Genomic DNA, 125014 nt, shown 5'->3' with positions numbered 1-125014 from the left:
TTCGGGACTGGAACGAGGTGCTCCAAACAGTGTGGCTGCCAACGTGCGGAGCGCCGCAGTCCCGGCTAATGATGTGTGAGAGGAGAGGGGAGCAGATAAGGACAGCTATTCCTCAGCACGCAGACGCGAGCTGACGTTTGACGCACGCGTGCACACACGCGCGCGCAGACACACCGAGACTGACGGGTCCAGGTTTATCTCCAGGCAAACGGTCAGACTGCCAGTTAATGTTTATCCAGCGGCAGAGACACCCATCATCCGCTGCCACGTACGATTGCCATCCACGGATGTTCACTGCTGAGTTAAAAGGCAGCCCGGCTTGAAGACTCGGGGAAGACTCCAGTGGCTTCTGCGTGTCGTTAACCTCAGAGTTAACAACCTAAACAGCTGCTCGTGCTTTTGTGGTCCTGTGTTTTAACTCAGCATGCAGCCCTCAGCGGCCCTCTGTGAAACACATCTAGATCAAATATTTTTGTTTCGGATCAGCGCGCATCCATTCACCTACACCAGCCAAGGGAGTCATTACCAAATTACCACAAACCATATCTCATCTTTATTCATTCTCGTGACCACTTAACATTATTCTGATTTTGGGGGAGAAAAAAAAAAACTAAAAAAGAGAGAGTTAAATGTAAATATATGGATAGAGCCCAATTTAAAATGTAATTTCACCTGAACACTGCTCATAAGAAAAATTTAAGATTAGATTTTTGTAATGGAGGATGTTTGTAAATAGCTGTCTTTTTAAAGTGTGTTTTGTATGAATCCTTGCATTTTTGTCTCTGTTTGCAATATGTTTTTATTTTATTTTCTTTTAGAGTTCAACTGAATATTGCAACGGACACATGAGCTGTCTTTTTTTTTCTTCTTTTTTTTTGCAGCGTCCAGTATTGTCAAAAAAGTCTTTGTTACCACACGTGTTAAGAGAAAAAAAAAATGGGGTTCAGAGTTTTTACATCGCCGTTCAACAGGATTCTAGTTGCTCAGAAACTGTTCAGGACTGAAGCTTTGTCACCGAGTGGCTTTGAAATGGATAGGTCATTGAAACTATGAATGATAAGGCCCCCCCCTTCCCTGTTGGAGACAGCACTTAACTCTGCATATGAAGACTGTGTTATTCCACTGCCTTTGAGTCACCTACACCTTCCACTCCATTGTAAGATGTAACAAAAACATTTTGGTCCAGGAAGATTAATCTTTTCTCGGTTTTAATAAGTCTATCGGGCCAGACAGAGAGAGAGACGTAGAGAGAAGGGGGGGAGAAAAGAGGCTATGTGTGAGAGTGCGATCGTACCGCGCTCGCCAATAAATCATCCGGTTTACACCACTCATTATCTCCCAGGCGGTCCTTTGTTTTAAAGTTGCTCTCTCCCTCCTTTCCTAATTTAGCACAAGGATGTTGGTCGCTCGTGGTATGAGCCTCACTGTAGGTTGATTTCTGCTATTGTTCAAAGCCACAGTATTATTTTTCAATGTGCATGTGTAAGCAAAACCTGTTGAATTTGTTTCCCTTTGTTTGAATCATAACTGTCAAGTTTTGTTATTTTATTTCTTTTTTTTTTTTTTGCCATTCACTTCTTCGCCGCTTCTCAGCGTAACCTATTGGCACCAGCTACAATGGAAATAACGTTCCACCAGTTTGGAAACTATCGCATATTGATAAATAAAATTTTTCCCATGGAACTTGTTCTGGAGAGATGTTCCTTCTTTCGTCTGTCTTGGCTTCTTCTTTCCAGCATTACGAACGTGGGTAAAAGATTTCATTTCCCGTCTCACTGGCCACCTTGGTTCGTGGTGGGAGCATAAACCAGCCGCCCACGCTCGCAGCACTTCCCTCTCAGACTCCCCCCGCCCCAAACCCCTCACCTCAGGGGTCAGTGCTGCACAGATGGGTTTGTTCTGATACATTAGTCAGATTGAAATCACAAGCAGGCCTCATAAATTCATATTCGGGGATTGTGGACACGCCTTTTTGCATAGTAACTAATACCCGTATCAACCCGCTCTGCCCTGGTGTCCTCCAAAATTACATTTCTTCATACATGATTAAATCTGATTGGCCGCACTCTGCATTTCCATTGCGTTTGTCTGAAATTACAGTCTGTGTTTAGCCGACTGAGGAACAAACTCCAAGTCCTCAGTGAAAGCAGAGATGGCATGAAATGTTATTAAAGTGATTGGGCATTTTCTCTGACAAACACATCAGTGTTTGTGGGCATGGCTTTCGTGTGGCTGATGATGTGAGCAGAGACGGAGTGGGCGAGTGAAGAGACTGATGGCAGGGGAGAGAAAAAGTGAGGGCAATGAGAGACATAATGTGCCTGTGGCTTCACTGCCCCCCCTCCCCGACACCCCTCTCTCCCACCCCCACCCTCGCTGTTTCTCTCTGCGCCTCAGGGCAGGTACGTTCATCTGGTTTCCTGGCTCGGTCCCGAGACGCCCCCATAGATCCACGTTACTGTGGGTTTATTAAAACCTTCCCCCCACTGAGCTACTGTGTGTGACTGCATCTTTTTTCTGTGCATGTGCATGAGTGTGTGTGTGTGTGTGTGTGTGTGTGTGCGTATTTGCCACAGGGTTCTTCTGTTGTTCTACAACAGAGTCAACATTACAAAAATAAGGAAATAATACTGTTGCAGCATGCACTGCAGCATTTTCACTCTTCATTTCCAGATCCTTATTAAATCAAATATTAGCTTCATATTGAATTGTCCAGTGGATTCAGCTGTTGAATTTTTAATACCAAACTTGTTTTATATATCTATATCTATATCTATCTATCTATCTATATATATATATATATAGATAGATAGATATAGATATATACACACACACATATGTATATATATATACATATTGCTGCATCAATAGAAGGCTTCATAAATTTCCGCCCATGTACATGTCAGTATTTTAGCACATGCACTCCACTTCATTTGCATATTTAAACAACAGTCCATTTTAAAACTGCAGCTGAAAAACCCTCGTGAGTTTTCACTTGATGTGTGTAATTCCCTACATTGTTTATTTTATTTATTTTATTTATTGTGTAACATGGTGGCTCACACGTCTTTATAAATGAAACAAGTCACCTGGGAGAGCAGCAGCTGCCAGCAGTTTGAGGTGGCCCGGGAACAGTTGAACTTCCACTCGTTTTCCTCCACGGCCGTGAATACTAATCGTGAAAAGGATTTGATTTCCAGGGAATCTTTTTTTGAACAGTTTGCAATGTGGAAAAAAAAGGAAATGATAGTTGCAGAGGTGTGTGTGAGGTCGAGATCTACAAGCCGACTGCTTGCATTTTTATTTGTTGAACCCTCTTCACAAGCTGACAAAAAATGGCACAATATAAATTCATAGCGTGTGGTCACCAGAGTAATTACTTTCAGGCTGATGTAAACTAAATGAGCACAGTGTCTTTTAAGCGTAGATTAATGCTTTTTTTTTTTTTTTGCTGAGTAATTCATTTTACATTGCGGTGGTGGTTGTTCAGATGATCACCAACCTGTTTTGCATTAGCATAGTTTACTTATCATTTTGCTGCTACATCACTTCCTGCAATGCTGGTCGTTTTCAGGGGCCAGTCCGGCTTGTAAAGGAGCCATGGATGGAAAATAAAGTTGTCAGTGGGAGATGTAAAGTGATAGCTAACCAGATGAGGGAAAGAATTCAATGACACTGGTGCGATTCCTTTAACAGTGTAAGTTGGCACCACATCCCGGTTTCCCCTCACGTTATTTCACACACTCGGCTCCCACACAAAATCTGCTGCGTGTGCAGACGCTGCCCGCGATCTGTTGAAGCGAGCGAGTTCAAAACTCTGCAACTTCTCAACTGTGACCATGCATCCGCAGGCAGAGCTCGTCAATATAGCTCTTAAGCGATTCGGTGTGCCGTCTCCCAATGTTTTTCTATACGGATCGTGCAGGAGACTCGTAACTCACACCGGAATCAATATGACATGCTATGGGACATGTTCGTTCTCATGTAATGTACATATACATATTTAATGAGTTAATGCATCACTCGCCATTCATAAATAATGCAGGCCCACTAATGCCTTTCATCAAATGCTGCTCATCAAATATCAAGCAGATTTTTGGTCAATCTTCGAGCTACAAGGGGAAACCTGAGACGGCACAAAGAGACGGAAACCGAGAGAAGAAAAACCATGAAAGCAGAGCTCATTAGTCAAACAGTAACATGTGGATCGTTCATGAAAAGGCTAATTAATGTGATTCAAATTCCAATCAATGGAGGGAACTATATCTAAACAACGCTCCTCTTTAATCCCACAGTGGGGCAGGAAATGGAAATTCCACCGAAGCATCTTCTCTCGGGTAATGGTGCACTTCATTTTTATGTTTCATTACACACATGCACACGCGTGCACGCACACCCGTCAGCCACATATTGATGGCACTGTTATGACCAGAACATGCCTGATCAGGCCTGGGCCATGGCAGGGATCCAGGTCTGACCGAGACTCATCAATCACATGGAGAGTGCAAGAGCCTCCGAGACTTACACACATAAAAAAAAAAAAAGGTGCACACACACACACACTCATAGGGGAAATAGCTGGAGCGGCTGGCTGCTGGGTCACAGGTGTGGAGACCAAGGAAGAAAGTGGGAATTATTCCCGTTCTTTCTTTTTCTCCTCCCCTTAAAGAGAAACAGCTCGCCGCCCCCCCCTCAGCCTCCCTCCACACGTCTTTGAAAACATCCCATTTCCATCCACATTTCCTTCACCCAATTTAAAACCCACACTTCATTCGCCCCCTCAGCATCGCCACCCCTCTCCTCCTCCATCTCCTACTCTCAATTAGGCCATGCCTCGAATCTCTGGCGTTATCTCTGCTGGCCATTTATATAACATGACTCCAAAACGCATTTGCACAATTTTCCAATTACAGTATTATGCCTTGAAGCTTTGGTTCCTTCTGTCTCTCTCATTTCCCCCCCTTTCACTCAAACTGCTCTTGATGTTTAACACTACAAAAGAGTCACCCCGGCAAATACTGACGCACATTTGTACTTTGGAGTAATGTCCTTTCTCTTCTTTATATATTGTTTGTGTTTATGAAACTTTATTTTCAAGCTGTCTTGAAGCTACATCAAGGATTGGCGACCTGTCCTTCTTGATTGACAGGTTGGGGAAGGACAACAAACTCTGGAGGTTTGTCCGGCAAAGCCCAAGAAGTGAATCAAATCCTACAATTTTTTAAAATACAATTACAGTTTTTGTCGATTGTATACACATAAAAATAAAACTTAGCGCACAATTTTGTTTCTAAATTACATTTTTGCAAAATCTAAGCACAATAGCATCATTTAGCACACTTTGCCCACCTGGAAAACACGGGCCTTCAAAATGTCACACCCTAATTACCGATTGGTCTCACTTACATCTCACCTGTTGAAACTCAATTGGCAAAACACTCCAATTACATGCGAGAGCATTAAAGAGGCCTCAGGTCGCCTCTGCTGTGTGTGTGTGGGGGGGGGGGCATAGAGAACAGAGAGGAAGAGGAAGAGCTCGGTAGGAGAAGCTGTATGAGTTTTGACAAAACGGTGAACTCTTCAGTGTTGTGTTCAGAGTTTTGAGAGATTGAGCTATAGTTTCAGGAGACGTGTTACATGCTGTTCAGGAAATATTAAACGAAACCTTGAGAACAATTACTGAGAACCAGCAGACAAATGAAAACCTGAAACCACTGAAACTTGAGAAAACTGAAAGGCAGCCTGTGGATATTGAACAAATGGCAGAATCAAATTGAGAACCTGTTAATATTGAAAAAAATGAAAAAGTGACAACATTGAATAGCTTAGTGTATTGAACAAAACCCTGAGAATATTGCTGGCGAACAAAATGATGGGGGTAGTGAGTTGAATATTGGACGAGAACTTGAAAATACTGGACAGAATATTGAGCATGAAAAACCTCAGAATATGGGCTGAACTAAGATCTGAGAATATTATGTAAAAATGAACGAGAATTTTCAAGGAAATCTTGGAAATATAAAATGAAAAACTGAGAGCATTGAATCAGAAAATTCGAATACTGACGAAAATATTGAACAAAAAGCTGCATAAAGACTTGAGAATACAGAACAAAAGCTGAATAAAACTTAACAATAATGTTTAATTACCTCAGGATATTAAATAGACTACTGAATGAACTATGCATTATGTTGCTGCCAGCTTTTGTTTCTGTTGTGTAACACAATTTGATCCTTTACTGTGTGTCAGTGAGTGAGCTGACATTCATTAATCCTAAGTATTGATGAAATAACTGATTAGTGGCTTGGTCATACGTTACCCAAAGTGCAGTCATGCTTAAATAAAGTGGTAGTAACATACTGTTAGTAGTACACAGTCATATGATCAGTCTTATCTGTACAAGCATTCTCAGTACAATGGATTTTCACAGGAGTCTAAAGCTTATAGCCTCAGTCATTAGCCGGACCTAATGCTGTTTGGTATCCGTAAGTGAACACTGTCCGTTATGATTACAAAGAGCTGCACTTCCGGCCTCTCCAGGGTGGGCTGAGAGCTGACTGGCCTATTGTATCAGTTCCTGGAAACCCAAGCTAATACGAGCGTTGCTGGCCACCCATCTGCAAACGAACTGACCTAAATACTGGGCAACATCTGTGGGGGCAGAGATGGTGGATGCTGACGGATGGAGTGTGTGTGTGTGTGTGTGTGCGCGCGCATGCCTGCGAGTCTGTATGCGAGTCTGTTTGACAATGACAGTGTCAGAATAATAACATCTCTCATTCAGCACGGCGGCGAAGGATCTCTCAATGTCACTCAAAACAGAGCTCTTATATGGGAGCTTTTCAGCTTATCAGAGAGATTCACAGCAAACACCCAGCTGAGAAATTAAAACTGAGAAGAGCAGTCAGGAAGCATCATGAGCGGGCGCAGACATGCCTTTGTGCTCCCTGCGATGCTGCGGCTGCACAGCGGTTGACAGGATGCATTAGAGAATCCCCCAGTGAAGGGTGACTGACCTAAACATGTGACCTAAGTGCTGCCCTAGTTTTAAGGGTGCCACATGAGATCAAAAAGATTTCACTCCGCTGTATTTTATTTCTGGCTCCGGACCAGCAGGCTTGGTGTTTTGGGGGATGAACGACAGTAAACGTCATTTTTTTTGCAGCAGTAAGACCGGCTTTGGGGGAGCATTGTTACTGGGGCAACTCGTTTTCCCACACGCAAGCTGACATCAGTGAGACATCAGTGGAAACGCAGGGGGTAAGTGAATATTCATGAAGGGCAGGGACCCATTTCAGCCCAATGAACACTCCCTCTCTCCCTCTCTCTCTCTCTCCCACACACACACTCATAGTCCAGTCACAAAATCATACACACACAAGAAGTGCAAGGACTTGTTCCATACCAGCAGGCACATACTCATCTCACGCCTCGCTGCACTCATTCATATCAAAAGCGCATGCTCATTACATACAACAGCATAACACACACACACACACACACACACACACACACACACACACACACACACACACACACACATTAGGTCCCATACCACTCATCTAACTTGATTTCTCTCATAAAGACATAATAAACATTTGAACAATATCTCTTAGCAGCGGCTGCTTATGGACCCATTAGCTCAATAACTGCATTTCTTGTTTCATTAGAAAATAACAGCTTAAAAATGGCTTAAGGCTAAATCTGCCATATGCAAAAAAGCAATGAGAGGAGACAGCTCTGCTTTAAGCAGATGGTTGCTAGCTGCAACGAACAGCTGGATTCATGTTTCCCGTTCACGCAGACATTGTTTGACATCGTGATTATTAAACAGGCCCATTGCTGCGCTGCTCCTCCTGTGCGTTAGTCTGGTATTGGTATGCAGGGGCGGCCGCGAGAGGAGGAGGAGTGGACGGTGCGATGAGAGGATAGTCTTGGATGTGATGAGAGGCTGAGGGCAGTCAGTCAGTCTGGACGTTTGGCACAGAGACAGCAGATTCCATTTCCATGCCAATCTGCCTTGTCTCTTTCTGAATCAGACTTGACCTTCACAGGCTGATGACTCCAGAGGCCTGGGACCGGGAGACGCTTTCTGCCTTAAACCAGATACACACACACACACTCTGAGATATGTAACAGCACGCAGCACGCACAATGGGAAAAACATTCCCCTTGGTACACTCGCAACTATATTTGCACACATGCACATGCAGCCGTAAGTACACACACAGACACACACGCACAAAAGCTTAAACCGTCGGAAAAAAAAAGTCTCTCCCTTGATTTACTGTAAAGGAGTGATACAAAGGATTGAAATGAGACCAGATCGTCTTTAGAGAGCCAACCCTCAGAGCAGATGGCTCTGTTTTTCATCTTCCCTCTCATGAGATCTCATTTTCTGTGCTCTGTTCAGCAATTTCACTGTTTTTCACCATTTGAGTTTGTTTCCATAAAACACCAACAGAATCCAGTTCAACAAAACAAATACCAAACAAAACAAACGACTCTCCAGAGGTTCTTTTGTCTTCCTCTTGCAGGTTTTAAACCTCCCCCTCTCCTGCGTCTACAGCTACAACCACCCGAGGTCCAGGTACCCAGCACCCGTCCTGCCTGCCTGCCCCCCGTGTTTAAAGCCAGACTAAAATAGACCTTTACAAGTCGTCTAATGAAAGTGACTCCGGGCCCTCTGGTTAATTGACCACCTTTAATGAGTGTCAAACTGCGGCGGTCATTAGACTGGGGGTTGCTACGGGTCACCGCTGGGCTGAGACAGAAAGAAAGAAAGAGAGAAAAAGAGGGAAAACAGGCGGGCAGTAAAATAGCACAAATTCTTTTCCTTGTCCTGAGCTCCCTCGTTGCTTTGCTGTGTTTGTGTTTGTGTGCGAACAGTGTGACGAACAGCATGCGTGCATTTGTTAATGTGCACAGCCTAAGGGCAGCACCTGTCCTGCTAACAATCCCTGACAAAACGTGGAAAGCAATGGCCATATGGGTGGAAATTCTTTCATATCTCCCATTCTACGTGCAGACCCGCCATCCCTCATCTCTCCAACAGCCTCATTCAGTTTCTGACTTCGCAGCAGCTGGCCTCTTCTCCACGAATCTAATAAACAGGAGGGAAAATAGAAAAACGTCCCTCGGTTTTTGCATGTGCCTGCTGCGCTGCCTGTCATTTTCTATATCTCTCTGCTGATGTAGGAACGTGGGCCAGTAAATGACCACTATCATCTAGTCTGTCATACGGAGGAGATTTCTGCATTCACATGTTGCAGATGATCATGATATCTCTTTAAAGGCATGCATTTACTGTTGATGACCTCATTTCAAAAGCATATTGCAAACAAACACAATGTCCTTGTCCTTTATTTTGTGTGCTGCGCGAACGCTCCTCAAGGGTACGACCAGACACACTCAGACAAGTGCGCACACACGCGCACCTAAAGCCTCTGTGTTATTGGATTGAAATGGAGCCCACCACACATTTCCTTGGAGTATTGATTTAATCAACTGCGTATCATGTTGAGACCCGTATCATCTGATGCAACACACACCACCAGCGGCGAAAAGAAGCGATCCATCACCATTTAGCCGGACAGGCTCTTGTAGTCTAAACACGGAACCATTACGCATGGTTTAACATGGACACTTTGACCTCTGGGAGGTGACAAGGTCAATGACATCATTAGACAGGAGTCAGTCTGTGTGCCGGAGCGAGACTAATTGCTATCAGACCTCAATCACAACTAATAACTTCTTAGATTTGTTTCGATACTCATATTATCCACTTCTAATATCCTGCAGGTTTGTTGTCGTTTCCACACCAACACGGGGAGAAGCTGGCCTGCGCCTCTTTTCGTTTTGTTGCTACGGTAGCTCAGTAGATCCCTTTATCCTACGGCTCTGTTAGTCTATTCAAAGGTAGCTAAGCTTACAAAATAGCTAGAGGGTGATTTCCCACACACAGATAAAGCCCAGACTTGAAAATCACTTTCAAAGCAGGCTCCCCTCTTAAGATGCTTTGAAGCCCGGGAGAAGAGCTTGAAAAAGCGCCGCATGAGAACCAGAATTCTCCCGAGTCGAACAGAAATATTCAAACTCCGTTATCCCTCTTCTAACCTGTCGTCTGGCCTGACGCTTTGGTTCACCTCTGCGGTCCAGGTCTTGGCGCACCGACCCGGGCTCGCCCCGGAGGCGCCACACGCACCCTCACCCCATCGCGGCTTTGTCAGCGACCTCACTGGACCATGAACGCAGACAGGCCGCTCCGGAATGTCGCCGGGGCCGGCATCGACCTCGATGCTCAAATGGGCAAGAGCGCAGATGAGCGCATGCACACACACACACAAGTAGAAGTAACCTGATCCAATGACACAGGAGCCGCCTCAGTGTGCGGCTAACTGCCTTATCTCCCTCTGGCCGCGCTCCTCTTTCCTCTCAACATTCTTTCAGGTATTTGGCCGAGACCTTTTCTCTTTGTCTGCCCTTTTCAAAGACCTGCTTTATGCTGGGAGCCCTCCAGCCGTCGTGCTGCAATCCTCTCACTGCCTCCCTCTCGCTCTCTCTGTCTTTCTCTCTATCTCTTTCTCTCTGCCCCCACATCTCTCCTGAACTTGCTTCCGCACTTTCCCTTTCTAACCACCCCCCCCATCGGCCTGTCTCTCACATCCCTCTCTCCTCCACTCTGATTTCCACCATCCACCATCCTAGCTCAGAATTGAAGATGCCACGCCACCTGTGCTGCGTCCCAGAGGTGTGTGTGTGTGTGAGAGAGAGAAAGACAGCGAGGGAGGGGGCATGCAGTTCCTGGTCTATGACATTCAGACAGAAGTAGACTAAGGTTAGACTAATGGGACCTGTGATCTGGTCTTTGTAATGGAGCGAGAACGGCCTCCTTTGAAGAGACGAGCGGAGTGTTTCTGGGTACATATGGGGGAGGATGGCAATCAGTGTGCATCTGTGAAGGGCCATCCAGCATCTTCAAAAACCACCAAACTAATCTGTCATGGGATAACAGACTAATGATCACACTTCAGAAAGCAATTGCACCCTGCTACCTACACAGATGCCCTTTACTGAGGTGATCTATGGTATTTTTTTTTCTTTTTTGCACGCACTCCTATATGAATACAATCAACACAATACCTGTGCAGCTTTTGGAGAGCTTTTGGACTAATCAGCTCTGACAAGTGGAACAAAACAATTTAATACAGGGCTGATTTCACATCTGAGCGGCTCGTCATTTACATAAGCTTTTCACAGTCTGCTCACTGAGCTGCGACAGGCATGTGGTGCGCCCAGAGAGACCGGAAGGCTGCTTCAAATATTCTACCCCCCCACTCCCCAACCCCCCCCTCTATCTGACCTCACCAAGGAGAAGGCTACACATGTGCCAGTACATGCAAAGACTCATTAGGATACACATGTGTGCAGATCTTAGCCCACAGTCACCCTGTTTCCATCACACACGCACACACGCACACATGCACACACACACACACACACACACACACACACACTTTTAGTGTCCTGTGGTTAGCAGAGAGAGGAGGCAGTGGCGCGTCTCTGTGCTGACTTAATGTCTTTTAGCAGTTTGGCTCCAGGACCAGGGGTTGGTCAGAGCTGAGCTAAAGCCAAAACTGGGCCTGATCATCTGTGACGGCAAGAAAAACCCGAGGCAAAGTGTGCGTGCGTGATGTGTGTGTCCTCCCCTATCTTTCCCTCCCCTCTCCCCTCATTTTCTCTATTTCAGTCTCTCCGTATCTGCATGTGTGCGCGCGAAGTGTGTGCACATGCGTGCGCGACACTTTGCCGGTGGAAGCTACAGGGGACGGAAACAGCGGCGGACTGAATTACCCTGGACAAAGCCATTGACAGAGGCATTAAAGTGACAATAGAATATTTACAGCACGCAGAGCTGATTCACTCTGCTGCCTAATATGCAGCACATCAATATCCTGGAGTCCGCTCGTAGCACACTGCAGTGCATTGCACTGGAAATTAGCCTGACGTACAGTCTCGCAGACACGCACTGGCGCGCGCACACACAGGAGGTACTACTAACTGGTGCTGACTTGAAGGCAAACCTGGAGGGATTGGGAGCAGAGCAGAGCGGGGAAATAACTGCTGCTCTGCTTGAGTAAGTTCCTCTCAGCATTGAGGAGAATAGATTGCTGTGTCTCCTTGCAGAGTTCTACCTCTCAGGTGGCCTACAGGACACCCAGTCACCTTGTCATTTAATATCAGACACACTGGAACAGCTGTACCTTTCGAGTGTTTATGCTGGTGGGGATTGGTCGCATAATTACATACGGCTCTGTGTGTGTGTGTATGTGTGTGAATGATTCGAAGTTCGCAGCCCGAGGGCCCCGGGTTAGCCCATTCCTTCACAGCGCCTCAGAAAAATCTGCATCAGATCACACAAACATGTCATTCAGTTTGCTAACTTTACTCCCAACCCCTAACCGCCGGTCCGTTCCCCGTATTCACAGCCACTTAGATCATGCTCACATGCACGACAGACCTCGCTCCTCCTGTCTCAGTTTCACAGTCCAGAGTTGCCAAAATAGCCAACATATGTCTGGATAATGAATGTCCTGCATAGAGGTCAAACAGTTACGCAGTGCACAGCTCTGGGCTCATTTTGTTAAGTACGGACCATCACATACTTAGCTTGATTATGAAACTCTCTCCACTGTTGCTCTATGCTGGTTTTTAAATATTTTATACCATTCATAATTCACCAGCTCTGGAAAATTAAGAGCACTTACAATGGTTGTAATCTGAGAGAAGAAAGGAGCTGGTGGAGTGCTGCATGTTGACAATGATGTATTTACGCTGCACTGATTAGAAAAGTACAAATCGTTGTGTTACATGCATTAGAAGAGAAATAGAGACTGATATACTGCACGTTGGCATAGAACACAGAGCACTGAAGTGTTGAAATACATTCAACTGCAATCCAGGAGTGTGGCCTCTATTAAATGAGCCAATTTCTGCAGTGTTGGGCATTAAACACACCGTATAAGAAGATCTAAGCAAAGGATCTGCAGTCTTTATGCACCCGTACATTACTTTTATGTCTGCAACCTTAACTTCCTGTATAAAATCTCCTTCCACAAACAAGCAAAATCTTGCATGAGCCACAAAAAAGCTTGTATAAAACAAAACAATTTGCAAATGGGGCATGCAAAAATGACTTGGTAAGGTCTCTTGAAACTACTTGCAATATTACATGATGAATGTTATGGTGCCACGAGAACCAGAGGCTGTCCAACACCAACACTTTCTCACTTGTTTTTGTCTGGCTTTTATCTTTGGTGGCACTGTTGCATCGGGGCTCACTCTTCAGAGATTTTACATTTCTCGAGCAATAGGTCAGAAAACTATTTTGGTAATTTGTTGCAATACTAAAAAAAAACAGACCTATGTTTATATTTCCTGACAAATGTCCTCTTGCATGTGAATAATGATGTTCTCTCCCAGAAAAAATAGCATGACACGGCAAAATCTGACTTTGCACTCAAGGCCGTTCATTTCCTGCCTCCCACCAGCAGTCACGGTTGGACGTCCGCCATCCCACAAACATAACCAAACAGGTTTTGTGCCTAAACTGAACCAAATCTCAAGTGTACACGTGAAAAATTAGAAAACACTCATGGATCATTTTTATAATGCTCGTTTCCAACAGTTATGAACGGCCCTGACAAACAATGTGGATGGAGGCAGAAGATAGAGACGGAATAAGACCTGTTTGGTTGTTCAGGTTGTTGGACTTATTGAGAAGTCAGTACCAGACAAACATCTGCACGATCCACACCAATGATAAATATAAAGAAAAACAACTCACTTTGTCAAACAAAAACACAATGTGGTAATGGTGTATGATAATGTTTGCTGCTCTATAAAGCAACTTTACCTAGCTTGCATTAAACCTGCTAAGGCATAAAATTATATATCCCAAAATTACTTGCATAATTTCAGTTGTGTGTGTGTATATATATATATATATAGTATATAACACTCATTGGTCTACCAATGCATAATCTATACTTGTATAGATATACTTGTATATACAGTATATATATGTATATACATACATAGATAGATGGAGAGACAGAGAGAGAGACTGATATGCTTCATATTGCCTTTCACATTGTGTTCTGACACTGTATATTCCCACTGTGACCAAACATAAAATTGTTTTTGACAAATTTAATTTATCAAAAAAATGGAACATATTCCTGCATGAGACTGCTTTAAGAGTATAATTTATGTAGGCACATACTGAAGAAAAAACTGAGATTAAATGGACTCAAAGTCGGCAAAGCCATCTAGTCTTCTCTTACGGCAACAGATGTTGGGGATATGAGTGTGACAACCATGCAATAAACTTTCCAGACTTGTCTCCTGTCAGCTCTAGCTGAAAAAAAGATGGAATGTCTTACTAAGACAAATTAAGACCAGTTGTGTTATCTTAATAATTGACTGTAAATGATGCTTGACAAGATTATTCATTTTGGGCGAGGCAGAAAATCAAAGATTTAATCGTCCTGAAGTACCACAACTCTGTTGCAGTGTGAAAGTTGATCCGTTCCTTCATACCATCCCGAGGGAAGTTTGTTGCCGCATGCTAGTGAAGCAAACCGAGGAATAACACCAGGCCCACTGTGAGGTGTTTAACTTTCTCCTCAAAGTCGGAGCAGAAGCAGGACCAGAGCAGCCGTCTGGAGGTGTGGATATTGACCAACAACAGGCGACAGATGAAAGAGTCCAGCCTGTCTGCTGTCCTTCATTAGGACTTGTCCGGGATGCAGCTGGATGTACTTACCTTTAATAGTGCTGATAATTAGCCCTGCCATTCTACATTCTCCCGACGTAAACACACTGCCACTCACACACACACACAAAACCACACACACGCACCGCAGAGTTTATTACTTGGAAGGGAATCATTATCAGGGATAATTTGAAAGCAATTTTGAGGCTCACCTATTACCTCTGTTTTGGTTCCTCCTGGTCATTAGCAGAGCTGTCAGGAAGATTGAATATTACACATTTAGAGGGGGGTCCCTGACTCCAGGTGTCAGGAGAGGTTAGGTAGAGCAAACGCAATGACAGACCATCACATGAAGCCATGGCCTGTCCCCTGAACTGCACCTACATTTGTGTTTCTTGTTGAAAAATGAGTTTGGTTTGTAATTTTGCTAGTTTGTGCATTTATCACATGGGGGTGAGGGTGGGGTGGGGTGGGGCATTATTCCAGCTGAGATAATTCCGGGCTCTGATTGGCTAAGACAGTTGTGCCAGAGGTGCAGGAGGAAGTTAAGCACGTCTCACCGCTTTTTTTTTATTTTTTATTTTTCACTGTGAAAGATTAATCACTGTTTCAGGAGATGCGCCAGAGAAGCTGTGGAATATCAATAAAGGCCCCAATTATGAATCTGAGGTGCGGCCATTGTCTGTGCAAGCCTTCCTCTTCCCCGGATTAATTATGAGGCTGCCTTTTACCTGCTGATTTCATTAAACCTTTTCATGTCTCAACTTCCATCTATTCTTTGGGCATTAATATGCAGATCAAAAAAGAGACAGATTTTCTCTGGCAAACAGCGAGGTCATGCTTCAAATTAGCATATTACTAATCTACATAAAATTGCTCCAAAGACATAGTCTTGTTAGCTCTGGGTGCAGTTACACATCGACTCAACCGTGACAAGGTTGAGTGGGCTTGTTATTCTAAATGTAGCACTATTAACTTTACAGTAGTACATTCCATGGTATGCGCTTGCATATATTTCATGTAAATTGCGCTGCGTTCATGGTCTGTGATTTACGGCTGCAGTCCATTTTAAACTCACTCACTCAACTGTTTCAGCTTAAAGTATTAAAGAGTGAAATTGAAAGACAGAGAGAGGTGTCTTTGCCAATGTCTGAAGGCTTACTGAGAGACAGTAGTGAAACAGGCAAGCCTGGACCAATGCATAATCTGCCTGAGTGTTGTTGATATTTACAAGCTGAATGCAAATGTCATCGTCTCAATAGATCATCTTTTTTCCCTTGTGTCTGGTGCTCGGGTCTGTTTTGTATTCTCTCAGCACTTTAAGGTAAAGCCGGAGAAAATTAAATCATGAAATCATTACTGGGAAAGGTCAGAACATAAATATTTCATAATCTGATATTTTCTATGTAAGAGTGAGTTTGTGCATGGTGAGAGAATACAGTAATGTCAGGCTACTGTGTCTTATTCTTAGCTAAGCAAGTTCACACTGCGATGGCAGGAAACTCACAAATTTTTTGCTGAACGTCCAAACTCAGACCGGAGTTTGGACAATGCCGGATGAAAAATGGAACCACTGCCCTCCTTTGTAGTCTTTGCTCCAGCTGTCTTGCATAAGTTAATCCCTTTTACCACTTCAGGCAGATCAATAAGGTTCTATACCTGCTGGTCCAACTAATAAAACGGTCGGGTAACCCAAGTCTCCGCAGCGTGTCCTGGGGTGCTGAGGCCCACAAGTCTGTGTGCTCTGGCTCCCCACACCCTTCCCTTTCTTAATGATCAGGATTAGAAAGGCTGGGGCCTCTACTGTAGGAGGAAGCAGCTGCTTCCATGCTCATTATAACCTCACAACTCCGTAGAGTGGTAACAGCTGGAACACACGTTTGAGAGGGAGAGAGCTGGGATACTACGGAGATCTCATGTGGCAATAAGCATTCCACGTTGAGCAGTGAGCTGCGGCGCTGCGGCATCGCATGACAAGCAGATGACAGGGAGAACAGAAGTGAGCTGACTGATGCATTAACTGAGCCATTTGTTTAGGTGTTTTGTAATTTGGCGTTATCAAGCAATCGGGAGTTCTGCTCAACTTTTCCATTACTTTCATGTCATCTCATAATCGCCGTGTGTAGATGAAGAGATGGATCTGTGGCGACACAACAACAGTGTGTCACTTAATGGACCACTTTAATCAAGGGCTGTGGTGGAGTTAAATGACAACCGTTATCTCCACCAGACTCTATCTGCCGCTGATGATAATAACAAGATGAGGTGGGCTAATGAAAGGGATGGTGGAGTACACTGATAAGGCTGCCTAGCCACAGTTCAGGCTCAAATACTACTTTAATGACTTGATCATCCTTTGCATTTATAATGGGACTGAGGTTGTCTGCGGCGGGTTGATAAAACAGTTACAGTGTGCTACAGTGACAGGCCTTTTGCTAAACATAAAATCTCCCGGCCGTACCTGCGCCGAAACACAGACATGCTGCAAATACAGCCGCAGCGACAGAGGCGGACATCAGCCTGACACGGAGACACTTAACAAAAACGTTTAAAAACTGAATGGCTGAGGCTGCCTCACTCGACACCTCCTAAATACCTGCAGAAATTGAGTTTGCTCCCGTTTAAGTTCTCTGAGAGGATTCATTTTCTTTCTTCCCGCCAGCGGCATCACAAAAACCCCCCTGCTGCGAGAATGTGAAATATCCCTGCTGGCTGGCAAGGCCAAGGCTGGGGCTGAGACAAGACGCACTCTGTGAATTACCCAACGCCTCGCCTTCTATAATTCTCCACTAATTGTCTGGAAGGCTCCGCATTCAGGTGTGGAATAATACTGACCGTGTGGCGTATTGAAATTCCACTGCTTTGCTCCCTGGGGTCACATTCACAATATCCAGCTCCACAGAAGCTGGGAATCTAGAGTTTAGCCTTCTGCATGAGGTAATGAAGAGCCATACCCGTTCAGAAGAGTTCCTCCTCCACCGTTATGAGGCAGTGGCACCTTTGGGCCTATTATTGCAGCGCTGCCATGACAGGTACAGACGCTTCGCACCCAGACACCCTGAACTTTCATTACAGAGCCCCTCTGAGGAGGTGCCGGAATCATAACAAGGGCTTTTATGTTCCTACATCCATCCCATCTTGCCTGGGATAGAGCTCCAATAATAGGTCGAGACAGGCAGAGAGGACAGGAAGAGAGGAGAGGAGCAAAGAAGGAGTGGTAAAACAAATAAAACTCAAGCACAGTAAGAGATGATAATGGAGAATAAGCAAGAGAATAAGAAAGGTGCAAAAAGAAGAAAGGATTTTGCATGATAAAGTAACGCGTAACAAAAGCTCCACAGCAGGCCTGAAGCAACTCCAGAGCAAGCCTCCTTTCCATTGTCACCCTGGAATTAAATGTATGGGCACCATGTGGGTATGCATACACCCTATAGCACAGACTCCCCCGTGATGACTAATGAAGTTGACACGGGGCTTTCAACTATTCATAACTTGAGGCCTGAATTATTTGTTGGGTAGATGTAAGCAGACAAACTGTATTTCAGCGATCAAGCCCAGAAAGAAGGAAAAAAAAAAAGAAAAAGCCGTCCCCCTCTGTGGGAATCTTCTGACTAGGCGTGCCTTTGATTTCAGAAACACTGTCTCTGTTTCCTACATCAGCCCCTCGCAGTTTACAGCAATTCCTCGGGGTGGACGCTCCATGCAGCTGTGGGCATGTGAGAGAGAGAGATGGAGAGACAGAGGAAAGAGAGGGAAGAGGCTAAGCTAAAGCTCATTATGCTTCTTGCTTACAGGCTTACAGGCATTGTGTGGATATTCTATTAGCCATATCTAAAGTGTAATTGTACCGTTGGGGGGGGGGGCAGTGTTGTCGGGGTGCCAAGCTTTCTCTCAGCGACTAGCGAAGTGTGGTAATCTCACACACCATCTCATTACAGTTTAAACCCCCAGCAGCTGCTCGCATTAGACTTTTATTACACGCTGCCGCTCACAGCTGTGCTGGCATAGCCCCGGACAGGATGGTGAGAGACGGGAACAAAGACAGACAGACACAGGGATTCCAGCACAACATTTGGCTCCCATCAAAAAAGTGGAAATATCGAAGCAGAGGGTTGTAATGACCCTAACAGCCTCTCAGTGTGATAACTCCGCGGCCCCCCTCTACCCCGGACCCTAAACCGAGGCCAAGGACAGTCGCACAGATGGACCAAGTCAAAACCAGTCAGATCGGGATTCAATCAAAACTGCCAGACCAGTGGTCATGCAAAAGCTTCACGCCGGGACAGCTTTCATAAGCATTTGTCTCGTTCTGAAACCAGTATGGGGCGGTGGTACTCTCTCAACAGTCACATCTGTTTTAAGCCACTGTAAGTGTGTGTGTGTGTGTGTGTGTGGTGCATGAGTTTGTCTTTACTCATGTATGCAGATACTAAGCACGACAACTTGAACAACTGCAGAACATACACATCACATCTTATGTCTTGCAAACAGGCCCATAGAGAGGATGTTAGAAACACTGAGGTCAAGAGTCAAAGGACCGCACCTCAGCCCGGAGGATGTTGACACCAATAATAATGTGTGTGTTGAATTATTTTGTTTTATTTTTGTGCTTTGTATTTATTCGAGTTCACTGTTCAATTATGTAATCTGTAAATTTGTTTCCCCGACATGAAGCGTTAGATTTTCAAAGCCTTTGACACACCGCTGCCGGCGCACTGTGGAAATAATGAATACTTAAAAAAAAGAAGACATTAAAGTGTTCAAATTTAAATATACAGAGTCTAAAAATACTGGAGTTAACATAATACAATATCTATCAAGAGTTAGTTTTTGATTCTTAAATTGAAAAAAAGGAAAGAGGAAACTTGCTAAAAAAGAGAAAACAGCAAACTCATCCCCTCAGCATCCCAAATGGAAGCTGCAGCCCTTCTTATAACGATTGCTCGGGAAGGTTTTTATTTAGTTTATTGGATAATACTAAAGAAATTAACGAAAATAACAAAAAAATAAAATAGGCTCCAGCCCCCCCGTGACCCTGCAGAGGATTAAGCGGTGTATAGATAATGGATGGATGGATAAAAAATAAAATGGTCTTAAACAAAACTGATTAGCATATGAGCAAAAAAAAAACAAAAAAACAAAAGAGAAACCAAAGGCAGGCCCAAAAAGGTGATTATGTAATATCTTAATTATACCATATTTCTCAAAAATATATTTAACTTTAAATTTGACTTTTAACTTTTGATATTTATTTCATATATTTGATTAGAGGTGGCAACAGGTTCCAATCTGAAGAAGCTCTGTATTGAATAGGCTCCTCCTGATCATGTATTTGAGGCATGGGGCGAGATAATTGACCCTTCTTGGCATTCTTAGAAAGATGCTGATGTTTCTGGCTCGCGTATAAAGACTGAGCCAAAAACAATCCTGCTTGATGTAAGAAAATCTTCCCCCTTGATAGAAAGCAGGACAACAAGACAACATGCCATGTTGATAATCGGCCAGTGCACCTGTAGCATGGAATGCTAAATATCCTGGAGGGTGTTCGTATTATTTTGCATCCACGCTGTATATACACAGCAGGCAGGAGGAAGAAAATGGCATGAAAACAACACAATATAATTCAACAGCACCGTGATTTAAAGCATCAAAACATATTTTTGAGCAGCTTGACAGTCACAACAAAAGCTGAACATTACAATGCCGATATTTTTCTGCAGGGTGATTAAAGCAAACTGCTGTATTATACAGGTGTTCACATTACTGTATCCGTCGCCTGTATTCATCTTTTCATGCACGTTCTCTCTGTGTGGCTGCACGTCAGGCTCGGTGTGTGTGCACACGCTCGTCTGTGTGTCTCACCTTGACTTCAGTGTGAATGCGACGCGCTTGCAGAGGACACTGGGACACAGAGCCCAGCTGGGGAGGGAGATGAAGCACAGCTGGGGATAATTAAACCCAGCACTGTCTCCATGAAGGGGCCAGGCAGCCAGGCCGGCCCGGTCTCCCCCAGACAGAGCAGCTTGGATTGGGACTCGCTGCGCCGCAGTCTCCCTCCATTGTGTTCCCGGATCAGAGGAAAAGGCACAAATCTGACAGCGACTCAGCTGAGGAAATGTGTCTGGATGAAAACCCAAAGACTCGGCTCCACTTTGTTGTTATTTCCCTAAATGAGCGATACTTTGTGATGCCACTCATCCCTTCTTGTCTGTGCATTGCAGTGATAGACAATACCAGATAATTGGCCAGAGCACTGATAACACGGAGGTTAGCTGTAACAGACCTGGCCGGCTTTATCAGCCCTGAATTTGCCTTGGCTCTGTATGAAGCGTGGAAGCTGGCCATATCACAGCCAGGGCTTGCCCGCGTCAAGCTGGGGCTGGGGTTTGTCTAATTTGAGGAATGCTTTTTCCTGTTCCTCCTCCACAAGCCTGATTAATTTACAATGGCACCACTCTCTGTCTCTGTATCACTGGGAATGAAAAGGTTTACTTTGGATGTTGTATTAGAAAAGTGAAACCCTCTCCAGATCTCCTAAATATCTTTTTAAAAACCTATAAAGCATGCCAACTCAAACAGCTTTCGATTGAATGAGTTGACCTGTCCCACATTTAAAAAGCCCGTACTTGGTGCTATGATAAAACGGCACTTTCCAAGAACCATCAAACTCCTCGCTGTTGCCAAAGCTGCCGAGGTGAATGACCCAGCGCGCAAAAATTGCAGTGTGATTAATCAGGAGAGGCTTGGGAGGGACGCGCTGCCGGCTGTGCCTGCGCTATCACCACTGTTTTCACTTCCCACTGTTTGTTAGAGTAAGTTGGACGGCTGAACGGAACCATTCGATTACAAAGGCACTGAGTTGGCTCATTAATGATGCTGTTAATGGCATCCTCCATCATTATGGAATCACTATGTTGTTGCACAAGCAGTCAATACAGCAGGCGTTTCACGGCCTTTATTAAGTTACACTTTACTGGTCTGTAAAATTTGACTGCAGACATTTTATTTGCCACTTCTTGATGGCTGCGCTTGAAATATGGGCAGCGTGCGGCATGTCGGGGCATCTATCTCGCTCTGCACCGTGAGCTTATCTTACACTCGTTAGGTTGTAAATAACGCTCACCTCGCATCTCTCTTCGCCCACTCCGTTGCAACCTTCACCTGTTTGCAACTTTGTCGCAGTCGCCATAAAAACAGTCGAAGGCGGCCACTGGGAGATCATTAGCTGTGCTGAGGTTAGTTATTTTTCTGATCAGAGGCTCGATGGTTAGTCTGAGAGCGTGAAATATGTCTTCATTACTGGAGCCATTATAATGTATTCCTCAGTAGTGGAGAGCGCGATTGCACAAGTTGTAAGTGAGCAGCTACAGGATTTTTGATTAAATCCCAAGGTGCGGACTTAGATGAAATGAGCTTCATTGGCAGCGGTATTACCATTTATTGCCTGAGCTTTCACACGAAATGGTATTTTAACAAAGCAAAGCTCCTTTTCCCATTGCAGACGATTTCAACGACAAGCACGGACCTCATAGGAGGCTGTCAGCAGCTCTGGGCGCGGACAACTCCAGGCAGACACACAGACGCGTGTACACGCCGCGATCAGTCAGACATGAGTTGCAAAATAGACTCTGGGTGCGTTAGCAAGCGGATTAGGAGCAAAACTCCTAATCAACTCACAAACAAGTCATCTGTTTGTTCGCTCGGCCTTCGTATTTGCTCCGGTCTCTGCAGCCGGCGGAGAACGAGAACGACGCTCGTTTCATATCAGGTGACTATTAGAGATTAGCAAACATGCTCTCCCGCTTCAGTTGCCATTGCAGCACTGATAGCGGCGCTCCCTGCCTTAGTTCTACACAAACAAGGCGCAAACCAAACATTTTAATTTCAGCGCTTCCTCGTGTCTGTGAAAGGATCATTAAACCGGGGCTTAATAAATGCAGCTAACCATGATGGATGGCTGAACGACTTCATAGTCCTCTTCCTGCCTCAATGGAGATAAGTTGTTTCTGCGATGCTTCATGCATTGTGACGTCTCCTCCGGGTTCTTGGAGGGAGGGAACTCTCTCCACCCCTCGAATCCATCAGGCTTTAGAAGGGGGCTCTATACAGCTTGTTAGAGTAACATGTATGACCATGTAGGAGCCCTAATGAGCGGGGAGCTAGCCGGGAGAACCGTGTCTGGACGACAGAGAACATAAATCTCCTGTCCTGCTCTGCGCCCTGGGGACTGCATGAGCACCAAAATTGTGTGCGTCTGCCTGAATCTACACAATATGTGTGTGTGTTCGTGTGTGTGTGTGTGTGCCTGTGTGCGTGCGTGCAGACACACACATATAATGCAGATGACTATAGCAGTATCCTCCTGGGAGTCTCATCTACCATAGTTGAAAGAAGCAGGTTGTTTGAATTATGATCTAACAATAGTGTTCCACTCCCACTCTATAAATGAATCCAATACTGGCATATCTATCATTACCACAGGACTTGCTCTCAGCTTGCTTCTTTTTATTTGGAACGAGTTTTGGAAATCAATCTGGGCATACACTGCTTTGCACAAACCACCCTGCAGGTTATAATAATTTCTCTTGTGTTTTCAGATTGCCTGTACATAAACTGCAGTGCTATGGCATTGATCACATTTAGTGCGTCTCGCTCGCTTCCTTCTTACTTCCTGTGAGAACTCGGCTATGTTTAGCTCCTGTACCTCACTGATATAGAGTAACGTGTACGCCGGCTGGCTTTTTACTGAGACATGCCTTCCTTCACCTTGCAGGGCAACTGGCTGCGGTGTGATGTGTGTGAGGAAGGTATGAAACCCCATTAAGGTATTGATTCGTAGGGTGAAGTTTACCTCTCTTACTGCAGGATACGAGCTCGTGTGCAGCTTTAAATAAAACTGCGTGTTCACGTCTGGGCGTCTGCGTTAGAGAGGCGGATAGATATAGAGGGAGATGGAGACAGAGAAGTATGGACAGTGTCCAAGCATGTGTGCCACAGGAATGTGTACCAGTGTGTGTGCGTGAGAGAGGGAGACAGTATATGTGTGAGTTATATAGCCCCGGGGAGCTGCTATGGTCATATTTTAATAACTCACAGTATGTTGGATTATGTACTGTGGGCTTGTAATATCACACCGTCAGGGCAAAGCCCTAACAGATTCGCTGTTAGCTGGTCCTTAGCAGGAAAAAAAACACATATCAGGGGACTCGCCAAAACATTGTTTTCAGTTCTGCAGCACTTGTGAAAATGTGAGCTCCCACATGATTCCAGTTCAAAGGTATGCCTTCGCCGTTTTGTCTGCCTCAGCACGCAGCGCTCTCTCTCCCGGCTACAATGAACAGAGCTCCAGGTTTAATAGGCCTTAAGTAGCGCACCCCCTTTGCTGCCTTTGAAGAGCAAACACTCTCTCACTCGCACACACACACACATATATATACACACATTGCTGTGTGAGCAATAAAAACTGTGGAACAGTGGCTAGTTCTCTCTCTGACACATCAAAAGGAGAGCTAAGGGGAGTAATGTGTGGAATGATGTGTGTGTAGACCAAGGCCGGGATGCCATTCATGGTTGTAGTGTTGTGGTTTTAACTGCCGGAGGAGGATTTAAGGCTGTGGCTGGCAAGTTCCATACAGTAGTTTTAACACATGGCCTGCTGCAATCTCAAGTGCTGTTTGTGTATTAAAAAAAAATGATTTCCCTCAGTGTCTTTTTTTTTTTTTTAAATCCTGAACAAAGTACAGAAAATACAACTATATGCCAGTCAGGCGCTTGGGAGAACAGCGGCGGTATCACTTCTCCTCGTGAATGTCATGAAGCTCACTCTATAAAGCAATAAAGACCATAAAACGACATTGAGAAACATCCTGTTTTTTGAGAGACAGAAAGTGAAACCGAACTGGGCGCACGCACGGCATGGGTGCATCTGCGTGGGTGTGTGCTTGCATGTAAGCACATATGCATGCTCACGTGTCTGACCGTGAGCTATCATATAACTCAGGCACTGAAGGAGAAGGGGGGAGTTTCAATTAGCCTGCCGCCGAAAGCATAGCCTCATCCTATGAGGCATGTTTACGCTTTAGTCATGCCGTAATTACATATGTCGTCTTTTGTTTTCTATTTCCCATAAAGTCGGGAACATAATGAGGGAAAAAGCAAATTAGAAAAAGAAAAAAAGACACTACATGCTGCTCTCTTTGTCTTCAAGCTCACTTAGGCCTCAGAGAACGTCTATGGGGTTTGAAATGGGAGGCGAGGAGGGGAAGAGAGGACTGTAAACAGGGACTTCGCTTCTCCAGATGGGAAACTTTTGTTAAGCTGTAATGAGAATGCATAATGACGCAAACAAGCTTGATGGAGCTAGACATAGCAGCGCCTTCATTCAGGAATATGAAACCGAAAAAAAAAAAAAAAAAACGATTACACCATATTCTTTCTTTTCTTGTTGTATTCTCTATTATATCCATATCGAGCTATAAGTGGAAGAAAAATGCCTTCATTAAATGTTTAAGGGAACATGTTTCATTTCTTTTTCATTTCTTTTTTTCCCTCAGCCATGTCCAACAGGGAGAGACGCTGAAAAGGCGAGTACAAATGATAGAAAAACAAAGAATAGGAGTGACTGCTCCTAATGGGCCTGTTTTCAGCAGCTGCATTAACAAGCCTGTTTGATTTCCTTCTCCTAAGTGAAGCTGTCAGCCCATGTGTCCAGAGCGCTATGTTTAGGGTGTCTAAAAGAGTTGTGTTTTCTGGCACCGGCTGATAATAAATGCTAAAGGGGTGACCTTACGTCTCTTTCCCCCGTGTTGCTCTACGGTCACTCTCAAAACAGACCGAGAAATCCTCCTGAGCCGAGGTCAAGAATCCATCACCGGGGTTTTTACAACAACACGCATATCCGCGCCGGCTCTGTGAGAAGCAGTCCTGAAGGGAACCGCTGCTGCCTCTGGTCATGGCGAAACGCCTCTTAATACAACCACATTGCTTTCAATTGAATCCCTCGTACGTCAAACAAGGTTAAAATGCTTGCACCTCTCTGGGCGTGCTCCTTTACATACAGTATGCAAATGCGAGAATGCTGAATTGTCTGCTTTCCTTTCCATAATGTGAATCATTATTTCGCCTTAGATTTGCTGGGTTGATTTCCAGCTATGCTCAGAGAGCAAAATCCATATTTGGCACTGTAAAAAGGAACAAAGATTAGAGTACTGTAAGGAACGCCAGATTATGTGCACACACACACACACACTGTGGTGGACACACATATATGCACAAAAACACACACACTTTTCATAGACCAGTGTATTGTGAAAGAGTCCTATGATTGTGAATTACTTTAGCGTGACTGTTTTGATGAAAATGTATTGCCTTGTCCTTGGAAATGTGGAACAGCAGTCGATATGGTTCTACAGACTCGGTAATACTCTCCACTGTGGAGGCAACAGACTAAAGACGCTCTTTGACTGATGAAACAATAGAGGAGAGTTGGGGGGGGGGGGGCATTCTTTTGCAGAGTCGGCATTATTGGATTTGGATTGTAACATGGTGGTATCAAGTTAGGCTGAGAGGGGCCTGTGAATATCATGTTGGAATCACAATAGACAAGGCCCGATTGTTATTGCACCGCACTTCCATTAATAATTCAATCTTTTGACCCGTGACATGATTTCCCGTAAAACAATCTGATCCTCCATGGGCTGATGGAGATATTTGAAATCTATGAGTGTGTGTGGAGTGCGTATGTGCACGTGTCTGTTCTGACCTTCCACGTATGACACAGAGCCGATGCCCGAGGCTACAAGTATAATATTTAGAGGAGGGGAGAGACAAGATATCAGGAAGCGTGTGCGGCGGCCGAAGTGTGCCGCAGCATTTCCCCAACTAAAGACGGCGCTCGCCCCAAGGGTGCTCCAATAAGCACGCCACAGAAATGGAAGGCCTTGCGCAAACTGTGCACTTAAAACCGAGCAGCACTCTGACAGCACAAGCAGAAAATCAGAGCAATGCATGCAGAGTGCATTAAATCTAAAAAACACGGTGTGTGAGAGAGTGGAAACAAAGCTCAGTAACATCATAATACATTGTTTCGGGGATCACTACTGACAGAGGAAGAGTTGCTGTTCCAACTTGGGCCTTAAGACACACACACATGCAGACTGGAGATGGATGCAGGGAGGCGCATGAACACACACACTGACAGCACGCACGCACGCGCAGGGGAAAGCTGAGGTGCCATCTATCAGGCTGCAGACGGGAGCCTTGGAAGGAGGAAATCTGTCCTGTGATGGCTGTAAATGAGGGCTGTGGCGGCGCTGTCACATTGCGTTTGGCTGGGACACGGGAGCTGCGAGGGGCTGCGAGGGGCCGCGAGGGGCGGAGGGCACGGCCACTGTGTACAGATATAATGAACCTGGGAGATAGCTGGAGCATGGGCAGACACTGACACTGATTCTGTCACAGCAAGCGGCGCTCCACTGCTGCTACTCCAAAAAAAGAAAAAAAGGAAGGAGGGAGAGAGGTGGGGAGAGGAGAGGAAGCAAATTGAGTGCAGAGAAGAAAAGAGTGTGGAAGAGGCAAAGGCAGTGATCAAGACAGAAAAACAGAAGGAGAATGAGAGAGAGAGAGGGAGAGGAGGGCTGGGAATGCATAAGCAGCCCCGCAGAAAAACACTGCGCTAATCGCTGCCGGATTGGCGAGGCAATACCAGTGTTATACCAGAAGAATATTTACTCTAATTAGAGGCAGCTAATGTGTCTCCAGGTATAAAGGCTGTCAGCACTTTCCTGAGAATAATTAGGAGCACAGAGCATGCATTGTCCGGGAGAGTGGCGCAGAGCTCCCTTTGTACATCATTAACAGTTCACTGACAACAAAAGCAGAGTTAATAGAATGTAATGTGCTCCTCTCACCCATCCGTTTGTTCGAATGGTCATTAGGGTAATGCAGAATAATTCCTTCCTTCTGCGCCTCAGCCCAAAACTCCAGGACTCCTCCCACCTCCCATGTGCCCCTCTGTGATTTTTTGTTGTTTTTTTTTTTTTTCTAGAGTCCTGCCTCCATTTCCCTCTCTTTCCCCTTGACGGAGAATTTTCTCCACAGCCCCTGTCCTCCGCATCAACACGATAAACATGATTTCACGGCGCGTTACAGTCATCAGTCTTCGTAAAACACACGAAATCCTCTATAAAAGAATTAATTCTGCTTTGGAGAGACAGCCAAATGTATAGATTTACAATTCCACACTCGAGTTCCCCACCATGTTTTAATGCATCATAAACACTTGGTGTTTTTTGGTCTCCATTCCAATAAAAACAGAGAGCGCGGGGGTGTAATATCTGGAGCTGGGGGAAATTAAAGCTGAAGTTCCTCTCCTCCTCAGTGCACTCCCAGCTCTCTCCCTCTCTCTCTCTCTCTCTCTCTCTCTCACACACACACACACACACTAACACACACACGGTTAATCAGCAGCCCAGAGAGAAATCTAAGACCACATCTACACCCAGTGGAAGGAACCTGATACAACCACATCTCCCCCCCAACTCCCCTCCCCACATTCCCCTCTTTCTCTTAATCATCAACACACACATGCTCCTGCTGATAAATTAGAGACAAGGTTCAGTATGATTAACTAAAGTTAATGAAGACTGAAAGTGATCTCAAACAAGGTAACCGTAGACAGGAAGTCTTTGGGAAAACATGAAGAGTGTATTAGAGAACCAGCGGACATTCTTTTTTTCCCATTTCTGCTTCTGCTGCTATTTCCAAAAGTCCTTTCAGTGTGCGGTGACAAACCCTTCTGACTGGTGGAAAAATAAATCATACTTTCAAGTGAAGACAAATGCCTTATCCGCTGGGAGTAGCCTCAGGCTATAGTCATAATGGCCTCCCTCCCTCCATTTCTCTCTGCCTCCCTCTCTCTCTCTCTCGTTCTTTCTGTTTGTCTCAAGGCAGGGAGTTTCCCTGAACTAGTTTTAAATGTCCACCCAAACCAGGCTTACGCAGCACAAAGCTAGCTCAAGGCAGATCAGGAGCAAGGTGGATAGTCCTGTTTTAAGCCTTAGTTTATGACTACCTCCTGGATGGCGAGAAGCGCCGCGAGTCCCGCGGGCAAAACTGCTGCTCGGCTGCAATTCTGAGCCAACGAGAGCAAACTCATCAGTCACATCTTTGACTACCAAAACACAATTACACTCCACGCATGGCACAGGGTCGTTACTCATGTCTGGACTTGGCGGCCCAGCCACGAAACCGTGGATTTCCTAACGCCGCGGTCCCCGTGTGCGTTTGGCCCGGCCCCGGCTTGGCCCGGCGTGGGGCAGGCCAGCTGCAGAAGTCTGTCTCCTCTCCTCTCTCGCCTCCTCTGCTCTCAGTGCTATCGGGTTGCCACTCCTCCTCCTTCAGCCCATTACACAGGCCTCTTTATGCTGCGCTAAAAGCTGCTCATGTTCAAACACTCCTGGGAAAAGCTCCTTAAAACACGTCAGGATGAGAGGCCCTGTCTGGTAAAATATTAATAGGAAGTTAATTGGTTGTTAATGGACTGGTGCTTGGGTAGGAATCGCCCTCCATTAGATAGGCCACCGAAACAACCCATTCATGGGTGTCATCTTACCACCTCCACAATCTAATTGTTTTCCGGTCACCGTAGCTGTGAGTTGTGGTAACCTGGTGTTAAAGACATTATTGCTGAGTTTAATGTAAGGTCCTTCGAGAAGTATTGCACCTCGCCAAACACATTTCCTCGTCAGCTTGGTATTGTGGGTGTTGGGTTACTTTGGAGACAAGTTTTAACTATCTCCTCTTCTCCCTTTAGTGTCGTCTTCGTCGTCCTCTCGCGTTCAAAGCGGATTGTCACGTTGAAAGCCTCTCCGCCCGTTCGTCTTTCCTCCATCTCCACATGAGGAAGCAGTTTGAACTTTTGTTGTTTGTGGCCTGTGTGTTTGTGCTTTCTGTGGTTGTTGTTACCCGACAGGAAAAATCCCTCTTCTGCTAGAGTAGGCATGTAATATTGATGCAGAGCAGACTCGCAGAAACACAGAAATCAAATGGAATCTAAACTAAGTTCAAATGTCGACATCAACACATACATTTTTGATCATTGCGAACCTACAAGACGCCACTCCTTTTAAGGGAAGCCGCAGGGGCATGTGTAGCAGCGGGGAATATATTTAGAAATAAGTGATATTTCAGCATGTCTTTCATTCGTTCAGCTCCAATTCATTTATGAGAGGGCCAAATACTTGTTGAGAGAGGTTGTTCAGTAAATGGGACTTAAAATGGCAGAAGAGGTTATCCAGACAGACTGCTTTTTACAGTTTGGGCTTTTAAATGCAGCATGTAAAAATAAACTAGCCCTCACAGATATGTCATTTTCTCCTCGGCAGTACAGCCACTTGTAAATATTGTAAAAAAAACAAGCTTCCTCATACTTTTCTATGAATAAAATGTTAAAAACACATTGTGACATAGTTTGCGGTGTCATATTCTAATGAGAAAACAAGCTTTTGCTTCCAAATTATCCATAAAGTTTTCACAATTTAATCCTGACTTACACTTCTGATTAAAAACACTCTTCTATTTACTTGTCCCGTTTACTGCGATGGACCCCCCCCCCCTCTCGTGACTCTGGCTATTTAATGGTAACTGTGCTCAAACACTAAGTGAATCCGTGTCCAATTACATTATGAAGCAAATGTCAATGGATCCAACAGATGTTGCCCTGCAACACTACTGCTGAGTTTCAGTTTCCTGGTGTAGATTCAACAGCCGCCACTAGATGGTATTAAAATACAGGCTGCCATGTCTGATGTGGGCTCAGCAGACATGGCCGTTTCATAGAGGAGGCAGAGACGAAACACATCTACCAGGCCTCCTATTTGACTCTGCTATATGTTCTGGTTTCCTACTGTGATCTATTACCTGGCTGGGTGGAGACTGAGATAATTCTGAGGGTGGGTAATGCAGTGGTAGAGAAGGCAGATGCTTTGTAAAACCTGTCTGTCCACTCGGCTGCACTGCAGACACAAGTGAATGTCAGACAGAACAAAAAACCAAAAAAACATAAGATTACTGTATAAACATTAGCATGCAGGCAAAAGAGACCTGAGATCTGTGCTGTAACGCGACAGCGCGCACATCATCCCTCATTGTGAAACAGGTACACACTCATGCTTCAGTTTTATTACAGGTTAACTTGTCAGTGTTGCAACAAATGAGCAGATTCTTGGCTGGACGTGTTTAGCAAAAACGGCAGAAGCTACAATGAACACATGATGAAGCACAACAACCACTTTAGGAAACACTTTAAGAAACAGTAGAAAAGTTACAACTGTATGAAATGTCCGCTGTGGGAAAATCGTACTTGGATAATGTCTGACACTCAAAAACAAGCAAACATTAAAAAAAAAAACAAGCCACCCATAGTGTTACTCGACTAATGAGTCATTCCAGTAGTTTGTGCATTGTGTGCGATTATTTTCTCCTCGTTGCTTCTGGTGTGCCCTTTTGACATCACATTCTTCATAAATATTCATTCTAAATTTGCAAACCCTCGCATTTTAAAATTGTGTTAATTTTCTCGACACCTGAAACTATTAGTCGACCATTATTTCTATGGATGAGAACAGCCAAAAAAAACAGCAAAAGAAATGTTTTTCTATGCCTTCAGGCGAGGCAGCTTTGCTTCTTAGCATGCATGCCATAACCGTTTATTAACTGTCAATCAGCAACTCTGCTCATCTCAGGTGCACACAATAACATTCATTGTGGGAGAAGCTAGTCCAAATGTCACACTGCTACACGCACACAAGCTGTGGTGATGTGAGCTCTGCATGTGTGTTTTTCTCATTACTATCTTACCTCTCGCAATGCTGTCATGTTATCAATGTGAGGAGGTCTAGGTGACAGGTGGTTGGCCATTTGTGAGTTCATGTGGAGGAATACATGCTAAAGGGTGTTTGAATCAGCTCCAGAAACAGCGGATGTGCATGATACAGGTAGTACGGATGTAATTACAAGAATAAACAATGTGCTGTATGCCCTTCTGTTAGTGTCACAGCCTCACAGCGCCCCACTCTCACCCTATAGGTAAAAAGGGAGCTTGTACTCCTTTCACCTCATAAAATCATAAACCAGGTCTAGTCGTTTTAAGCTTCACCAGAACTGGCTGGAAGGACTGAGCTCAACTGACATGTAGGACAATCACAGAATCTCCTCTCTAGGCTGTATTGTGGAAAAGGATGGGCTTGACCATGCCTGAAAGGATCTTAGGCACATGAACGCTCACAATCTCAGAGATCATCTCCGGGAAGTTGACGCGCGTCTGCAGGGACTGAGCTTGGATGAACAGATCGTAGGTGAACTGGTGCAGCTTCCTCACAATCTGAGAAGGAGAGGAAGAGGAGAGAGAGGCAGAGATCACGCACGGGGTTATTCACCGGAGAGATGACACTTTAATGTGAACAGCGCTGCAAAAGAACACTGGCTGCAGATGAAAGAGGAAATAACAAATGGCACCGAAGCCTGTCTTTGTGCTCTAAGAGGTAATTTAAAAAGATGACACTGGTCGTGGCGCTCTAAGCTCCGCAGGCACGGTAAAGCCGAAAGGGGTTTGAACCGCAAAGTCTTGATCAACTCTGGTTTTCTGCCTAAAGGGCCCCACCAGACAATCCCTGGCTGCCCTCTAGCTCACAAGGCATTAGAAGATCTGAGATGCGAGAGGGACAGAGACAAAGCCGAGCCTTTAAGTGTAAATCCACAGTGAGAGACAGGAGGCTGAAACTGCTGCAGCAGGAAAATCATGCCTAGTCACTGAGGTGTACTTTGACATCTATCGCTTCAAACCTATTAGTATTAAAACATCTAGTAGTATTTACAGGTCTATTAGTGTTAGGTAGGAAAGCAGCTCATTTACACCCTCTAGTGGCTGAATCTGCAGTCATCTCTCTATTTGCCCAATTTAAAAAATGATTTCAAAGCCATGTAAGCATTGCTTTTAGGCCACACGATAATAAATACTTGGCTATAACCCTCACCGGTACCAGAATCACTGTACAAAGTCAAATGTGCCAATATAATCAGCTTCTAAAACCTTGATAAATGCCCTTTTATAACCAGGAAGCTCACAACACCGTCAGGCACCACTATATGCTGCAAAAAGAAGGTTTAAATACATGCTTTCTTTCAGGTTTCACTGAACATGATGGTAGAAAACACTCACTGTGGACATTTAATTTGGCAACACTACTCAATAGAATTAGACAGTCACCATAAAGCTTACTGTGAGCTTTCAGCTTTAAAATATATACCTGCTCACATATATGAAAGATGGATAAACTGTACGTACACACCCATGTAGCTCTTTATATAGCTGCTGTTTTCTCTGTGTGAACGCTTTTGTGGTTTTACATTTACCACACCAACACTTATTTGAGTGACACTGTCCTCTGCTGCACTATAAATTATCCAAAGGAAGTAATTGGCTGTGACACAGTAAGAGCCTTTATGACTCAAGCTCACCTTTTAGCTTTTTCAACCGAGTGTGCCCAGAGCTCGCTGGTGTACGAGAATACAGCTACAAACGTGTAAATTATTCACACTGTGGTTCAAAGGTTAAACCTTCATCTGGACGAGTAAATTATCTGGTTAGAAACCATTCCGTGCCTCTGCCAATTAACAAGGAGGACATAGATCAGGTGTTGGCAGCAGCCTGTATACCAGTAAACCAGTTGAGGGTGTGGCACAAGTATAAAAAATGCAGAAACGATTATTTTCCGTGATTGTAGATGCTGCACGTTGACATCTGCAGATCTGAACTGCTGCTGTGGGCGGCAAAGGTAGGACAGGAAGTGCAGTCTGCAGCTTCTGGATGTTCACAGCTGGGACTAGACTGAAGTCCTTTTTATCATGGACAGTGGGTGTGAATTCCTGAGTCATTTTTGATGTAGCCGCTAGCAGAGGGTGGCTCTGTCATTTTCCCTCCTGATATGCAACCGGCATAGAGAAGCTAAAACAGGAGTCATATGACCCTTTGGTATGTGTTCTGTTGATGGACAGGGATTCACGCACAAACCCATGGTGTACGCCAGGTTGTCACTTGAGAGCAAATGGGACAGAATGACTCCCGTCAGGATGATGTTACAGTTAGCAAATGTCTGTCTGTAACTGAACTGAAACAGGCTGTTGCTTACATGTTAAATGTAATAACTGATAGCCTCAATTGAAGTAACCCAGCCATGAAATGATGCACAATCTCTTGATGTGGCCTAGTTAGTTAACACTGTATAGCTGCAAGCCAAATACAGTGTGTGTACCTGGGAGGTGCACTTTGATCTCCTCCTTCATGCTCAGGTAGCTCTGTGACAACAACTAAAATGACACTTACTTACAGTAATACTTCATAGAGTCAAAGCAAGGCATGTTTTCATATGTGAAGTAAAATTGCGCCCATTACCGACTGGAGGTAGTCCAGCAGCTGAGTGAGCTGAAACAGTCTCTGTGTACGGGTGGTCTCCCCGCGGTGGCTGGCCAAGCGGTCCAGCTCCTTGATGTAGGAGGTCCGCAGTTCATCAAAACAACGCTGGCTCTTCAGGCCCTCCACCGGCACTGTGACCACAAAGCCAGAACACAACAATAACTCTCACACACTTTATCCATCCCATCAGTTCTCTGAAGTATGGCTGCGCTCTATTGTAGTCATAATTCACTGGCTGAATTGACAGTGGACTCATTATTTCAGACGTGGTCCCAGCAGACTCACTGATGCTGAAGAGGACCAGGGCCTTCATGCAGAGGAACTCCTCCTGGGTGACCTTCAGCATGCAGAACCTTTGGGAGAGCAGCTTCATCCTCACACAGTGTTCATACATGCTGGACACCTGCATCCGCTCGCTGCGAGGGGGGGAAAAAAAATGACACGAGAGGAGGGAGAAGGATCACGAGGTGTGACAAAAAGAGAGGTGAGAAGCCGTGAGAGGGTCAGGCAGGCGGGAGTACAGAAGGGTGGAAGACAATTAATGGTGGCAGAAGCGAGAGCAAAGTAAAAAGAGGAGAAAGCAGCAGAGGTGAGAAAAAATGAGTGAGATGGATAATGGAAAGAGGGAATGACGGAGAGGCAGAGAAAAATGAGGGTCAGCATCAAGGGCAGGCGTATCCATTACCATGCAGGTCAGAAGCAGCTCAAAAGAGTGACAGAGGTCTGATGCAGGCCGAATGAGTGTTTTGCTAATGTTGCGCAAAACACCAGCCAAGCGAAAGCTGGTCTGAGGGCCTGGGGCCGGCTTCAGCATTCTGAGCAACACCCTCCGTCAACGCCGAAGACAAATTACTGATAAGACGAGGTGGAATTGTTACTTATGTTCAGCATGTACAGTTTCCTGCTTCACAAGCGCAGTGCCACGTTTTTAAAAAGCACAGAGGACAGGCAACAGACAGGCGCTGAAGCGTCAGAGACATTACGATAGAGGCTGGAGGAAGCTGCGGCGTGAATGCAAACTTCCCACTCAAAGCGAGAAAAGAAAGAGCTCAGCGGTGCAGCAGCTCTAACGATGGTTTCGTAAAGATGAAACAGATTAAATGATCTGAGGTGATCCCTCTGCGGCCACGTGTATCAGATGCAAAGAAAACGGTAACAGCAGAACAGGCTTGTTTACTGCCAAAAAAAAAAAGATGCTCATGTGAAGATTTTTAAGTCTTCCTCTGAAGCTCATGTTCCACTGTGGCTTTCTTTCCAGCCAGGATGACAGCGGAAATCTCATGATATACCAGCAGACCCAGTGTCACAATGATTATTACAGCTGCTCAGACCCAGTCACACTCTGTTTGAGTTTATGCACCAGGTTTGACAAACTTCTATGAACTTTGTTTAATTCAGACGCTTCAGTGTGAAAATTCTACATGAGCTCAGTGTGCAAAGCGACTTACTCGTTAAAGACGAGGTCTGGGGCAAAGTAGAGCATGGAGCTGTTGGTAAGTGTGTATGACCTCCAGCCCAGAGCAAACACCATCACCCCCATCCACGACAACTGAATCACTGACATCTGATCATCCACATGCAGGTCGCGGAAACCTGTCGTAAACATGCATTTCATCAGTCATCTGCATGAGGAAAAGTGATGAAGTAACACCTCACAGGTTGATTAAAACACACTTAAAGATGTCAGACTAACAGCAAGTGGGATACCACAGGGCGGGTACACTGCTGGTCACTTTCAGCCTGCAGCTCTTTGCTTAAATGTGAACACACACCCCTCTAGTGGTTAATATTTGAACAGGCCGGTTTGCGTTGCACAAGGTTGGCAGCTCCACCTTGCAAGTTTAATACGCATACTTTCGTCTGGTTGGGGCTTGAGGCACAACAGATATTATATCATTTTCCTGTTTTCATCTTTATAGCTCCGCCAGATTATTGCAAACTTGGAGTTACACAAGTGAGTCTTTTTTATGCCTGATTGGCCTCTCATGTTACAGCGCTGCCCTCTCTACTGCTCAGTTAAAGTCTAGCCTTGCAGTGTTTTGCTTGGCATCAAGTGCAAATAGTTTGTCAAGTATTATACTAAACCTGAAACAACTGTTGAACCAATTTGGTGGACACAGCCGTGCAGAAACGCCTACGTGTAACATAGACTTGTCTGCTGGGTATAACCTTGGCCCAGATTGTTTACCTGGTATTGCCTTGGCCCAGCGTACCACAGTTACCAGCTGTCGTTCCCCTAGCTCATTGAGGCTGGTGAGCAAGGACGCAGGGCTGTCTGGCTGGGCATGGTCATGTCCGGCATTGACCACAGCCGGCTCAATGGTCTGCAAGACACTGAGCAGGGAGAGGCAGGAGCGCAGGGTCGGGGGGATGCCTAGAGCCAGGGCCTGGGACGCTGCTAAAGATACAGTAAGAACGATGCACAGACCAGAAGAATACTGTAAAAAGACAACATCTTTTATGTTCAATACTGATTTAGCATGACGCTTATGTGACAACTATCCTCACAATGAGCCCTGGCAACTGCACTTCCGGGCTCCAACATGACATCTTTCAACCCGGCCCTCTCTCCTCGCACTCTGTGCCCCCAGGAAGCTGGAGGTTGCTCCTCCTCGCCATTCCTCGTCTGTCCGGCCCCCTTCAGCCTGCGACCTAAAATAAACCAGAGAGGAGTGGAACAAAGGGTGAAAAGGAGATAAGAAGCTTCCATTTCAAGTTGTTTTGTCTGATTACTATTAAACAGACAGATGGACACGTGAAGACTTAAACCTGGGATAGAATACTATACATGGAGCTGTTGCTTATTGTAAGTATGTGGGGAAAGGCTCTCAATCACTGGCCACGAGGCAAACAAATCCTCTTGCCGTTTGCTGAAATGCATTTGTTACACTGTATTTAAGCTGCAACGTTTGCTCAGTTCTGGTCCAGTGCATGTAACGTATCCAACCAGCTTGAAGACATTTTCCTAAATACACACGACGCATAGTTTCCCCTCTGCGTCCCTCATTCTGTTCTTATCTTACGTTCCTCACCTTTAAGGCTCATTCCCGACATGAAGCATCTCTTTAAACGACACGAGGCGCAGTTTTTCCGCCTCAGTTTGTCGATGGTGCAGTCGTTCCGGCTGGCACACAGGTGGTTCTGCTTACCTGGTGGCACACAAAAGTCCTGGGGGATGAGGGAGTGAGTTCAACAATGCCTAGGCTTCCTCTCATAGCAACGATATGTGGGTGTTTGCTGATAACAAATAACTCGCCCTCATAATGTCAGGTCACTGTGCCCTGCTCGAACGAGCGAGTGGGTGTAAGAAATTAAATCAGCGGACGAGTAATTGTGTGCGTGCACGTGTGCTCGTGCGCGTGCCAGACCCACCTGCAGCGGCCCTCTTGAAGAACACTTTGCAGCTGCCACAGGTGACTGCTCCATAGTGACAACCTGAGGCATCGTCACCGCACACCTGACACACTCTCCTGTCTGAGAGGTACACACCAGGAAACAGATCCTCATGCCTGTGCACAGACACACACACACACACACAGGCACAAATATACACCAAAGTGCTGCTTTTAAAGGATTACAAAATGGGCACTGGGCACAGATATTCCATTTTTTAATCATTAGACAGCTACAATATACCTACACAAATAAGGGCAGATAGACGTACTAACAACAGATTATGGTCACTATGTCTATTCTCAGGGACTGTTAGGTTGCCTGCTGTGCCATTTGGAGCACTAACTTCTTAAATCTAATCAAATTATAATAGGATATTTCTTTGTGAAGCTTTATTATATGTCAACAAGTGAAGTCAGCTAAAACAGGAGCAGACCTGTGATTAAAGAGCTGTAGAATTAGTCTTTTAAGACTGAGCACAGAGTGGAAACAGAATTTCTCTCAGCCCAGAGTCAGCCTCAGGTGCTGCATCTCCTGCTCACAACAGCACTGATATATTCACTCCTATCTGCGAGTAGTTAGTCCCAGCACAAATAAGGACAGTTCTGGGAAGTTAGGGTGAACATTGATTCAGTCCATAGCTGCAAACACAAATTGGCCAAGGCCGAGAAGAGCGCCTGAGTCCATTACAGCATGAATGATTTAATGCTGATACAATGCGCTGCTCAAATTGGTATGAATATGCAAGCACCAACACAGGGAAACGCAAACCGCAATACAGACTAATCATGTTTTTTGCATCTGATTTATTTGTGCTGCCTTGCAGGGCGGTGATGCTCTGGAGAGATATCAAGCAACAAGGAGAAGATCTAAAGGAACAATGCAGCTTTAAAGCAACGTAATGGAGTTAATAATGCATCAAATTCATGACATTCTTTTATAATAAAAAGGACCAAAGCCAACTCTGCAAGACTCATTAAGGCTCATTGTAAAGCATGGCAGATTAAAGCGCGCTCAGCGGACACGCTGCATGTGTCCTTTTGCTTCTAATTATGATGAATGTGACAGTCTCTTGACCAGATCTGCCTCTTGGCCCGATGCCAACAGCAAAACAGTTCGGAACAAATCACTGCTAAACTCGGTGTTTACCTGAAACTGCGACCCGTGCAATCCGCCCAAACGGAAGCTTCGGTCTTGACAGTGGAGAAAGTGGCATGTCCTTGAGGAACGGCACTTTGGTAACTTTCCACCTGACCGTAACCTTGTGCCATCGCTGCTCGCTTGTCACCTCTCCGACCCTGCTCGCCCTTGCTGTACCAGACACAGCGGCACTGCTGCCTGGATCCGCGAGAGGCTTGATCACAATTACAATATTGACACAACAAAGTGCGTCCGCCTGTCTCTGGCTCGGACTGCCCGCTGTATGCGCGCCACACACCGGGGGCATCTCGGTATGGGTTTGGACTGGCGGAGTGTGTGACATAGATCTCGTCCACTTGAGAGGGCGCGGGCGGCTCTGCCACCGGGTTAATAAACAATGTCTTCATGTCCCTGCCGACATGTCTGGATATCACCGGGCCGCGCGTCACGCTTTGCGCGCTGTCCATTTCGCCCGATCTGAGCAGATCCATGCAGCTCACCTGCTGCATGCCGTGGCACACCTCTCCAAAGTCGTCCTCCCTCAGGCTAGTGTCATTCAGCAGAAGCCCTACGCCTTCTGGGTTCATATTTCGAGCCGCTCCGAACTCCGGCACTCCCCGGGAGCTGTCCTCCACAGCTTGGTCGAAGTCTGCGTGCGCGCCGCCGGAGGAGCACTGGTTCATGCCGCTGAGCGGAGAAGACACCGTATCCAAGCCCAAGGACACGATCACTGCCTTGCTGAGCTCTGCAGTCGTCGAGCACGCACAGGTGTCCGCGGTGTCCAGCCGATCCCGCTCATTCGTCAAAAAAGAGTTTGACGTTTCTTGGAAAACAGAAAAGCTCGAGCGAAAGGCCATCTTCAGCTCGCGCCCCGAGGAGTTTGAAGCGGTGCGCTTGTTGCCCAGAGAACAAATAAAACAACACTTTCCAAGCGAGACAACGCCTACCCACTGAGACTCCGGTCATATGTCTCCGCGGAGGAGAAACTTAGAGCAGTCGTGGACGTCGGCTGGTGTGAGGAAGGGACGTCCAGTCGATCTGCGCCGCGAGTGAACGGCCGGCGAACTTTTTATAAAGTCACAATTTCTCCACTGGAGCGTCAGCCTGTGCTCCTAAAGGCCATCTGCCCTCACTTCAGCTGTTAGAAATAACGCAGAAGCACTTCGCGCTCTGGCATGTTGACCGGTTTATATACTGAACAACCCCAAATGTAAATTATTATCGCAGTTGAAATCCCAGCACGGTGCCTCTCGTTATTGAACTGCAAGAACTACGCAGGTCTCGCGAGAATAGCCATGATCAAAAAGCAAATGCGGTGAATATCGCCACAAGACTGTGCGACAGACAACAAATCAGTGGCAATTTACCTTCTTTTTAATCTTCAGTTTATTTATATTGGATGGACAAGCATCTATTTGAAGGTGTTAATTAGCTTGTATCATCTGTTTTTATACCAAACAACAGTTTGCCTCAGGCACATTGAAGGTGACGCTCACTCGAAGTGATGCACGCACAACACATTGGCGGGGTTTCTGTGCACTTTATTTCTGTGATAAAGAATAGAGGATTTAACATTTAGAAGGAATAATAACAATTGTCTTAAATGTCATCGCATTCATTAAGGAAGATTTTTCATTAGTTGGCATATAGAGATTGCAAATGTGTGGAATAAGTTTGACAGTTTTCATAGATGAGAGCATAGATGATGTACTCTACTGTTCTGCGCAGTTTTCAGTGGGAACAGGTTCCTGTTGCCTGTAACAAGCTGGAATTAATGGGTGCGTTATCCAGGTTTAGCACTGTTGGAATTGGATCATAGCTGAAAGTACAATGAACTGAAAAATCACTTCTTAAACCTATTTAGGTAACCACTGAGTAAACTGCAGAGGGCCCAAAGAGAACGAGGCTCCCAAAATATTTAAAGCCTGACTGGCCTGTTGTGGTACAGTAATGTTCGAGGGACTGGACTGGAGAACAAATTCAAAATCGAAGGGTTTTTGTGGGAAAAAGTAGTTAAAAAAACTATTCTCCCCTGTCATGCAACACTGTGGAGATATCTACTAAATGGAAGTTTGAATGATGTAATTATTCTTCTTTTGGTGCTAAAGCTATTTCAGATGTAAATAATAGCTCTGGTGTCTGAATTCTGCTGTTTTTATCTGTTAAAATGACCACCACTGAAGGGAAGAAGGAAAAGATCGATAGAAGCGGTGAGCCCGAGCTCGTGAACAGCAGCACGTCTCATGTTATCAGCACTGAAGTGGACTGCAAATGTGTTTTTTGGTTTCTATGAAATTAAAAACATTTCTACACTGACTTGTCTCCTGATGAAATGCCATTATAATCATGGACATGAAAGGCATCAAAGCACAGCAACAATATAATTTGTCATCACGTTCGCCGTTATTTCAGGTTCTTTTTCTACATATGCAAAAATCTGCACCTACGCTCCACGATTTTATCATCTATCCTCATCTTCCACCATCATCATCTCCCCATCTCAGGGTGAGGCCTACAGCAGCCTCTCTCACATGGACTCAAATTCATCGATGCGTTGTTTGGTGTTGCCCTGGCGAATCTGACGTAGGGTCTTGTATTTGTCACGGCCCGCCCTCACATTCTCGGCGTGGATCAGGTCATTGGGGGTCTTTTTGCTCTCGTCTACGGCTCCAGCCAGCTCCGTGCTCAGGAACTGAAAGAGAACACAAACACACAGGGAATGAAATCCTCTTCCCTGAGACTCTTTGGGAGACTATTCAGAAGCCTCGCCCCTCTCACCTCACTCCTGCACTGCCCTCAATCCCCATCTGAAGACACTCCATTGTACATAGTTATTAAGTCCATTTCTGTGTTGAGTCCTCTGTGCAACATCATATCTTATTTTGGTTGTGGAGACCATTTCTATTTCAGTTGTAATAGGTCTGGATGGTCTGGATGAGATTTGCGACTTGAATAAAACCAGAATAATAATGTACCTGCAGCACTTTTTAATTTTTAATGTCTAATTAAATAGAGTGCATTTAGTTTACTTGGTAAAACACCATTTGTGGTTGCAATTAAGCTGCCATGTTTACAGCAAAGTCAAAACCTCTATATCACTGTGTTAACAGTCAACACGATGAATCGCACAACAGCAACAAACAAGGTGCCATGCTAAGACACATGTCACTCTTATTGACCCCAATAAAGAGAACAACTCCCGTGATCCCACACTACTTCAAGACACACTGGCCTCTGCATTTGACTGGGGTGTTTCCTAATTTATTATTTATTTATTACTTTACAGTATTTACTGGACCTAGAACCACTGAATTAAAGCATTGAAGGTATTTTCTGATTTCACTTGTGTGCACTCTTAAAAGCTCCAGGACTGCAGAACATGACTATCATATTCACTGAACATTACCTTGAGGTTTTTCTGCAGTCTCTGGTTCTTCTGGGCCTCCGTTACTCTTTCCTCCTCGCTGCGATCTCGGACCATGCCTGGAGAGGTCAGCTCAGCGCTCGCCTCCGCGCTGCTCTCGTCCGTCTCGTCGTGCTCATGCATATGAGGGTGGACCGAATGCTGGATGTGGACACCCATGAGTTTAGTTTTCAGCTCCTCTTTGGTTCGTTCCAAATCAGCTTCTACGACAACGGCCTGTCAAAACACGCAACTTGCAGTGAAGGGTGGATATGAAAATAGCCTCCTAGATTTGTGATATATGTGATATGATCACATTTTAAAACATGGGGCTGTTATTCTAACAGAATGAATCGGAGCCTCATGCCACAACACTAGAATAAATGAAGACTGACAATAAAAGATAGCTGTCTGGTCTTTGGTGACATCTGGCACTTTTAACTCTACTGAAGGGGCATTTGAATTTCCTAAATAAGTTGTCTTCTATGACTAAAATGATTTCTCATTATTGCATGCATTTGTCTGCCACGGTCAAAAAAAAGGGTAACGCAGCTCATTATTACCAAATGATGTGGAGACTACATGCAAGTTTAGACTAACTTATTTGTATGCAACGATTTGCATCCACTTTAGGTAAATCTTTAGGTTTTATTTTGTTTTAAGCCAACTACGGCTTCACACTGCTGAGGTTCGCTGCATGTGACAATGCAGTGAAATCCAAGAAATTCATACAAAAGTCGAGTGATATACTTTAAAGAAGTGTCAGACATTGCTCTTTGCTCATGTTTGAGTCATCCTTTATCTCGCTCGTGCTCTTTCTTTCATTAATTCTCACCCTTTTCTGCCATCTCTTTGCCTCCTCGTCCTTTTTCTTCTTGGCGTCTTCCAGCTGGGATATCTTAGAGGTAAGCTCTGCCAGCTCAGTGGCCTACACACACATGCACACGAATGGGAAGAGAGTTAATGGTGCTCCCGATAGAAGGTCATTGCGCTCTGTCTGTGTGTGTCAGACAGAACGCGTGTGTCTGTGCTGTGATATGTTCACATGCAGCATCGCGGGTCAGATGAATTTATCCTCTATTCAATCATCTAATATGTTAATCATTTAAAAGATCAATCAATTTATGAGTCACTTAATGCCATCAATAAATTACCAGTCTTGTTTCTATCTTAAAGGTACTTCAGTGTACATTCAAAGTAAACTGCTGAATGATGACTTTACACCAACAAGTTTTTCAGTCTTATAATCAAAACTGTTTCATTTATCGACAGTTAATTAAACCCAGCGTGCAGGTGTGTGTGGTTACCAGGCTCTCCTGGTTCTTGAGCTGGGTCTCAGATTGGTGCAGCAGGGCTGCTTTAGCTTCCACTGCAGACCTGCGGTCCTTTTCCAGACGCTCAGCCTCCTCCTGAGCAATTGTCCTCTCCTTCTCTAACTCAAGAGCCCTGCGAGTCTGCTCCTCCAGCTCTGAAACACACACGCACACGTGTGCAAAGCCAGTACATGCTTTGTGCAGTTCTTAAAAGCAGCAATACTTCAATACACTAAGTCACTCTTTTAGTCTTCTTGAACAGAAAAAACAAAACTTTGTTGAGAAACATTTGTATTCAGAAAGTTGTCAGACCGTCTTGGGCTCTCTTTGTCTGCTCTTCAATCTGTCTCAGTCTCTCCATCAGCTCCATGGTCTCACGAGCAATCTTCTCTGTTTCCTTCTCAGCATTTTCACGCTTTTTTTTCTCACTCTCGAGTAGAGCCCTGACAGGAGAATTGTGCATAAATACACATCTGAAAAAAAAAACTAGATCTCCTGACAGTTCTCCCTTAAAGCAGAGAGGACACACTGTAAACTGTGACCAAAAAAAGAAGCCGTCATTATTTCCACCTTCCTTACTTTTCCATCTGCCTCTTGTTCTTCTCCTCCCTGGCCTGGGCCTTCATCTGCTGCACCTCAATGGTGTCAGGTTTACGTCTGCGCATGTACAGGTCATGATTCCCCATACACAAGGCCAGGATACGTTTGTTGATGCGAAGACGGGGTACGTAGAAAACAAAGTCCTTTAACACAAAAAAATCAGCGATTGTCCTCTGGTCGAACACACAGCGCCTCAGATCTGTTTTACAGTTTAGCCTGGGTTTTTTTAAAAAAATGTAAGGGATTTGGGAGATATTCTCTATTTTTTCTAAGCTCTTGGATGCTCTCCTTAAATCTGTGCATGCAGCCAGAAACCAAATTGAAGTATGAGGCTAAATTCATGTTTGTGAATGAGATCAAGAAGCAGCTGCTCTCATTACACTACTTGCTGTAATTTTTGCTTTTGCAAAATTGGTTAATTTATCAGCAACGAGGATGCGGTATTCTCTCACACCTCCTGTTTGTAGCCTCAGTCAATAAATAGGAAAATATCCCATAAAGTATTTGTAGGATCTTTTATATGGTTGTGAAAATGTTTTCATTAAAATTGGTAATGCTGTGATGATGAGTACTAGCCTGTGCATTAAATCCTCAAGTCGAGAGCGAGCAGCTATTTAATCCCATCCACAAACATCCATGGAATGAGTTAAGACCACAGTTCAACATCCATCCAGCTGCACCAAAAGGCAGCCAGTCTGACTTTAAGTATGTAGCAAACAGCAAATTTCCTGTATTCATCATTCCTATATTTCCAAATTAAAATCCCTTTTAATTGGTCAGGCGGCAGTAAAGACATGTAACAATATGCTCCATAGAGATGGTGCACATAAATCACTATAAAGGACCACTAGTAATAATGATTTTGCCTACTGGAGCTTTCTTGTCGATTGGTTTGATGACGAACTTCTTGTCATTGAAGGAAATATTTCTGATCTCACTCCACGGGAAGCCAATCTTTGGGGTCATCCTGAAAAATATGGTTTGCCATTATGGTCAATGGTACAGTTACAGTAACAGAGGTTATTCTTTACACACAGCTAAAAGATAGTTATGACACAAAGAAAAAAAAAGTTTAACAACAGTCTACAACCAAGCTATGACCTGCTACCAAGCTACCAAGAATGTCATTAGTATAGTGTATTTTCTAAAGATAATTAGATGTGCTGAAATTCTAACCTAATGCTAACACTACATAAAAAATTATAGTCACCCTCCACTAAAAACTTGTTTTTCTTATTGTTCCTTGATTTGAATGTTTGACCTTCAAGGTCCACTAGGCTATTTTCACATTCATGTGCTGAAGGGGGAAAGTTTTCTCTATGCTTAACTTTAATCTGACTTGAAACCATGTCTGGAGGGGATCTTTAGGGATCACCACCAAAGTCGTTACAATTCATCCTGAGAGGAACATGATTTCCTGGACCAAAGATCATGATAGCAGTGCATCCAATAGTGGTCAACACAGAAAAAGTCAGACGTTAGGAATCATCATCTGGGAATCGTGTCCACCAAATTTTTAGTAGATGTAGAGATATTTCAGTGGATGAGTAAAAACACTGTCCTGCTAGTGGCATTAAAGAAAGAGTCATTATGATTCATCCCCTGGGGATCAAGAACATTCACCCATGTTGGTTGAGAAATTTCACTAAAAAATGTCAACATCACCGTGATGCTACCGTGATGAAAAGTCAGGTGATCACCACAGTCAGCAGGATTCAACCACTGGAGAACATGGGAATTTTACAACTGTTATATAGGTATTTAAGTCTGGAGTAGTTGACTGATCCAGCCCAACTGAGCGACGCACAGGAGCACACAACGGTAAGTGCACATCGATTCACAACGAGTTTATACATGTATACACATTTTCAGATGGAGACCTACCTGTCCTTTTTGTCATAGATGTTCAGCCCCAGTGCGTCCACTCCCAGCCACAGCTCTGATCCTTTCTTGTTCTTGATGTTAAAGTAGTTGACCCCGTACATCTCAAGGTCCTGGGCTATCTTCAGGTACTCCACCATGGCGTCTTCCCTGTGGCGTCGAGAAATTTTTAATGAGAACACCAGAAACACCTGTTTGCAAAAAAAATGCACAAATGGCTTCATAAGTACCTCAGCATTCCCTTGTGCTCTTGATGCCACACCTGGATTCGTTCCTCCCACTGATTCTTATTCAGCTTGTGCTGCTCCAAAACCCTGGTGTTATCAGTGAAGAGGACGCAGCAGTTAGAATTCAGACGACTGAAACTGGAATTAAGTTGAACTTTAGTTAACACTAATATCCATAGGACTCAGTACCTCTGTGGCAGCAGCTTGTCTCTTGTGAGGTATCCCGGTACGTGATAGTCTTTCCTGTAGTCCCCGTGTTTGACCTGAACTGCATATGATGCCAGGAGCACCGCAGTCTCAGGTGGGCAGTATATGTCATCATTCAGGATGCTCTCCTTTACCTAAAACACAGAAAAAAAAGTCATCAAGATCTGCTTTAACACATGAATCCCCAAGTTTGCATGCATGATAATGATACTGTTAATGAGTCTGTCATAGGGAGAAACGTGTTCTGGTGTGTATTCCCTTATAGAAAACCCATGAGGGCTAACAGGATCCTTGTGAGTCATCATGGAACCCCCACTGGTCGTTAAGACAGGTTCAGCATTTTGTTTTGATGGAGATTCTTTATGTATTGTATTATCTGCAGGGTACTTGCATAAGCGTTGATATCCAGCTAATATGAAAGTCATATATTGTCCTTTTAGCATACATCAGTAGGTAAATTAAGTGATCTAGATCTGTCTCACAACATACAAAGAAAATATCTAATCAGAGAATGAATAAGAGACTGCAAAGAGCAAAATCCAAGTAAGATTAAATACCCTAAATCAAGGCAGTAGGCTTGCTTTCTGTGTGACAAGACATATCTTCTTATCAGGCAGTGTTTCTGGTAGAGCACTTGTTTCAAGCTTTTTGCCCTTAATTATCTTAATAAGATATTATTAAGATATTACTTCAGTCTTAGTACTGGTTCTGTGTATCTTACTGCTTGAACCTGGACTGTCCACAAACAGAAAGCTGTTTGATCAACACTGACAAGTACAAAATTGTTTTGTACTTGTTTTCAGTCTGGCTGTGCTGCTTTCAAGATAACAGAGGGTGCTTTGAGACCAGATATTATACTTGCTTTAAAGGTAATTTCACTGATTTTAAGTAAAAGTTTGCCCATTTTATTGTTTTTTGTCTTGTATTTGGCAGCTGTTTTTTTTTTTTTTTTCCAGTGTAGGCAAGCCCAGCATCATGGTGCGTTTACATGCACACTAGTATTGTGGTTGTGATCAGGTTTTTGGAGCATCCTGGTTATGTTTTGCACATCCACTACTCTGGTTTGAGAGACCTGATGTACTACCTCAAATACTCCAATAGAAAGCATGAAACTGTGGCATGTAAACACCTTATCCAGGTCTATGAACCATGTCGTAGTGGCTGAGATGGTGAGAAATCAATCATGTATACGCGGATATGGATAACCAGGTATTTCATGTTTCATGTAAATACTATATCCCAAACATAATTAAAAGGATAAAGCTTAAAACCAGGATACTAATATGCATGTAAACACACTGCATGATTCCCTTTAAAAACATCAGTTTCCTTGTGTGTGTTCTCATCGCGAACCTGCAAAAAGAAGAGGCGCTGTGTCGCCTCCTGGATCAGTTCATCGGCGACATCCTCGGGATAAAACTTGGCCCTAAACTTAATCAACAAAGGGTTGTCCCTCTTCACATCTTGAGCTGTCACCTGGGATGGAATCCCCACAGCAGAGGCATGCAGGAGTAGGAAGAAATAGGTGATAATTAGTCTCAATGGGGGTAATATGGTGGTATTACTGAAACTATAACCATGATGATATCTATATTCAAATGCAGCTGTCAGAGGAGTCAAGTTATGTCATGGAGGGACATAAAGGTCTGTGTAAACATTGTCCTCACCCTCTTGTTCAGTTTGAGCCAGGTGGAGAAGCCTTTGCTGTCCTGGTACTGGAGGCCAAAGAACCAGGTTTCCCTCAGCCCGATCGTCTTTACTATCTAAACATCGATAAACAACACGATCACACGCTTGTCTGTTCAAGCATCGGTTTGATTGTAACGCACAGCGTACCTGGTCAAAAAGCTGTTTGCCGGTTGTGCTGGGCAGGATGGCAAACTCCAGCTCAGCATCCATGGTTGTAACCCGGACATTTATCTGCCAGAGAAAACACTGACACTGAGACACAGGAGGAAAAGCTCCCTGCTGTTCATTCATCTTTGGCACTGGAGAGGCATCAGGAAACATGCAGAGCAACAACTGGGTGAAAAAGAACTGTAATCACTTTTGTTCGCTCTTTCAAACAATTTGTTGGTTCTTTGACAGCAAAATGACCAAAAAGAGTGTTCCTTACATTCTTCTGTTCAACCAGGAGCATCCAATCACAAGAGGTTGGTGGGGACTACAATCAAAAAATGAAGCCCACAGTGTATTTTAGACTTTACTGAGAACATGGGGTTCATTTCATGATGCATAAGTATTAACGACTGGGTCAAAATAATAACACCCATTTAGCATTAATCTTGCACATTAGTACCAAACTACACACATATATCTGCAGTTGTTGGTATTGACTGACTTGCACAATAGAAAAAAAGCTGAAATAGTTTGCTCCATTCCTCCTGAGATTAATAAATTTAGGCAGGCTTTCATGAATGCCTATAATAATAAAAATAATAATAAAAATAATGTACTGAAGTTTAAGTCTTAGTGAACAGACTGTTTCAGTGAACATTCATGAAAACAAGAAGAGATAGTTTAACTTGCTACTGTTTTATATAGATGATGTGACAACTCACAATATATCCACAGACACACACAACAAATTAGAAACACGGCAAGTGGACAAAATCTGATCATAAAATTCGCTCTAAAGTTCTTAAGTCTACTATGGACTAACGCCATCTTGTAGCCTTTACAGTACAGAGCAGGTTCACAAATTCCAATCAAACAACTACAGTCACAAGTTAAACATTTCAACTAAATATGAACCACAGTGAAAATGAGGACATTAAAAAATGAATGGTGGCTACTTACAGTTGACATTTGTGGTTTTTTAATCTGTGGCCGAAACACTTCTTCGGAGAGGTGCTTGTAGTAGCCTTTTCTCTGCGGAGTCATATGAAACTGCTTGCAATACCTACAAGGATTATACTTAATGAGAATGGCCCATTGTATTGTTCCCAAGTACTTCTCTCTTGGTTAATCCAATGGCAGCCTGGGGCACATGCGTTCTTAGAGAGGCAGCCTTCATCTTCTTTAAAGAGTGTTCCTCTTAAATTAATTAGGTGTTCGACTGTGTATCTCTCATCTAGGACCCAGACAGGATCTTTGTCTCCCAAAACTAATTATAGAGGGGCATAAATCAACAATAAATAAGCAGCATCTGATGTACCAGTGGCAGTGAAAGCACAAGATCATTCTGCTAATCTAATAATCCGTCCAGTTTATTTTTTAAGCATATGTTGTTATGGCATGGGCTGTAGTGATTTGATGACTGACAAATGGTGGTGGTGTGTTTGCTTCGCAGGCCTGCTGGTGACTGCTCATATTGTGTTTGTGGTGGCTGAAAGGGCCACAGCCAGACAAACACTTAAGAGGGAAATCAATGAATTTGTATATTTGTTAATGTATGCACTTCATAACTGTCCAAATTCAACTTACTCAAAAATGAGTAGTTTTAAATTATAAAGTGTCAATCATCTCACCCTAACCCCTTAAAAAGACAGTGGATATGACCTCTGAACTGTGATGGAGGTTTTTTCAATACTTTACTTCACTGCTTAGACTTTACGTGAGTGCTACACTGCATTTCAGATATAAACATTGCACTTCTTACTGCGCTGCATCGCTTTTAAAACAGTAGCTTCATTTTTTGGATATAAACCGTGACATAAACTTATAAAACACAATAACTGTTTTGGAATAAACCACATAATAGCGTGTAAAAAAAAAAAGCTTGAATAAGCTCCACCTTAAGCTTTTTAATTAAATGCTGCTTAATAATACATCAGTAATAATATACCAATGTGATATAAAAGAGTTAAGATTTTTACTTCACTGAAGTAGTCTGATGTGAACCTTTTTTTCTGTATTTCAGGTGTTCTTCACTTGTTTGTTCCTCTATTCAGAGGTCTACAGTGAGTCTGTATTTTATCTAATGTTGTATGTTTATCTAATGTTAATGTTTTGATGTTCTTGTGGAGCCAAGATGTTTCCATCGCGTCGTAAAAGCAGGTTTACGAGGAACTGGATGTTTCCGTTTCATAGCAGGCTGTGTGTGGCGGAGAGCTCGCGGGAGTGCGAGCCAGCCTTCGCACGTAGCCACGGGTTCACTTTGCGGGCGCGTGCTCGCGTGCGCGCTCACACCGGCTATTGTGTTTTTATCAACAAGGAGACCACCGTGGCCCGAAGGGTAACCGAGCTGGCCAGTTTAACGACAAGGGGCTGATAAACCATGGCGGACGAACAAGAAATCATGTGCAAATTAGAAAATATCTTGGAAATACGGTAAGAGCTGGACGTGGAGTAGAGTTGTCGGTTGTGAGATGTTTGACACGTACTGGGAAACGTTACCTTAGCTAACGTTAGCCTACCAGGAATAAGCCCAATTGGCTTCGCTTTTGTTACAGAGCTAGCTGAAGTAGCCGGTCTGCTGCCAACTGTGCCTTTAATAGGTTTTCGCTATTCTAGTTTTAGCTAGGGGTTGGCGAGCAGTCACCACAGTGTAAACAAGAGAGAGATACAAGTAAGATGTGCCTAGGGTGCATGTTGGGGAGTATACATGCCCCAACATTCCAGATGTGTATCAACAAAAAGCCAGATGTGCGTTGCTAATTATATCTGTGGGTAAGCTAGCTGCTTGGCTAGCAAGCTTATCGGTCATTAATTCGTTAAACACCGCCGGCAGAGTGTTGTTTGTTTGCTCTGATGTCTTCTTTGCAGCCACGCTCAGTAACTGTAACGTAACAGTTAGCTCATTCATTTAATTCAGTACATTAATCCACGGCGGTAGTAATGGTCATTCTGCTTAAAATCAGCACGGAGCGTCTATTCAGTAATTGATCATTTTCTACCAATTCAAAGCACTGCTTGGCAGCCTGGAAGAAATATGTAGTGTTTTTGCTGTGAGGGAGATCTCTGTCTCTGCATCTGTGGGGGAAATAACCTGACAGCTGGTGTCTTTTGTCTTTGCCGCTGGCTGCAGGAACAAGACTGTCCAGATGCAGAAGATCAAGTCTCGTCTTAAGATTGAGTTTGAGGCCCTGGAGTCTGAGGAGAAGCATCTGAAAGAGTACAAACAAGAGATGGATCTGCTTCTACAAGAGAAAATGGCACATGTGGAGGAGCTGCGGCTCATCCATGCTGATATCAATGTGGTGAGTGAGTACTGCAAGCTTCCTCCATAGAGGAGGTGTGACTGAAATCAGCTTTCAAATAAGTGCAATTCAGCAACAGCATTTAGAATGGCATCGGTCTAGACAGATAGCTTAAACTGAGCACATTACATATGTATTTTTAAAATATTCAATCCTGTCCCCTCAGATGGAGAGCACTATCAAGCAGTCGGAGAATGACCTGAATAAGCTGCTAGAAACAACTCGCCGCCTGCATGATGAGTACAAACCTCTGAAGGAGCATGTTGATGCACTCAGGATGACTTTAGGTCTGCACAGACTCCCTAACCTGAACGAAGAAGAGGAGAAGCTTTCCCTGGAGTCAGTACACACACATAAACAGACACTTGCACACACACATACAAGTGCATGCAAGGCACACTGAAATTCTTCCGAACTGATGTTCCTTGACAAGGTTTACAGTGTGATAACAACAATGCTTTATGTAATTTTTAGGGGGTTTTTTTACAGCCAATTATTGACACATGCTGTAGTGTCAGAAAACATCAGTAAATATCTCTGACTACATGTGAAATTTTAACTTTATTTCCATTTTATTTTTTTCATATAAATAGTCAAAATCACAAAGTACAGTAAATGTGAAAAACTGTCTTTATGGTAGCAAGGAAAAAATACTGCAGCTAGCAGCCTGTGTAAATATTCACTGGTCGCAATCAAGGTACATTTAAGTAGTGTTTGCAGAAACAGATGACATTTCACTGTACATCAGTATAGTGTTGCAGAGGTAGAGTAGTTTAGTCGATTAGTAAATTTTGTTTATTTATAGGTCGCAAGTACATGCAGCTTAAAAAAAGCAGTGGTCCATTAATGGAGCCTTGTAGTACACCACATGTAATCAATGACTATGGGAAAATAAACCCATCCACAAAAAGTTGAAATTTCCACCAAATCAAAGAGAACCAGTGCAGTCCATTAAAGACTGACTGATTGCTCCATAATTTGGTCTACTCTGTCAACTTCTGAACTATAACTAACAGGCAATAGCAGCATCGGACTGCAACGAGACGAGAGCACCTGTTACAGTCTCACTGTGTCAGAGCGGTTCAGCAACAACATAATCCAAACTGAATATTTGTTATTAATGTGTTCAAGACTTTGTGCACTGGAAGTCAGTAATGAAATGAGCCTGCATGAAGTCATGCAGTTCACCTTTGTTCACCGAAAATGTAAAATGTTCAGCTGTAACCAGAGGGCAGAGATCAATGTGCTTGCTATATAATTTAAAAAGCCTAGGAGGAATTCAGTTGATGTGATGCCCAGAAAACATATTTGAGATAAATCGGTTCACAGAGGGAGGCCAGTCTATTGTAACTCACTGTAATTCAATAAGGACCATTTGTATGGACAGAAGGGCATGAAACCCTAGATCAGATGTCCTTAGTTTAATCTGAGAAGGTTCGAAATGTTTGCCTGTCAATACCTGAGGAGACAAGGAGTCTGGAGGGAGATAGGCTCACTAAGCAGTCTGTATGAAATTAAGATTTTGGATTATGATTATAAGTAGAGGTATGTTCATAAACATTGTTTGCTTTTGCTTGTGAGGAATTTAATAACTTTCAGACAATCGTGTGTTAAGCAATCATTTATTTAGATATAAAATATTTGTATATGTGCATTATTCATAGAAAATGATATATTCATTCTGTGATTTGTTCATTTTTAACAGTGGGGATGTCCCACTGGGAACAAATTGCCTACTGAATATATTGATGAATTCTGACTTGTATTTTCTGGAGCAGCAGTATCTGTGGCAGAGGTTGAAAGTCCGTTGATGGACTTACCCTTTGTTCAAGTCCAAGATGTTATTATGTTAGCCAATAGAGACAAATATTTCTGAAAGATGTCATCGTGAACAGAGCATTTCTATTGTTGTGAATTCTTCAAAAGTAGATGTGCTGAAATAAATTTACAACAAACAAAAAAAAAATGCTATGAACAAAGAGAGAGCTCAGTTTGAACCGAAGAGTAAAATCTCAAATAACTTTTTCAATTCACTAGTGAAAACATTTGACATATTAAAATGACTGTCAATTTTACTTGTACTTGTACAAAATTTGCCCCTTTTCCAGCAGGAGATTTTTCCAGATTCTGTTTCATTTTTTCCCAAATTCCTTGTTTTCCGTGCTCTGACAAGCGCTCTCCTCACTCTCTCTCTCTGAGGACCTCTTCAACATGACTGTGTGTGAGTGTGACACCAAAACATGGCAGCATAGTTTTCTTTCTGTCGTTCAGCTTAAGTGCTGTAAAAAAAACACTTAAAATGTTAGGGAAAAACCCTGATTTGTATAAATTGCATCCACATTTTGACAATTTCTGCAATACTCTGTGTTTTACTTGTGATTCAGTTTTTATCATTGAGTTCTGCGATTTCGTCTGTGTTTTCTTTGTTGCAGAAATCATTGGACCCTGATTTAGTTAAATATCAGAGAGCTCAGCAAATTTCTATCTTTAGGTTAAAGTGCAGTTTGTGCAATATTATATGAGTGACTGCAAACGTGGGTATTAACAGCAACATTAATAGTTTCACTGACAGCTCTGTTGGGTGGTGAAGGATGGTACAGGTCATGGCAGTGAGGTATTTCAATGGCTGTAACTGTTGAAATGACATATGACATGACAGGTGGATGTTGGTCATGAGGACATGGGTCTACCGCCTTGTAGAGAAGTTTTAGATCAGATTTCTCACGTCAAGGGCGAATGGCGGCTCCCTGCCGTTTGTTCACAGTACAGTCATTTGCTTTTATGTTACAATGAGCAGTGCAGGCAACATGGTGGAGCTTTTATATTGAAGACACTGAGGTGGATCAAAGCTGAAGCGTGGCATTTGAATAATTGAAGGCTTAAATAGTAACCGATATGTGTTCTCTTGATAGACAGGTCTGTTATTCAGAAATTCAGGTGCAACTAATTTTCCCCTCTATTGTCCAGATTCTTTGGCTTCAGAAAGTGGCAAAGACATCAGTGAGCAACAAATTCATGTTCACGCTTCAGAATGTCCTTGTTATCCAAAACATTGTAGGCACATGAAGGGGGGGGGGCTTACAGGTACACTCCGATCTGCACAAACTGCTGTCTGACATCCGACAACAGTGGATGACATTAAGATTGGACTGTTTACGAGAGCAAATCTGAGCTGATGGTGCTAGAATATGGTTGTGAGGTTGATCTCAGCGTTGCACCAAGAGACTTTCAGGTCGTGCTTGCTTTTTAATTTCATCAAACACAGACTTTTTGCTGGTTAGGAAACTAGACTTGTGTGCCACTGTCCCATGGCCCTTATGACAGATGTTTATTTACAGTCAGGGGTATTTAATGGGGCCAAAGATCATGTTCATGTTTTCAAGTTGTAGGAAGTGACTTTTTCTCTGCGATGATCCTGTGACATTCAGGCTCACTTTTAGAAAATCTTACTGACTTGAGAGAACAAAGAGAATTTCAAAATAAGTTGTAATACTACTTTGGTTGGTTTGGATATTTTATGCAGTGTAAACTGAAATCGTCTTGATAAATAAAGTTGTGACCAAGTGTGCTGGGCCACTGCTGCGCTGCATGCTGACAGCACTGTGGGCAGGCTGGCTTCTCTGTTCAGCCAGATGGTAGCCGTCTCTCTTTTCCATCTTGGTAGCGTGCTCCTCGAGGTTCGCTGAGTTTATGAGATACTTAGAGAGTTGTGGCTTATCACTTTTCTTCCTCAGTGGGTATTCTTAGAAGACAGAGAGAGAGATCTATATGATTATGTCTGGGGAGATGTTAAAACTTGGACACCTAGCTGCCAGCCAAATAATTCTAGGGTAGATTTACCTAACAGTAATGGTCCCCACTGTTATTGTTTTACAAGGTGTGATGGAGCAGTGTGGTAGAAAATTAAATCACACCTCACAGGCCAGTGGGGTGTTGGGGGAACATTTAAAGATACTCTGTGATATTAATATATCAGCATAAAAATGAGCAAACAGAAAAATAACCGAAATATTAAGTATATGAAAACAAGAATGACATAGAATCTATATCATATAAACTTGTATTAACTGTGAAATATTGAAAAATGTGTGTTTGGGGCTTTGGTGGATCATGGTTACAAGAAAATTTCTTAATACGAAGCTTTGCTCTAAATTTCTTGAAGAAATGCAACCAATTAAATTAGTTCTGCGAATGCTCTATCACAAACCTATTTTGAGAGAAACCAGAGACCGTAAAGAAATGGGATATCACTTTTTTTTTTTACTTTTGAAAATGGGCCAGTCAGGCATAAAGTCCAAGGCCAAATTTCTTTCCCAGTGCTCCCCTGCCCACACACGCAGAGACACTCACATGCAGACAAACACTCTCACAATGACTGTACTTTTGCTCACAGTCGTACATAAAAAGAGGAAGCGTGAGATCGACTATGATGTTGTCCAATTTAGGTCTCCTTTGTGTTTGGTTTTGCCACTCCACATCTCCTGATACACAGCGTGGATGGGATAATCTTAACCATGATAAGATTCATAAGAATCACAGCCAGTCAAGTTTCTGTCTTTCTTTGCTTTGAACAGTTACTTTGAGAAGCAAAAAGCGGAATGGCAGAAGGAGCCACATGAGCCCGCCATCCCAGAATCCCTCGCTGCTGCTGCAGCAGCAGCACAGCAGCTTCAGGTGTCCAGGAAGCAAGATGCACGCCAGACGGCCACCTTCAGACAACAACCCCCACCTATGAAGGTATTGCTCTTACTGACCAGCTATATATATATACAGCAGTTCCTTAATGAAAAGGCACTGTGAACGTCCAGTGTATAATTGGCTCAGATTAGGACCATATATAGAGAAAATTATAAGAAAACAAAGCCAGACACAATCCTAGAGCTGAACAAATTTAAGATGACACTTAGTCAGACAGACCCAGGTACAACCTGACTTAGTTGCTTCCTCATCACTACAGCGCAGCAAGGAGGACATAATACGAAGCTTTTGCTCTAAATTTCTCCCCCCTCTCCAGGCTTGCTTGTCCTGCCACCAGCAGATTCATCGTAATGCCCCCATCTGCCCACTGTGCAAGGCCAAGAGCCGCTCCCGCAACCCAAAGAAGCCCAAGAGGAAGCCAGATGAGTAGATCCTGCTCTACCTTCAGCTTCAGTAAAGGGACCTGGCCCAGTACGTTGATCTAACGTCAGCGACGTACATCCAAATACGAGGCTGAAATAACAGATTTGTGCTTCAGGACAATTTCCACAAACAGTCCTCAATTTAACAAATTGTCTTAGTATCTTTTTCATAAACTGTCAACAATTGATGGAGGATCTGGTGATGTCATTCTGTTGTTTGTTTTTATCAGTGCTTTGGATGTGTTTATATGTAATCGTATGACTTCTATAGAGGCTTAACTAGCTCCTAATCGTGTAACTGCAATAATGCAAACAGGAACTTGTTAAAATGTTCAAATAAGTTTGCCCATGTTGCTATTGTTTATTGCCTTAGATATTGTACTGTACACTTTTTTTTGCAATGCATGCATGCTTCCATGGCTATCTGTTGTGTGTATTTTTGTGCCAATATAAAAAATAGGTTTAATTGCAAAGCTAAATTAAACACAACGTTGTTTTAATGTTTACAGTGTTCAAGTGACCACAAACTGGAGGAAAAAAAAGGCCAGACTCATTCGCTCTGAATAGTGTTGTGTTTAACTTTAATACAGTGATAAGAAAATAAATGGCTGTTTTGTACTAACCTTGTTAGCAAGTCCTTTCTTTTTTTTAACACTCAAAACAAAGGCTAGACGTTTGTCTCTATTATTTCACGGTGTGAACACAAACACAGCTGCAGCTGAGCGGAACCGAAGACACAACCATCAGCGTGTGGACCAGTGTTTATTGGACAAACAGGCGAGTTTTGCCTGCATATCAAAATAAATCGGTAGCAATATGTTTGACTCCACCACAACATTCTCCTTTTCATTGTGTTAATGTGTGTCTGCAGCTATCTGTCTGAAAAAGGACAGCGAGGGCTTGCTAAATGAGTTCCTGTAGCGTTTTTGTCAGGGTAACCCCTCATTTCATCTGTTGCCAGGGCAACTCCACGTTCCTTAGCCGTTGCTAAGGCAACCCCAGGTTGCTGTGACCCGCATATATCCACCAAGTGCTTCCTCCCAAATCCAGCGAGGGGCATCCAAGGGCTTTGGGAGATTTCACACAAACTCACCGACGTGCACACTCCTGTAACAGAAAGAATAGTTTTAATCCTGTGAATAATCAGTCATCAGTCCGACTGACACACACATTAGCCGGCAGTTAGGAGCACTCTGCTCGTACAAGCTCGTCTGTCCTTAAAAGTCACTTACTCCGTAGCTCAGGTGTGTTTAGTCTGCCCTTCAGTGTTTGGAACCGCAGTTGTGTCCTCTTCCTCCTGATAAAGCTCTCCAAGGCCAGAGAGGCCTGCTCCTGCTCACACACGCTGCAGGCGGCGGGGTCGTGGAGCTCCACCTCTGCAGCCTGCGATGAAAATAAAAACACAGACACATAGGATAGGTTTGTTTTCTATCGTACTGACAATCCCGTGGTTTAACCGAGCCACTCAACAGTGTCCCCTGACCCGTCTCATCTCCTCCTTCAGAGTTTTGAGCCTCAGCATTGAAATGAGTTGAGGGGGGACGGGCTGGACTTCGGGGCCTTGGCATGCGAGGCTGGGAGAGGTTTGGTCTCTGTGAGCCTGAAACTCGCCCCCGGCCACAGCTTGTTTCTCACACTCTGTCCTCTGGCTCCCTCTGGCTCCTCTGTGTTTCTGTCTCCTCCTGTCCTCTGCCGAGGACTCCTGGTGCTGCTGTTTGCTCCGGATAAGAGAAATCATTCTCCTGCAGTGGTTTCTGCGGGCTTCCTCCTCCATCCTGTGCAGAACACAGCACCCGGGAACACGTTAGCTGTATCTGATCCGCGTTTAATGCTGAACGGGATCAGGGTGACTGCGCCCCAACACCGACGCTAACCTTTACTTAGTGACTGTGTGTGTAGTTTTTTTCTTGGGGGGCGACATTCAAAAAGAATCATTTGCTGCATTTAGGAGTGAAATATAAAATATTTTTGTTAAAAACAAACAGACATTGTTTGTTGTTTCTCCTATACCAAACAGCGTTCACTAGCCTTCTTCTTTTCCTGTTCCCCACAGCTGCACTTCCTGCCAGCGGCGCGTCACTACCGCCATCTGGTGGTCGACAGGGGCACGGGAGGGGAAGCACGTGGGCATGCGTGTGTGTAGACTGTAGAGTATATACAGCCGTCCTCAAAATTATTCATACCCTTGCTAATTCTTGTGATTTTTTAATTTAGTGATGAAATATTACATTTTTTAAGTTTGTGTATCAGTTATATGTGAACAACAATTGAACGAATGACAACAATATAAAATTTAAGAAAATATTAATTTCAGGGATACTTTATTGATGGATTCCCAAAAAAATGCCATGTTCAAAATTATTCATACCCTCGTCCTTTGTCTTTCTTTAATAGTCAATCGCATAGCCTTTGTTCTTATGACTGCTTCTAGACGATTCTTGTATGCGTCCACAAGCTTCCTGCATGTCTCCTGTGGGTTTTGAATTTTGTATTGTTGTCATTCTTTCAATTGTTGGTCACTTATAACTGGTGACACACAAACTTGAAAAATTGCATTCATTTCATCACTAAATTAAAAAATCACAAGAATTAGCAAGGGTATGAATAATTTTGAGGACGGCTACATATATACAGTATATGCATATGTACATATATATAATATATATGTATACACATATATACATATATTATATATATATATTTATGTATATATATACATATATTATATATATATTTATATTTATTTATATATATATAAAAACTGCAAAATCTAGCAAAAAGAATTTTCACTATTCAGACGACTACGAATGTGCAGTACAGAACATTCTGTAAAATAACTAAAATAAACCAAAAAAAAAGAAAAGGAGAGGGCATAAACAGAAAGTTTAAATAAATTTATGTTAATGGATATGTTTAGCCTTTCAGTGACACATAAACAAAAAGTTCTCATCAATTAGTTTTATCATATTTATCATTCTGTTTCCATTCTTGACATTTAATATACAATAATTGAAATTTAAATGTAAAGGGAGTTTACAATACAACGCATCAGTTGCTCTTCTAGTATTGCAATAATGATTTTATTCTGTCTGTGTTCTTGGTTCAGGATTCAGGAAGTTTGCATCAAAAGCAGGTCTTAGTTACCCACATTTAACAGCTCCATGTCTGTGCGCTCAAATAAATAAATAAAGTTTCCTCGTGCATTTGTACAATGCCAGGAATCTGGACTCTCGTGCCATCTGCTGAAAGAATGTGGCGTGTCACAGCCTCCGCTCTAAACATGGGGCAGCATGAAGACATGGGTGGGATTGGCAGACCAACAGCTGACTGGCTGCTCCTCTGAAGCTTCTGACAGCCAAACAGCTGACACTTACTAAAATGGCGGCTTAGGAGCGAATCAGGGGAACAGGGTGATATCAGGGCGCTAACAGCAAACTAACTGCCTTTATCAGCGATTATTTGGCTTTATCATCACAATGGGAACCCCGGCTACGCACTTGCAGCAGCCCATGCTGTGTCTTTTACTACCTGGTTGACAAGCTGAAATGGAAAGCGGAGAAGTACAAAAAGCTTCACCATGTGACAGGGAGACACAGACGTCTCCACTTCATTTTTTTGTTTTTACTCAGGAAACAGGGAAAGACCGTCACACTCACCAATCACCAGCTGAGTGTCACACTCGTATCACCTTTCTAATTATAAACCTGAGCCTGGACTCTCCAAGAATGGAAGTTTAGCCAGGCCCAACTGTGGCCTAAAATTAGCCCCTACCCCCACGAATGGAGCTCTGACCCCCCCAACACACACACACACACACACAAGCAAACCATACTGCACTTTTCACAACTCGCAGCTCCTGTGGAAGCATCACACACTCCTTGGGGGACCTTTTCTTTCCTTCTTTCTTTCACGCGACTTTTTATTATGGAGTTTCAGTGTTTAACTTCTCTTCTAATGTATTTGGAAATATCCTCAGCGAGCGTCTAGGTGAGGTAAGTGTCTTGTTGCAGTAGGTCCCAGTTTGCCGCTGTCATTCACAGACCATGTAACTTAGTTTCCACCGTGCGGATTCTGTGGACCTTTAGGGGAAAAGAGTTTAATTTTATATGTCTAGAGTAAAAAATGCACTTGTGTGGCTTCGAGGCCACACATATTATATCTGCTCTGTCTGTTTAGGCTGTATTACTGCGATTTATCTTATATGCAGTAATTGTGTCATGTAAACAAACTGCATGGTGTTATGGTAGCTCTGTAGGGTAAGTCTGTGTCTTTTAGTGTCATGTAGACGTTTGTTATGCTGACATAAAAACCATGCCCAACAAAAATAACCCAGTATGACAAGAATATGTCAGCTGTGTGTGTGTGTTTGAGTGTCTTGTCATCGTTCTCCCTCTTTCGTGCCCTTGCAGATGGAAGCGCTTTGACTTGCATCAGCCTGCAGTTGCATTATGGTTCTGGGGCGAGCTGTCGGCATGAGTTTGATGGACATTTCTAAGATCTTCTCCCTGCTGCAGCCCAAGGAGGAGGATGAGGACAACGAGCAGTGTCAGGCCTTGAACAACGCCGTGAGCAGCGACAACGTGACTCTGCTCGCCGAGCTTCTGTCTCAGGAGAGTTACAGGAGGTCTATTAACGCTCGGAGCGGCTGGGGGGTCCCAGTAACCCCCTTGCGCACTGCTGCCGCTCTGGGACACCTGAGGTGCTTGGAGTTGTTGTTGGAGCATGGCGCAGAGGTGAGATAAGGGGAGAGCATTTTGTTGTACAGCAGAAAGATGAGGGTGGCGGGATGGCTCTTTGAGAGTCGTTGTGGAGGGGGCTGGTGGGATGCTGCAAGGAAATCAATGTCCTATTTAATAACCAAAATTAAATTCTGAGCTCAGCCATCACATTTTTCATTTAAAAACAGGTTTGTACATTCTTCCTGCAGATCTTTTTCATGTATTAAAAATGATGGAGTAAGAGATTAGATGTTCACTACTTCACACTTAAGGCATTAATGCTGCACTTGCCAGTATTTCATATGAACAATGGCGTCTTCACAGGTGGCTGTTTTCACTGTACAGTACCTGACCACCACCTTACAATATTACAGACGGACAATATCAGCAACTAGTTGAAAAATTGAAGCATTTAACTCCTAAAAAGCAAAGTATATTTCCCTCAGGAGTTGGAGGAGACCAAAACAGAGTGAAAAGGAGAGTGAATGTTGCACTTAAATTTATTTTTTTTTTGCAAACAGGCTCATTAATCTGACTTGAGAGGAGAAAATATGTCAATGTTGTGTTTACAGCCAGAAAAATCTATTAACGTAACTTTACTAATATGAAGAGAACTCAACTTCTTCAATTTACTATTAGTCAGGAACGTGTTTTCCTTCTGTTACATGTTTGAGTGCAGATTGACAGCCTGGACGTGAAGGCCCAGACGCCTCTGTTCACAGCTGTCAGTGGGAAACATCTGGACTGTGTGGTGGCCCTGCTGAAGGCCGGAGCCGACCCTAACGGCAGCCAGTACAACAACTGCTCCCCGGTGCTGACTGCCGCCCGGGAGGGCGACGTGGACGTGCTCCGGGAGCTGCTGAGATTCGGAGCCGAGGTGGACGTCAGGCCCAAAGTCCCCGAGTGGGCCTCAAATGCCACGGCCTGCAGAGGGCCCCTTTATATCTCAGCTGTTTATGGACACCTGGACTGCTTTAAACTGCTCCTCCTCCATGGGGCCAACCCCAACTACAACTGCACAGATGAGAAGATGCTGGCCAGGATCAAGCAGCCAAAGACAGTCCTGGAGGTGTGTCTCCGCTATGGCTGCGGGGTGGAGTACATCCAGCTTCTCATAGACTTTGGGGCAGACGTGTATCTGCCTACACTGATCATTGACAAGACTACAAAGCAGAATGAAGCTCTGGTTCTGCTGCTCAAAGAGAGAGGTGAGACGTCAGTTATAATTGGCGTAAAGCACCGCAGTGTATGAATGTCTCATAATGCTCATGTTGATGCACATTTTTTTTGTCTGTTTCTGCTCCAGTTTTTCCCAAAACACTGATGTCGCAGACTCGGCTTGCAATTCGAAGATACCTCCCCCTCGCCAATAAGGAGCCGGCCATTGACAGTTTGGACATTCCTCTGATCCTGAGGAACTACCTGCAGCACAGCACCTCTGAACTCATGTGAAGCTCTCGTTTGTGTCCGAACATACAGCCAGTGACATTGTTTTTTGTTTACTTTTATACCTCATTGCTGTACACTCATGACTGGATCGCTGATTTTAACATTTCTCATATTTTCCAACATGTAGGACAGGATAAGAGACGCCCACATGGCAAATCTCAACATGTGACATCTTTCTCTGGTTCCTTCTGAGGAAGGAAGTTTGTGACTGCCTGTAGATTAAGTTTAAAAAGATATTTCAGCTCAAATACAAAGCTCATTGAAGAGCCTTTGTAAGGCACAGTGAGATGGTCGTCCTGATGGGCTCCATGTTGGAAACTCTGTCCCATGCTTGGCAAGTGTAACGCCACAGTTGACCACTAGAGACCACAGTAACACTGTTTATCACTCTTGTCCAAATTTGAGGCCTCTCATCGGCAAACCTGAATGTTAATACCTCTTTCCATCACTTTCAGCTCTGTATTTTTCCGCTGATGGCATCAGACAACCGAATATATAGTCTCACTTCAGTTATTAAGAAATCCAAACACAACTGGAAAAACCAAAAACACAGATAGTGTCTGTATCACACCAGGGTGTCTTAGATCTTGCCTGAAAAACAGCCTCGCATCTTCAAAACATTAGGAAGCGGAGGCTACACTCCAGCACGGCCAACTGGGAGAATATATTTGCATAAGTCTCATTACTTATTGATTGCAGCATAGTTATTTTCAGGCTACAAGTTGTGGCTGGAAGTTTGCTGATATGTTTCTTTTGTGACTTCAGAACACCATCCTGATAATGTTACTATCTCATGTTTGTACGCCCTTAAGTCCTTCTTCTGTAATACATCCAGGAGTTAGTGAGTCAGCAGCTGGGAACGAGACCTACAAACAGGAAATGACGTCACACGACAGGAAACCCCAGCACACAACGCTCTCACTCAGGCACTGATGCCTCGACACGCAGGTTCTGTAGAGGTTTTATTTTCAACAAAAGTACAGTTATATCAGATATGGATTTATTTTTACAGCAAAGTACAACATATTCCCAGTGCTTCTGATTACATCAAAACATATAATGTACATACAGTTGACATCTCCACTCTCCCATTCACAGTTTCTGGATTGAATAGGCATTATTTTTCAGGTTTTCATTTCTACAACAAATAATCAAACTCAAAAGGCCAGCAAGAAAGAAAATGGCAGATGTTTGCATATGGTGACAAAGGATGTGGATAGTGTGAGTAAAGTTTTCTGTGATTTTCTGAAAAATCCAGACCTCAAACTAGATGGTAATATACAATGAATAGATGCCAAAAGTGGGATGTTGGTCTTCTGTTAACCTTGTTGTCACTGTAACCACATTAATATATGGCTCATTGAAGACTCTGTTGTACCCTGACTATTCTGAAACAACACAGAACTGCTTAACCAACTGCAAGGAGTTCCTACTGAAGACATTGCTATGCTAAATGTGAGTGAACCTGGTTAGCGGCTCATGTACACCCTGGACTAAAAGGGATTATGAGCAACCTCTGATGCATCCGATTGACAGTCTGCTAACTTGTCTCAGTTTTGTGACCGGAAAGAGGAAGAGATAAAATTAATTTCAACTGCACAGAAGGCTGTCCTCTGAGCTGTCAGGACAAGGTCAGGATGAGAATTATATCACAAAAAAAGCCCAATATATACATCCTTTTAACAATGTGGCCAAAATGGTACTATTTAATACTGCAATCAATAAATACAAGTGAGGAATTAATTTGTACTGTCAAGTCATTGTACTTGAAAGAATCATTTCTTAAGTAGAAACAAGAGCATGATATGGAGTACTGTGTTTGTGTGTGTTTGTGTGTGTGTGTCTTCAGGATTATGTTTATTTTTAGCCCATCCCGAGAGGTTTCGCATTTATTCAGCTCTTCTGCTTGACTACAAATCTATACACAAACACCCATGATCAGTGCTAACTCCTATTTGGTTCACTGTTGTCATAGAAAAATTATACCCGTTTTGCCTCAGCGGTTAATGGCATTCCAAAAAAAAAAAAAAGAAAAAAAAGAAATTAAATGAAAAAATAAAACAATAATAATCATAATAATAACCAGCAGTTTGGACCATGACAGTGTAGAAAGAAAAGGAAACCAAGTTTTAAAGTAAGGTTACAGTTTATAGAACCCATTATATCTGGGCAAAGAGTTATCAGTGCCTTCCCTTTCACCTGTCAACAGTTCAGTCTTTGATTCAGCATGAGGAAGGATGTTTCCCTCTACTACAATAAATAAAAACAGAAGCTACAACCTGTAATGTATAGTGAGCAGGGGACAGGTGGACAGAGAAAAGAACTCCCTATAGTGAGATGGTATGGGTTCACTAATGAATGGTTCCGCGTCGTGGAAAAAAATCCCATTGGAAGTTAAATGAAACTAAACAATCTGTTAAGAGTTGTCTTAAGTCTCATGCAAAATATTGGATGCCACAAGCATGCATTTACCTGGTACTGAGGTCTACCGCACGCTAGAACTGGAACAACATTCGTCTCCAACGCAAAATACCAATATCCAAATATATGATCTGTTCTTTTTACATTATTTACAGTGTGTAGCTGATAAAGGTAAAATAGATGATTCTTCTTTTGAGTCATAACTGATCGTTAATAATATACTTTGAAATGTGAAACCTATCTTGACTAAATAAAATCTGTTTGCTACTATATATTCAAATCAAACCATCTTTCAGCATGTTAAGTAGATAACAATAAAGGAATTTTATGTCATTTCTAAATGTCTGAAATTAGAATTAATTCTTCTTGTGCAATAAAATTACCGCTATGTAAGTGTGATATAATATAATAAAGTGTTTTAAAGTGTTTCAGACAGACAGCACAGTATCTACTCATATGGAAAAGGCCTGACCTCTACGTTTCTGTCCGAGTGGATCTCATGCACTGGGAATCGAGGAATTCCCAGCGTGTATGAGAGAGAGAGAGAGAGAGAGAGAGAGAGAGATGCAAGTCCCACACTGAAGGGAAAATACATGACTAATTCAAATCTGCCTGTGAAACTGAATAGATAATCACTAGTGGAATGCTGGAAGGCACTGTTAGATAGCATCTCTCTTCTCCGCAGCAGAACGGGCCAGCAAGTGCGCATGGTTATGTGTCTGTGTGTGTGTGTGTGTGCGTGTGTGTGTTCGCCTGCATGCTTGCGTCTATACGTTTGTTCTGATGGTGGCGTGGAGTAGGGGTATGCGGGCGAGGGTGAGCTGGGGTGGGGGCGTAGCACGGGACCTGAGGTTATCATGGCCTGGGAACCATATCTTTTCGCTGTGCCAGACCAGGGAATTATCTTCCACAACAATCTCACTGGGAGCCATCTCTACAGACACCAGCAGCCAACTCACCCGTTTCTCAACTTTCTTTACTGAAACAAAACATAAATTACACAACATACAAAGCAAGTCTAAGGTCTTTTTTCCAATAGGTTATAAGGCCTATAAGAAGGCAAACAAATGACATAGAACGATATATAACTCTTTCATATCACGTTGTAGTGAATAGTGAAGATAGATAATGATATATCACATTGCACAAGTTGTCATACTGTATATGTACTGTCCATCAGGTGATATAATTCAACACAAAATGTATTTCTGTATCTGAGGTCAAAATATGATCACAAACCAAGGACAGATGTGTCACTTACATTCCAGCTGTAGAAAAAAATACACCTTCATGATGTGTGTAACTTAGTCGTTTCTCCTCGGCACATCTTCTCTTTTCTAACACCTCTGCTGAAGGAGCACGGGATCTCGCTCACAGCAGCTTCGGGGACGTCGTTGAAACTAAACAAATCAATCTGATCGGGCCGCAGTCCTCCGTAAATCACTCAACAGCGCCGAGCTAACTGCCAGAACATGGATCAGATCTGGAGAACAACGTGACGGGGAAGGGGTGCCAAGACTCTGAATCTGGAGTCTTTAGAGACGCACGGATCTGTCAGAGGACACCTGCATGCTACAGATTAACTTCACCTTTCTGCCTCCCTATAGTGTTGGCTCACACTTCTGCAGTTTGCAGCGCTGACTCACAACCGGCTGATTTGGTTGTCCTGTTCATTTAGAATTTCTGCCATTTCCTGACCGTTTCCCCTTGTGCTGGCTAGCGTCCTTTCAAATTTTTCACACCCTGGTCTCACGTTTGCGTCGCTCCTACTCGAATGAGAGAAAAAGTACTCCTCACACTGAATATGTGCTGTGCTTTTTACAATGTGAGCAATACAAAATAATTGAGTCAACTGAAGAAGTCTATTTTTTTAAACAGCTGACGTGAAAAATATCATTTTAGACCTTGGCCAATGCGTCGACTTCACTTTTAGCTCTCAGTGGATTTCCGGGAGGTAGGCTGTGCTCTTTCCAAATACCCAGGAAGCTGCCAGCACAGTGCTACAGGGGTGGTCTCTGGGGAGGGTGGGGAGGGGCTCTGACACAAGGCAGGTGGACCGTAGCCTGCCTATCTCCTGCTCCCAGCTGTTTCATCTCAGTGGCAAACCCTCCGTCAAATGCGACCCGCAGCCCCTCGGCGTGATCGGTTATGAATACCCTGTCAAAAGTGGTTGGTGAAAGGATGCAAATATTCTACTGATGTTCTGACTATTGATTTGTTCCCTGACCCATCATATCGCGGCCAATGGCAGGTTTCCAAAAGAATGAAGCTCTTCCTCTGAGAGCCACTGACTCACAGAGGCTGAGCAGGTGGGTAGAGAGATCGAGAGGACGAGGAGAGGGATGCTGAGAGAGTGAGGGAAACACTGTGAACGTCAGACTTGGTGAAGAGAGGGCTACAATATGCGAACAGCTAGAGAGAGTACGGAGCGCTCAGAATGAGGGGGAGGTCCAGACCCGGACGTCAGCGGAGCCGAGATGGTCTGCGATCAGTGGCAGAATGGTTCTAACTCAGAGACGATGCCGACAGTGGAGCTTCGCAGGTCCTCCAGACGACCACAGCCGGTAGCTGAGGCCTGTCCTTATTCAATCTCACATTCAGAAGAATGCAACAAGCAATCTCACATAGCAGCACAGCAAGATCTCAGCTTTTGGACACAATCATACTACGAGGAATGCCCTGGCTTGGCCTTGTGTTTCTTTCCAGGTGATGTATTCAAAATGAAATAATGTAACAATCTCAATAACTCCAGGACATTCAGATGGCGGGAATATGCAGGATCCGAGGGAAAGAGTTCATGACAGTCGACTCGGCTGGAGAAGCATGATAACTAAGAACGTTACTAACATATATGAATTATAAAGTTTTATTTTTTCTCAAGTCTTCAGTCCTCTTGCGGCTTCCAATCACACTCTATATTAACATTGGTCCTTTACTGCGAAGTCTCTTGTGTATGTGTGTTTTTTCATATTTTTCTTCATCATGGGACATGATCATCCAGTGTTTAGTGCTTCTAAGAAAAATAGCTGGTCCTTCAGAAGAGTCTGTGTATCTCTATTTCTTAAATGGAGCTAATCTACTAAAATTCTGCCAGAAAGGAGCCTGGCCTCTTTTGGATTGACTGAATTCAAAAACCTCTCCTTGTGCCATGTCCTCCGTTACCTCATACTGCCCCGCACTGAGGGGGTCCTGGGGGGGCGGGTATGAGGGGGGCGTGCACCTGTTTACACCTAAGAAGGCAGGTGCAAAAAGAGCAGGAAGGGGGTGTAAGAGGGAGGGGGGCAAGGAGGCAGCGCAGGGCACAAAGCGAAAGAGAAAAAGAAGGGAGGTGGATAGCAAACAGGAAACATTGTCAGTAATGTATCTGAAACAGACACAACAACACAACATCAAGTCATGCTTCCAAAGAAAACAGGCACACAGACAGACGAAATGAGCCTGCAGTGCTAACATTCCTGCATATTAAACCTGAGATATGATACAGTATGATCATATGGTGACGGCTGAATTGGAAGACATGTGGAATTCAGCTGTAGCAATGACACAAGGGAGACTGAAGATGCTATTCAATCAAACTCTGCAGCAGGCAAACAAGAGAACCAACAGATCACATCGGATACAATGATGAAACCAGGCATTTGGACGAGGGACATTGTTCTTCCATGTTTGTTGACAGCGCATTTGTTTGAATAGCACCCTTCGACACTTGAGAACAAAAATAGAGCCAACAGAAAGCTGTTAATATGCATTGAACTACAGTCTACAATGTCATTTAGCTACAGTCTACAAGCATCACAACTATGCTAGTGCAATTAAAAATTAGATACAATCAATATTTGGAGATGAAATATTCAAAAGTTGCCATGGCATCTTAGAAAAAAAAATGCAAAGATGAGAAACAGTGTCTTTTGTTCCGGGTATTTTGCCAAACACTGTTTTAGCAGTTAGAAGGGTTTGATCTATTTGTGTTAGTGGAACCTGTTTATCTTGGATAGTCAAGATAATGCTTGTAAACAGATTGGACTGTGACTGCATGCTCCAATGCCAACGTTAATCACAACACCTCCCAATGCTGCTTAGCAGTTGCCATGGCATCTTATTGCGCTAGCTCTAAGGAGAACTCTAATGCATATACCTTTATCATTTTCAAACCATGTCCATACAACATGGCCCTCTTTCTCAAGATGAAATCTATAAATGAATCTGAAATTCAAGAGAGTACTTCACCTTGTGCCAGCCATGTACACATACAGCACTTAGAAACACACAACATTTACTTCTGACAGACATCTACAGGGATCCTAACGTCAGAGAGAACATTCCAGCAGTGGTCATTGGTTAATTCATATCTTAATGGATGATCATGCTTATCGTGATACTGGCAATAGCAAGAACATCAGTAATGATAAATGTACAAACATCTAGCCTCGCACTAAAATGACTAAATCTTAAAGGGTGATGCCAGCAGGTTTGGACATGTGGGTCCTCTGTCTGGTGCTTTGTCAGGAGCTTTATCATTCTTGAATAACGTGTTTGACATGTTCTCCTGTTACTGAGATAGCTGGTAGCCGTTGGTAGTCAACAGAATTTTGAAATAACTGGCTTTAAAACAGAACTTGCTGAATCGCAGAAACAGACTAACATGATTACCCCGATGTTTCTCCTGACTTCAAGGGGTCATGTTGTTCCACTGTGCTAGAGTACACAATAAAAGGCAAAGGCTACTTGCTCTACACTTTAGATGCTGTCACAAAACAAAATAAATGTGACTATAAACTCCACATGTACACATCAGAAGTACCAACCCAGGAGGCTGATTATTGCTCCGGGTATGCTGTGATCATCTGGATGTATATGGAAGTGATAAGCACCAACGACCACCCTAACTCAGTAACAGAAAAAATGCAAACAGCTGTCTGAGGTATTGCATTTTTTCAAGACGAGCGTGACACAGGACCCACATGTCATGAACACTGGTATCGCCCTTTAAACTTAATACTTCATGCAAACAGCCCTCTGTCTTTTCATTGATGCTTAACAGCTGCTTTACAACTCATATCAAGTCGTCCTCGTGTATGGGCTGACAGACATTTAACTCAACGGAAAAATATTGAAAATAATAAAGCGAGAAGACATGAATCCACTTGACATTTCTAGCTTACTTAGTGCACAGATAGTCTAGGTCCATTCATAAACAAAGTAGGCGTGTTTAAAAAAGGTGTAGAAAGTAAAAAAAGAGAGCAGGTTAAGGGAAGAGTAAACAGCGATGAGAAGACAGAGCACAGCAGCGAGGAAAAGAAAAGGGAAATCACCTGATATCTTCTTGTTGCCTCACCTTTCTGTTTGGTCACCTTTCTCACTGTCATGGCTGCCTGTCGCTTCTGGTACTCCGAGATCTCAAAACCTAACCAACAAACAATGTTACATGTTTTCCACATGTTCCACATGACGAACACACTGCCTTTCACTGAAAACAGCTGTGAAGCATTGTTTACGTTCAGCTTTTCACAATATAGTCACAATAGTGCAAAACCTTTAATGTGTGCTAAGATGCACATGTAGTATGGCCCAGCCAATCAGAGCTAAGGCCTGATTGTCACGCTCACTTTACAACTAATGTTACTCACATTACACAGAGGAACTCGTGCTTTGTGCTAAAAAAAGTCACCTTGTAGTGTGCTGCAGCAAATACAACATGTAACTGAGGCTCCATTGCCCACTGTGAATGAAACTAATGCTTTCCAAACAGGGAGGTGCGTGACTAACCGATTTTCTCATCCTCCTGCACCATCTTCCTCTCCTCGTGGAAGGCCCTGAGCCAGCGGATCTTCTCCTCTGGCTTCTTTGCCAGGAAGATGTGGATCTCCTCGCTGTCTTTGTTGCACAACTTGAAGGCGTTCTTCACACTGACGTTGAAGTCGTCATCGCGGCCGTCTATGGCGTCCCGCACCTCGTAGCGATCCATGTCGATGCGGCCCTTATAGTACAGGATGTCTCGGCGTATCAGATCCTGGGGAAGAGGAGGGAAGGATGTCTGTTAATGTGTGTATGTTTGTGTGCTGAACCTTGGAGGTGTCAACAAGCATCTTTCCCTTGGTATACTGAAAGTCTGTCTTATGCAACCCTTTCCATCTGCTGCCCAAACATACACACACCTTCCACATGGATTGCAGGATGCCAAGTTTCTCAGCAAATGTGCCTGACACTTGATATCACAAAATGCAGAGTACTATTTCAACAATGACAAGCACACTTACAAGTTTACACCGGTACAATCTAATGAGCAACCACAAAACTCTTAACAAGTCCTGTCTTTGTAAAGATTAGAATGGTCATTTTTTTGATGACAGTTTGTGTCAGATGGGTGTTTCTACTCCTGTTTGTGAATTATCAATGTAAAAATGTGCAAAATATCCACCAAACCTGAGCCCGCAAATGTTTACATCTGAGAAGCTGAAACAAGGTAATCTTGGTATTTCGTAATTTAAATTGATTAGTGGACCAATCACTGCAGCTCTGAATTGTGGCAGTGCTTCTTATATTCTGTCCACTTCATGCAGTCTAACCAGCAGTGCCCTTGGTGTCTCAGACAGGCAGCGTGTCTAAAATCATTCCCTTGTCCACTCATTCACTACTCCCTACATAATGGACATTCAGTCGTTTACTCAACAGTGAACAGTTCATCATCACTGACAGCTGTAGAGTCACACAACAGTATTTTTTTACATCTATAAAATATGAAGCATTGTATTGTGGGACTGTTAGCAGAAAGTTGTGTGCATGACATAGACAATACTTTTTTGGTTAAACTGTGGAATTTGTGAGGGCACTACAAAGGGGTAAATAGGGAGTGATTTTGGACACAGCTTCAGTTTTATTGATACATCAGAAGCACAAATAAAATCCAGTATATGATGCTAGAATTGTGAGTAAAAATAATGGTTTTCTGATGGTGATTTTTCCCTCCGGCTTCTAGGTTGTGTTGAGTAATGAATGAGAGTGGAGCACCAGGGGAGGATTGGTGAATTGGTCCATGATTTCAGTCATTAATTTTTGCATATTATTTTTAATTATATACTTAGTGGGGCCCAATAAAATATACAAAAAATGATTTTAGGGCAGCAACCAACAATTATGCTCACTGATTGACTCCCAGTTATTTTTTTTATTAATATTTGGTCCATAAAGGTAACAATATATTGAAAAATGCACACCTCAATTTCCTAAAGCCCAAGCTGAAGTTTTCGTCCGACCAGCAGTACAAAATCCAAAGATATTCAGCTTACTATCACATGAGGCACAACATCAAAATAATTGGCAATTAATTTTCTGACAATCGATTAATTGTTTCAGCTCTGCAGCATTTCACAAACCACAAGTAGCCCTAACCTCTTGTATGTAACTTCAATAATTTGTAGGAGAAAGAAGAAAAAAACAATCTTTATTGTGACCACTGCCTTAGGACCAAACATCATCCAGTCACACGATAAGGTCAAGGGAGGTAAAAATGAGAAATAAAGAACAGGCATCTTTTAATAGGCGTGCTGAGACAAATCTGCATCCGTGTGCTGATAAGGAAGAGATGAGAGGAAAAGATGGAGGGCTACATGCAACGTGTTACTAACACACCCTGAGGCCTGCCATTACACATGTTGTACTGAGGATGCTGGAGAAGGATATGAGAACAAAGAACAGAATTTATAATTCATTGTGTCTCGGAGCAGAATTTATTCAGTGGACCAGACCACCTAATCTGCAGAAGTGCTGGAGTTCATTTCTGGTGTCAGAGATGTTCAGCAGTGATAAAGGGGGGGCTGGGAGGAGGTGAGGCCGAGGGAAGGATAGAAAAATAGACAGACAGTATGTCTTTGTCTTTATCTTGTGTTCTTTTCTGTGTGTGTTTGTCTGTGTAATGGTGAAATTACCGTTCTTCTGTGTGTACACGTGTGTGATGACGCAGTTATTCAGCTCCTGTGTGCGTTTGCGTGAGCCTGTCTGCATTTGTGTGTGCGTGTCTCTGTTTGCATGCACTGTGGAGCCTAGCCGAGCGTGAACATCCGTCTGACAGGAGAGCACAGCCTCGGTGCATTACAGCCCAAACTACCACAGCTCCATTTTGTGAAAGGTGCTGAGGATTCGAACGCATCTTCATTGGGGGCTGGTGCGTCTCATACAGCGTTATGTAATCTATTTGCAGCTCTCTCGAGTAAGGTTGAAGAAGAAGTCACATTGTTTTCAAGCATCTCTGCCACCAGCCATGTGATACACAACTTTCAAGAACACAGACTGAGGGTGCGTTTTAGCTTATCGGCTTGTTTTCAGCCGACAAAGTCTTCAAAGAAACAAAAAGGAAGAAAGTGAACAAGTGGAGAGAGAGAGAACCTACCTTCTTACAGAGGACCAGCTGGTGATCAAAGAGGAAGAAGACTCGCTGTTGGCTACGTCCATACGGCTGATAGATCCATGACAACTCCCCAGTGTAGATGAGCTCCGAGCTCCTGTCCAAGATATCATCCCCCTAGACAAACACAAACACAGACACGTAATTTATAAATGAAGAAGATGCTAAAAAGACAGAACCATGTAATTGATGCAACTGCCAAAAGCTAAAAAGCTCAACTCCGCTCATTTTACTCATACTAAAAAGATCAGTCGTGGTTAGTAGTTCTCAGTCTGTGAAAAGAGACTGAAGGACTGCTCGCTGCTCTGAAGGAACTTTGTCGGAGAGTTTGAGAAATGAAACCTGATGTGATGTCATCAGGTGTATCTCTGCTTGATCTTGAAAACGACAATTTTTTTAGCCTGCTTTACAAACTGGGACATGGGATTAATGAGACATGGCTGTTTACCAGACAGGGGTAGTCTGAAAAAAAAATGCAAGTGGCGTTATGGGAAATGTAGGATCCAGATTGACCCATACTAGTGGCTAAAATTCAGGATGCGTCAGCCTCTGCTGAATCAACTGACTGCCATTTTTTTAATGTGTCTCTTAAAAGTGCAATACCAAATTTTTGCACTACTCCTTTAAACAATGAAACTATTAGGCAATCAGTCATCCAAGGCAGGGTATCTAGGTCTGAAAGTCTGAAAGTGAAAGGTAAGAAAATGATTTTGTGGTTTGTTAATAAGACAAACATTTAAGGAATTCAAGGAGTTAAGGAATCTTAAACACATACACAAACACAACACTTAATGTTTCCACTAAGTGAACGAGAGGTGTGTGTAAAAGTGTCGACATTTAGTGACAGATATACAGAGTAAAATGTAAGAGCTTCTGTCCCTGGGGAAATTCTGTGACTCAACAGATGGACTAAATAGACCAGGCCAGATTCTGCCAGTAAAACAACATCAGATGCTTGGTAATTACTCCTCAGTCTAGACGTACACATACCTCCCAGTCCAGAACAGAGGCTTGCCACTGGGCGATCTTGTCGATGTTCTCCAGTCTCCTCTTCCTCTCGTTGATCTGCTGAGTGACGTTCCGCATTACCGCCAGTGCTGCTGCCACGTATCGATAGTCACTACAGACACAGTGTACACATAATTACTCCTGGGGTGTTAAAGGGAAAAGTTATAGCTCTTGGAGATCGGCCACGCTTTAAAAAAGACGTGTAATGTTGCGGTAGTGAATGATGCAGAGTAGCCTATTAAAGAACTGGGGTTATAAACTCAAGGAACAGCACTAAGTCTGCTGGAACACAGTCAAAATAACACAGTGCTACTTAATTCTAACCAGCCACTTTCTCTATCCACAGTTAACTCTGAGTGCGTCTATGCTAACTGAGCTGAATTTATCCCTCTGGCTTAGATGTGCTACGGATCCAATCCTCGCTTTGGAAGATAATGCGTGTGTGTGTGACAGTGCTGTGAGTGTGTGTGACAGAGAGCTGGCCTATATCTGGCAGATTCTCCACAGCTCCTAACAGTCAAACACTGTGATCTGGCAGGCAGAGCTGGCAGAGCTGGCACCTGTCCCTCTCTGGCTGAGAACGCATGGTTTGTGAATGACCTGGAGCTGGCTGAGACACACTGAATCACTTACACCATGTTTCTGTGGGTTTGCACGCATGAGTTTGCACATCTGGATGCTCACTTATGTGCTATGATCTGCAAATGTTTAGATTGTGTACTGTGCTTCTGTGTTGCGCGTGCAGTGTGTGGAGAATGTCGATCCTTGTATACGTGCCAGCAAAAGCCCAAATTCATATTTAATCTTCATATCTATTTATATCCAGAGTTCCATGCAATGATCCTATGGCCTATTTGAATTGAAGTACTGCAGTACTGTAGCTTACAGTTTTAATACAACTGAGATTCCTTGATGAATGTTTTCCTCTAAAACATTCACAGAAAGCTGGTAAAGCTGTGCTAAACAACATTTGTTTCAGTTCATACATGGATAATCACCACTTCAGTAGAACAAACCCAACACCTGCAATGACTGCATTGCAACACAAAGCATCTGGAAAACAACGATGCATCAGTAATGTCTTCTTTTTAGTCACAAATGAGCTACCATCCAAAAGTGGCACAATCAGCAGATTAAATGTGACCTTGGCCAAAGCGTACAGTACCTGTGCTCCTGTGCGGTGTATTTGAGAAGCTCAGCCAGCTGGAGTGGATATTTGCAGATTTTCTGGACAGGGGTGAGCAAGAAGCCGTCTATGGCGATGTCAATCATTTGCTGAAGGAGGCGACAGGCCTCGAAGAAGTGCTGGTACCTGCCATCCCTCATCAGTTTGCTCAGCTCCATACAGGCATCCAAGTGGTTGTTACAGTATTCTGAGTAGATCCAAAAACCATCTTGCTGTAGAATAAGGAAGCAGATAAACACATGGTGAGAGAGGAATATATGCAACGAATCCTCTTTTTAATAAAACATGCTATGGAGAGGAGTGCCAGTATGTATAGACAGGAGGGTTGCACCCAGGGGAATCATGGGTGTTGAGAAGCACACTCTGACAGACGGATTGAGAACAAATCTGTGGTATGAAAATGCTATTTAACTAGTTAGTAATGTAGAATTTTCTTTTTTGTAACTTTGTCTTGTTATGTGATGTGTCAGCTGACATTAGTCATTAAACGTGAAACGAAATACCCTATCCTAGCTGTCGTGCTACCTCAATCATTCCAAATGTGAGCCAGCTGGCCGACAAACTTAATGCAAGCTAATGGTAGCGGACATTATTTAGCTAGAAGACAGAAGTCCACCCACCTTCAAACTGTGGCCTCAATTTTTGTGTCTATCTAATCTTAAAGCAAGGAATGTCAGTCTATGTGTACATGTATGTATGTACTGCATGTATGGTGCAATTTCAACACACGGCACATTCAATTTTAATAAACTTTGAACCAACAAACAAGTGAACAGCCCTTTGTGCAGCGGTGTGGCTGCAGGGCTTTTAAGTTACAGCGAATGCAAACTGAACATTTTCTACTGCTGAAGCTTCAGTCAATTTAATGACATTAAACAAAGAAGCACAAATTACACTGATTCTTATTAATAACTGGAGGTGTGGCTCCAGTTATTAATCCCTGAGCTCCCCTCAATAAACTGTCTAAACTGGGTGCATAACGTCACTGTGTCAAAAAATAACTGGTGCCACATGCGGATGTCTGTCTGTGTTCTCTAACAGATACTAAAAAGTCTTAAGTCACTGCTTGATAGCATGGTGTATTGAATGCTGGTGTATATGGTCAGTATCAGTACCATTTACACGGTGGTGAAGAAAAAATATAAATTCCTGGCATTCATTTAAATTTTTAAAATCACTGCTCCACCCCTGTGCACAGAGGAGTGGCTCCAGTAGCTAAATTTTTATTAGAGCTGTTTTCTCAAGATCATGACTTAATTATCTCATTATCCTGAGATAAACTGTTTGCTGGTGACTTAATTATCTCCGCAACTTAACAGTTATCTCAAGATAACGAGACAATTAAGTTCTGATCTTGAGATAACAGGCCTAAAAAATTATTAGCAATTATGGCTGCTCCCCGCTGGACAGCGAGTTTGCTTTTTTTTCCTTATCAAAATGCGTTAAAACAGGAAAACACTATTTGAACTCACGTGTTCTAAAAAGCATGGTCCGATTTCAGAGAGGTGGGGTTCCTCTGTGTTGTACTGTTTCTCCAGGTCTCTAACAAAGCCCATCTGGAAGCGGTAGATGTCTTCGATGTTCCCAAAGATGACCTTGAGTTGGTCATCATTGAACATGTCCACACGCTTCCTGCACTGGCGCAGGTATCCCTGCAACAATACGGGTTACAACTACTGTGAGGCTTCAAAAGACAGACACAATTTAAGTTCCATGTCCCGAATTGTGACATGGCTACAAGGCTATGAGTCAGACAATGCCACGCTAAAGGCCATCGCTTGTTACATCTCGTCGCTATTTTGCTGATTATTTGTAATAAACACGTGAAGTTATTCTTTAAATATAATTCGTTGGCATCAAAATGAACTCTGACTCCTTAGACGCTTCTGTAGAGTCAGACACAATTTTGTGTAGGTTGAGCTGTGGCCCCAATTTGTCAGTTCAATTCTTGTGGTTAATTAAATGCCCTGAAGCTTTGGCACATTGGGAAAAGATTTGCTGTAAGAGGTAGGTTTTTGCTATTTCACACTCCACTACCCAGAATTCTCTCTGTTGAAATACAAATGATAAGCCCTTCTGTTTTGTTTCAAGTCAGGCTCAATGCAAATAATCAAAATTAAAGCAGTGTTTTACCATGAGGTCTCCTCGATTTGAGAAAAGCCTTCTAAAATAATGCTGGCTCAAGATTAAAACAAATTATTGTGTACATATTTTGTATTTTACATTAAGATAGGATGTTTCTTCAAAAATAGCCTTTTTAAGTGACTAGCACAGCCAGAACAGGCATGAGTTTCCCTGAAGAATAAGGAAAATATCAGCAGCCTAGTAACACATTGATTCCACAGCATTTTTTTCCCTCTAATTAGTCTTCCTAAATCCTTAAACCCTTTACTTTTATCTACGTGTAACACACAGTTTTAAAATGTGATTACAAATCACACCTTTGACTGGCTTGTCCGTATCTGTTTTCAAATGCATCAAAGATGGCTATTAATTATCTTGCCTGTGCACATTTATAGCATGTTGATAAATGCTGGGTTCTCCCATAGGTAGAAAGTATGGAGGTGAAATTTACACTGGATTTCAACTCCTTTTAAACAAGAGGCAAGAATTCTCGCTAGAAAATCCCTCACGGTGCTCATGCATTTTGTTCAGATATGACCGCTGTATAACTAGCACTCATGTATTAGGCCATGCTAGTAATTGCTTCACATGACAAACATAATTATGCAATCTACCTTTAATTAATTTGTGTTTTTGTGAATTAGGGGGGGATTTTGGAATGGACTACTGTATTTAACACTATGTTATGTTTTTACTGCTAGCAGTAGAAACAAGAGGTGGATCAGTGATTGATTACAACTATGGTCTGCTTCTATCATAAAAACACAAATGTGGCTCGTTGGTCATGACTGCAAATCTTAATGCTAAATCCTCAGTTCTCATTAACATAACAATCAATTATCTTCTTTTCCCACTGATAATGTGTTCTTTTATTAGTTCCAATTATCACATGGAACTGCTTCCTCTTGACTTCTTGATTTTAATATCAAGACAGGGACAGAAACACAAAGATAAAACTGTTCAGTGCTAGATAGCTAGATAGATTATATGTCTACAGAAATAATCCAGGATGTGAACATGCATACATGTCTTAGGCCTAACATTACACCATGTAAAACCAGCCTGTATACATGCTGAACTGGAGAACAACCGGGGAAAATTTTACATTTAAAAGAATGAGTTCACATAATTGTTCATATATTCAAAAGGTTTGATTCTAAGTAATAGGTCCAGATTTTAGATTCAGATTTAAATTTGGGGATGTCATTTTTTGAGTCTTCATAAAAGGCTTGCCTTCCTAAAAATGTAACAACTGGCAAGATGCTTGTTTAATTTTATTAGGTGTGAATTTTAGCTTGTCACTTCAGCATGATTCATAATATAATGGCAAATTTAATCTGGACTAGATGATTCCAAGTGTGGCAGCTGCCACTACTGTGTTTCATATCTAACAAAGCGAGAATTATTTTTGGACTGTTTTGAAATAAACAAACAAAAAAAACTGTATGTCTTGAATAAAAGTGTGAATGTGGGAGTGTTAAGAATCGTAGACCCTTGTGTAGCATCAAAACGGCTGTTTCTTCTCTCATACACATTTCTGTTCATTCAGTTCTTTACCATTTACCTTTCCCATTGTCTCTTTGGCATTAAAGCAGTGCAGTGTACGCATGTGTGCACTGGTGGATGTGTGCACGTGCTTAGTACCTCACAGATGTCCTTGAGGTGTTTGATGTAGTGTCTCTCTGTGCTCATGATCTCATTGATGACGTTAGCTCTCATCTGGTCTCGGTTCTGGAGGGGCGAGCCCAGACACAGGCAGTCATTGGTCGGATCCAGGTGCCCGTTCTGCACCTCGCTGGTCCCCTCGGCTGGCTCTGCTCCCCCGTCCTCCTGGTTCACCCACAGCTGAGTGCAAAACACATTCACGCACACAAAGAGCCACACACACATGCATTGAATAAGAAATGTCCTCAGATAAGTGTTAAGTGTTTGAAGCTGATGAAAAAAATATTAGTAAACAGATACATTTAGGTCCTCACATCAAAAAAGTCTTTGGTGCAACTCACTTCTCATGAGTATGAATGCACACGGCACACGCAAACCACATACATAAACACGCACCTCACACACACAGAGCTTCATTTAGAGGGTCTCTGGTAGTTTGGACCGTAAGTAAGACTGTTGGTCCAGCATGTCAGAGAGGTGAGGGACAAACTGCCAAACACTCCAGAGTTCTTAAAAAAAAGCCTCTTTCTGAGACTTGTGCCCAGAGGATATTCAGTGTCCAACTTTGGCCCTGTGTGTGACTCAAGCAAATCTCCCCCTTGCAAATATGCATGCACATACACTCTCACACAACCTCGCATTTTCCTCATACATGCATGGCACTCACCAACACACACACACACACACACACACACACACAGATTCACATACATAGTGTATTCCACTCTCGCTCACAGAAAGGGCCAAGTGAGCGTGGTTTCAGATGTCCAGCAGCCAACACCTGATGACACACAGTTTGCCAGGAGAACATCAAAGAACCGACGGGTAGAATGCCAAACACAAGATGAGAAATGCAGCGCCACAGACAAGCAGAGTGACGGGTGGTAGAGCACTGACTGCAGACGAGAACTACTAGCGCAGCATTAAGACTGAGAAATATTCAGAGTCAATAGTAAATAGAGTACTGAAAAAAATCATCAATATTTAAAATAGACATAACCATGAATGTTAACAGGAATAATGATTCCAAAATCCATTTAATTCTATACAAATCCATATGTAGAATTTGAGTACAGGCCATTAAGAAGCCACGTGATGTAATTTTACTTTTGACTCATCAGTTCTGCCTCTCTATCGACCCCGTTGAGGATGATGTGAGAACGTCATGGGAACGTTAATGTTTGGTAATGTCGAGGGTACGTTGTGTGGACAGACTGGAGCGAGCGGGTGGGCGGGCAGGCTGGATGGGTAGATGAAGCTGGGAAAACGCACCTTTGACGTGGTGTTTTGGAACCGTGGAGTTGCTATGGGGTTGATATAGAAAACCTGTTTTGTTTGGGGCTGAGGAGGGTGGGGTTCCACCTTGGAGAGAGAGAATGACAGAACAGAGAGATACTTTTTGGTTGACAGTCAGTCAGCCTGTCTGCCCTGCCCTCTCAGGAGTGAATATGGAAGGGTGGACAGGTGGGAATGGCCATGAGGAGTGTCTGGGGGTCGGGGGTGCTCTGCTGAGGGTAGCCTCTACCTACAACAAGGACACTAATTCTTCCTTCAGTAATAAAGTAAAAGAATTATGGAATAACGGACAGTAGCTGCATCAAACCTTTGAGTTGGGTTGGTTAAATTCAGATGTGGGTGAGATTGTATAATCATGATGTAAAGTCAGGACGTAAAGTTTAGTGGATTTCAAAGGTAGCAGTTGAAGGTGATGCCAAGCTAAAACAGGGGCTCATCCGAGTCTTTGCTTTGTCGTCCCTGAACACCTGATAAAGGCACTTAGCTGGCTTCTCTCTGCCCTGACTCTTACGTATTATTAAAAAACAGCATCATTCAACTATGTGTATCTGTGTTTGGAGCAAGCAAATTAATGTGTGTGTCGTGTGCATGTGTGTATAAGACAGAATATTTGTGCACTTTCCTCTGGGTATTTATCAGCTTGTGCGCATATGTTCATGTGCCTCCATTTCTGTATGTGTGTGGGTGTGTGTTGTGTCTATGGTCGCTGGCAAGCCATGGCTGCAACTAACTCACCCGTACAAAGCTGGCAGGGAACCATCCTTCCTCCTCATCAATCTGGCCCCACCACCAGTCCTTGTTGGAGGCGTCCAGCACCTTGATGACGTCACCGGCCTTAAACGCCAACTCCCGGTCCGCCATGGTCACATGGTCCCATACCGCCTCAGCGTTGACGATTGAACCTCCACTTATCAACTGGAGAAATCAGAGGGAAAGACATAGGTTATATCTTGTGCTTTACTGTTACATGAAGCCACTGCTGTGAAAACACCACTGAGACAGCATGGACAGCACTGCAGACACTGACCAATAAATGTGGACCCATGTGATCAAAAACAGCACATAAATCAAATTTGAAAGTGATTGTAATTCAGTACTCAGCCTCATTTTGGCCTCGATTTGTGTGAATCCTTGTTGTTAAACCCACTCAGATTACTAATGGATGCAAATACACACCCTCAAAGCCAGGGCCCACTGGCAGCTTAGGGATTGCAAATAGAACAACACAATAGCTGACACAGAGCACAGTACAACACAACAAAATACAACAACACAAAAAAGGCAGAGCCATTAGTGGAGAAACAACACAGCGTTCAGAAGCACAGCACCAGTCTCCACACAGGGACAGTAATTGGCCCATTATGACATTAGAATAATTACATGTGTTAATGTTATATAAATGCTGAGGAGCAAACAAATGTGAAGGGATAATCTCCCTTCCTTCATGCTGTCACCAGGGCTTGTTATTTTATCTGCAGCACAGTCTTTGACAAAACATGGAAGGATGACTCATCAAATCTTTTCTATTGATTTTAGCATCATGAATAAATAATGTAAGACATTATGCGACAATGAAAATAAATGTTTAAATTGTATAACTGTGAGCATGTACATGTGCAGAGCATTATTTCACATGCATGCGCTGGGCATGGCCTGTAAGGGCATGGAAGCGTGTCAGGTGATCAGTATTCTTTAGGGGATGTGGAGAGGCTAAAGGTTGTTCTCGTTAAAGGACAAGAGACAGTGGACAACGTTCCCCAGGAAGACCTGAGTCTGACATCATCCATCTACCAAGCGGCCTCACCATCCATCACACTGAGGACTTAGCTTTGTTGCCTTGAGACATGCACAAACACACATACGTACACTCACACGTGCAGCCACACTGTCAGCTTCATGTACATGAAACCCCTGTATGTATCTGTGGCACAGCTCCAACTGTTTGTTTCAATTGCTCTCTCCAAAGTAGTGTTCATCAGCATTCTCCAGTCCAGAGCTAACCATGCATCCAGTCCCTGGGGCTGTGGGCAGAGCAGCCAGCGCTAACCAAGCCTGACAGGAGCTACTTACGCTCTAGGTAAGGAGTTATCAAAGGCCTGGAGACAAGGATGTCACATGGAGGAGCGCTAAATTGCTTCTTCACTTATATTAAGGCTTTTGCATAATAATATTGAGCTACTGTTATTTTCTAAATTGAGCTAGTTCTATTTTTTCCTTCAGTCCTTTAAGATTACTTTGTCTCTTACAAAACTGAAAACCTAGATGAAAAAACCTTTTAAAATGCACCTCATCAGGCCAGCATGAATATATTATTCCATCTATGTGCTGATGCAGTGTGTTTGTAACAAATGTCCATGAGAAGCTGCAGATCATGTGTCTGTTTGTTTCCATTCAACCGAACCCCCCGTGAGGATCTAAGCTCTCAGACTCAGCAGCTACGTTGCCCCTTCAACCTGTAGACAAGTCTACTTCCCTGATTGTTTACTGAGACAGCTACAGGGGATATAAGCCAATCGGGGCAGAGAACTGAACACAGGGAGGGACGTCCATGCCTGGAAGGGAAAGAACTGCCGTCGTCATGGCGACAGATGAGGATGCTTCACTGGTATTGACAGGATGATGGGATGGGGCAAGGACACTTCAGGATGTACCAGAATATTTTTAAATTTAGGTGTGTGTGTGTGTGTGTGTGTTTATGTGAACAGACACACACAAAGAGTGACCGCTGAATGACTGTCATAGCATTCTGTCATTAAATATTACAATGACAAACCAACAGCATTAGCGAATCCAGTAACATGATCATTTCCAGGTCAACGTAACTGCAAAGGCACACTGCATGCAGGGTTTAGGATCAAAGACACTGTTGAGTGGGTTGATTCAATCAGGTACCACATAGGGCTGGGAGCTGGGGTAACAATAGCTCTAGCCTATATCTCAAAGCTCTCCACTACAGCAAGAGAGGAGGATTACCGCAAAAACATGTGTCACGCTGCCATGGTAACAGGAATGATGAATAGTACTCAAAAAGATTTAAAAATCATTGTTGATTCAGGAAAAGGAATTTGATTTAAATCATTTATTACACAAATGGATAGTTAAAACGCACTCACACACACACAAACAGGAATAGCTAGCGGAAGCCGAATCAGTTCTACTTGACCGTCACCATCTGACATCAGGACCTCTGCCTGAAACAGCACCCACAAAACAGATGAGCCTTGGCACTGAGGTCAGTCTTGCTTCTAGCTCCTTCACTGTAATGTCTGCTTGCCCTATTCCACCCCCCGCCTCCAACCCCACCTCCAGAACCACTCCATTTTAAGCCCCATTCACTCCAAGCACAATCTCTCCAGTCCCCATCAATCTGCTGTAATATAGGCAACAGACAGAAAGAGCAAGGGAGAGAGACAGATAGAGATCCATTCACAGCCAGTGTTCCTCCCTGCTCACTTTTCTCCTTACCTTCATCCCCTCCATCTCTCTAACATTGCATCTTTCTTCCCTCTATGTCTGAATAAATTAAAAGCATTACATAATCAATCTTCCCAATTCCTGCCTTAGCACAACCTCATACCTAGCTTGATCAAATGGCACACATAGACACATAGACACAAAAACATTGAGGAGTCCTGCCACAACACTCATCATTACCTGTGTGTCTACCAGCTGTAATGACCGATGTCATCATTATGTTACACTGCAGTTACAACATCAAAGATCAGAGGGCGAAAACAGCCGACTTTAAGCCGCAGAACCTGTATTTGGGTCAATGCAAATGAATGCAGAGGAAATCTATCCCTACACATGGACATATATGACAATGCTTTCCGTTTCATGCTCAAGCACAGACCACAGACATGAGGACTGACAAGGAAATATGTAAGAATAGAAAGCCAATTCCCTCGCTTATATCATCTTTGCAGCACAACACATCAGCATTCACTGCACTGGCAGCTCCACTGCATTCCAACATCCTCCTCTATCTCTAGCAATAGCACATCTGCACCAAAGCACCTACAGCATCCCTGAACAAACACACACACACACACACACACGCCGCCAGCCTTACCATGTTTGTGGCATGTAACTGTTCAGAGAGTGTATGCATGGAGAAGTCCGGTTCATATAATCATGATAATTAAATCGCTTTTGGAAGCGGTTGAGGTGATGGTCCTCCGCAAGAGCTCAGCCTGTGTTGTCGAGTAACAAGGTGCTGTATTCCAGAAAGAGGCTTCTCTTTCCGACGCACTGAGTGAGTCTCGCGGTCCGTCCTCCCTGTGTCTGCCAACCCTGTTATGTAATACACTTATACCCTGAGTCTGGGAACCAATCAAAGATGCTCTGCCTAAAACTGGTGAGAAATACACACACATCCTCACACACACTGCTGTCTCGCTCGCGCACACCATCCGCACATTGACACTTCTGACTGCACAGCATTTAACAGAACTCTATTAGAAGGCACCTGCCCTGGGGGCATTGCAAATGTGTGAACGCTCAGGATGTGTGCACGACTCAGATCCAAAGAGGAACTACAGATAACACCCACCCAGGCCACCCTCACACACACATGCAACTTCACATGCTCACATGCTTACATGTGAACAGACATGTGTAAGTAGCATTGTGCTATCCAACTGCTAGCCCACTGAGCCATAACCACTGCAGTGCACAATGATGCTATGTTTACAGTCCCGTGAGGGTCCCCACTAGGAAGGATGTTTTTGCACTGTACCACAGTGATAAAAACACTGGCCCACATGCCACAGCATGTGATGGAGGTATCTGTGTTGTTCATAATACATGGCCGCCAAAAATTTCTCTCTACACCTACAGTACAACATTTGCCACTTAACTAGACACACAGAAAACACACAGCACTCAGCCACGAGCGTGAGAGAGCACATACAGTATCTTCAAAAAAAACCTCGCCAGCCTACCATCCCTATTAATAGGACTGTCATGGACGGCTCTGGGATAGGCTTTTAGCATATCTATTTCTGACATTCATTCAACATTCATGACACCTGCGTCCAATCCTTTATTAGATCATGCCACTGCATATAGAAAAAAGGAAATGGGCTTTTTTTAAATCTCCATCTGACATTCTGTTTCACTTGGAGAACATTTCATCTGTAAAAAAAAAAAAAAAAATTGTCACTATATAGTGACCAGGAACAATAATGTGTGGGCTTCAGGATCAGGTGCACACGGAAATATTGCAAACGGGAGAAATGTAAATATTGTTGGTTATGAAATGGGAGCTGAGTTTAGCTGCATCTAAAATGGGGGAAACCTGGAGTGACGAGGCCCTCCTTTATTAGGCCTGGCCCTGCCTGCTATTGGTTACTGTTCGGCTGAGATTACAGTGATCCTGTAGAGGCTACGATCAGCAGCACAAACCTCTCGCTTGCACCGCTATTTGCTACAAATATCACATTTGCTTCAGTGGGGAGATCACTGCTCAGCTATTAGCTGCCATATTGTGGATGTGGCTACAGTGGATCACAATACCAAAACGCGTCCTGACGCAGCAGTAGGCTGCTGTTAAAAAAAGACCATCAGATTCATTTTTTCATCTAAAAATCCAATTAGTATAGACTAAAGTGAATCCATGCGCATAATCCACAATATACAACATGGAGGAGAGAGATCGACGTGGGGAGGGGGGGACATGTTTATATGCGGGGGGATATGAATTTCCAGTCACCACGAAAAGGTAAGAGCATCACAGATCTGTATCCGCACAACTACGACCACCACCAGACAACACTAGCTATCACAAACGGTGAGAGGACACAAGACATAACGAAGGATTGGGGAGGGGGGGTAACAGAAATACATTATGTTGTACCAACGTCATTCATTTCAACGCGTAGCCGTGATGGAGCGCCGGGTGTCCCCGCTCTCGACCAACGCGCACTGCCTTTCTCTCCTCTCCTGTGTGAAAGTGTGGTGCGCTGCGAACCGGGCCCCAAGCGCAGATCCATTAACGAGTACCGAGGATGAACATCAACAGCACGTTCACAAGCACCAGAACCGCGATCACCGAAAACACCGCGCAAGTCTGGACATCCAAGGCCATGGCGCAGCGCTGCGGGCCGATGCTGAGATGCGCTCTCAGTGACGGGCGGTATTCAGCTCTCCCGTCAAGACACGTAGCCTCAAAAGCGACCGAGAAATCCACCATTACAGTTAAGCAAGAAATGGAGGAAAAAAAAGAGATGCCCCTACGCCTCTTCACACTACGCGATGTAATTCATAAAGGCACGGGAAGAGATGCATCATCCTCACCATCATCATCGTCATCAGTCTGCACCGCGATTACTCCCCGCTAGTCAACACCTGCCGGTGTTTCGCCTCTTCCCCTAAACCGACCGACTCTCAGGCCAATAGATTCTCAAAGCAAACAAGAGAGAGGCTGTGCGCAGGCTGTTCGCAGCTGCCGAGCTGCCTTCCGGTGAGTGGGGACCGCAGAGAGATCGGCTGCGAGGCTGAGAGGCGGTCCTGTATTAATACTGATCAGCGCTCCGCTGCTAGACTACCGGCATCAGCCATCACCTACAGTCGGGGGAGGGGCACAGCCAGCCCCTCGCTGACTACATCGACCACAAAGGCCAGAATCATAACCTCATTCATCTCCCACCCCAGCTAAAAATATCACCGTGCCCTGGTGATTTATCATTTATCATTAACAGCCCGTGATGAAGAAGAATAAATGTCAGAATAATGGATGCGCGTTGCTCAAAGTGATCACCATCTTATAATTTTATTGGCATATATGTCAGCCTTTTCTGCCACTTCGGCTGTGGCCATGCATCCGTCAGATACAGTGTGCCCAGATGATCTGATAATCAACCACATTTACACTCTGCATTGCCCCTGGTGCACCACACAAACATCACTGATGAGAGCAGGATATTTTCCACCATCATCTAACTGGTATGACAGACTGGGAGAATGTCATACACTAATATATTCCTGCTTAATGCTCTGGCTTAATTATTATTGTTATCATAACTATTTTCTATAGTATTCCATCATTGTATTTTATTTTGTCTTTTGGAAGACCATTTGTGCTCTATGCTTGCCAAGTCTTATGGAAATAAAATGTCATTATCATCACTATTAATTTATAACCTGAAACCCCTTTTTCTTATGAATTATATTACAGATCCCCTCCAGACAGGTTTTTAAGATGTATATAAGACACTGTACTTTGACTAAGAATCTGTTTTTGATATGGTTATCCACTATTATCTTAGTAAAGTAATATAAATTAAATCTACTTTGTCTATCTCATTAAAAAAATTGATGGACTGATTATGCAATCATTTCAAAAGTTTAACTGCTGCACAGGAGATGTCTCTTACTTCACTGAGAAGTTTGTTCTCAGTTTATGTGCACTGGAGGCTTCACGTTTCCACATCATACTTGTGTAAGTTGAATACTGGACCAGGATTGGCTTCCAAACTGTTTGTGATGTCTCAAATCACGCTTGTAGGCCCGCCTATTTAAAACTGGATTTTTAATGAGCACAGAGAAACTTTCAACAGATGAATGTAAAAACAGCCTTCTAGTGTCCAACTCTGCACATACATCATCCTGCACAGTGAAACACACTCAACTCAACTCAACTGAAGGAACAAGGAGAAAAAACAGATTCTTGAGTGGTGGGGGTCATGAACACCAATAGGATAATGTAACTTGGATTTTTCAGAGTTCAGAGTTTCAGCTCTATACTCTTATAATGCCATCCAACCTGCATATGATGTGACTTGGGGTTTGTGTTCACAGCATTTCCACAACACAGCTGAGAGCAGCCTATTTAAAATGCTTTCATCCATAAACTATTTGAACATTAATATGATCTTGTAGCCTGTCAGATGGCAGTGTTATCCGTGTTGGGGAGCTCTGATAGATATCTTAGTAGTTCATTCTCAGCTAAAGGAAAATAGGAGAATGCTGAAATAATTTTCCAAGGCAACACAACATTTTCCAGGACATCTCACTTTTTCTCTAATTTTCCAGGTGTTTTCAAAGACTGGAAAACTGGTCAACTTTTTTCCAGGTTTTCCAGGACACATGGGTACCCTGAAAATGTCAGGATTAATACCTGTCCCCTGACAGCATGAAGTGGTTTATGCTGATGTAGCTCTAGAAATAAGGACAAGGTGGAAGTGGCATCATTAATCTACATTAACCTGTAATAACCTGTTTGTGCTGTAATAACAGTATTGAGCATAAAACAAAATTTTGCAAATATGCAATCGTTTAATTTAAAGAAGCTTCCAATTTAGCATGACAACTCAATACAGTTGAGGGACATGCACAAAATTGATTTAAAAAAGAATGGCCACAATCAATGCAGTAGAGTTAGACCCTCTGTACTTGTGAATACCCTCACCTTTCACTCCAAACTCTGGCAGGCTTTCTGTTAAAAATGTGTAATACACAGGTAGGAAAATGCACGACAGATTCCACGTTTGTGAGAGTTTCCCAACCTCATTACCACCTTTGAGGTGCCCTTGAACACCCCAATTAATCTCAAACTGCACTAGTGGAGCTGCTCAGTGTCCCATAGATCTGTCTTTTCTAACAGAGGCAACCTCCAGATGTGAATGTGTATAACTGTGTGAATGCGGAAAAGGATGCATTGGGGCTCAGAAAACCTACTCTAAAGAAATAAAGGTACAAAACACATGGCTGTAAGCTGAAACAGCCACAGCTTAAAACTTAGAGCAGAGGGGGTGTGTATCTGCCGTCCTCTAAACTAAACAAACACTACAGTAATTTGTGAACTCAGAAAATATACTTAGAAGCACTGACGTGTGCCCATCAGTTACGGTGAATCTTACTTCCATGCCCCCAGGAAACGTGATGTGCAGTAATCATGTGATGCCCTGAGCCTAGAAAGACATTATGACATAACAGCAGACAACAGAGTAACAATTTACTGAGCATAAACCCCCCTCCCACAATTGTAACAACCAATATAATATTGGCACAATACAATTTTAAAGGTCATGAATGAGCTGTATGAAGATATTATTCCTTTGAATTAATCAGACCAGCCGACATACGGCGAAGTAAACACATTGCAGTTACAGCTAGCTCGGTTAGCTTTTTACACTCAGGGCCAACATAAACGAGGTAGTTGTGGGTTGATATCTTTTGGCAAAAACACGACTGTGGAACACATTGAGCATATGGATGGATACCAGAGAAGTGGGCTTTGCTTTAGGAGGGTTCTGAGAAGTTTCTGTGGATGTTTCAACACATTTTTTTTGCCACAAAAGTGTTGCTGGAATCCACGGAAACCGCTGTGAATTTGAGCAGACTACAGCTGATGTTATCCACCAAGGAGCAAACTACAAGCGTTTCAGATCCACCGTGTTTGGTATTCAAAACATAATTTTTCAGTGCAGTATTCCTTTAAGGCTCGGAGTTGTGAGTGCTGTGAGTGACAGGATGCAACGGCTCCAGCTGACGCACGTGTTTGCCATTGGCATGCACATCACTGTTTTGGCCTCCGCGTTCACAGCAATACTTAAGGTGAACACTGTATTACACATGAGGGAATCTCAGCCTGCAGCACTTGTCCTGGTGTCCGCGCCTCTCATTGTTGACAGATTACAAAGACGGCGCAACATGATCATGAATGAATTCATGCAGGGGAATCAGTTCAGTTCAGTCCCCGCGCTCCAAAACCAGTCACCACCAAGTCAACCATCCGACACACGCACAGACACAAAAAACCCCTCTACAAACTACACTCTGTCTTCACATTCAGCTGAGAGCATTGGGATGGATCAAAAGATCTCAGAATAAGTTTAAAAGAATAACACCAAAGGAGTGCACCATATCAGTATTTTTAAAGCCATAAATAATTTCCAGGGCACTTTCTGCACATACATCCTGATAAAAGCTATGGCTCCTGAAAGCCAGGCTTTCAGTGAGTTGCAGAGAGCTGTACGAGGCATCACAGCTGAGATATGACAACCGTCCTCAAACAAGCTTTTTTTTTCTGCTCTGTGCTTGTGTGTGTGCATGTGTGTGTGAAACGCAGAGTGAGCAGATTACATAAGCCTGCCCTACCTCTGTGGGCTCCCTCTCCAATCTCCCTGACATTTAGACAACAAAGGTCACATCTGAAAGTCTAAATCTGCACAGACACCAATGCTAATATACTCATACATATACAAAAGAGAGGGAGAGTTTGTAAAATGGCTGAATATCTCCCACAGCGTAGAATCACACAGTGAATATAGCTGAACTTAAACTTACTGTACGTAAATACACAACAAGTACAGTTAATACGACTTGCATCATTTGTACTATTACAGAATAACTGCAGTTTAACTAATGCCAGGCCTGTTCTGATACCAGAACTACTGGTAAATGGACTGCATGTATAGAGCCTTATGTAGTCTCACCGACCACTCATTACAAGTCAGCATTCACCTATTCACACATGCATTCATACACTGGTGACAGAGGCTACTATGCAAGGTGCCACCTGCTCATCAGGGGCCATAACCATTCAAGAACACTAACACACCGATGGCACAGCATCAAGAACAGTTTGGGGTTCAGTATCTTGCCCAAGGATATTTCAACATGTGGACGGCAGAGGTCACAATGAATTGGACATTTTTTATGAAACACAATTTGAAAAGCTTCTGGAAAGTCTTTATTAAATTTACTGTGTAGTTTGATTTAGCAATTCTTATCTCAAGGTCCACTTACTTGAAAATTTCCAGCACATGTCAGCACTTTGTATTTGAAATTGCATTACTTGCATCACAAGTGTACAGGTTAGGGTCAGAAAAAGTGACTTCTTCATCATCAGGGTCTAATATAGCGTCTGTAACCACTGCACCAAATTGACAGCCAATCTCATGATCTCACACTTCACCCTCACTTGTGAAAATGACCCTGAACCCCTTCCAGAGAAGCAGCTGCTCACTCCGCCCTTGATTGGGACATCATTCCCCATGAGAGAACTACTCCAGTGCACATCGGATACCACAGTCCAATTAAACCAATGGGAGAAGATCATCTGCAAATAGCAGAGGTCATCAAACTGGACTCTCTCCAGACCTCAAGTGTGCTTCAATATCCTGTCAATGAATATCACAAACAGATGTGAGTACAAAGCACATCCTCAACACCTTCCTTGTACAAAGTTGATGCGATGCTGCCAATGCTGGTGTAATTATACTATTGCCGCAGAGCAATAATTCCAAATTTATGCCTCAAGGCAATATCTACTCATAATAGTTAGTAGTATCCTGGTAGGAGGTAGGCAGGAAGCTCTGCTACTTTAGGGGGTGGTCGTTTGCTACAATATTGGCATCATCCATCATCGCTCCGCTGACAGCCATATGAGGAACAATGTTTGCACCTCACACATTTAGATGAAAGACTGCAAAAGTATTCCAGACCCTCCCTATTGTTAAGCATTAGATTAAGTCCAGCACCAGTCTGAGGTGCATGAATCAGAACAGAATCAAACTAGGACTCTCTAAGTTAAATTCATGACATTCATCTCTTTCTGCTGATTTTCTTTGAAATACTTTAGTCTCTCCCTGAATACTACTCTACATTTCAGTGTGAGCAAATTAATCTGTTTGTGGTGAGTAGGTATTTGGCTAATGGGAGGCGAAGCCCACCACGCCCATTTCCCCTTCAGTCTGCTCCAATTCTTTTGTTCCCCTCCCATCCCCACGACAACCACACTGACTTCCTGCTTCCTCCCAGGCCTTCTAGCCACAAAGCGTCCTAAAAATAAATTGTTGGACTTTTCCTGGACACAGTTTTGTCACCATTGTTCAGACATCAGCTGTTTATTCGTTCAGCTCAACTTGGCTGTTAGTGCAAAAGCGAGTCAGTGAGTCAGAACATAGTGAATTTTCAAAGAGATAGTAAGTAAGAGATAGATGGGATAAAAGAGGTACAGTATGTCATGCCAAGTATCCATATCAGTATTCCCCATGAGCAATAATGTGAACTCAACTATTCTTTTTTACCTTATTTTACTTACTATATTGATTACTTGTGTATTATATGTTGCTTTTTCTAACTAATGTTTCTTACTATTGCAGTATCGTCTTTGCTGCTGTCACCCTGCAAATCTCCCCACTGTGGGATTAATACAGTATTATTTAATTTTATTTTATCTGAAGTAGGGTGGTGAAATTAGGGTTAAAAACATCACAAATTATATCACAACATTGTGAGACCTAATGGTTTTAGGAGAAATTTACCTACTCATACATGACATGGCCATGGGACCAGTAAAACTGAGTTACTATTTAATGATTAACCAGTACAATATCTGTGTATTCTGTAGAGTGTAAAACAAGATGTATCTGCCCTGCGACTGTGTTCTTTATGTCAGCCCCTAGTGAGTCTGCAGAACATTGTGAAGTTGTAGGGAAATAGAAGGCATGAAGTCTTTGTATAAACACTGCCAGAATTTAGGGTATATAAAGTCTCCTGTGGAATACAAACAGGCGTTTGAAGACAAACTTGCAGAGGAGAAACATAAAATATTAAACTAATTGAACACACTTCTCACCTGTTTTCCCTACTTCTGTGACAGGAACAAATTGCTATGCTACTTTGATAATTGTTTTATTTGCTTAGGGATGTAGGCAGACTGTGGCATTAATGGCTGAAAGCACATAACACAGAGAACTCCACCCCAACGCTACGCTACCTCCATTAAAAATCATTAAAAAAATATACTGGAACTACTGGGAGAAAGTGTCAGTGTTTGCTGACAGTGCATACTTGACTTAACAATTCCCATCAAGTGCTTTGGTAAAAGTTAAAGGAATAGTGTGACATTTTGGGAAGAAGCATGCTTGCTTTCATGCCAACGGTTATATCTAGTTTTGCTAGTCTGTACAAAAACCACAGTGTAAAATCAACATGTTGTTTTATGAGGGGTCATGTGGGGGACTATTTTCTGGCTGGATAAACACTGAACTTCTTGGAGCCTATGCTGAGGCTAAGACTCGTGGTTAAGTGACTGCATCCACCCAAGAATTAGTAGTTATAGGATGTGCTGGTGCTAAAGTAAGCTAAGCGGTTGCTGGCTTCATCTTCATCTTGCAGCGGTATCTGTCTTCTCATCTAACTCTGAGCAAGAAAGTCAATTAGTGTATTTTCCCAAATGTCAAACTATTAAAAAAAAGAGAGAGAGACAAGGACAGTGCATATTCTTTACATGCCATTATATTATTGGATTGCATTACATTATATCTTATTTGTACTTATATCAATGTATTTCATGAAGATTACCTATTCGCTGTATTGATTTGATTTCATCAAATTCTTCTCAGCCCAGTGGACTTAACTTCATTTGCACACATTGACTGCATAACATATCTATCAAGACAGTGCCAAAATTGAGAGGAAGATGGATTACATTACAAAAAATTCTGAGCATTTTCAAACTGAAATCCCTGAAGCTCTCCACTCTTCAGTGAAGGTGTGGTAAGTCTGAAATTTCTGTAAAATTTCCCATGGAGGGGAAACAGTGCCTCTGCTAGCAGACACTGTAACAAGCTCCCCAAAGACAGCATTGTAGCTTTTCACAAACTGCAGCAAAAAGGAAGCATTAAGGAACACTGTTGAAAATACGGACTGCTATTTATTTATGCTTCTGTTCACCATCGGTGCCATTGTGTACTTAAATAAAGCCTGAAGATTGGTCATTTGAGAGCCCAGCTGTGGGGTGAGAGATAAAATCGAATGACCCATGCTAGGATTTGGTTGGTTGCCTAAGCCAACACTGCTTTACTGTACTTTTACTGTGCTGGTTGTGAGTGCACTGAGCGTGTTCGCAAGTGTCATCATTCATCAGAGCACTGTCAGCCACCTGCAGCCCAAAACACTGGGTGGTAAGAGCAGTAGTGCCTTTCCATCCATCCCAAGTTTTCCGCCTGCCACATTTGCATGCAATGCTTGTTGCATATTTGTACTGTGATTCTTTGGGAGCAGATTATTGTCTGTTTAGATTATTGTAACATTTTTGGTGAGGCTCATCACATCATCTCAGAGACTGTGGAAGGCTGTGGTGTGCAATAAACAGCTTACTCACCTACTCTAATCAACCGTCACGGCCACGACTTAGTGCAGTGCATGTGTAACTCACTCACTGTAAAGAGGAGATGGGCTGGGATCCGAAAATCTACAGCTCCACAGATCCTCTGAGCTAAAATGATTTTACATTCTCACTGCTTCCACGCCACGAGTGTTCAAAAGCAGAACATCGGATTGAAATGCAAAACTCTGCAGTGAAACGATATTTGGGTTCAGGGTTGTTTTAGCATTCTGTGTTTCTCACCACCTTACTTCCTGTTGATAGGTCAATTCCTACGATCAAAGACTTCATGGACTCCACAACATTTCCTAACAAGCTTGTCATCTAAAATACATGACTGCACACAGGCATGGGTGCCCATACAGACGTGCACACTGTCATATTCACACACACAACAGGTTGCAGGAAGCAGGTGTTTTTACATGCCAGAAGAGAGAAAGGGGAAGGAGAGAATGGAGGTGGGGTGGGGTAAGGGAGCGAAGAAAAAACAGCGGGGAGAGAAAACTTGATCTGAGGAGAGGAGAAAACAGAGATGCAAGTGATGGAGGGAGGGATGACGAGCTCTGAGGTCAGGAGGAGACGGAGGTGGAAGGAGAGGAGGAATGAGGAACAAGAACAAGGAGCGAGGGGGTTGCATAATACGTGTATGTGATGGAGGGTTTTCTCTGACGCCGCATGTGGTGTAGCAGGGAGCCAGGGAGGTCAGAGGCAGAAAGTTAAGCTAAATAATGTACACAAGAAGTGGCAGCTGCCAGAAAAATCCAGCCCATCTTTCACAGAGGCCTGCAGGATACATTCTAACTAGCAGAACACTGTACAGGCACTTGGCTTCTGTCTCATTATTTTAGGGCAGGAACAAAGTGACCACAGCTGGAGCTATGTATTCTATTCAAGGTACAAATATACATCTATATATACGTGTGTGTGTGTGTGTGTGTGTGTGTGTGTGTGAGTGTGTGTGTGTGTCAATCACAGTACTTGTCCTGTTATACATTAAAAAAAAATTAATCTTTCATAAAAATACACATCTTAAAAGTCATTACTTCTTGTTGTCCACTTGAAGGATCATTGTCAGTGTCTCAAAAAGGAAGAGTACTTTAACAATCTATCAGTAAATGTGGAAAAAGTACTGGAAAGGCACATGAGTACAGCAAAGAGATGCACAACGTGTCTTTCGAATAATTCCATCAGGATTTTGCCTTTACTTGCTCCACCAGCTGAAGTCAGAATTGTGCTGACTGGTGATATTTCTGGATGGCTGTTTCTTTCATTGTAGAAGGATCAGACAATTATAAATGCGTACATTATTTGTGAGAAATTGGGAAACTGAGTTGACACAGACAATTTATGCAAACCACGCATGATGCCAAACACAACAGCCAGCAGATATTAGCCTGTATGTAAACAATATAACATGGCATGTTGACAGGCATCTATGTTGCAAGATGCAAACCCCTAAGCAGGTGTAATAAACGTATTGGCACTTTGGATAAGTATAAATACAGTCAACAGTCAAGGCAACTGTAACACATCTTAGCCTGTGGGCTGTCTGCTCTAAGATGCTGCTGTCAGATAATAAGGGATCATCATATTACCAAATACAATGTGACATTCTTCTGTGTTGACTTAAGACCAGAAAAGTCTTTACCCTAATATAAACCTGTCAGACATGAAAATAGACACTGTGTTACATAAACAATGGAAGCTGATGACTGTGGTTAAAATCACCTAAGCAGCCTGGGAAAACTATCACTAACGACACAAGTGATGCTGGATAACAAACACTGCAGTGCTTTAGGCCTTAAACAGTCTCATAACAAAAACTAGAAAATTCCCCCTGGGAAATTTTGAAAGGGACACGGGGTGCGTTCGAGCCGACAAAATTATCTACGTTTTAAAGTTTGAATGAAGTCTCTAGGAGAAACTATGGCGAAGCAGCGGACAATTGAAAAAGGCTGCAATTTGAGAAAACGGCAGATATCAGAGGTAGTCAGTCCCTGATTAATGAATTGGTCCCAGCTGTGTTTCTGTGGCTTTCTCCTTGTCTGTCTCTGTTGATCACCTCAGCTGTCTGTGTCTGCTTCTCTCCTCTGCTTCATGTCTCTGTTAACATGAATTAATGAACTGAATCAATAAACATGAATGGAGCTAATGCTAACAGAGCTAACAGAGCTAACACTAACTGAGCTAACAGCTAAAGGTGCGAATATAGCTAACGGCGCTAGCGCTAACAGCTAACTGTGCTAGCAGAGCTAATAGAGCTAATGGCGTTAACAAGGGGGCGGGGGGATGGGGTTTTCATTATGCATTTGTCTGTGTGTGTGTGTTTATGTATCTGTCGTTGTGTGTGACTGCGTATGTGTGTGTCTTCGTCTGTTTGTGTGTGTGTGTCTGCTTGAACTACACAAGCAGCCCAACCAGCTCCTACATGGAGATGTGTCTGGTATATGTGTGTCTGAATGTGTGTGTGTGTGTGTGCGTGTGTAACTTCTGCCCCACCTGCTGATAATTACCTCTGCACCTCTCCCACTGTTTACCTGTTCCTGTTCAGTTTTGACGTGCTTGTTTTTAATCACTTTTTAGCTGTTGGTTAGCCCTTTTTGTGTGTGCATTTGTGTGACTACTGTCTCAACCTCTTTGGCAAAGAGCTTTCTGAAGCTGAGTTTAACTGCTTGTTGGACGGAGATTGTTTTCAAACAATGCCCTTGTTTTGACTGAGCTCGTTAAGATAATCACTCTCAGGCTGGTTGTCCTGCAGATGTGTGTGCGTGGGTTATTGACCGGTGTGTGTGTAAATGACAGTTGCACCTGTCGTTAACTCTTCCCTTGAAAAGCGGCTTTTTCGCTGTCGGTTTCTTCCGAACAACTTGCGATTGTGACAAAACCGTAGCTGCTATCAAAAAAACGATTACACTGTGAGATGCGGACAAGTCTGGGCCAGATGTACGTGTGTTTTATGTCCAGATATTCTTTAGAAAAATGACAAAATGGTCGACTTAAAAAGACTCTGCGACTCAGAGAACAGGAGTTTGTATTGTATGCAGTGAGATTTGGGTTCGGCGAACCTCCTGAACTAAATCCTCTGGTGAGAGAACCGTACCTCGTATCAGAGTGTACTATAGATCATCGGACTCCCGAGAACTTCCTGAGTCCGACCATCTCCTCGTTTTATTCCTGACACAACAACTTTTCGTTTTATGGCGATCTAAAGACAGGAGGCATTTCTGCTTTGCTCACAAAACAGCTCTGAATTTTAACATGGGACTTAATGGGAGAACAGGAGGGCGCTGGCTGCACAAAACGTCTCACTATTTAAATTCAGTAAGTCTCTCGGCTTTTTCGAGGACATCACACGAAAGAGGACAAGTTTGTCTACAAAAGATCCCAAAATTATGCGTGTAGAGTGTAATTTGTGGCCGTAGCGACGAGAAAAAGAGAAGATTTTCAGATCGTTTTTAGACTCTGTGCCACTCTAGCACGCACTCTAGCACGAACATTCCGCGCAATACACACCCATTATAATCTCAAAATTTCCCGCCAAACGATCACTGTCATTGAACAGTGACTGATCAAAAACTATAGGACCAATCAAAATGTGGATGAACACACCAATAGACCAGACTTGGGTCTACATTTTAAAGTTGAAATGAAGTCTCTCGGTGAATGTATGCCTGAGCTACAGATGTTTGAAAAACTCCAATTTCAATCTTGTTTTTTTCGCCCGTCCCATTCATTTCTTATGGGAAATTTATCGCAGTTTTTCGCGTCTTACGACGCGAAAAACTGCGATAAATTTGAGAAAAGTAATAGCACACCGATCCCGAACAATACGCACGTTTTGATATATAATTTGCGAGGGTTTTCTCAAAGCTGCGGGGCGAGTTAAGGGACGAAAACTTGGAGGAAGATGAAAAATAACTAGAAAATTCCCTCTGGGAAATTTTGAAAGGGACACGGGGTGTGTTCGAGCCGACAAAATTATCTACGTTTTAAAGTTTGAATGAAGTCTCTAGGACCAAGTATGCCCGAGCAGCGGACAATTGAAAAAGGCTGAAATTTGAGGAAATTTCCCCATTCATTTCTTATGGGAAATTTATCGCAGTTGTTTGCGTCTTACGTCGGCCTTCGATGGTCATAGCTCGAAAACCGTAAGAGATATCAAAATGTGCCGAGGGTCATTTTGAGCCGACAAAATTATCTACGTTTTAAAGTTTGAATGAAGTCTCTAGGAGAAACTATGGCGAAGCAGCGGACAATTGAAAAAGGCTGCAAATTGAGAAAACGGCAGATATCAGAGGTAGTCAGTCCCTGATTAATGAATTGCTCTCAGCTGTGTTTCTGTGGCTTTCTCCTTGTCTGTCTCTGTTGATCACCTCAGCTGTCTGTGTCTGCTTCTCTCCTCTGCTTCATGTCTCTGTTAACATGAATTAATGAACTGAATCAATAAACATGAATGGAGCTAATGCTAACGGAGCTAACAGAGCTAACACTAACTGAGCTAACAGCTAAAGGTGCGAATATAGCTAACGGCGCTAGCGCTAACAGAGCTAACTGTGCTAACAGAGCTAACAGAGCTAACGGCGTTAACAAGGGGGCGGGGGGATGGGGTTTTCATTATGCATTTGTCTGTGTGTGTGTGTTTATGTATCTGTCGTTGTGTGTGACTGCGTATGTGTGTGTCTTCGTCTGTTTGTGTGTGTGTGTCTGCTTGAACTACACAAGCAGCCCAACCAGCTCCTACATGGAGATGTGTCTGGTATATGTGTGTCTGAATGTGTGTGTGTGTGTGTGTGTTTGTTTGTGTGCGTGTGTAACTTCTGCCCCACCTGCTGATAATTACCTCTCTACCTCTCCCACTTTTTACCTGTTCCTGTTCAGTTTTGACGTGCTTGTTTTTAATCACTTTTTAGCTGTTGGTTAGCCCTGCTTGTGTGTGTGTTTGTGTGACTACTGTCTCAACCTTTTTGGCAAAGCGCTTGGTGAAGCTGAGTTTAACTGTTTGTTGGATGGAGATTGTTTTCAAACAATGCCCTTGTTTTGACTGAGCTCGTTAAGATAATCATTCTCAGGCTTGTTGTCCTGCAGATGTGTGTGCGTGGGTTATTGACCGGTGTGTGTGTAAATGACAGTTGCACCTGTTAAACTCTTCCCTTGAAAAGCGGCTTTTTCGCTGTCGGTTTCTTCCGAACAACTTGCGATTGTGTCAAAACCGTAGCTGCTATCAAAAAACCGATTACACTGTGAGATGCGGACAAGTCTGGGCCAGATGTACGTGTGTTTTATGTCCAGATATTCTTTAGAAAAATGACAAAATGGTCGACTTAAAAAGACTCTGCGACTCAGAGAACAGGAGTTTGTATTGTATGCAGTGAGATTTGGGTTCGGCGAACCTCCCGAACTAAATCCTCTGGTGAGAGAACCGTACCTCGTATCAGAGTGTACTATAGATCATCGGACTCCCGAGAACTTCCTGAGTCCGGCCATCTCCTCGTTTTATTCCTGACACAACAACTTTTCGTTTTATGGCGATCTAAAGACAGGAGGCATTTCTGCTTTGCTCACAAAACAGCTCTGAATTTTAACATGGGACTTAATGGGAGAACAGGAGGGCGCTGGCTGCACAAAACGTCTCACTATTTAAATTCAGTAAGTCTCTCGGCTTTTTCGAGGACATCACACGAAAGAGGACAAGTTTGTCTACAAACTGATCCCAAAATTATGCGTGTAGAGTGTAATTTGTGGCCGTAGCGACGAGAAAAAGAGAAGATTTTCAGATCGTTTTTAGACTCTGTGCCACTCTAGCACGCACTCTAGCACGAACATTCCGCGCAATACACACCCATTATAATCTCAAAATTTCCCGCCAAACGATCACTGTCATTGAACGGTGACTGATCAAAAACTATAGGACCAATCAAAATGTGGATGAACACACCAATAGACCAGACTTGGGTCTACATTTTAAAGTTGAAATGAAGTCTCTCGGTGAATGTATGCCTGAGCTACAGATGTTTGAAAAACTCCAATTTCAATCTTGTTTTTTTCGCCCGTCCCATTCATTTCTTATGGGAAATTTATCGCAGTTTTTCGCGTCTTACGACGCGAAAAACTGCGATAAATTTGAGAAAAGTAATAGCACACCGATCCCGAACAATACGCACGTTTTGATATATAATTTGCGAGGGTTTTCTCAAAGCTGCGGGGCGAGTTTGAGGACGAAAACTTGGAGGAAGATGAAAAACTAGAAAATTCCCCCTGGGAAATTTTGAAAGGGACACGGGGTGCGTTTGAGCCGACAAAATTATCTACGTTTTAAAGTTTGAATGAAGTCTCTAGGAGAAACTATGGCGAAGCAGCGGACAATTGAAAAAGGCTGCAATGTGAGAAAACGGCAGATATCAGAGGTAGTCAGTCCCTGATTAATGAATTGCTCTCAGCTGTGTTTCTGTGGCTTTCTCCTTGTCTGTCTCTGTTGATCACCTCAGCTGTCTGTGTCTGCTTCTCTCCTCTGCTTCATGTCTCTGTTAACATGAATTAATGAACTGAATCAATAAACATGAATGGAGCTAATGCTAACGGAGCTAACAGAGCTAACACTAACGGAGCGAACAGCTAACGGTGCGAATAGAGCTAACAGCTCTAACGCTAACAGAGCTAACTGTGCTAACAGAGCTAATAGAGCTAACGGCGTTAACAAGGGGGCGGGGGGATGGGGTTTTCATTATGCATTTGTCTGTGTGTGTGTGTTTATGTATCTGTCGTTGTGTGTGACTGCGTATGTGTGTGTCTTCGTCTGTTTCTGTGGCTTTCTCCTTGTCTGTCTCTGTTGATCACCTCAGCTGTCTGTGTCTGCTTCTCTCCTCTGCTTCATGTCTCTGTTAACATGAATTAATGAACTGAATCAATAAGCATGAATGGAGTTAATGCTAACAGAGCTAACAGAGCTAACACTAACAGAGCTAACAGCTAACGGTGCGAATAGAGCTAACGGCGCTAACGCTAACAGAGCTAACTGTGCTAACAGAGCTAACAGAGCTAACGGCGTTAACAAGGGGGCGGGGGGATGGGGTTTTCATTATGCATTTGTCTGTGTGTGTGTGTTTATGTATCTGTCATTGTGTGTGACTGCGTATGTGTGTGTCTTCGTCTGTTTGTGTGTGTGTGTCTGCTTGAACTACACAAGCAGCCCAACCAGCTCCAACATGGAGATGTGTATAGTATATATGTGTCTGAATGTGTGTGTGTGCGTGTGTGCCTGTGTAACTTCTGCCCCACCTGCTGATAATTACCTCTGCACCTCTCCCACTGTTTACCTGTTCCTGTTCAGTTTTGACGTGCTGTTTTTAATCACTTTTTAGCTGTTGGTTAGCCCTTTTTGTGTGTGCATTTGTGTGACTACTGTCTCAACCTCTTTGGCAAAGAGCTTTCTGAAGCTGAGTTTAACTGCTTGTTGGACAGAGATTGTTTTCAAACAATGCCCTTGTTTTGACTGAGCTCGTTAAGATAATCATTCTCAGGCTGGTTGTCCTGCAGATGTGTGTGCGTGGGTTATTGACCGGTGTGTGTGTAAATGACAGTTGCACCTGTTAAACTCCTCCCTTGAAAAGCGGCTTTTTCGCTGTCGGTTTCTTCCGAACAACTTGCGATTGTGTCAAAACCGTAGCTGCTATCAAAAAACCGACTACACTGTGAGATGCGGACAAGTCTGGGCCAGATGTACGTGTGTTTTATGTCCAGATATTCTTTAGAAAAATGACAAAATGGTCGACTTAAAAAGACTCTGCGACTCAGAGAACAGGAGTTTGTATTGTATGCAGTGAGATTTGGGTTCGGCGAACCTCCTGAACTAAATCCTCTGGTGAGAGAACCGTACCTCGTATCAGAGTGTACTATAGATCATCGGACTCCCGAGAACTTCCTGAGTCCGGCCATCTCCTCGTTTTATTCCTGACACAACAACTTTTCGTTTTATGGCGATCTAAAGACAGGAGGCATTTCTGCTTTGCTCACAAAACAGCTCTGAATTTTAACATGGGACTTAATGGGAGAACAGGAGGGCGCTGGCTGCACAAAACGTCTCACTATTTAAATTCAGTAAGTCTCTCGGCTTTTTCGAGGACATCACACGAAAGAGGACAAGTTTGTCTACAAAATGAGCCCAAAATTATGCGTGTAGAGTGTAATTTGTGGCCGTAGCGACGAGAAAAAGAGAAGATTTTCAGATCGTTTTTAGACTCTGTGCCACTCTAGCACGCACTCTAGCACGAACATTCCGCGCAATACACACCCATTATAATCTCAAAATTTCCCGCCAAACGATCACTGTCATTGAACAGTGACTGATCAAAAACTATAGGACCAATCAAAATGTGGATGAACACACCAATAGACCAGACTTGGGTCTACATTTTAAAGTTGAAATGAAGTCTCTCGGTGAATGTATGCCTGAGCTACAGATGTTTGAAAAACTCCAATTTCAATCTTGTTTTTTTCGCCCGTCCCATTCATTTCTTATGGGAAATTTATCGCAGTTTTTCGCGTCTTACGACGCGAAAAACTGCGATAAATTTGAGAAAAGTAATAGCACACCGATCCCGAACAATACGCACATTTTGATATATAATTTGCGAGGGTTTTCTCAAAGCTGCGGGGCGAGTTAAGGGATGAAAACTTGGAGGAAGATGAAAAATAATAAGAAGAAGAAGAAGAAGAAGAAGAAGAAACGCGCGGGATAGTAATAAGTGACTCGGGACGTTGCCCCGTGTCCCTAATAATAATAATAATAAGAAGAAGAAGAAGAAGAAACGCGCGGGATAGTAATAAGTGACTCGGGGCTACGCCCCGAGTCACTGGCTCCTGCAGCTATGAAATAGCTGTAGGAGCCAGTGACTCGGGACGTTGCCCCGTGTCCCTAATAAGAAGAAGAAGAAGAAGAAACGCGCGGGATAGTAATAAGTGACTCGGGGCTACGCCCCGAGTCACTGGCTCCTGCAGCTATTTCATAGCTGTAGGAGCCAGTGACTCGGGACGTTGCCCCGTGTCCCTAATCACTACATGTTGTGACATTACTGACACCATGCATCAATATATTCCCACCGTCCTACTTTGGCAGCGGCACAACTTGGGTTGATGATGGAAGGATACAAATACTAGCCCTGATGAGGTATAAAACAGAATGTGCTCCAAGAAAGCACAAACACAAATCGGTACATGCACAGGCATGCATGATCTGACAAAATACAGATGCTGAGATACTGTAAAACAGGATACACCACTGAGTAAGAGAATTAACACACAGCACTGTTTCTTTAGTCCCCGGGAACATGCAGCCATCTGAAATAAAAGTGGAAATGGCTTTTGTAGGGAGCAAAGGAAACCCTCTCAACAGTTACATAAGAGAAAAGGCCCTGAGCCTAGCTGTCTGTTTCTCTTAACACACACACACACACACACACGCTACGTAAGAAAGGAGCTGCACGCCTATGCATACAGCAGCAACAACAACAACAACACACACCAGACACCTGACAGGCAGAAACCCATTCTTCGGAAGAAACAGCCTAGGGAGGCTCTGACACAACCACCTGCTCAGATTCAGTCAGCAGCACAACTATTTATCAAAGCCCAGTGCATCCTACAAAGCAGCGTTAGCTGGTGGCTGCAGTAAGTCACAGTGGATACGCGCCTGCACCTTGGCAGGAGAACAATGTTGAATGAACACTGATAAAAGATTCTAGGTCGCCTGTGGCTCAGAGTGCGGACTGTACATACATGCAGTTATTTTGAGGAAGACCTATTCCCATGGTTTGTCTCACAGGGCTTTAAAATAAAGCCCAGGGTGAAGCACGTTCCCAGTGAGTTTGACAGAGATATCACTAGTCGGTGCTATTCATTCCTCACCAAATAATGAGGTCGTCAATGCAATGACTCATACACCCTGACAGATGAATTCTGAATATATCAGGAGCGCATGTGAAGTGTGTGTATGTGTGTGTGTCATGGTGTTGTGAAGAGGGTGTATCATCGGGGCTGAGGCCTAGTAGGCAGATACAAACAGAAACTATTTGTATGTGGTTAAACCAACATAAGAGCACTGGTGCTCCCCACATGTGCATAGAAGTAGTTGTTCAACTCAAATTTGTCCTTTTTCATCACTGCCCTACGATTTTCCAAACAAGCCAATGCCTGCTGGCTCATGCGTTCATAATAAATAGATAGCATTACATAATATGATTATGACCAGACGGACCTAGGTTAGCCCAAACTTAATCATATAAGATTTCTGTTGAAACTCTTAATCTGCGTGAAGTCCTTAATAAGACAGTCCCCCCTTTCTGACAAGTTGTCAGCAGAGCTTCGGGCACAGCATTAGTAACATACAGGAAACTGTCCTCTCATCTGCATAGGAATTAACAAAGACTGCCATTGCTATGTGTTTGTTGGAGAGGAGAGGAGAGGAGAGGAGAGGAGAGGAGAGGAGAGGAGAGGAGAGGAGAGGCCAGTGACTGGGGGAGAAATCCATTTAAATGAAAGGGAGAAGAGAGGCGTCAGCATTAGCAGTTAATCCACTGCAGTGAGAATGCTTTCACTCTGCCTGCGGCCTCCAGGCTCCAGTAGTCATCCTATCAGGAAGAATGTAAGATACACTGCACTGTATCACAAACATCAGGTCCAATCCTGACATGAGATCTCCATACATGTGACCGCAATACTGCTGCGCATGATGTTATGTCATATTGTTTATATGACAGATAGACACTCACTGTGAGTGTGTGTCTATCTATCTATCTATCTATCTATCTATCTATCTATCTATCTATCTATCTATCTATCTATCTATCTATCTATATACACACACACACACACACTACACACACATATATATGCACAAATGGTACAGATGAACTGCTCTCACCATTCAAATGCACACAAGACATTTCCAGCGTTGTGAGTCCATGATCCCTACTCCAGGGGACGGCCACAACACAAAAGTGCACATACAAAGGGAGCATCTCTCTTCCCCCCTCTGTTTCTCTCCCACCCCTTTTTCTCTCTCTCACCCACACACTTTCTCTATTTAGCTCACACTTAAAAAGGCTGCCTAAAGATAGAAGCAAGAAGATGAACAGGAGCCAGCGAGTTTCATGGCAACAACATGCAGTGGCTCACAAACACTATTTAGACCAGCAAGAAAAAGTTATAATCAAAGCCGAAACGCAGTAGTGTCACCAGTTTGCTAAATTTCTATGCAAAGACGTGCCAGGCCTGAGAGCCCGGGGCTCATATTTAAACAGTTGAGTTGACAGGGCATCTCATGAAAATGGACTACTTACTGTACTACAAATGTTGTGGTAATCCTCTCTGACTCCTTGTAAATAGTTTGAATTTAAGTTTATAGTAGTAAAGCTCTACCCATATAGTGTTACAACACTGTTCACACTCATTCTCAAATTACATTCAACATATAGTTCTTGTATATTATACTAGCACAGGAATACTTCCTTAATACCAAATGCTAATAAAAACGTATTTGTAATTCTGAATTAGATTTGCTTTGAAACATATTTTCACTCCATGAAAAAAATAATGCATGTGGGATTCAGCAGAGATTCAAATGAGTATGATCAAATAATAAATTAAATAGTGTTTAGCTCTGTGCATTGCAGTTCTGTAGGTATGGATGTTGGACACAGCCCCAGAAATGTTCACTATGCTGTCAGGATGTCTCAGAGAAACTCTGCATCTCCTTCCACTACAATCCCCCCGAGGCCACTTTCACATCAAAGCACCGATTCTGAAATGCCTGGTTTCACTTCCTGAGTAGTATTACTCCAACGTACTCTGAGGCTAATTTTACACAACTGACGATGACACGTTACACTTCTCAGAGATTCATGCACCACCAGGTAAATGAAAACGATTTGATGTCATTCCTTTTTCTGCTGTGAAATTCAGTCCGTTTGTTTGCATGTGCTCTCATCAGATCAAAAAAATATCTGAAATGTTGGGTGCCCGATTCAGGATGAGTAATGGCCTAAGAGTACTGGATGACATTAATCCACATGGCCACCATCTTCATGGATCAGTTCCTTCATTATCTGATGAAACATTGACCGGTGCTCTGTCATCTCCATATTACCAGAGTCAGTGAGAGGTTATTTATCAGTCATACTCCTTCTCCATTATACATCCTATTATCTCATCTACATCTGATCACATATGGGACAGGTGAACAAACTCAGTGTGATGTGGATGTGTGTGTGTGCACAGCTACTTAAAATCATATATGTACATGGCAGTCCCAGTATTTGTTACTAATCTGTTAGAAATTTCTATTAATCTCTCTAAAGATCTTGAAAGCCTTGCAGAATGAAGAATGAGAATAAAGCAGTGACTAGATCAATCTACATTTATGTACATGTTTGTTTATGAGGGTGTGTGTTCAACTCACAACATTGACCTGCAGTGGTTCCGAACCAGGTCTTAACAGCCTCCTCCTCCTGCAGCTACCGGTGCCTCCGGACCGCAGACGCACCGATGATGATGACTGGCCCATGTCTGGGGGACAGACAAGCAGACAGACGGGCAAACAGACGATCAATTTAACAAACACACATCAATCAACAGTCTGCATATTAATGTTGAATAAAAATGCGCAATGGTACCTGACTGAGGCAGGAGCAGCGCCAAGGCAGTGAGAGTGCTGGGGGGTAGCGGCAGGGAGCGGCACCGCTGGAGAGATACCCTGAGTGGGGGCTCTAGTGGTGACACACCAGGGGGGCGAGACAAGGCCTAGAGGGTACTGAATAGTTAGGGCATCGCCTATATTCCATACAGAGTTACTTCGATGCACACACTCATACACATAAGGTTGAATGCACACATTTCCCTGCCCTTCACGTTTAAAAAAAAAATCTTCCTTACTGCCTTGTCCCCTTTTTTGCAGAATTTAAGTATTTCACATTCAGCAAGTCTATTCTGGTGCATTGGTCGCTGTGCATGCCCTGAAGCAAACCATGAGACTATACATCATGCCAACCGGGCGGTCTCTCAGGTTAAAATGAACTGACTCTGAGTTAGGGCAACAAGAGGTAGAGCTTATGGGAGCGATGAGGCAGAAAATTGGCCACAGAGAAAGGCTGAGAGTGAGGGAGAGAGAGAATGAGAAGCCACAAAGAAAGAAAGAGAAAGAAAGGGCAAGAGAGAGAAGCAGAAAGAGAGGGAGAGGGGGAAGTGAGGGAAAAGCAGCATCCAGAAATACAGGCCTCTATAAATGGGGCAGAGCATGCATGCATTGTTGCAGCTAACAGTGAGTGGTGTATAAACACTGGGTTAGTCCTGGGCTGCCCTTCAAAGTCTGTAGTATATGTTTGATTCATTATGGGCTTAGGCTATATTTATCAGTGAGTTGGTGGAGACTACTAGTGAGACTCTGCCCTCCTTTCATTTTTTCAACACCAGGATGTGATATATTTATACCTACTGCAAACAAATACATATAAACTGAGCATAATTATGTATTTGGATATTCATGGGACTGCTTATTTGTCATTTTTATCCCAGTGTTTACTTCCAGTGAAATTATGCATAAATGGCTGTGTTTGTCATTTGACTTCTTACTCTGTGGTGCAGCTCCGTGGACTGCGTCTCCCTAGTAACACTGGTCTCTATGACAGAGCAAGGCCTGGAGCGGGTAACCATCCGTCTCTGCCCCGGAGAATGTTGCATAGTGGGAGCATGCCTGCGTCTCCGTCGGCATAGTGAGCCAACCTCACTATAATGGCTGTAGAGATCTCGGTCGGGGTTGGGCCTCCACAGGTCCAGGACAGCTGAGGCCGGGCGGGGACGAGGGCGAAGGGGCTTGTGAGGTACAGAGGTCTTCTCTGTGCTAGAGTGGGGCATGGCTGGGCACGGCTGTCTTACACCGCAGCCTGTCTGGCTGGCAATCTGCTCACACAGCTGTGATTGGCACAGATACTCAGTGGTTTGGCCCAGATAAAGGTGCAACAATGCATTTCTTGTGTAGGGAATTAGAAGGAATGTCTCTATAGATTCAACAAAATATACCTCATAATTTGTTTTAAAAGATTCTACTGAGAACTCATTTTCCTAAATGCAATGCATCAGTAGCTAGCCACGCGTGCCAAGACTGCCCCTTAATGACAGTTAAATTTCAGAGAGAAAGAAAACAATAGACAGGTTTATTTAATATGTAAACAAGTGGTTATTAGGGAGGAGGATTTTCTTGCAATCATCATTTCTCCTATATTGTTGCAGGACTGCACATTAACACCGATGCCAAAACACAGATTCCCACAGCCCTTGCCCTTGTATAATAAGTCCCTATAAAAGTGTGCTGAGTATTGAGATGTCACATCTCATTTTGTCATTAGGAGTTAGGGCTAACATGTCCTGACTCGTTGGTGTGACTAGAGGGGAGATGACTAATGCCTCCACTGGAGTGAGAAGGGAAGGGTGCCGTCGTGAAGCGCAGACGTCACAGAGCTCTAGGGCTACCGCAGTCACACACGGCCAGATTTGTGGGAAATAGGGCTTCCTTGCATGCTACACTTTCCTGGCGAAGCAGGAAAGGACAAACTCCTCTCATATGATGTTGACCACCATTGTAATTACTGACTGTTTCCTCCTCTCTCCAACAGATGGGGCAAAAGGACAACTGTAAAGTAGGTGCCCAAGTCATGTCCTCACAGGCTGGTGTCTTGTGTTTTTGTTTCTCCCTGACAGTTAATGAACCACACCTACGACTTATATCATGGGGAAATGAGTAACAACTCTGATACCATTTACATTCTAGTTTGCTGTTGATGATCTTAAGAAGCAAGAGAATGGCCATGGTTAAGACAGTTACACAGTAATATACTGAGCTGTAATTACATGATGCATGCCTTTGGCAATGTTAATGATGTGGTAAAAGCCTGCAATGGAATGAGGTTATGGCATAAATGTGAGACACATTATACATGAAAATGTAAAAACAAAACAAAACACAACAGTAGTTTAGCAACACAAATGACTGGCTCTTTAACAAATGCATGTATTAAAATCCAGTGGCTGGTAATTAACACAGCTCATTTTGTATTTAAAGTCACATACCTTAAATATTTCCTCTGTGGAGTCTGACGGTGGTATGCTATTGGCTCTGCTCTCTTTATCGCCTTGTTGTGATTGGACATTCACTTCCTGTATCTTGTGGGAGTCAGGTGGAGCATCCCTGGAATCCTGCTCATTTCCTGTCCGTCCTGCTACCTTTTCCCCTTGACAGAGACAGTTTAATGGATCCCTTTCAACCTCTGCTTCTCTTTTAGTCTCTGTATTTGGGCCTGACTGCGGGGTATGATTTTCTACTATGGCTGTGGACCTGTGGTTAGCCTCTTTGTCTATGTGTTCGTCTGTGCCATCGGAACTCTGAAGGCCATTGACAGCTCGAGATCCTGGGCATGCCCTAAAGGCTTTCAGGACCACCTTAGGGGATCGTCCACCTGTCACGGGTGCTGGAGCCTCGCTGTCAAAGCTTCTAGAGTGTGAGGATTTAGCGGTCACTGGTGATGATGGAATAGGTGGGGATTTTGAAAGTGCATCACTGTGGAGTGTCAGGGACACACTGTGAATGTTGTCCACTGTGCGCTGTGGGGCCCGAGGGGAGCTCACCTGAGTCCTCTCTCCCTCTGGAGGAGAGAAGGAGTGTGATGTTGTCCGCCATTTTCTGGCTGTCTCTGCTACACTGTTAAAAAACTTGAACAGACCACCAAAGTGCCCCTTGGTGTCAGTGTGTTTTGGGGGCGGTGGCTGAAAGTCTCTGACACTCTCAAAGTCTACGGAACCATAGTCTGAGTCCATGGTCTTGTCCAAAGAGTGAAGCTCAGAGTCAAAGCTCCTCTCTGAGTAGGCAGGATTGGCCTTCCCCAAAAGGGAAATCCTCCTCAGGTAACTCCACACATCTTTGTGCCTCCTTCCTCTGCTCTGGTGGGTGCTCGGGCTACCTTTCATGCTAGGCTCTTCACAGCCTGCAGCTGTTTTGTTACAGTTGGTTGAATTGTTGTGGCTTCTTTTAGTATAGCAAACTCTTTCTGGCGGTTTACAACCATTCTGAGTCACAGTCTCTCCTACTACAGAGGGCTGGTGGCCATCAATAGGAGCTGTGAGGTCAATGTCTTCGAACGAGCAGTCAAATTCTGCTGTGTAGCCAGCATACGAGTGCCTCTTGCCACGGTGTCTAAGTGTGCCCCTGCTGGACTGCTGAGGAGTGCCAATGTCGCGACAGAAAGATTCCTCATCCACCAAAGAGCTGCTGAACTTGGCGTTGGACAGTTTCCCTGTTTTCCCTCTAAACACAGAGGGGGATTTAAGCTTCTTGAAAGAGCGAACTTTGTCAGCAAATGAGAGTTTAGGGATGGAAGCCTCACCGGGAAGGATCATGGAGTGGGGTCTGCGCTCCAGCTCTGAGACAGCTCTTTTTCTGTTCAAGATCTTCCAGATGCCTCCTGTGGCACGGGGCCTCCGGTTGACCTCCTGTCTGTCCTTGACAGGGGTCTGAGGAGAGGCAGCCTGGGTCTCCTGCTGCCCCTCTTCAGGCCCTGGCCCAGTCTCCTGAATATAAACACTGCTGGTCTCATTCTCCACATCCAGAGAAACATTAAACACTCGGTTGACAAACCCATTAGGGTTGTTGCTTTCAGGGGCAGGGTTGTCTGTCTGTTCCATCCTCTCTCATTCTACAGTGTCAGCTATCAGCTCCAATGGACATCATGTCTCAGGCTTCTCTCTCTCTCAAATACCTGGAGGAACAAAACCACATTTTTATTCAGGAGTTTGACATTAAACTGACAGCCTATCTTTTCATATCATACTTATTCTGCTGTAACTTGCTCAGAATGTATGGCATACATGCAAAACATATCATATTAAATATTCTCAGTGGAGGATGAGCTGTGTTTTATCCACACAAGAGGTCATTCAATATTCAAGAATAATAGTAGTGCCACTTAAACACTAAAACACAGTGAGAGCTTTAGAGGTCTTATTTCATGATGCTCAGACAAGGGCTTTTGTACCATGAGTCAACAGTCACAAACACCCTCCGCCCCCCATGTTTGATCCACATTATCCAAAGTAATTATTTGAGACACAGTCCCCCATCCACCATTTAAACCAGGAGGCTGTGTTGTCATGGAAACACTCACTACCGAGATGTCTGGTTATTTCAGGCCTGCTCCGGCTGTGACATCATCATAGCTCAGATAAGCTCCTTCTGAGGAGGAGGATGCTGGGCAAGTGCTACACATGTTAATTACCCCCATTTCATAATCCCTTTAATGTATGGAAGCCTCTTGTGTAATTGGGGCCTCCAGCGTTGCGTCTTTGTTGTCGCACGCGATCATCACCAAAGACGCTTTAAAGCTGGCCTTTTCGCAGAATGTCACAATTTAATTTGTCAGCTTTTTCTGATAAGCCCTTCAAGAACACCATCTGAAGACAGCACTCAATCCAAAAACGTACAAATGTCAGTTTACAAGCAGTGTCTAAACACACGTATTAGCAAGTCCGTATATTATCATGCGTTTAAAAAGCGGCGTCTTTTTAAATGCTACTCGACGAACGTTATTAATATCCAGTTTTTGTGACGATGATGTTATGTTAATCTGTTATAAAGCCCGTTCGTGTAACTACTAAAATACTGTAAAACAAAACATTTTTTGTTATTTTTGGCTTCCATACAGTTACAAAACTTAAGGTAAACTAACAAGCAGCTCCCATCTAGCTAAAGCTGACAATTTATAGCAGCTAGCTAACAGTGACAGGGTATGCTGGGCTGGGCGTTTTAAGGTTATGTCTCTTTTTTTTAATATGGCGTCAATAAATTGACATTAACGTTGCAGTGATTTCATGTTAGCGCTTCAGTCTCGCGCTGGTTAAGATTCCTTCAAACTGTTAAGCCAGCCGAATTAACCGTCCGAATAAGTTAAACTTATCGGCAACTCCTGAAACTTGCATGTCAAGTTATACACGCGAGAAAAAAAAACCGTAACGTTATCTCCTATCACCCCTGAAGTTTAGCCGCTGAAGCGGGTAACTCACCCCAGGAAGAAGTCCCCCCTCCCCCGGTTAACAGGGCATCGTCGCTGCGGTCCTAAAACTCAGTGAAAACACCGGCTGAACGCATCCAGTCTGCTTTCACGGGCTCAACTTATATCCATGAGTAAGGCTGAAGTTATGTTGCGGACAGCGACTCCTTTGTAAATCTCGTGTGTTTGGTTCTTGCGTCTAAACTTGGTCCGCCACCGCCGAGCCGAGAGAAACTCCCTGAGTTCGGGACAGACCGGTGAACTCTTGCCCTGTCAGCTCCTGCAGACGCCGACACTCTGATTTGTGATAAAGCTCTCACGCAGACAGAGCAACACACACACACACACACACACACACACACACACCCTACACACAGGGACAGTAACGCGCTCAAACACACACACGCGCGCGCATTAAAAACTCGGTGTAATTATTTATTCAAGGACTTTTTAGAGCTGAGTTTTAGGTTTAAACTATATATTTTAGGATTATTAAACTTGGTATGTTTACTGTGCTTTTAATCCTATTTTTATCCTTCACTTCATTAAATCCTAAACTATTCTCCGCTGTAGCGTATGTTTTTGATGTATACTTTGAGTTTTTTTTTTCTTTGCTATTTGTTGGATGTATTTCTAAGGAAGCTCTTATAATTTCTAAAAGGAACATCAGTGAAAACAAGTGATTGACTGAACTCTGGTCTCACTAGCTGATCCTCCTTTGGGATTTGCGTTGAATGTGAAAATCCTTCTATTGAAATGACACAATGGGGGAGAGGGAGCTCAGGGGGGGGATACTGGAGGAATTCACGAAAACTAAACAGCTCCAGAGCCCCAGACCCGCAGAAGAGGAGATGGTGGAAGAAGGGGCCTAAATTTAAACATTTCCTCTTTGTCCTGTTTTGGGCCCATTGTCATCGCATGGCGTTCTCCCTTCTGCACAGGAAGGAGTGGATCTGACATCAACGCTCTCAGGCTGACAATGCCAGGAAGTCTGTCTGACTGTATGTAAATATCTCTATGTGTCCACGCTTCCCTTGCCTGCTCGAGGAGCCGCTCTTCTCTCCCTGGCCCTCGGCCTTGAACACTTGAGTGTGTAGAATTAGTAGTAGTAGCAACATGGATTACGGCGACCTCGCCTTCATGTCACCTCCCTTCTGATGGAGCATCTCCAGCGCATGTGCAGACCTAATAGGCTCTTTTTTATTGATAAACATACAGTCACCTACGTTTCTCCATTTCTGATTCTTGTGTTTTGCCGTTGCCTTTAATTTTCCCCTCATAGTTTTGCGTTGACATACTATTTGTCGCTCTCCCTCTTCCCTCGCGTCTTCCCTCCCTCCCCTTACTCACTCACTTCCTCAAGCAGTCTTCCTGTTGTCCCCCTCCTCTCCGGCGCAGAAGACATCCTGGCTCGAACATGCCAAATGTTTCAGCTCAGGCCCGGCTTATGCGGGCGCAAAAACGAGCCTCGCGTCTTTAGAAAATAAAGTCGTCCAAACAGCGTTTTGTGTGAATGACAGACAGCGTGAGGGGAAAAGAGAAAGAGGGTGATGAATGGGAGGGAGACAGATTAGAGATTTATAGGCTCTCCCCCAGCTGGGCCTGTGTCTGAAATGATAAGTGTTGTTGACGTTTGGCGAGCTGTGTACATTACAGCGAGTTGACTTTGGTGCCCGTTCACCCTGAGTGTTGAGCGCTCTGAACAGAGCTCTTTGAAATGATGTCATTGGCCTCTCATTTTCAGAACAATCGACCTCTTCCTCCTCTTCCTATGACTCGGTCCCTACTGGTGGGTTTGGTGGAGATTACTGGAGACAAACACTTGTTGAGTTTCGGCCCAGCTGTAATTATTTCGCCAGTCTTTGTCAAAGCCGCTGAGTGAAAACAGGCTGCCATGAAAAAGCCGGCCAGACAGGGGAGGGAGAGCAGGGGAGGGAGGGGGGGTCAGATATGTTGTGATATCAAATGAAAGGCTTACTGAAGCCTGGGAACTGGATTCAGGAGGTGTAACTCGTGTGAGAACAGCTGGGAGATCAGTCAAATTTTGTTTTAAGTGCAGGTGTTTGGGAACACTGTGTAGCTGTGACTGCATGCCCTTAGATGGGGGGTTAAGGCAGCTAGAGGGAGATGCTGACGACCCTGTGAGCACATACAGAATATGACTCCTTATATCCTGGCGTGTTAATGTGCGCTGCATACTGCCACAAACACAGATTAACATTTCTGTCCACTTTTGGTATAAAATATGCCCAGGTGGTAGCTGCCTCCAGTGGTAGCAGAGAGTTTGAATTACACTGGCATTCCTGACATTCCCTCCGCACTGACCTGCATACTTCTCTGGCCTGGCTGCACATGGCATATCCCTTAAACACACACACACACTCACACATACATTTGAGCCCATCCTCGCAGGTCTCAGACACTTTGATCTCCACTGCAATCAGTTTGGGGGTAATCAATCAGCCCGGGCTCCCACACAGGGTCACCTGGAATGTGCGAAAAAGCTCTGAACCTTGCTGGCGATGGGAAGGCCTCACCGAACGACTTGTCCAGCAGCCATCTTAGAGGCAGTGAGAGAGAGAGAGAGAGAAGGAATGAGAGGGACAGGACAAGGGGAGTGTGTGTGTATGTGTGTGTGTGTGTGTGTGTGTGTGTGTGTGTGTGTGTGTGTGTGTGTGTGTGTGTGTGCTCAGAGCTTTCAGCTGGGGACTTTCAGCCATTATCAGGATGAATCTGAAAACAGGAAGGGGGGTTCCATTAAACAAGACGAGCGGAAGGCAACCACAGTTCTACTTCCTGTTTTAGAGCAAGGGAGGAAACAGCATATTTTTTAGGAATTCAAATCAGAATCAACACTCCAGAAAGAACATCTTTAGAACACAAAAATGCTCTTGTTTTAACAAAGTTATTACCATTTTTGGGTTCACTTAGTCATTTTTCTTAGTAATATTTGCTTTTTGTCAAAACTATTCTTAAATGGGAGTTTTTTTAGTTTTTTTTTTTTTTGGTGGAAATGTCAGCGTCAAAAGTGTGATCAGGCAGATGTTTATCCCACCTCTGCATCTCTGTGATTGCTTATCTGCCTCTGTATCTCGCCGTAGAGGCCCGGGGCTGAGCCGGACTTGGCTGTGTTTGTGGGTCAGCAGCGGTGAGAGCGAAGCAGCCTGGCACACAAAACACCGTTTCCGCTCTTCTGGGTGCTTCCACTTCTTTGGAGAGCGAAGCTTCTGATTGGGAAAACCCAGGGGACGGGGCGATAGAGGGTGGGATCGGAGTCAGCAGAGGACGGATATTTAACTGAGAGGAACAAAAGGAGATAAAGCATTGCAGATTGTCCGGTGTCTTCTCAGCACAATGTGTCAGTATTGCTGAGTAAACGGTTGAGATCCAAGGCAACATAGTGCACAATTAGTGGTGTGATTGATAGTAAACTTGCATTCCTCTAACTGATTCTTAAGTTCTGTTAGAGTTGTCGGCTTTATCTCCTTGATGAATGTTGACCTCTGACCCATTGTCTCTGGTCAGTGTCCTCTGTGCTGCTTTAGGCTGTGAAAATAGTGGATTGGGCAGCCCCGTTTTAAATGGAGATGAAGCAATAGACGCGTTATTAGGCCTATTATTTATAACTGGATATAATCCCTCCCTCCATCTCTCACTATCTCTGTGTCCTCGCCACAGCTCCTTCACCATGTCCTAGTTAGAGGCGGAGGGATACGCATGGCCAGTGTGCATCTCTCTTCCCATTCCTTTTCTTGCACATCCTCTGTCGAGCAGGGAGCTGTGAATTTCTAAATTTACATTGTGCTTTAATATTCTGAGCAAGTTTAACAACCAAATTATTAATTCACGCAAAATCCTGACATTATAAACAATCTTTTCCCAAAAGCACTGACTGTGCATTGAATATTATTTCCATGGTCTTTTTAAGAATGTACAAAGTAGGATGATACGTTACATGTGTGATTTCAGTTTCAATTTTAAACCATTAAAATGGTCAGACATTAGTGAACAGGATTCAGCATTTAGCAGCAGGTCATGCGTATAAATGCCAAAAGGCCAGGCACCAGACTACAGGCAGGCGTTTGAGCATGGAGACCAGTATAGGTATAATACTGCTCAACTCATAGATATGGTTCCTCTGGATCGAAATCCTTCAAACGTGTGGAGACTAAAATTTGGATTCTGAATATCTCACGATGCCATGAGATATTCAGGTTCTACTACCTTACAGTATCTTACCTGATCATTATCACTATGAAGGTGAAGAACAAGATGAGGAAATGAAATGGTACTGTTATTATCATTCTATATGTTATCATGCACCACTGTGGAAAAAAGTTGTTTTATTGTTTCCTGCATCATCATGCATGAGATTTCTGCATAACACATAGTTTGTGTTATATGATATTTATTGTTTTATACCATTTCATTGTATATTTTATGTTTCTGCATGTCTGTGTCTGATTGAATTGATTTATTTACATTTACATACCTGTGTTACATGTAGGTAGTTTTACGACAGAATTAAGCCAAACCAGCATTTGGGGTCTGAATGTACTTGTGCTATTCTAACAAGTCTCCGTCCTTTCCAACACATGAACGCACACACTAAGATCTTCTCTGCCAGGGTGATGTAAGAGCATGTAGAGGTTGTCAGAATTGTCAAAAATCCAAAAGCAGAAATGCACTCAGGCGAAGAGAGACATCTAGAGGAACCAGCTGAAACACTTCTCTTAATTTATTCACCAGCGGGGCCTGAATGGCTATTTTTTCCACATATCAAATTTGATGCATGTCTTTAAACACAAAATTCACAAAGGAATGTCTGCAGAGGAGGCTGCCTGTCACCTAAACATGCTGTCATGCTACATGTTAATACTTTAAGTTGTGTATGAAACCTCCTGCGCATCAGTCTGTAGTTAAGGGCCTCTGCCACATGATGGCACTCTGGCTCTTTCACAGGACAAACATGCATCTTGCCAGTGGAATAGTGCATTACGAGACAATCCTTGATTATTAAAAATCAGATATGGCGTACATTTGAGAATATTGTCTATTTCGGGAGTAATACCACACAGGCAAATGCAGGTTTCAGGGGAATCAAACTGATAGAGTGAAACCGGAGGAACGGATCTAAAATGATGAAATGAAATTGACCAAATTTGCTATGAGAATTTTAATTAACTACTACTGTTCCGAGGTTGAGTGCAGTCTCTCATTGAATTATGGGTTGCTGTTACATAGGTTCAATAAGAGACTGCTACCAAACCTGATAAAGGGCTGTGATTGAGCCCTGCACTGGTCTTGGTCTCAATTTAGGCCCAGTATTAATGACGGAGGTATCCGTAGGCTTCAGGCTCCTTTCTCCGTAATGAAGGTGTAGTTACATGTGCAGTAATTCCATAGAAAGAGCGAGCCATATATGTGCTGCAAGGAATCCTCACCACTGGGACTCAGCCTTTAGCTCTGTGTCAATCAATGGACCATGGTCGTACTGCAGAAGCTGTGACCACAGATACATTTTTTGAAAAAAAATGTGCCTTGGGCTAAAAAGTAATTTGGTGTGAAAGTAAAGAATTAGACCTCGGAGATGTGGCTAGCATTAAAGTTAGATGTGATTAAAGCTACAGGCATCGATTGGATCTCTGTTACAAGGTACTGAGCCTCGGGATGTTCTGCAGAATAGCGGAATCACTCTATTCAATTTCATGATTTTCCACTGTAACACTGTGAGATGATTTCATTTGCTTCACACATTTGCAAAGAGCCTCAGTCAAAGAAGTAGAAGAAGAAGAAAAGCATGATCTCACACTTTTGCCGGCCAATCCCATAGAATCCGAGGATGCCTAATTGATACAAGTTAGGTAATGGCTTGGTTTAAATTAAAAGCTACAAGTCAAGTGGAACTTTCTCATTTATTATTCAGTGAAGCACATCGTCCTTGCTTAAAGGCCTTCAGAGGCAAGATAAGAAGCTTTTTAATCTCTATATTGGAGACATACGTCTGTCTCAGCCCTCAGTTCCAATCAGTCAAGACAAGGTAAAATCAGCAGACCCAATGTTCATGCGTGTTTTTGTGTCCTATATTATCCAGCTTACCTGTGCGCACATCCATTTATTTATGTGTGCTTATCGAGAGGACAGATTATGTGAGGGAAAAGAGGCATCCTGCTTATGAGGGGGAAAACTGTTGAATAGGTTAGAGCCCAGCACTCCAAGCTGAAGCCACTTTCGCTTTCATGTTAGCAGCTGTCCAAGCCCAAAATGGCCAATTACCATCATTTCTCTGCTGGTGGTGGTAATGCTAGTCAGATACTCAGAGAGAGAGAGAGAGAGAGTAATGCTGAGGGAACCAAGAGGAGATGAGGTAGAGGCAGCTGAGATAAGCCAGAAAATAAAACCGTATTTCCACAGCATGGAAATCAGACAACATCCACCATGACAGAAGGTGAATCCATCATCTGCAAAGGAAATAGATTCAATTAGATGGGTCCTTCTGGTGTGTGAATATACACAGAGATTGATTTTATGGTAATAATGATTGTAATTGCAATGTCTCTGAGCCCTTTCACATTGATTATGCAGTGCAAATAAGCAGAGAAACACATACTGGTAATGTATACATTGTATATAAATAAACATATGCCCGTAAATATAGTATATGTGGGAAAGAAGATGAAAAACGACAAAAGAAACGAAGAGAAAAACAATCGTGCGGTACCTCTACATATCCAAGTCTGTAAGCATGCATGCTTTATTATTATTGAGAGTGAGATGAAGAGTGAGTTTTCCCCAGAGACTCCTCCACTGATCTGTGTCTCAGTGTCTCAGTCTGATCTTTGCCAGGAGGTAAATGCTGTTTGAGCTTGAAAGACTGCGCGCACATTATTTCTTATGGGAAATATATGATACTCGCTTAGCAACAGCGTGATGTTTTTATCATTTCTCGCAGTCCAAAAAGCTAATCAATGTCAGCCAATCAAAGTCATGCACCGCGAATGCTTAAAAAGCGAGTGTCACTGGATCATTTTTAAAGCTTTAAATTTTTGATAATCTCTCAAAGAACACGCTGCTTTACAGCTCATGATTTCTAAGACACAACAAACATAAACAGCTCCAACCACGGGCAAGGTCCAAGTGAAAGCAATGACATTTCTCAGTTAGGTTAGATGAAAGATTGCCCCGCGTTCTTTCATCAAGATTGATAATGCAGCACACAGTATTACATGTGGGTGACTTGCGGTGCTGCTACTGAAAAGGAATATAGAGTCTGTTTTCTGACCTTTCATTCGACTGGCTAGACCTTACCAGCGGATTGACATCAATATCAGACTGTCTTGTCTGACAGAAAAAAAAGAGAAGCACACAATTTTGTTGACAGAGTATGATCAGGGAGTTAGAGTGAGCAGTGGCAGAGGGGTTTAAAAACACCTGTGCGGGAGTGTGACGACGCTGAGACGAGAGGGAAAAGGCTTCGCAGACCTGAATGATAATATTCCCCCCCAAAAAAAAGAGAAAAAAAAGAAAACTCGAACCAGATAAAATATTTTCTTTTTGCTGGTGATTTCAAAGAGGTTGAAAGAAGCTCGTCGTCCTCCGTGGTCAAGCCTCACGCTGGGGGCCCTGTTAATTCTTATTTACGTCTTTGCACGATAAGTAATCAAGCACTCCTCACGCTGAGTTTATTCTCATTTGATTAATTCTGATGCGGCTTCGCCCATGATAACAATGAGGGTTGCATGTCTCACTGCCTCCATCTGTCCTAGCAGAACATGTCTGGGAACACAACATCACCAGAACACCAGAGCGGTTAATCTGCCTTATTTACTTCTCCCAATATGGCTGCTTTGTCACACACATCGTTTGTCCTCCAGGATAAATATTTCCCCAGCGTTGGTGCACACTAAATGTTGATTTATCCTCAGCCTGTTAAACTGGCCAATCTGCATATGGCGTGTTTGTGTTTTGTCAGGATGCATCCACTGTGACAATATATACTATAATTATCATCTAAGTGTGACAGCAGAGCTGGAATCCATTCATTGGTCTGCAGAGACCTGGGTGTGTGTGAACTGAGTTGTCATATTGTTGCCGTGTATTGAAGATGTCTCGTCTGACAAAGGGCTGATTTAATAGGAAAACAATTTAATGTTGTCTGGTTTCATTGTAATGAACAAGATCTCGACTCATTTTGTTCTCCACAAAGGAGAGGAATACGCTGGGAGTCGCAGGGAGAGGGAATAAGAAAGAGATGAAGATCTGATTCGTCGGCTAGCTATTTATGTTGCTGAAAGAAAGAGAATTCGGAGCAGGCCATTTAACTTAATGCTCTCTCTTCTTTGCTAACGGTCTGAAGATAATTAGCATTACTAATCAAAACACTTGTGTCTCCTCTCCCCTGGTGTGTCATCTCCCCCCAGGGCCATTGTAAACTGTCTATTGCTATGAAGGCCACTCAATTGTTCCTTTTATGCTTCCACTGGATATACACGAGCACAATCTAATGTATTTCCCGTCCGCACTGTTTATTGTCAATGCCTCGATGTCCTCAGTTCATTGTTTTCTGTACGAGTTGCCAAACATCACGTGAAAGACATTTAAATGGCATACCGTATTTTCCTGGTTTGGATTCAGACATATCAACCAATCTTAATTGGATACATGCAAATTGGACGGACCAAAGTCTCCAGCATTGGAAGCATGCATCATCGTAAGTGAGTATTTGTCCCTGGCTCAATAATTTAGTTAAGTGCTAAAGCAATTAGTCAGTTAATTCATTGATTAATTGATTAATAGGAAATTAATCTATTATTTTGAAAATTTGGCGCTATTAATAAACTAGTTAAAAATACCAATAATTTGCATTCTTGTTTGTATTTCCTATCATTTTAAATAGGGGCTGTGACTAACAATTATTTTCATGAGCAATTAATAAATCAATATATATATATATTTTCGATTAACTGATTCATATTTCAATCTTAAATGTCAGGAAATTGTGAAAAACGTCCATCACCATTTCCTGAAGTCCACGGTGACGTCTGGGTGACGTCTGGTTTTGTCCGTTTTGTTTGTTTGGTCAATAACACAGTAAAAGCATCAAATCCTGACATTTGAGTCGTCAAAACCAGAGAGTGTTTGACACATGTGGTTGATAAATGAGGATTAATAGATTTTTCAGAAATTTTCCATCAATTGACTTATTGAGAAATAGACAAAGAATTTTGTACATGCTTTAAAGATGTCACTTAGGGCTCCTGAGGTTCTGTAACTGATTTTTTAATTTCATAAGTTAAAGAAAATCACAAGGCGAAGGTTACCAGCTCTGTGAGGCTGCACTCAGGGCTGTGCTTTGAATGAAATTCTTCTGTCACCATGCTAACATGCTCACACTGACAATGCCAGCATGCTGATGTTTCATAGGTATGGATGTTAGGTGTATTTACTCCCCATCTTAGTTTTGTGTGACAGCATGCTGACCTTCATCAATTTTAATAATTTAGCAATTTAGCACATTTACCATCTTCGCGACACACTGATATCTCACTCTGAACCACAAACGTCGACCTAATGGTGCAGAGAAAAAGTCACAGGATCACCAAAGCATTATGAATCGCTGTGTAACATTTCATGCAAATCCATCCTGGAGTTGTTGAGACATTTCTGTCTGGACCAAAATGGTGAACCGACCGCCCGACTACCTGACCACCGATCCACTAATGAAAGGTCCCACAAAACTAAATCAAAAACAGCACAACTGGGACTATGAAACAGCAGAGTAACAGGTGAGTTCTAATCCCAAGTATGATGAATTACAAAGGATTTACCAAGTAACTAAATGAAAGGACGCCAAGAGTATATTGCTGGTTTCTCTTCTTCCTGTCTCCAGTTAACACTTCACTTGGATGGTGTACTATATTGGCAGATAGGAGGGGAAAGGTTGTGTGGGACTTCATGTCAATAAATTACAGCCTGTCATGGATTATAGATTAATTAGTTTGTCCTTACCTGAGAGCAATTAGTGGAATTCAGCGGTGAAAGGACCCATTTTCCCTTTTTTTTCCCCCTCTGACCCAGTGGTGTCAAATTACTTTTTAGGAATATGAGCCTGGAGGAAATTGTAGAATCAAACTTTTGTTTTCACACTGGGAGACTCTAATGGGGTTGGAGCAGGGCTTCTAGTCTACTGGGCTGTGCACCACAAAGTTACAGTTGCACTTCTGTATAATGTGAATCGATGATGTGAATGCAAATTTCCCAAGACTTCCTCTATTACAGAGTCTTAGATTGATATACATTTACTTCCACCACAATGCGAAGCATTTAACCGTCACAAATCAACGTCTATCAAAACAATGGGAAAGATCTGTCACTGTAATGTTACTACTGTGGGTGTTATGTCAGAATTAATATTCAATATAACCAAGCAAAGTTACAGAGTATAATATGATACAATGCAGCAGAGACTCAGCAATTGGTACATGAAGTGCGGTTGGGAAAGGCAACATCCTGTGTGTATCTGTTGTGCAGTATCTATGTGTTCAGTTGTGTCGTACATGGAGGTTAATCTGTTACAGTGTCTTTGGGATCATTAATTTAGCCATCATCCATCCAGTTGAGAACATAATTTCTATATATTTAATCCCCAAAAAACTTTTCTCAATAACTTTGAATACTCATGATTAAATAACAACCTGATTAAACTATGATACACTATCTTCCCTGACAGGGAACGTTACCTGGCCAGATAAAGAGGATGATTTACAGTTGTCATGCGACCAGATACACATGTAAGTAGGCACTGTAGGGCTGCGTGTGTGTCACCTTGTTTTGGCGTTTATAAGCTCCCTAGTGACCGAAAATTGATGAATGCAGCGACCGTCAAGGATAGACTTCTGTTTCTTTTAATGTGAATGACACATCTAGGAGTCACGCCAGTGCCAGCAGGAGTATCTAGCAATCGTTTTAAACAGCAACAGCAGTTTCCTTTATGGTAATTTCACCTAAAATTGGAGACATGTCAATGTTGTGTTTATTCCAAGTGCAGGTATTGACGCGGCGCCAAAGAATTAATTTACCTCACTTGAAAACATTATTATTCATAAGTCACCTTTTGCAGCAAAATCACTGATCATCCAAAAAGCTGTTCAGGGCTAAGCCTGGATCAAAACAGAACAAGGCAGTGAGAGAGGCTGCGACAAACAATCCCCAGAGAGAAAGCAACCTTGATGGGTTTCAGACACTGTCGGGGTCTGACAGGGTTGTTTGGTCTCTCCCTGGTGCCCCTATTCATGAAACCTCCCTCAAAAAACCCCACATCAAACTCGCTTAGTGCTCTCTGCGCTTGATGACAGAAAATTATATCTAAATAAAATATGAAAACTGAGAGCGGTTGAAAGTTTTTGTGAACTCTTTATTGTCAGATACGTGCACAGTGTGTGACAACTGAAGAGGCAGCGCGTGTGTATTTGAACTGCAAAAAAAAAAAAGGAAAAAATGGCTTGCTAATTTGAAATCTCATGCATATTCAGATATTAAGGTAGGGCAGCCTCACTCTTGAAGATGCTTCAGAGTGTTCCAGCTTTACTCGTCTGTCACACACTTTGTACTGTGAAACAACTCTGCTGGGAGAGGGTTCATATGTTTTGCAAAAGACTCCTTTCAACATCAGCTTTTGGCAAGCGATCAAGCCCTTTGCCAACTCAGCTGTGATATGCATGTTGGAACTAGTGCATAATAAGAAAATTGTCTTAAGTGTGAAAAATATCATTATTCCTCATTTAGCAAGTCGTCCAAAAACTCATCAGCACAAGTCCTACCGCAGAAGATAGAGTGCGCCTGCAGCTGCCGTGATTACGTGCAACACGCACTC

The 125014-nt window shown here is 43.3% G+C and overlaps 6 protein-coding genes across 12 annotated transcripts; 2 read left to right on the top strand and 4 right to left on the bottom strand.

Annotated features, from left to right (window-relative positions):
- Positions 1 to 30982: 30982 nt before the first annotated feature.
- Positions 30983 to 40024, bottom strand: LOC121611620 (androgen receptor-like). 2 transcript variants are annotated; one of them, XM_041944251.1, is made up of 9 exons: positions 38790 to 40024; positions 37620 to 37756; positions 37280 to 37396; positions 36756 to 36899; positions 36436 to 36645; positions 35696 to 35840; positions 34533 to 34663; positions 34227 to 34378; positions 30983 to 32156 (listed from the first exon to the last, which is right to left on the bottom strand). In XM_041944251.1, the coding sequence occupies exons 1-9, from the start codon at positions 39635 to 39637 to the stop codon at positions 31992 to 31994; spliced, it is 2049 nt and encodes a 682-aa protein (XP_041800185.1). In that variant the 5' UTR covers positions 39638 to 40024; the 3' UTR covers positions 30983 to 31991. The 2 variants fall into 2 exon arrangements, with proteins under 2 accessions (XP_041800185.1, XP_041800186.1); XM_041944252.1 differs by having other exon boundaries at positions 37620 to 37721; positions 38790 to 39075.
- Positions 40025 to 40311: 287 nt separating this feature from the next.
- On the bottom strand, positions 40312 to 49234 carry LOC121611621 (moesin-like). 2 transcript variants are annotated; one of them, XM_041944254.1, is made up of 15 exons: positions 49211 to 49234; positions 48528 to 48575; positions 48248 to 48331; positions 48079 to 48174; positions 47765 to 47887; positions 46394 to 46545; positions 46208 to 46291; positions 45981 to 46127; positions 44967 to 45063; positions 44076 to 44239; positions 43809 to 43939; positions 43491 to 43651; positions 43019 to 43111; positions 42187 to 42420; positions 40312 to 41472 (listed from the first exon to the last, which is right to left on the bottom strand). In XM_041944254.1, the coding sequence occupies exons 1-15, from the start codon at positions 49217 to 49219 to the stop codon at positions 41308 to 41310; spliced, it is 1788 nt and encodes a 595-aa protein (XP_041800188.1). In that variant the 5' UTR covers positions 49220 to 49234; the 3' UTR covers positions 40312 to 41307. The 2 variants fall into 2 exon arrangements, with proteins under 2 accessions (XP_041800188.1, XP_041800187.1); XM_041944253.1 differs by lacking the exons at positions 46394 to 46545; positions 47765 to 47887; positions 48079 to 48174; positions 48528 to 48575; positions 49211 to 49234 and having other exon boundaries at positions 48248 to 48306.
- A 1314-nt stretch (positions 49235 to 50548) lies between these two features.
- On the top strand, positions 50549 to 57511 carry zc4h2 (zinc finger, C4H2 domain containing). Its single transcript, XM_041944604.1, has 5 exons — positions 50549 to 50683; positions 51381 to 51552; positions 51719 to 51891; positions 56127 to 56289; positions 56567 to 57511. The coding sequence occupies exons 1-5, from the start codon at positions 50631 to 50633 to the stop codon at positions 56678 to 56680; spliced, it is 675 nt and encodes a 224-aa protein (XP_041800538.1). The 5' UTR covers positions 50549 to 50630; the 3' UTR covers positions 56681 to 57511.
- LOC121611880 lies at positions 57201 to 58709 on the bottom strand. Of its 2 annotated transcripts, XM_041944601.1 has the most exons (4): positions 58660 to 58688; positions 58156 to 58447; positions 57905 to 58055; positions 57201 to 57779 (listed from the first exon to the last, which is right to left on the bottom strand). In XM_041944601.1, coding segments are annotated over exons 1-4 (681 nt in total). In that variant the 5' UTR covers positions 58662 to 58688; the 3' UTR covers positions 57201 to 57543. The 2 variants fall into 2 exon arrangements, with proteins under 2 accessions (XP_041800535.1, XP_041800537.1); XM_041944603.1 differs by having other exon boundaries at positions 57202 to 57779; positions 58156 to 58709.
- Positions 58710 to 61120: 2411 nt separating this feature from the next.
- LOC121611879 (ankyrin repeat and SOCS box protein 12-like) lies at positions 61121 to 62842 on the top strand. The gene is made up of 3 exons (XM_041944600.1): positions 61121 to 61405; positions 62070 to 62598; positions 62697 to 62842. Exons 1-3 carry the CDS (start codon positions 61121 to 61123, stop codon positions 62840 to 62842), a joined length of 960 nt encoding a protein of 319 aa, XP_041800534.1.
- Positions 62843 to 63817: 975 nt separating this feature from the next.
- Positions 63818 to 113402, bottom strand: LOC121611878 (spermatogenesis-associated protein 13-like). 4 transcript variants are annotated; one of them, XM_041944599.1, is made up of 15 exons: positions 113156 to 113402; positions 110174 to 111855; positions 108680 to 109018; positions 107725 to 107851; positions 107511 to 107617; positions 81676 to 81855; positions 80917 to 81006; positions 79624 to 79824; positions 77328 to 77507; positions 75835 to 76067; positions 74652 to 74781; positions 73647 to 73778; positions 71027 to 71270; positions 70596 to 70664; positions 63818 to 68490 (listed from the first exon to the last, which is right to left on the bottom strand). In XM_041944599.1, the coding sequence occupies exons 2-15, from the start codon at positions 111779 to 111781 to the stop codon at positions 68315 to 68317; spliced, it is 3816 nt and encodes a 1271-aa protein (XP_041800533.1). In that variant the 5' UTR covers positions 111782 to 111855; positions 113156 to 113402; the 3' UTR covers positions 63818 to 68314. The 4 variants fall into 4 exon arrangements, with proteins under 4 accessions (XP_041800533.1, XP_041800530.1, XP_041800532.1 ...); XM_041944596.1 differs by lacking the exon at positions 80917 to 81006; XM_041944597.1 differs by lacking the exon at positions 80917 to 81006 and having other exon boundaries at positions 68353 to 68490; positions 70573 to 70664.
- Positions 113403 to 125014: the final 11612 nt, after the last annotated feature.

This window comes from Chelmon rostratus, chromosome 9, assembly GCF_017976325.1.
Source record: "Chelmon rostratus isolate fCheRos1 chromosome 9, fCheRos1.pri, whole genome shotgun sequence".
NCBI lineage: Eukaryota > Metazoa > Chordata > Actinopteri > Chaetodontiformes > Chaetodontidae > Chelmon > Chelmon rostratus.
Note: the sequence above shows the minus strand (reverse complement) of the source record. Positions and strands in the feature narration are given on the sequence as shown.

Excerpts from the sequence above, each read along its gene's own strand:
- zc4h2 (XM_041944604.1), top strand. The coding sequence starts at position 50,631 with ATGGCGGACGAACAAGAAATCATGTGCAAATTAGAAAATATCTTGGAA. Across the intron at positions 50,684-51,380 it reads GAAAATATCTTGGAAATACG|GAACAAGACTGTCCAGATGC; the intron begins GTAAGAGCTGGA and ends CGCTGGCTGCAG. Across the intron at positions 51,892-56,126 it reads GAGGAGAAGCTTTCCCTGGA|TTACTTTGAGAAGCAAAAAG; the intron begins GTCAGTACACAC and ends TGCTTTGAACAG.
- LOC121611879 (XM_041944600.1), top strand. The coding sequence starts at position 61,121 with ATGGTTCTGGGGCGAGCTGTCGGCATGAGTTTGATGGACATTTCTAAG. Across the intron at positions 61,406-62,069 it reads TGTTGGAGCATGGCGCAGAG|ATTGACAGCCTGGACGTGAA; the intron begins GTGAGATAAGGG and ends GTTTGAGTGCAG. Across the intron at positions 62,599-62,696 it reads TCTGCTGCTCAAAGAGAGAG|TTTTTCCCAAAACACTGATG; the intron begins GTGAGACGTCAG and ends TTTCTGCTCCAG.
- LOC121611621 (XM_041944254.1), bottom strand. Across the intron at positions 48,332-48,527 it reads TCCTGGTTGAACAGAAGAAT|ATAAATGTCCGGGTTACAAC; the intron begins GTAAGGAACACT and ends TTTCTCTGGCAG. Across the intron at positions 47,888-48,078 it reads GGCTCAAACTGAACAAGAGG|GTGACAGCTCAAGATGTGAA; the intron begins GTGAGGACAATG and ends ATTCCATCCCAG.
- LOC121611878 (XM_041944599.1), bottom strand. The coding sequence starts at position 111,781 with ATGGAACAGACAGACAACCCTGCCCCTGAAAGCAACAACCCTAATGGG. Across the intron at positions 107,852-108,679 it reads CCACGGAGCTGCACCACAGA|GCCTTGTCTCGCCCCCCTGG; the intron begins GTAAGAAGTCAA and ends AGTACCCTCTAG. Across the intron at positions 70,665-71,026 it reads GCAGGAGGATGAGAAAATCG|GTTTTGAGATCTCGGAGTAC; the intron begins GTTAGTCACGCA and ends TTTGTTGGTTAG.
- LOC121611880 (XM_041944601.1), bottom strand. Across the intron at positions 58,056-58,155 it reads TGAAGGAGGAGATGAGACGG|GCTGCAGAGGTGGAGCTCCA; the intron begins GTCAGGGGACAC and ends TTTTCATCGCAG. Across the intron at positions 57,780-57,904 it reads AAACACACCTGAGCTACGGA|GAGTGTGCACGTCGGTGAGT; the intron begins GTAAGTGACTTT and ends TTTCTGTTACAG.
- LOC121611620 (XM_041944251.1), bottom strand. The coding sequence starts at position 39,637 with ATGGCCTTTCGCTCGAGCTTTTCTGTTTTCCAAGAAACGTCAAACTCT. Across the intron at positions 37,757-38,789 it reads TGCACGGGTCGCAGTTTCAG|GCATGAGGATCTGTTTCCTG; the intron begins GTAAACACCGAG and ends GTCTGTGCACAG. Across the intron at positions 32,157-34,226 it reads TGCTGGACTACCTCCAGTCG|ATTGTGAGGAAGCTGCACCA; the intron begins GTAATGGGCGCA and ends TCTCCTTCTCAG.